We start from the raw sequence: 144,179 nt of genomic DNA, 5'->3' as shown, positions 1-144,179 counted from the left end.
TTATTACTTTACGGGGTGAAGGCAAAAAATTTGTGCAATACACTTTGTACAAAGTGACATTATAACTCAGTACTCTCGATGTCACTGCCTCACATTGCAGAAGCAGCTACCATTTTTCTGAAATAAAAGTTCTTGCTGAAATCTATCATTCTAACAAGTGTCGATGATAACTACTCTGATGCCTTGAGAGGGGTATGCATATGTTAAGAATACTGTGTAAAAAAAAAATGAAGAAGCGAAGAAATAGTTTGAGATGATATTTCACCAGTGCTTGTTGCTGTGTATCTGCATGAGAGAGACAAAATTTTCATTTGTCATTTGACATAGCCGGTAAACATGCTGTCTTTCCTTAAATGGCATTACCACACAGTCATTACAGGGCAAACCCAGATTCAAATAACCAAAAAAAAAAATAAAAAATGGGTTAGCATGACTTCTATACAAAAAAAAAAAAAATGATCGTGTTACACCTGAAATATTACAAACCACTCTCATTGCTACATTGTTATCAGACACAAGCATTCAGGCAATATACTAAAAAAATCAAGACTCTTGAATTTTGTTTTGCATAATAGTTGCAGGCAGTATCAAATTTTGCTAGTGTCATTTTCATCCTCAGAGACAGATGTGCTTTTTATGCCACTTTAATATGCAAAGATTGTGTAATTTACAATGATGAGAAAAAAGAACTTTGATAATGATTTTTTTCTAAAACTATGTTTTCATATCTAAGGTAGATCACTGAATGTAGTAAGAAGTAGTTCAAAAGCATGCAGCCAATGTCAATACTTTGTGTCAATTTGAACAATTCTATGTACATATTACATCTCATACAGGGATAAATACTCTATCTCCTTTTCTTGCTGGGCTTTTATATCTTAAGCCAGGTATTGTTCCAGTCTTTGATGAATCACTGCCAGTAATATGTGTGGGAAATATATAAAAACAGAGAATACAGATAATGGATGTACAAAGGTGTGAAATAGTAAGTTGCATATTTTGAGGTACAGCAATGGTTTGATGAGAACTTCCTGATTGCTACCATGAGTCAAACTCTCGTGATGTGTCACAGGTTCATCAAGTTCAACTGACGGAGAAGACTGTTCCTATTTGAGAACTCCACTTGAAGACATCCCATCCTGAATGCAATATGTTTAGAAACGGATGAAGTTACATTGTGTGAAAGACAGGAAAGTGGCTTCTCCCTACTTTTGAAGCAATGAATTAGAATAAGAAATAGGAAAACAGTTCAGCAATCTGGATCCAAGAGCATTTGGTAGTGATCTATGTGGAGCAAAACAGAGTGAGCTACCTACTTGGCCCTTGTTTGGTGTGGGATGGCCAAACGACATAACCAACAAAGTAGGTCGATGGGAAAATCTATACCAGGTAACTGTTTGTGTGCTCCATACATAAAGAAAAGGAATGCCAAGCATGAAACAAGACCTGCAATTGCACAGTTCCTCTTGTCAGCACACTGCGTGCAAAGAAAGAGAAATGATTGCTTGACACTTAAGAAACCCCTTCTCTATTCTCTCGCCGGTTGCAAAGTTCTTCTTTCTGTGTTCTCCTGAATTTTCATGTCTACGAGTCTGGCACAGCTCTCTGCATGCGCCGTTTTGTGAGCCTTTGCCAAAAGTAAGAGCCCCGGCCATTAAAGTGAAGTTCGCATTACCATAGCGATGCGAGAAAAGCGATACGCAGCACTACAGCACCTCTTGATGAACATAGTCACATGACCAATCTGAAGAGAGGGGAGAGGGAGAGAGTGAGAGAGAGAGAGAAAGAGAAAGAGAGAGTATGTAACATGCCTCTGTCCAAATAAATAGCTTGACAGGAAAAACAGGAAAACTACAGATAGACTAATGAGGCTGCTTCTGCTGCAAAGCAGGAATAAATGTGACAAGAAAGTGATAAAAACCACTTGACATGATGCTTGCAAAATTGCTTAATGTAACCAAAAGGAAATATTGAATATGTAATAGTAAAAAAAAGAGAGAGAGAGAGAGAGAAAGAAGCAGTGTTAGTTTTAAACAGTAATAAACAAGCCAACACATTGTAAAATATGTCGAAAAATGCAAGAGAAGTACTATCACAAAAAGATAATCAAGCCAGCTTGTAACTCCAAATAACTAAATTGATGCTGGTATAAATTTCCTATTGTAACAACATCCCTGTAAGTGATTTTGTTATTCTACAATCCACTGATATGTACTTTCATTCTTAAAGAAAGGGAAATGAACAGATTTCTGTTTAAGACAGGAATGATTCTCAACATATCTATATGTAATGAATGATTTAAGGCCTCACTGGAAAGAATAAGAAAGCAGTTACAATACAAATAAAGGAAAGACAAATATTAATGGCAAACAAAATTGGAAAATACAAGACTTTCACATGTTATTCAAACAGAAGATGAGATTGACTATTTTGATCACTAGAAACATCATGATCACAATGCTGGAAAAGAGACAGGCTGACAGTAAGATAGGAAACATAAAAAAAGTAGAAGAAGATTATGGTAAGACAGATAGAAAAGAGAGATAGAGACAGAGTAATAGAAAAAAAAAAGAGAAAGATAGATAGCATATGAGAGATGGAGAGGGAGAGATGGAGAGGGAGAGATGGAGAGAAAGAGAGAGAGATATGAAGAGAGATCTAAGGAATACAAGACAGGAGAGTTTGGAACATACTCTACTTTTCTCTTTAACAATGACTTAAATCGGTTCATCCTTCCTCTCTCAGCTGAGCTCACTGTAGCAGCAACCTCTGAATAATTCAAAGCTACTTTGCCTCTCTCCCTTCAATGTCTTGCAGTGTGGCAGCAAATGACAGTTATGATAGCAAAATTATCAAAACTCAGACAGAGGTTTGGTTCATACAAAATACGAACACATGAGTAGAGTAAAATGACAATTATGATGCCAAAATTACCAAAACTCAGACAGAGGTTTGGTTCATACAAAATACAAACATATGAGTAGAGTAAAATGACAATTATGATGCCAAAATTAACAAAACTCAGACAGAGGTTTGGTTCATACAAGATACAAACACATGAGTAGAGTAAGATGACAATTATGATGCCAAAATTACCAAAACTTAGAGGTTTTGTTCATACAAAATACAAAGACATGAGCAGAGTACATTAAAGATGTGTTGCATAAACATTCATAAGGAAAAGCAGGAAGAACTCAAAGGAGAGAGATATACAAAATGCAGTCTTATAAGATAAGACTGATATTCCTTGCAGACTTTTCTTGAAGTTTTGACATTTTCATTTCCAATCCACTGACTGTTATTTCCATCATGGACTCACATATAGTGTGTATGAGAATAAAAGGTGGTATTGCATTGTATGTTATGACGTGTTTTGGTATTTATATTTGTATTTGTATTTTTTTTTTGGTGGGGGGAGGGGGCTAGTGAATATTTTTATAGATGGATGATGCAATTGTATCATTATTGTTATATCATTATTATTGTTATTATTATCATCATCATTACAAACCAACAATATCATTACATTACATACCGATAATACGTATCGACACCTGGAATTTCCATGGTATTGCTTGATATTTCAATGTCACATTGATATTCCTCCAGCTAACCCACAATATCATAGCTTGCACATACATGCACTTCTATATAGTGTAAGTGGGAATAAAAAGTGGCATTGCATGATATGTTATGACTTTTTTTTTTATTCGTATATTTTTTTTTTGAGGGGGGGGGGGAGCTATTAAATAGTTTTATAGATGGCTGGTGCATTTGTATTATTATTGTTATTATCATCATTATTATTATTATCATCACTATTTTTATCAATATTAGTGTAAAGTCCTATTTGTCGCATGTCCAATAAGAAGCTTTGATACAATTCGATTCAATTTGAATTGAATTGAATGGAATTGGATGGAATTGAATTGAAGATAAGTTGTATGAACACATGTGACGTTGACAAAGCACAAAGCAATTTCAACAGGTCAATTCACCTACAGGACTGAACAAATATTTTGAGTCAATGGTTTGATAAAAGACTTCTGATAATCTGATACTGTATAAGACAAATATTTTGCGAGCTTTTTATTTTTCACAAATTTCGCGAGTCAGGTGCTATTAGTGAATTTAAAGACACATGAAAATTTTGACTCTGATCCCGATATGAATGCGACGTGCATGTATACTATTTTCTACATTCAGTACTGTACTCCTCGATCGCAAATGTAACCACTCGTGAAATTATTGGGAACTCCTGATTCGTGACAATTTAGACTCTCTAAACATATGGCATATACAGTAATCCCTCCATGGTGGTTAAGATACATCTTTAAATCCCTTTATGTGTGTGTGTGTGCATGTGTGTGTGTGTGTGTGTGTGTGTGTGTGTGTGTGTACATATGTTTGCACACACAATTAATCCATTTGCTACGAGATGATGGAATCCTCAATGGCTATGTACAGGATCTGCAAAGGGTTCTGAAGGCAACTAGTAAAATGAAAGTTGGTGTCCTTCCCCTGACCTTTCAAATCACAGCTCTTTTGTGAAAAGTGACATTGCTGCAAGTTCAATTTTCTATTGCTAATTTCAGTAAGTTTTGAACGATATGCAGAATTATCCTTCTTGTCAAAGCTGGGGATTCTCTCTACTCTCTCAAATGAGAGAGTAAACCAAAACACCTTTTCTGCCAAATTTTCACTCCTTTGTGGTGGAAGGTCACATGAACTGCTAATATCCTGTGAGGTATTGTTGTTATTAAAACAGACAGTTAGTTTTGTGTGCCAAAATGTTATTTTGTCATAAGGACTGAAATAGAATGGAATGTATGTCCTGGCTAAATGTTTGTTTTTGTTTTTGTTTTTGTTTTTTTGCCAGTGTAAAATCATCGTAAATGGGTGAAATTACATCCCACAAGCTTAAGAGCATGTTTTGACGTATTCAAAACAAAAGTGTGCATACACCCTTGAAGGGGCACATTGCACATTTTGTTCTTCATGTATGTGAAGCATTTCACACTTAACTATAACACACGAGAGGAATATTGAAAACTACAAGAAGAAGAAAACAGCTGTTTCATCACTAATCGAGGGCATACTGCCAGTTTTCATTGCCAAGCACGTTAATGTGTTTCAAAACTTACTGTCTATCAAACTGAAATATATCAGGGGGTGAGAAAGAAAAATCACAATATGTGGATTAAGATCAAGCAAACAAGGCTGTTATTTGAGATGCTTTGTGCAAATGCACACATATGTATGTTTGTGTGTGTTGGGGGGGTGGAGGTAGTAACTAGCCTATCATGTCATCTATAATGCAATATATACTGTAGAGAAAACAATGTGTCATTAACTTTCTGCTACTAAGCATCACCAAACAACCACACTGAAGTATATATATATATATATATATATATATATATATAACAGATACATATATAAATATAAACATTTATGATTAGGCCTTTATGAACTTACAGACTTTGGTTCATTGCATCAGATGTATTCAATTATTACTTTTTTCATCTTTGCCTTTGTTAATTCAACATATCTAGTACCTAGATGTATTTGTTGAGCTTATAATCCAATAGTTGACAATATTTCAAAGCGATAACAAATCAAAGTAATCTGTTGTTAGTGCTTTCATCTTGTAGCAATTTCACTCGTGGCATGAGGAATTCACAGCAAAAAAAAAAAAAAAAAAAGAGAAATAATTTCTGCACTATTAAAGCAACTAAGCAAAATTAACTCTTTGCATTATTCCACTCAAGAAAGGGCAGTGGTTAAAGTAATACAGTTATAATTTATGAAATGGGAGATACTGTATATCTTAAACACAGTGACCCCCCCCAAAAAAAAAAAAATAAAAAAAATAAAAAATAAATAAATAAATAAAACAATAACAAATGAACAGAAAAGACAGAATAGAGATTCTGCTTGGGTATACAGAGTGCAAATGGATGCAGAGTTTCTGATTTCCTTCAAAACGAGGGCCCAGAGAGAAATTGCGGTAAATTATTCAGTACATCCCAGAAATATTGGACAGCAATTGAAAGCCATCAGATGCCATGCTTAATGTTTGCTCTCTTTTCAAAAGTGAATTATTTAACATTTTGCTTCTAAATCCCCTATCACGCACCCAACTCCCCTCCCCCCCCCCCCCCCTTCAGCCAAGAGGAAATATGAAAGTTGCAATGGAATAATTCATTAATACCAGTGCCAGTTGGACACAGAGTTATTCATTATCTTGACAAGAGGGAAAAGTCAACTGCTGGACATTTAACACATCCTCCATGCCCTGAGAGGATGATCTGGTAGCAGGAGGTGGTAAGAATGGCTAATGATCCTTAGGCTTTGAAAATAAGTCACTTCATCCATGTTGCTTGCACAGGAGCAGATAAAGGTCATTTGTGTCACGGTGATATTTTTGAATACACACAGGTCAAACACAGAATCATGATGGAGTTGTGTTTGATTCTTATTTAGACAACCCTAGCAGTAACAGTTCAAATTATGGTGTACGTACATGTGAGAGTGTTTATTGTTTTTGATACACATGTGGCCTTGATTCATAAAACCAACAGAAGGTCACAAGACAAGATTTCTTAAATATGGTCAAATTCTGACAAAGGAAATCTTCAGCTTTAAAGTTTTATATAACTCATGAAAATATGATGCTTCTAGCCAACTGAAATGAATGATGAAAAGTCAAACATATTGGAATGCTGCTCTTGTGAGAAAAAGAAATGTGATGTTTAGGGTCTGTTCAAGCACATTGAGTCTACATACCACTATACAGGGTGTGGAGTTTAACATATAAACTTGGCACACTCTTTACCAACATTCTTTTCATTACTACTGAAAAAAATAATGCTTACTGTCATTAACAGTTTCCAAAGGTTTTCTACCATACTTTCACATGCTTCATGGAAAAAAGTAGAGAAGCAAATCTGAGACAAAAAACAAAAATAGGTATTCAAAGTCTGTATGCTCTCAAATTTGAATCTAGATAGAATAAAGGTTAATTATTACAGAAAACACATAAAACCCCAAATCAGCTGAGTTGCGCACCTATGCATATTTTCAGGTCTACTTGGATATTAAATAGACTTTTCATGACTCCTTGTGAAATTTGTGATGCATGTTCATGCACACACAGACAATTCTTATTTCAGGCCTGTGTTAATTTCTCTTGAAGAGGATAAGTTTTCCTGATTTGCACAATAAACCCCTGTATTTCCTGCAAAAATGACCTTGTTGCAACAAAAAACAAATAACATGTCAAGGAAAGTAAATTCTGATATATTTGTCCAAGTTGCATAATAATCTGTCAAAGCCACAAAACAGAACAAAAGAAAGAACAACACACAAATGAAAAAATAAATATTACTATACAAGATACAGAAAAGAGTAGAGATTTGGCTCAGCTGGTAGCGCGTCTGCCTCCACATCCACAGGACCAGGGTTCAATTCCCGAGTCTATCTGAGCAATTTTGTGTGCAATCATAACGTCCCCTCTAGCAAGAGGCAAGATTCGTTTTCCCTCGGATAGGACATTAAATGGAGGTTCTGTGTGTGAGACAGTCACAACTCATGCACATAAAAGATCTCGCCTCATTCATTCATTGAAAAAAGCAGTGAGCATAACCCAGTGAAGGGGTCTCACCTCACATCAAACTGGACCCCATGGAAGACCAGCTAGTGCAGCTGAATATAGGCTATTCAGCCATCTTCTCAGGTGAAACAAAGAAACAATCCACACTGTAATATTGTATACAGGTATACAGGTTTCATGGAAATCTCTCGGTCTTTCATCACAGCACTTGAATGAAAAGATTGAAAGTTCAACTCATCTGTATTTTATTGCACTTTATTTGATTAACTCATTGCAGACTAGTCCCTAATACATGTGGGTAGGTGTCCATGGGAAATGCATGCTTTACTGTAAGACAAATCAGCTTGTCCTCACTGGGTTAAACCACACAATGTATTTCATGATTTTTTTTTTTTTTTAAATGGGGCACCACAATAGCTTTTTATTATATTTTTTCCATTCAAATACATAAATTATGAATGAACAAGATTGATTTCAGGAAGATTATATACAATGTACATCCTAGTGAGCTGGACATGATACAACATAAAGTCATGCTGCATGATCAAAAAGTAATCTTCATCACAAACTTACATAAAAAAAAAAAATAAAATGAGTCAAGTGTGATATACATGTTTGCAACAACTGAAAAGTACGTGAAAAATGAAAGTATGTGTCTTAATCAATAATATCAATAATATCAATAATATGTCAGCAGCAATTAGACTTGTTAAAAATCACATTATTAACATAATGATGCTTTAATTTGTCTTCACATAAAAAAATGGGATGTTTATCTAGTTAAAGCACCACAACAGTAATGCAGTTAAGTCACCATTATTGTCTGGTAAGCAAAATGCTAAAGGACTATCTCCTAGTCAACTCAGCAGAAATAGAAGCTTTACTTTACAGTTCAATAGAGGTGCACATAATTTAGTAATCCAGAAAAGAATCATGAAGCACCTAGATCTATCTAATATATTGAGTGAATAATATGGGCTTTAGTTTGAGAGACTGAAAACATTAGAAAGATAACAGTCATATGTCTGAAAAGACATTGAGCCATGAAAAAAAAATATGACTTTGACAGGAGTTTTACAAACAATCTAGAAATCAATCTCAATGAGTTATATCTCAAATAGAGACATTGCAAATCAAAGAAAGGTTTTGCTGGCTTTCTTCTTGGAAATAATGATTTAAATTAGTTTAGCATGCAGAGTGCTAGGAGAAAAACAAACTGCATAAGCTCACTAACAGTTGCACAACGGAAAGGTGTCCCAAGTTATCTGGGACGTCTCTCCAATTTCAAAAGGATATATTTCCCCACACACCTGTTCAGGTGAGATAGAGCGTATCGAGCGCTCGCTCGTTCCACGCTTTCGCCGATCACAGAGGGAATAATTGACGAATGAATTAAAACAGCATTTGCACAACACTCGCAAGAATTGACTGTTGGATCAATTCCTGTGCGAGCTGATCACAGTGTCTAGAATGATTGAAGGTACAGCGAAAACCAATCAAAGAAGAACATTTTAATGTCATACGTCTCTGAATGCTCCTGTTCCAGGAACATGAGGGAGACATTGAGAAAGAACAACATGTAGACTGACACCACAGTGCCACTGAGAATTGTTGGTAGTAAGCATATAGGTGCAATCTCTTATTTGGTCATGTGGATTCCTGCTTCTTGCAAATACAGTATAAACCATGAATTTCACTGTGGTTTCACTATTAGAAATTTTACAATATTCAACATTTTTGTAAAACCAATAACATGCATTAACATTGTTTTTAATTTTGTAACACAAATGCGGTGTAGATTATTTCTAAGGTTGAAAATCACTTTGTCATACTTCTCAAAAGGGATAAAACTTACTTCTAATTCTATTACTGTGGTTCTTAATCACAAATTTTACTTGATATTTGTTCCAATTAGAAAATGTTATGTCATCTCTCTACCATCCAAATTTTAATCAATTAGAATGCTATGGAATTCAAAACTTTTCAGTTCTTAGGATGCATGTTAATTTCATGTTAAAAATCAACCTACCGTGTTCAACTGCCAAATGCTTGATTGCATCTATAACTTTTGAGGTGATTTTCTCAAAAATGATAATAATAATAATAATAATAATAATAATAATTACAACAACAATAATAATAATAGAGAGACTCTTAACTCTTTATGTGCCACGTTCGCACATCCGATTCAGTCGACGGCGTGCCAACTTCGCATATTCTGCTCAACAAACAAAGCCGCCAAAACTGATAGATAAATCGCTAATCACTGTTAATCCTGCGGCACAATGAAAGCGTTTCTTGTGCTTTTGTTCCTCTCATATACAGCTTGCATTCTATGTGGTGATTGACTATCAAGTGGTGTTCCCAACTAGATGTGCTCGTACATTCTAAGTTTCTGTCATGGTTTTATGTGCGAAAGTCATGCCTTTACAGTAATGTAGCAAGCGGTCATTCAAAAGAAAAATTGAAAATAAATTCGTCAAACAATCTATATCGAAACAAAGCTTGGCATTCCTCTTTAACTTTGCTTACTATTATGCCCATCTTAACAGAAATTTGTAGAAGTTATACAAATTGGAAAAACAGAATTCTTTCTCAAAGCATGACTGCCTTCGTGTCTCAGAATAACGTGGCACACAGGGGGTTTCCACCATGGTACATAAAGAGTTAAAAAGCGCTCATTCTACCTAAAAAGATACTCATGGCGCTATAGAACAGAGTACAAAATGTATCTCGTTACAACAGTATCACAGAAGATAATAAGAACAATAAACAAACAATATACGTACACATATACATACAGGTAAACAATTGTCAATTTAGATTGAAATATATATACACATATTTTTTTTTTTCTGGCAGATAGCTCTCTTTTCAATTCAACATTGGTTTATCAGAAATAAACTGTAACAGGTTATTTACCAATGAAAAGCTTAGAGGCTGAAGAACTTTATGATATCATAATAAGAATATCATTGTTCATTGCAACTTTATCAGACATTTGTGGGTAACAGGTCATTATAATAAACATTACATTTAAGTATAGTGCAACAGAGTAGCCTGGTCTAAACTGATCATAAAGCCCAAAACAATGGGAGATATTAACCTGCTTGAAGGAAAACAATTTGATAAACTACAGTATCAATCACTGGTGTAAAATGGTGAAGCAGATCCCCATCAAATGATTGGTTCAGAGTTTATACATGACTAGTCATTTATTTTGCCTATATGTAATTTTGCTTATTAGTCAAAAGTATTACAAGTATGATGATCAGTCATTATCACTTTCACATCACAATGGTGACCAGCGAGATTTAATCACTTTATTTACTTGTGAAAATGGTTGCCATGGAATTGGAAACATTGTATACATTTGAAATTCTTCCAACTGCAGAAGTCTTCTTCAACATCTTATGAAACAAGTAATACACATCATTTTGTTTAGGCATTAGCATAACTATCTGTACTTGGTACCTTCAGAACAGTGCAAGCAGCCTCGGCTTTTGCCTCAGGCATATTGGACTGTCCCAAAGGTGCCCTGTGGAGGTAATTCTTACTACAGCCCACACTGATGTGTATTATTTGTTACTAGCTGCCTTAAAGGGGATGGCTAGTTACCGATCAGTGGGAATCAGTGGGAATGCTGAGGGATGATTGTTCCAATCCTTGTGGGATTCATTTAAGAGTACATCATATATCTACTGTTGTGTGAAAATTATTTGCTTCAGAACGGTCTCATATTCAAGTAATGTGCAGATTAATGCCCGTCACTGACCAGGCACGCAAACCTGGAAACATTAAACTGCACATTACTTGAATATGAGACCATTCTGAAGCAAATAATTTTCATGCAACAATAGATATCTAATGTACTCTTAAATGGATCCCACAAGGATTGGAACAATCATCCTCCAGCATTTCCACTGATTCCCACTGATCAGTTACTAGCCATCCCCTTTAAGTTCCATTGAGAATTGAATGGGAGTAGGTGGTTAATTGTCATTGTAAAAAAAGAATGAAGTTTGATGCAAACAGTGTTTTCTTCTTTTTCCACAAACCAGGGGGTGTTTCATAAAGTTGTTTATTAAGTTACGAACGACTTACGAGCAACTGGTGATCAGTTCTTGTGGTGAATTATGGAAATTCTGATAAGTATAGCACATCAGAACTGATCACCAGTCGCTCGTAAGTTGTTCGTAACTTTACGAACAGCTTTGTGAAACAGGGCCCAACTGCAGAGCAGTTTTGTCATAACTTTAAAGAAGACCAACCTCACAGTTATGGTAAAAATAGCCAATACTGTGTTGAATCAGCTACATGCAGATGTTAGTCTTGTTTCTTTTTAATCAAATGCAGTACTTCAGTATTGTCATTAAAACTTTCTGTAACATGATTTGCGAGACAATTGGGTGTGATAAATCTGGATGTGATTCTGGAGACATGATGTATGTTACACTGATATGATGACATTTATGCTCAGTTTGTTGAGACCATGCAACATGTTGAGGTGTTGTATCAAAAGATGACAGCCTGCCAAAAAAAAAGAAGGAATCCAACTGGGACATCAAACTTGATTGGATATCTCAGAAACAAACAAACAGCTCCTCCCCATGTACAACATTTATAAGTGCAAGTGTACAAGAGTGAGATAGCATTCATGGAATGACATCATCTTTCACAGGCAGTTGTGAAAAGCAGAAAGCAACTAGATATGACCAAAGGATGTAGAGTGGTTCTGTGATTAATCATCATAGTTACAATATTCCCTCCAAAAAACACAGAAACAAACAAGGAGCAAACATAAGAATAAATATAAAGGATATTTTCCTGCAGACAGAAATAAAACAAAGAAACCACTTTGACAAATTTTCTTTAAAAAGTGAGGAGAGGAATAATGTTGTATAAGAAATGTGAAAAACATACAGAGTAAACAGGTGACCAAAGCAAAACACAAAATACGGTATCAAAAAGAAAAGAGGAACAAGAATCAGATATGATTGAACAGAATGTAGTATCAATTAATGTATCAGTATGATATTCAGTAATATTATATGTAGTGCATGGATCTAAGAGAATAAACACTGGTAAGCTACATGTACCACACAAACAAGAGTGGACAGGAATAGAATTTCAAATGTCATTGATCATGCCGAGAGAGAGGGTGATAAAATTTTTTAGAGTACTGAGCAAACACAAATGATACAGCATACAATAAAACAGTGCTTGAGTACCATGAATGTAAGAGGAAAAGTTGTGGGAGAGGAACAAAATGCATGCATGATGATTGAATTGACATCGGGTGCCAAACACGGTTTACATAGCACTAGAGAGTCCGCAGCTCAATAGACTCTTCATTACGCGACCATCAATTTGATGTCAGTGGGTAAACCTGCGGCTCCCGGCATCAATATTTCCCCAGTGTGCGTGTGTCAATTACACCTCGTTACTTTCCACTTTTAGCGGACAGGAAGTCCGAGGGAGCCACGGCAAGGCTCTGACCATCTCCCCTACTCCTCCACTCTCCCACCCCATAGCAGCAGGCGACCAATATTTATCATCCTCCACTTCTCTGATTCTCCTCCCTTTGTTGGTGGCTTCATCATCACCATGGCGCATCATCAGCATAGCCCATCTCCTGGCGGGGAGAAAGAGGAACAAGATGCCAAGTGTCTGTGCAGGAGATGCCTTGGATGTGTTTTGAGTATTGGTTTGATGGAGGGCCGGCGTGCAGGGAGACAGCGCTGACGCGCCCGCGACGTTGATGAATTAGCCAGAGCAGCCGGTCGAGTTTATGCCGCACTTTTCTGGAGACCCAAGGCAAGATGTGTGGGGGAGGGGGCTGAAGGAGGAGTCTCGCGTGCTTTACTCAGCTCTTCTAACAGCCAATGATAGCTTTTATATAGAGGCCTCTAATCACAACTCAAGGTTTTATGGCTCTGATGTTCCATGTCTCTGATATTTCAAGGAAGGGGTTACCCATCCATCTGTGTCCCATTTGGAAGGTTAATATTTAAAGACATGTTATTTCAGAGTGCTTTTTAGGATGCAGCCTGCCATTATTCCATTCCACTTTATCAAAGGGAATTGTTGTAAACACAGCCTTCTAGGTGTAGTGATTAAACAACACAGCTGCCTTCATGAGTGAATGTATCTAATGACATGACACCACAAGATGAAACACTCATGTACCTCAAATGACTTGTTCTCATGGAGTGGCTACATAAACTTTGTTAGCAAAGAACTTGTTCATTAAACTCATACAAGAGTTGAGTTTCTGTAGGAATAAAGGAACTCTAGACTCAAATATTCCTTCAGTATAGGATGATGTTGACATGCAAAATATGGATTCTTAGGCAAAATCAAACACAGAGTTTGTGGATGGTCCCAGCTATGCAGACTAATCTCATAAGATTTTGGCAAGTACAAAGATGAACAGAGAGAAGCATATTTTATTCTTCAACATGGCCATCTTTTGTGTTACAGTTTTCAAAGAAGAGCAATGTGATGTTTTGTAACAACCACATGACATTAATAACATTAGCTGTCACAAAGATTGTGGCCAGTGCAGCTGTTCTGATTATATAATGTAAATGTAGTTATTATGTATCTCAATATCACAGGTTCCTATAATTTGAAACTATTGTAATGACATGGTGTCATAAATAAGCAATAAACTGATCTGTTCAAAAGAAATATCACAATTCAGGTGTGACTGTGCATATATTGGTGTGCATAGAACAGATTTTAAAGACAAATATACAGGATTTAAGTAAGTGGTGACAGTATCATGTGTTACATGATACTGTTACATTTATGAAATGGCATCAGCTTTCAAAAATTTGCAGAACTGATGGCTTGTAAAAGATTATTGTACCTGGAAAGTAGATATGGAGATGTGTGTAAACCCAAATCTTCTTTGTGTGTGTGTGTGTGTGTGTGTGTGCGTGTGTGTGTGTGTGTGTGTGTGTGTGTGCATCAAATCAAAGTGCCAACAAATGAACATTATCAAATAATTTGTAATTATCATTTAGTGGAGACTTTATTTTGTGTATTCTTGTTGTTGTATTATCAATAATGCACTATCAACATCCTCATAAACAATTTGCAGCATTAAGATTTAATGTATATGTCATGTATTTATCATTAGTTTTCAAGATTGAATTGAGGCAGTAAAGCATAGATGGTTACCTACAAATAAAAATGTATCAAGTATCTGCATAGTTTAGTCATGCTAAATTCATGTAATGTATGCAATTTAACAGTAAGTATTTTGTTTACGCAGTCAATAGTAAATTTCCGAGGAAGAAGAATAAAGGTGAAATATCAAATCAGATTGAAAGCTAGATTCAAGGACATTTGGCATTTTTTTTCTGAAGACAAATGAAATGCACCAACCTTGGTTACTCTTGTCAGCCTTAATAGAGATATGCCTCATTGTTCAGGTGATCACACTCTGCACCAGCATGTAGTGGGATACAGCACCACCCTGTGGGATCTGAAAGTTAAAATGAACTAAATTTTACTTGTGTGCAGCATATACACATTAGCCCGTTGAAGACTAGACCCGAGTATACTCTGGCAGGTGTCTATGAGAAATATGTATAATGACAAAATCAGCTCATTCTCTATGGGTTAAGAAAGAGAGAAAGAGAGAGAGCTAGACATAGAAAGTAGAGAGTAAGGGAGAGACAGATAGACAGATGTGGATAAAAGAACAGAGAATTAGAAAGAACATTATATGACGTTGGGCTAATTTGCATGTATCTCTTACAAACAAATGTCAGTTTGGAATGATGAGTGGTTGAGATATGGGCGTCATGATATATCATCCTTTGACAGACAGATGATCATTGAAACCCAATCACACTCTATGAATTTCATCATGGAACTGAGTCTGGATCTCCTGAGCTGAGCTAAAACCAGGCTAAGGCCAACCTACTGAGAAACAACAGACAGAGCACTAGCTCACTACGGTGGAGTCAAATCTATCCATTTAAGTCATCTACTCATATTTCCTAAATGTTCCATTGTACGGCAAAGAGCTCCTTTTTTACCACAGTGCATCAAGGCTCAATGTAATTTATCTCACTTTTGTCATACAAAAATCCTTTTGAAGCTTTAAGAACTTTAATATTCCTTGATTTCAGAATGTTTAATCACTATTACCTTCACGATCAAATAGCTAAAACAGGCCAATAAACTTGATTTTCTTGTGTTCTTCTACAACATTTAGGGGTTACAGGAAAAAAAAAGGAATTTGTAAACAAGCTACATAACTCAGGAGAGCCCCCCCCCCCCCAAAAAAAAAAAAAAAAAAAAAAAAAAGGGGGGGGGGAAAGAAAAGAGATAAGGAATGCCTCACATTTAAGGGAGTTGCTCTTATACCTGCATGTGTCAGGAAAAAAGCTGCGCAGTGAAGGATTGATGGATTGCAGGGCGTGTACGTGCATACGGTGGGCTATAGCCGGACTCACTGCCCAGAGGTGACTTGCGATTTGATCGCAGCTATCCCATGAACGCTGCTGAGGCTATATCACGTTGAACAGCGGCACCAAGTTAACACACTCCTTGGGGCAGAGTCAAAGCACCACTAGGAGTGGCTAATCTTTGCATCCTCCTGTAAGATCATAAGCAATCAGCAGGATTCCATTTATAGTCAGAAAGTAAGAAATAAAGTAGTAGTTTATTGGATGAGATATTTTTGCAGACCTTCACATACTTTTCATCGGCCAAGCATCGTTAATAAACTTTCAAGAACAGGAGGTTGTATAGTGTGATTATTGTTACTTTGTAGAAGACATGTGAACAAACTCTGACAGGGGGTGACTTGGTTAACAGAGATTAACATATTTAGAAAAAAGACAAAGAAGCTGTATCACAACTTTTGCATCAGTAAATAGGACTTTTTCCTTTAGCCTAAAAGTAGACATCACTCTTTAACCTGTTCAGGATGGACTGATTTTGCTACAACATGCATTTGCCATAGACACCTGCTCAAGTATACCAGGGACTCGTCCTCAATGGGCTAATGTGTTAGGGACCCACAACAGAATCCTATCTTACTTGTTTTTGTTTTTGCTTATTTTTCCTAGAAGATTTAGTGATGAAAAAAAAGAGGATTGCTAGCCTCTTTGACTTTACTCATTTTAAGAAAAAATGCAAACAAATGAAACTGACCTTTCACAAACTGTCATATACACATTGCTTTTAAAGAAGATGATATGAAATATCCAATGAATTGAAAAAAAGAAGTGTAATGTGGCTGTTTCTCTTTTATTGATAATCACAGTCACTTTATATCATCTTCTTCATCCTGCACTAGGTCTTGTACTCTCAGATAGACAATTTTGTGCAATTTACATTATGCTTCTCTCTTGATGTATTAAAAAATGTTTATTCTTGGATTCTTGTATTCTGACAATAATCATCTCACCTGTAATTGCTGTAATTGTGTTTGATGCATTTCCATCTTGCTGGAACATGAATCTTCTGCTTGGGACAGTCTGCACTATTGCAAATTCAGCCATTTAGCAAAAAAGGTCAGAAAGAAGCAAACAAACAATGAACATCTCCCTTTATTTGCCAAGACAAATAAAAAGAATTACAACAAAATAATCAATAAACAACAAAAATGACTGTCCATTGTTCCCAGTAGATGCAGAGGTATCATCACTGAGATTATGCTGCTCCTAATCATGTGTACTCTTTCAACAAAATATAAACTGAATAGAAATTTACTAAAATCAATACATCTTTCATGTATTAAACATCATAAAATCACTGTCACGTATGTTCTCTTTGTTAACCTACTCCAGGGCCAAGCAAGTGTAATCAATCATAAAATTTCTCAATTTTGTAAATCCTCATGACTAATGAGGCATGAAGTATGCAGCAGATGTAACAAGTTGCCATCACAATGCAGTGTAAACTTGTAGCTCCAGTCCCTCTCCACATCAATAAATCAATGGAGCAAAGGGACTAGAAGCCACATCACCGGTCCCCAAACACAATAGGCACCAACCGTGCAAGCTGAGTAAAGGCGGGAGGCAAACTTGATTTCCAACCAGCCACTGACATCCCTCTCCTCTCTTCCTTCTTCCCTCCATGTCTCTTGGCTGGGAGAGTGGAGTATCAGCGGGCCAGTGTACGACCCCCAGACCCAAACAATGGCTGCGACAGGGAGACGGCTCAGACGAGGCGTGTGTCTCCTTTCAATGATGGCTTTTGATATCCACCGCCCACTGGTTCAAGGCATGCAATGAGCCAGGAGGGGGGAGGGGGGGAGGGGGAGGGGGTGGGGATGGGGGAGGGGGGTTGGGTGAGGGGGTTGGGAGGAGGGGGAGGAAAGAAAGACAGAATGTGGAAAAACACACAAATCTAGAGGAGCTCAAGGCATGGTGCAGAAATTGACTGAGAAGGTAGTCAACAAATAAGTACTGGTATGTCCTTTCCACATTTGTGATCTGTTACTACCACCATCCTCACCACCAAAAAATAAAAAATAAAATAAAAGTCACAGTGCACTGATTTCCTGTATTTTGATTTTTTTTTTCCAATTCCCATGACACAAAGCATAAAAAAAATAGAATATATAATTTGTTTCTAGTTATTTCCACAAAGGTGCCACTGAAACACTTTGCATGCCAGTGACCTGATAAGCACAGCTTTACAAAAATGAGCTGTGAAGTTAAAATACAGTAAATTGTGCAGGAAATTACACATTCAAATACAAAAGGTAAATTCAAATATCATAGCAATATGCCTCAAAGCAAGGCCTAATGTAACCCACTAAAGATGAGTCCCGAGTATATACTTGGGCAGGTGCCTATGGGAGATGCGTATTATAGCATAATCAGCCCGTCCTCAATGGGTTAATATTCTAATTTCAGATATTGAGAAAAATGCTAAACTTTCATTCTTATTTGTGCTTGCTTTTTCTGTCTGGTTTGATCAACAATACCTTATTTGACATTTTTTTCTGTTTTAGGGTTTGTGACTTTATTTGAGTAAAGTAATAACAAGTCATACAAAGATGTTCATTTTGTGTGTGCATATAATACTAAGTATTTATATAATAATATGTATATATATATATATATAAGTATATAATGCATATACATAGAGCAAAACTGAGGTCAATATTGCAGAAGTTGACCAACCCCATGTGCTGAAGCAAAGGCAAAGTTACTTCCTGTGAAATTCCTTGCATAAGCCTGCATTTACTGAATCACCTATGTCAACATGACATTATAGTCCCAACTTAGGAAGTCCTACAGTTTCACAAAAGTTGACAGATATTTTACCTTTAATGAAAACAAAGATGCAACACAAGAATGCTTGGCAATGTGATTTAATTCTCAGCAGTGTCAAGTTACACCTGCTATGCAACATGTTGCATGTCGATACACTGTATAAGGCATGTTTGTGATCATGCATGCATGCTTGTGTCGGTGTGTGCATGGTGGTCGTGCTCCTTGACATGTGCTGTGTGGTCAGCTACTACCAACTACTCATAGGCCTTAAGTCAAACTAAGGTGTGGGGATAATTGTGCAAATCCATCTTCATGTTTATCAGTACTAGCAGGATTGGAAATATGGTTTAAAACCAGTTTACAACACGTTTATGATTGAAACAATTTAATTGCATGTTCAAATTGGGATATTGGAAAAGTGTACCGATATACATATAGCTGATCCCATGTATGTCATCAATACATTTCATTTCAATTCAATTCAGTTTTTCAATTCAGTTCAATTCTATCCAATTTTCAATTCAAGATACATTCATTCCAGTTACATAGGTCAATCAACAGGAGTACATTTATATGGTACATGATATGTAATGAACAGCGATCTGAAAAGAAGGGCCAGAGAAGTTTATAAAAAACATGTAACTTGTGTCGGGATGACCTGATTTGAAATAACGGCATGAATAAACTTCATGCATGAAAATTATAAAAATGCACATAACATGAGTAAAAAAGAATAAGAAAAAATACATCTTCACAACCTTACAAGAAATAATCTACATTTTATGTGTTTTAAACCCTGCATCAATAGTACTGCCATATCTCAAGTTTTACAGTGCATTGATATCAGGGATTTCTTAAATCTGCTTTTAAAAACATTCAAAGCAGGGACACTGATAATATTTAGGGGTAGTTAGTTCCACAGTTTGGGTTTAGTATGCTGGTATAATATGGTTCTATGACTTGAAAAATGTAGACAAGCTGATGATCATGAGCTGTTATTATGGAAACTGGGGAAAAAAGTTCTCTAGAACATGGATGGTATAGTTTTTTGTCATAGTTTTGTACAGAAAAAGAAAACCTTCTTTTTAAACAAATACTATATTATTCATTGCCAGTTTCATTTTATGATAATATTGTTCTGTTCAGAATTACTTCTTAGGGGTGCATCAGCTATAATGCGAACAATTTTAGTCTAAACACTAGTTTTTTTTTTTTTTAAGGTGTGTCTGGCATGTTTTTGCCCATAGGGACTGTACAGTACTGGTTGAGGTGGGGATTCATGTTTTGAACATTCCTAAGTGAGATAATGGAAAGCCTCTTATGAAATATGAAAGAGCATGTAATTTTAACAAGGATTCAATGTTTATTTGATGAAAATTGGTTTTAAGATGGCTGAGATATCCAAAAAAGTGCTAATAATAAAAGGCGACATGCCACAACTTTATTAGGATCTCTTTGTTTCACCTTGTTAACCTTTTTAACCAAAAATAAAGAGGGGCGCGTGTCCGGTGCACCTCCCTCTGGATCCGCACCTGCTAATGTGATACTATACTGTAGTAAACAATACGAATAGAGTCATTATGTTATAATAAAATCATTGTCCGAAACCCTGTAGAAGACACACAACACATTGAAAATTCAAAATGCCACGGAACATCCTTTTGAGCTGAAAGTCTCAAATCTTAGAACCTTCTCACAAAGAGAAATATTTGGACAGGAAGTAGGTAAATATCAGTCTTGCCGTATTTGACAAAGATGTGATATTTCCTATCTATTTTCAGTCAATTCATGTTATTTCACAGGGGTTTTTTTTATTTCTTTTAGCTGCAATGTCTGATTTTATCAAGATCAGGTAACAGGTGATATATAGCAGTCAAATCAATCCAGGAGTATTTGATAGAGATAGGCATTGTTAACTGATGTTTAAGTTCCACCTTGAAATAGAGACTTGTATCAAATATAAGATTCACTTCACGCAATGATACACCTAAGTCTTGAGAATGCTCAAGCTCCTTCTGGCCTGGAAAATTCCAAGACCTCATTTCTCCCCCAACCAAAGTGTACCATAGCTATCAATTATCCATACAGACACTCAAAAGCCATGCTGTGAAAGCAATCAACTTGCAGGATTGATCCAATTAGAATCATAGACATGAATAATCTATAGGAACTGATTACACACATTCATACTCGGCAAGGCTCCGCTGGTCTGCAATAAAAGAGAGACAGTACGACTTTCTTGTCCCAGAAAGCCTTTGGGGGAATGGCTGGTAGTGAGCCAAGATGCAGTGCAGACGATTGTCGCAGTTAACGACTGGTAATCGCCATACAATGGCTTCATCGCTTCGGGATGAAAATGCAAATTGCAGAAATTAATGGTCATACATACATAAATATATGGTTTTGTGCTTCATCTTATTTTCCTCTCCTCACTTTTTCCTGTTTGGGACGCTTTTGATGGTTGGTAAATCTACAAGCTCAGTTTAATGACCTCCCATGACGCTCTTGGGCAAAACAGGGGAAAAAAGGGAAAGAAAAGAAGAGAAAAAAGGAATTTTGACCTCCTACGACCCAGACTGAAAGCATCCGCAATGTCTGATCTATTTGTGCTATATCTTGTCTCAATTCTTTGAATGTTACTAAGTTGCCGGGGAAAAAAAAAAGACAGTCTCTAAGCATTCTGGACTGTGAATCTTTTTTTAATGAACCCTTTAGTTGACATCACATATATCCCCATGCCACCTATGAGACAGAAGAGAGACTCTGACAAAATTTAGAAACACAGAGAACTGGACTGCTGGTGATGAACTCATTTCCAAGGCTTTTCACGTATTTTTATTGGGTAAGCTGCTGGTGACCAAGGAAGGCAGACAAAACAAGATGGAGGGGGGAAAAGAAGAGGAACAGGGAGAGAATAACAGGGAGAAAGAAGACAGTAAATGTACGAGAAAATGCAGTGAGAGGGAGAGAGAGGGCTCCACCAATATTAGCCATGTCATTGATGAATATTTACAGCCTATATTAGCGCTGTTGTTCGACGGTTCTCCAGAAAAACGGCATGGCTTAATTGACATGATCAAAATTGCTCGGCAAAGAGGAGCAGACCGACTTGTTTGCGCATGGGGGGTTGTTCACTGGTACTTGAGAGAAGTTCCGCGATTATGCAGAGAAACGGCGTTGTCAGCGCAACAACTCTACATTCCTATATATGCCATTAAATGCCTGCGAAGCTTGCGTGCAATTGAAGTGTGAAGTGCAGGATTGCATTTGCATGGCCATAATGGGAGTTACCAACCCATCTTTAGAAAGGGGGGGGGGGACATTTTGTTCCACTGTCAAGTGCATCCCATATTCTAAAAGAGCTGAAAGATAGTCAACGGTCCCCTTTGACCCCCTTTGAGGTCACAGCAAAGGCACAATTGTGATGTAGACATGTGGGATACCCTTCTATTGCATTCAAACACAAATAGCTGTCATGTGTGGTAGATGGCTGTTTGAGTCTCAGTCTACACCTAGCAGGCAGTAAAAATGGGGCTCAGTGCTCATTCAGCAGATTCAACTATGAACTCATGTGATTTGTAGGTATTAAAGTTAAAAAACTGCATGTGCTGATAAGAGGAACTGTAGGCCTATGTAATGTGCAAAATTCATTAAATTCAGTTTAAGTATTAATTCCCAAATAAACTGTGATAATGATAAAAGTTTCATATTATGTATGCCTGTTTATGTGAAGGGATATTTAGCACATAGTCTGAACTACAAGCAGTACTACTAAGGCTAATAAAAACACCTCGTATCAAAACTAATGGAATTAGGGAAAAACTCACATCTTCATCATCTTCTTCATTATCATTCATTCTACCTAAATTATTTCACAAGAATTTGATAAAAGAGAGAATGTGAATAACAGTATGGTTGCTTTACTGTGGTTTAAATATACTCCCCTTCTGGATAGATTTAGCATGAGGGGCAAACTTAATTGTTAAATCATTGAACAATAACACATATTGAATTGGCTGGTACAAAGTATACACCAGGGAAACCAATTCCAGTTTCTTTCTTCACTCTGCAACAGTCCCAAAGCTAAATAAACTCAGTTATTCCAGGAAAATAAAAAAGGTACACATAACTACTGTCATTGGCGAAGTAACATATGTGACCGCGCATCACAAAACGAACAAAAAGTCACACACACAGATTTTGTGTGAGGACTGAAAAAAGATGAAATGGGTCAACCTAGCCGATCTTGACTTTTTCATATTTTCTGAAAGAGCAAGTCTTCTACATTATGCTAAAATTTGGGATCATAGAACGGGCAGGAAAGTGTGTTTTTTAGCAGTTTATTTTGGACATTTTTTAAGTATAGAATAGTGTGATTAGGTGTGTCTTTATAGTCCCCTTTTCATTTCTTAAAAACCCTGTACACACTTTACTTTCAACTCTAATAACTTTTGAAAGGATGATGTTACTACTTTGAAAGTTGGCATTAGTTATGGACAGAACGTGTTAATAAGGCATGCTCAATTTCAGTTTAATTTGATAATCCCTTCATTAACGGTTGTTACTGCGGTGGTTTACATCCTGTTTTTTGTCCCATTCATCGCACAGTGAACACGGCTTGGTAAAGATTAAGCGCTTAAATAGACACTGTACTTCAGAGCCTCTTTTCTGAGTTCACACTTTTCCTGGGTGTGTGCTTTCTTTCCAATATTTAGATAGGTTAGGAGAGTCTATTTGATTTGAGTTATACACATTTTAAAGCTTAAAGTGTGCTCTTTCAGAATATGTTCTTAACTAAAATTTCATGTGTGGCGACTTTCTGCTTGTTTTGTGGTGCAGGGTCACATATATGTTTGCCTAATGCATCATCTCTTGTGTATACTTTCATAAACATGTCCAGGGTTTATGATTGAGGGACACAGTTTTTTTAATGTGTGAAATTCTATAACTCTTGTTTCTGCTGATGCAACAGAGAAAACTAAATCCTACACATTTAAGACACAACATGGACATCCAAATAAAACTTCTCTTTCATTCAGACAGCGCTTTCTGCACTAAATTGAATTTTAATGAGTAAAGAAGCCATGTACTCAATTCTATGTGGTGGTTGGGTGTAAGAGGAAAGCCTTTCTTCTTGCGATCACTTCCCACTACATCGTCATTGTTTTTTAATATGATTATTTACAGCCCATGATAGAAACTTATTGTGGATACTACAACTATTAAATAATACAGATTATCACCTACAATATATAGTAATCAAGTGATATATTTCAGCCAAAGATTTTATCATTCTGATGATCATGTTGGGGCTGCTTTTTATTCATTTCTCATAAACTAATCAACATATTCCCATATTCCTTTTTTTTGTGCTTTTCAGTATAAAGTACTTTTCTCCCTTAACTATGACACAAGCAAGAATGAGTAAAGCACCATACTGAATGAACCTTGGCCAGTTTCAACTGACAAAGGTATGACTATAATCAGTACCAGCCCAAACTTCCAATTCAGGGACCCTCCTGTACAACCCATCAAAATATATATCAAACTTCATGTGAAAGTATAATTTGGTTTCATTTGTGTCTCAGATTCAATGAAAAAACACTAAAAATGCTTTAGCAGTGGAAGATGAAAGTTTGTATTAGACACTGGACATCTAAGCAAAAGTCGGATCCAGTGGGAATCACAGTGTGTAAAAGGCAACAATTAATACAATGTCATTTAGTTTAAGGGGTATGTTCTGAACATGAGATCACACTATCAAGAGATTTTGCAGGAAAAGTAAGTTTTTTAATGTCTTTCCAATTTCTTTTAACCAGTAGCTTATATCCTATAAAAGGTAATGAGAAGAACAATATTTGAAATTACCCGTTTTCTATTCACCATGGAAACCTGCACATCATAGACATTTATATCATTACTATTACTATCATTTTGAGTAAAAACATCAATATGTACTACATGCTATTTATTACTGTTGGCCATTGTGAAAGAGTATCGAGTCTTTCAAATTTAATGTTTTCACATAAGGGATAATACATCAGAGAAAGTGATGCTTGGACATGAAAAGATACAATGGGATATCAGTGTTGGATGATTGGTAGAGAAGAATAAAATGGAAAGGAATAGGAATGGGGCATGCTTAATAGACAAACAAACACAAAAAAACAAAAATCAGACACATACCTTTCAGTAATGGTACAATTTCATATCATTTATCACATGTATTTCATGCACAAAATTGGAGGGTCAACACCACTCACACAGGCATGAAAATATATTTTAAAAGAAATGGGGATCGTACCAGTGATGGAAACAGATGGCCTAGCCATAGTTATATCCTATTAAAGGTAACATACATCTGTACACGACAAATTGTTACTTTCCATTGGTAAAGACAATGAACGAAATAATAAGTAAGTGCCACGGAAATTATACACGTATTTGTCAGCACAGAGTACAAGGAAATAATATCTTGGGATAACAACAGAATGTGGGGAGATATATAAAAAGAGAAATAGGAACAGGACTTAGAGAAAGAAACTGGAAGGTGGGAAAGGGAGAAAAGAACAGAATTGAGATGAGAGGGAAGAAAAATTAAAAGAGGCTGGATGAAATGAAGGAAAATGATAATGCCAATAAGACAGTATAAAAGAAAATGTAAATATAAAAGAAAGTAAGAATAGAAAGTGAGAAGGCATGAGAGATATGTTGTAAGAAAGAAAGAAATATACTAGAGAAAGGGAGGAGAGAAAAAATGAATATGAGAGAAGCAGAAGTGAGAAGTAAGGATAACAGAGAAAATAGAATGAATATGCAAGGAAGAGGAGGACGATGAAAGAGGAAGAGATGGACCAGGATATGAGAGAGGGAGAGAGAGAGAAACACATAGAGTGAGAGAGAAGGAGATGAAGAGAGGGAGAGACAGAAACATATAGAGTGAGAGAGAAGGAGATGAAGAGAGGGAGAGATGTAAGAGAAGGAGTGGGACATGCCCAAGGTGGATGGACAAAGATCGCCTGGATAGGGGCGAGGATGGTCTTGATGAGAAATTCTGTTTGAGAGCATCACAAGTACTAGGCGAAGGTTTTGAAGTGGTCGCAGCCAATCTTGTCCTGAATAATTCATCACCCGTTAGCAACCTTACCAAGGACTCCACAAAATTTGGCATCATCAACATTCAACTCTAGGCTGAAGACCGCTGGGTTTTCCCGACGACCACTTTTTCCCTCACACTGATATTTCTGCCTTTTTGCATCTTATTTTTCATCATTTTTTCCCCTATACTTCTCTCTTGTTCTTTCCTACCAAATGACTCGTTGGTCAATATCAGAGAGGTACGGAATGTGTAATCGTTTCCGTGACAATTAAATGACTTTATGATGGGCATTGATTTTGAGCAAGCATTAATGCCTAGCAGCTGGCCACCAAATAGAAGCATCAGTAGAGACACACATCAGCATCATGCAGTGAATAATTCATGATAGCTGTCTTTGGAAATGGGTGTCAATCTGAACTCCAACGTCACCTACCCGTCTTTGTTCAAACTTTGATCATGTCTAATTGGAGCCTCTTCTTGCATGGTACACTTTCAAGCATAGGATAGAGACACTGAGATTCCTCCCATTAGTAATTAGAAGAAGTGAGAGAATGAGGAGGAGATCCTGGGATCATGTGCACTCCCTGCTAAATCTGAATAATGTGATAGAGAGCTAAACCATTGTGTGACAAATGTCGGTCCACATTCAATGTTGCTCTTTGGTGAAAGTTAGTACACACATGATTGACACTCCACAGTATACAAATGCTGTGGATAATCATCATCATCATTATATAACTATATAATATGTATATATTTTATGTTTCTAGCATTCAATTGGTAGATAAAGAGAAATATTACCAACAGGTATGCTTCTTTGATAGCAAAGTTATTGTTCAACATTTCTCACTTTCAAGTTATAACTATGAGGAATACTGTAATTCAGTGCAAGAAATTTCAAACACAGCAATATGTCAGTATTCTGTCACATAGGTAAATTATACATTGTATTCACTGCAATTGAAACTGGTCATGATCTAGCATTGAGCTCATGAAATAAATCAAATTATAGCATGATACAAATTCAAAGGCAATAACATAAGTAGATGTAATTCATATCTTACTTTCACAAATAGCATCATAAATGCAGTGATTATGGAATAGCCAATATTTCACTGATATCTTAAAATTTCATGCTATCTTGCAAGCATTTCATTTTCATGCCTTGAATTCTGAATGTTTCCTTTTATCAGAGTTATGTTTTGGGTGCATGACTTATCGCATTAAATTCCTCCTCTGATTTTACAGGAATTGATGGAATGACTCTGTGATGATAATATCTAGCCATTTTATTTTGTCTTACTTTTGATCATTGCATGATGTAAATTTGCTGTATTTTCATACTGACATGAATTGATTCAAATCAGCATCAAGTCTCTTTTTTCATGGCCTTTTATGAAGAAACATCAATAACAATTTTTGGATTTCAACAACAAAGATCAATGCTGACATTGCAAATACTTGTTCCTTATGACGGACATACTAAGTTGATGTGGAAGTTTTGCTAGATAAGCAACAATTCAAAGTAAACTTGGACTGAGAAAGTGATCAGAGTAAACAGCAGCAAAAGTGTTGCTGCTTTATCACATGTAATAATGACAGACCCACATTAATCCTCTCTGTCCATTGTTTGTCCCCTTGGTACAGATGCCTGGGAGCTAACCATCAATGAATAGAGAGTGCGAAATCTACCTTATCCCTATTCTGTTACCCTAGCTTTCCTATCAATGGACTGAGGCACATTGCTGCACTTAAGTGGGCTTGCTAACTTTACAACTCTTGGTTAAGTTTGGATGGATTACTGCAGGCTGGCAAAGCCTGGCAAAATAAATTAAATGTCTGGGCACATAAAGTGCTAACCAACATCTTTAATGCTAATTTGTTTTTACAAATTTATATTTTTGTTGATGTAACCTCATTCTGACAACTGTGATATTTGGAAATGCAATAATCCTGAATGACACATTTGAAAGAATACTTTCATTATCTGTCTTAAATCAAAGTCATAAAAGTCACTGGTTTTTAAATGCAACAACATATATCTTCTATGCAACAACACATTTGTAGACAGGATAGATGAGGTAAAGTAAATATTGATAGTTTTGAATGACGTTTTTTTTTTTTCCTTTTTTTTGTGCTGAGAGGCTCAGAAACATATTAATGGGTTCTTGAATTTGCGCTGCACAAGTGCGCTATCCTCATATGTTTGCATCCATTCACAGAAAAGTCGTGCTGCCCAAACCATTCGAATATATGACTTGGAAAGAAACTACAAGTACCTGGTAGTGCACACACACATGCATTGAACTGAATACTAGGACACATGCACACACACACGCACACACACACACACAAACACACTCAAACCAGGGAGGCACCCAATGACGAAGCCCACAATTTATTCTGTCCAAAATGTGCTGAAAAAATGGTGATAATTTCACGGGTTCTAGAATTTGCGCTAGCCAAAAGTAGTGCAAAATGGGCAATATTAATGTACTGTGAAAATGTTACATTATAAGAATGTCTGTTTGGGTTTCACATGAATCTGAAACGATAAATGTAAGTTCCGTGCACAAACCTTCTAAAGCATTTGAAGTCAAGGGCTTTATTTCACTGACAAATGTAAGAGGATCTGTTTTTTGTTTTTTTTTTTGTCAACAGGACAGTTCTCTGTTTGACAAAAACCACCCACATCAAAACTCCTAATTTGTGGGGCTACTGTCCCCAAGCACTTCACAACAACAAATACAAAGCAAATACTTATCACAATGAATGAAAAGATGATGCAGAATCAGGGAAAGAGGATTACAGTGACTCTGAAGTCAAAACAAATAAGATAACAGCAACAGCAACAACAAGAACAAGGACAACAACAACAGCAACATCAACAACAAGAACGAGGACAACAACAACAGCAACAGCAACAACAAGAACAAGTACAACAACAACATGGCAACCTTGGTGGTTGACTTGACTTGTTGACTAAGACCCTGGTGAGGTGCACGTACGAGGGTGATACAGGGCTCCTCCAATCATGATACCATCAGAATCTCTCTTTTATCAGATGCTTGGCCTCTTTGGCTGCCTATTAATGGCCACCTTACACCGGCTGACTCACTGTCACAAGAGGGCCGGCTCTTGTCCACCATGGATGCCCCAGTGTTCCCTCCAAAAGAGCAGCAAAAGTGTGTATGTGTGTGTGTGTGTCTGTCTGTGTGTGTGTGTGTCTGTGAAAAAGCATAATGATAGAGACAGATGTATATGAAGAGACAGAGAGAAACAATGAGATTGTGAGAAAGGTTGAGTACAATATGAGAGATAGACACTATATACAAGAAGAGACAGACAGACATATGGACAGACAGAATAAAAAACAGAGACCGAGACAGAGGGACGGAATGATAAGAGTGATGGAAGAGGGGAACAACTTTCCTCCCTTTGCATTAATTTGCTGGGTGTTGCTCTTGAGTAGTGCAGATATTAACTTTGGAGTGCACGCTGAGAGGGCTTCGGTCAAATTGCAGATTGGGAGTGAGAGAGCATGTGAGAGAGAGAGGGAGACAGTGAGAGAGAAAGGAGAGTAGAAAACAGAGATAGAGAGAGGGGGAGAGGCAGTTTACTGGCATGAAGTTTACCCTTGGTTCAGGGATGAATCATCATCTGGAAAGTGAGTCATGTTTTTTCATCTTTTCCACAACTTTTCATGAACTCTTCACCACTACACTACTCCCACCTCTACTGGGTTCACACCCAACATCACCTGTCACTCCTTCAAACATTCTAAATAAATAAACACAAATTCTTTGCTTCCAAATTACATTCTCTAACTTCTAAATTGAATTAGAAATGTAGCAAATTCAAAACAAAGATAGATTGACGTAAGGGATTAAGGCAAAATGCGATTCACCTATTTTCAATGTCCAGTGATTCAATATAAATCAATATTTTGCATCAATGTTTAGTGACTATTATTTCCTAAATTTCAATGCAGGTTTTCATTTTCTATCTGTATCACCATGTGTGAGCAAAAGAGAAGCATCACTATGACACTCAACAGCATTCATATATTGAAAAAAAAAAAGAATCAGAGAATGAAGACATTGATACTAGCCTAGGGTTTGCCTGATACTATTACATCCTTTTCCCTTCTGCCACAGCCCCCTGTCATCATCAGTATCAATAGTATGGCTATCTGCTCCTATCTTTCTCTACTCCTTGAAATTTCTTGGCAGTTTCTAGTGTTAACATTTGATCTGATATACCATCAGGTGAGAAGCACAGGAGTGTTAGCTTCATTGCCATGATGGAATGCTCACCAGTCGTCTTGTAGTGATATGTTACAGACTGTCTTTACTTTCCTTTTGTTTTTACCTCCTTCTCCCTTTCTAACTCATTCTTTCTATCCTGGTCTTTATCTCTCTCTGGATTTGACAGTGTCTTTCTATCTTTCTCTCAATCTGTGCTTTCCTCTCAGTATCACCATGATTTCCTTTCTGCTTCACACGATTCCTCTTTCTTTCTGTCTTTCTGTCAGTCCGTCTCTCTCCTCTGTATATCAGACCCTGTCTCTTGGAGCCGTGTCCCATGTTCATTAAAGTGTCATGTGAGTGCCCAGGGGTCTGGTAGGTAGCTGGCAGGCGAGATAGACACAGGATCCCTCCGTTCTACAGGTGGATTACTAAGAAATACATTCGGGACAGAGAGAGAATTTTCACACCTGACTGGATGACGCAGGTATACTGGTAAAAGACCACAAACTTTGCTCATAAACTTTCAGCCAGAGCTCTCGAGAGTTATATTACATGGAACACCAAGGCATCTTCCTTCTCTTTTTCCCTCTTTTTCTCTCTCTTTATCTCTCTCTCTCCCTCTCTATCTCTGTTTCTTGCTCTCTCTTTCTCACGTCATCACTGGTTGAGAACTAATAGAAAGGCACTAATTCCATAGACTTTGTACAATGTTAATGGCCTTTTATTTCTTACCTGCCAGATACATACACACAAGCACTCATGCATACACTAAAGGCCACCGCACACTACACGATCAGACTGGTCTTAAAGTCTTAAGCCAAGCTGGGTCTTAAGACCAGTCGTACGACCGGACACCGCACACTATAAGACCGAACTTTACGAGTAGGCTTACGACTGTAAAGTGCGCCAATGCGCACTGCGTGCACTTGCATTTTACTGCATTGTGAATGGCTGAAGGCCTATGACCAGTCGTAGAAATTCAACATGTCAAATCTCTACGACTGGAGCTAAGACCCAGTCGTATGACTAGAAAATAGCAAGACTGTGACGTCACACTTCTAGTCTTAAGTTCTTAAGACCGGTGAATCGGGGCAAAATCGTGTAGTGTGCGGTAAGCTTTACATACACTTACATATATAGGTGTGTGTGACTGTGTATGTACAACTTCATATATATCATGTATATGCATATGTTTGTATGTAATCATATACATTATAGGGACTACCTTGTGAGGATAGTGTAAAAGTGGAAATTTCACAACCAGAAACCAGCATGAAAGTAAAAACATGCAAATATTTTTCCATGTCATATGCTCCACAAATAAAATCTCTTGATGTCACAAAATTAAAAACACACAAAATTCATCTCACCCAGCAGAGTATGAAAAATTACTTCAGTGAATATTACCACTTTTACAGTATCAATCAAAAGTGAAACAAGCCTGATTGGAAAGATGAAAAATGGGTAATAGAGACTGACTTTTGATTCTGAGGTTTGATGGTGATACAGAGGTGTGTCTCAGTAGAGCACATTAGTATCTGAAGAAGTGAAGTAGCAAACTTTGTACAGTCCAAGTAATGGGTGCTATCTGCAGTATTCAGCAAATTTTTACACTGAAGTCCTAATGCATTTCATGCTGATGTCTGCATATATACATTTCTCCCCTCCACAGAGAGGAGGGAAAGGAAAGCTCAAGATAAGATATTTGCACACTCCCTGGGCTGACACAAGGATGACACAAGTTGGTGTGAAGTTCCTCCTCTTGTTTATCTGCTTCCATCATAGTTTCAGGGCATGATATATAAATGCAGTCCAGCATTACAACTTACAGAAATGCAGAGCATTCAGAGAAAAGTTTGCTTCCAAACTCCTGTAAGACAAGCACATTTTTTAAAACATACACTGTAAGATTTAAAATTTCACAGGAGAATCAGTTAAAACTTTGTGTTGTTTTTTTATTGTCTAGAGCCAAAATGACTCAAACATCAAATAATGAGATGGTCACATGATGATATTTGCAGTAGTAACAAAACAGAAAACAAAAACACCAAAATCAAGGTAGAGAGAGAGGGACCCATCATCATAAATTGCTGCAGGGGGTGGTGAGTTTGCTCAAAACTTTGTAATATCAATCATGCTTCCTTTTCAGAAATCTTCCAATACCTTGCAACTATTATAATTGTGTGATATGTATACATATCAGTCATCAAACAGTCATATACACTGCACCCCCATCCCATCCCCACTGAGACAAGAAGAATCTGAGGACAGAGCCTTATGCAATTTGTGGGTGTTGATATTTCCTTTCCTGATTTTTTTTTTTTCACCAAGACCCGAAGGGGGATGCAGCCCCCTAGAGCCTTCTCTAGAGTGCTAAGTTCAAAAAATCAGATGAAAAACATTTAGAGCATTTCCTTTATTTTCTGTAGTCAGCATCAATATTCCTAAATTTTGGGTGAATTCCCTTCTAAAAACATCTTTCTTTCTTTCTTTTTTTGTTTAAATCTACCATATCTTGGACAGAAGGGCCCGAATTCATGAAGGTGGTACAAAAGAAACCATGGTTTAAACCATGGACAAAAACCATTGAGCGCCAAGTGTCGCACGGAATATTTCTTTATGAAATTGGTAATTTCGTCGACAAAATGACCGTTTCATACACAAAATTATCATTTTGTGTACGAAATGTTCATTTAGTTACAAAATGTTGTCATTTCATACAAAATAATCATTTCATCGACGAAATGACTGATTTCTTAACGAAATATTCCATGCGACACTTGGCGCTCCATAGTTTTTTTTTTCCATGGTTTAAACCATGGTTTCATTTGTACCACCTTCGTGAATTCGGTCCAAGGTGTTCAAGGACTGAATGTTTGTTTACCTGGGGACTACTCAGTAAGGTGTATGAGACTGAAAAAAAGTTATATACCAAAATGTAATCTTTACTGACAATATATGTAGTTGTGTCAAGATCATGTTGCAATAAAAACGAAATCAACAATACTACCCTTCTTTCTCAAAGTCTTTGTCTTACTCATATCAGTTCATTTATCTTATATCAATTAATCTCCACGTTCTTTATTACATTTGTTGTTGCCTTTTTGTACCAATTCAACAAATAATTCCTACCCTGCTCCGATTGTCAGGAGTCTTCCAGTTATAAAGTAGCGTGACATTTTGAGAACCCTGAGAAGGAATAAAAAAATCAGCCACATGTATAATGCCTGCTGCAGAGTGGGAGGAGAAAAAGAATTGGCTAGGACATTCCAGTGGAAGGACCGCTATAATTTCTTTGCTGGCCAGGCAATGAACCCTATCTGCTGGCGCACTGGCATCCCTCATCCACGGGACACTTTTTATCCTGAGGGGAGACAGTGCCCCGTGCTTCATCATCATCAGGGCCAGATTAGCTGGAATGTATGGATGAAAATCAGGCGGGCACTGCAGATGACCAAAGAAATGGTACCATTCTCCTGAATCTCATCCCTCCCCCAACCTTTTTAAGTAGGATAAGCAAAGTAGGATAAGCAAAAACCAAGCATCAAGGGGAGGACTGCACAGTACAATCATCTTGATAAATCACCATTTGATAAAGTGCAACAATGATATTCACTGTGTTACCACAAATCTCTCTTCCTCAATATTTATTTTTTCATATGTTTTTTATTGTTACATTAGCAATTGCCAATAAAATGTTAATGTTATCCAGTATTTTATGTTTTTTTTTATTTCTTATGATGTCTATTTAAAGTAAGGTGGAAAATTGCCACATGAAAACAATAACCTAGATCCGCTTCACATTATTTATTTCCAGTGTAATTGTTTGCCATTGCTGATCCACTTTCCAAATGCCACCCACCAAAACACATTTCCTGTGCTTCATTGCCAAAAATGTCACAGAATATTGCAATGAAAAAGAGCTAGTACGTACACTTTACAGTTCCTTTAAAATGCCCTGGGTAATAAAATGGCAGAAAAGACAATATCAGAATTGAAAGCAGCTGAATTGACATGAACACTTGAAACACTTCATGGATGAAAGAATCAAACTGAAATCAGTTACAGTGTAATATGAAAAGAAAATGAAGGTTGTTTTTTTTCTGAAAACAGATCAACTGCATTTATGATAACACTCTTTGTTATAACAAATGTGAGGTCATGCAGGCCATGTAGCAAAGTGTGCTTACTTCATTTCATTACATTTCAGTTAGCATGGAGTGCCAAGAAAAAAAAAAAACTACACCAGCTGTTGGTGAAAGAGTCAGACATCACCCAAAAGGAAAGCACACAAGGTGATTTCCTATAAACGCTTTCTAACTTTGAACTGATATGTTTTATTGTTTAGGAATATAACCAATAAAAAAGAATCATGGGGTGAATGAAGTTATTGTGGCAAAGATGTAGGGGATAGGTACAGCAATGATATAACAGTTCAAAGCAAGCAAACAGATTTCTGCAGCTGACTGTTGCAGAAGAATTTTAGCTACTGTGCTAGTGGTTCTTTTTTTCCAAATTGCATACTTTGCAAAGTTCAATCTTTATTATCTAGTGCCCTGTACATCCAGTAAGAAACCTCTTGGCCAGATTCCATTGGTTGGTGAAAAGAGAACATGTCTTATTTTCCAGAACATATTTCAGATCTTAAGTGACCTGCTGCACTCTTCTCAGAATGTGAGTTCTGATTACATACATTGAAGTGGCGCCTGCAAAGGAAAAACTTCAGATGATGTTTCGCACACGCTTCCCAGAGAAGTTATCAAGAGTGACGCTCGCATTGGCTGCACAGACTGAGTGGGGAGGAAATTGGCAGGGAACATGGCAACCTCAAAGTTTACCGCAATGCGGGATTTTGACGGGAAATGTGTTTGGAGATTAATGAAGTCTGCTGACAAATCAGTGAATATGAGACAGAGGTGCCATGAGGGGCAGTTTCTTCTCACGGGGGACACCTTTTCATGGAGCATAACACGAATGAAGCGGGATTATCTAAGGGGAGGAAATTAAAAAATCCTGAATTATCACACCTCAGACAATTAAAGCAGACAAACAAGAATGTCATGCGTGACATCTCTGTAGCTCACAAAGGAGTCATCGGCGAGAAACCCTGCTATGCGGTATAAAGACGTAAATAAACTTACGAGGTGTCGCTCTTCTCATTACACAATAAAGAGAATGCAGGGGGGTGAGAGGACGGGGAGAAACAAATGACTGCACAGGCGTGCCCAGTTTCCGTGATTTCAATTATTACACGTTTATCGCCAGAAAGAGGTCAATACAATTACAGTACTGAAAATCCCCGCTCCAGTCTTAATTATTCTCGTTGGCACTTGCTCCAAACTAGAGAAGTGGGAGGGCAGCACACTGTGAAAGGTTCACCAAAGAAAAAAAAAGGGGGGGGGGAGAAACGGAAGAATCCTCTGAGCAATCTTAACACAGTTGCCCATGTGGTGGAGTGTGAGGTATGGAAGAGGGCTTTTGACACATACCACAACACCCTCATATGATTCACTGGTTGTGTAGCATTATTCATATGTACTCTATAATAGTCTCACACTACTGCCAGCAAACTTTTAACTTATTGAGGACGAGTTCCGAGTATATTCGGGCAGGTGTCTAATGGAAATGTGTGTTGCAGCAAAATCAGACAGTCCTCAACGGGTTAATGTGTCTCAGCTGCATCCAACAACCACATGCTAGTCATTGATTGCCTGCAATGATCAATCTATGACAGTGTTCCACTTACACTGTAAATTCATTCTTAAATTATACCAAAAGGGGTCATGAGATCCTCATAGATTTAGATAAGAATATCACCATCTTCACTCAAAGTTAACAAGTAACAGCTGTGGATGATTGCAATCAGCTTTAGGCTGCCACCACTGGGATCAGTTTAATGAGTGTATTGCCATGCTAACCTCTGTCTCTTGGTCTGCCAGTACAGAGTAAATCACTCTAAGAGACAAAAAAAAAATATAGCTTGGTCATTATTAGAACCAGAAAAATGACAGATAAAGTAGGGAAGATGATATAATGAGGAAACCAAAAAAAAAAAGGCTATATGTAATTACTAGACTAATAACCGACTAACGGTTGATCACATTGGCTAGTCTTGTTCTTCATAATTGTTATGTGCTTGTAAAAATCTGTAAATAAACTGTATTATAATGTAAATAACACAGTCTGCAAGAATCTTCAGATTATTGAAGGAGGAAGACTTCACCGAAAGAAGAAGAAGAAGAAGAAGAAGAAGATATTTCCATAAGGTTTATATTTTCATCATATGTGACCCTGCACCACAAAACAAACAAAAAGTCACCAGACATGAATTTTTACTTAAGACCATATTCTGAAAGAGCAGACTTTAAGCTTTAAAATGATGTATAACTCAAATCAAATGGACTCTCCTAACCTATCTAGATATTTGAAAGAAAGCACAAACTCAGGAAAAGTGTGAACTGAGAAAAGAGGCTGTGAAGTACAGTGTCTATTCAAGTGCTTAATCTTTACCTAACTGCTCTGGCTGTGCGATGAATGGGACAAAAATAGAAAAGTAATCCACCAGAGTAACAACAATGAAGGGATTATCAGATTAAACTGAAATTAAACATGTGTCATTAACACACTCTGTCCATAATTTATGCCAACTTTCAAAGCAGTATAGCATTATCCTTTCAAAAGTCATTTGAGTTGAAAGTGAAGAGTGTGTACAAGGTTTTTCAGAAGTGAAAAGGGGACTCTAAAGACACACCTAATCACACCATTCTACCAAAAATGTTCGAGATAAACTGCTAAAAAAACACACTTTCCTACCCGTTTTATGATCCCAAATTTTAGCATAATGTAAAAGAGGACTTGCTCTTTCAGAAAATATGAAAAAGACAAGATCATCTAGGTTGACCCATTTCACTTATTTTCAGTCCTCACACAAAATCAGTGTGTGCGACTTTTTGTTCATTTTGTGATGCACGGTCACATATGCAATAGGGTTATGTGTCCAGTTGCAGGAATAGGTGATAGAGCAGAATAAAGTGCCGACTTTAACCTTCTGAGTGTGTTCTCTGGTGGTCAAATGTGTATTTTATTATGTATTTGATTCACACTCTCCCCAAGGGACTAACTGTAAATATATGTCATTGTAGTCTATGGTAGCTTATTCCATGGGTGGATATGTGTTCTTCTGTAATCATTGCTTTTGTACCATGAATGTTACAGCAACTGTCAAATAGTTTATCATCTTAGGTAGATTGTAACAAAGGAGAATATGGGAAATTAGCTCTCTAATGTTTTATACTACATTTGCAGTCAGGATCAGTTAAACACAAGTTTGAAATGCAATACTAAACATAAGATCCAGTGGCTGAAATGCTAACCTGACCAGAACAGTGTAATCTTTGGCAACTGTGGCTGAAAGTTACAAGGTACAAATAACTGCAGATACTCCATCCAAAAAAATCAGCTAAAATAAAATGGGGTGATAAAGGCATGCATACAATTCCAAATCTCACCCCCTCCCCACGAGGAATAAAACAGATAAAATACAAACATTAAGAAAAGAATCCTTCTTGTTGCTAGTGGACATATTACACAAGAACCAACCAACAACCCCCCCCCACACACACACACCATTTCCCAAACAGCAATCATGAACACATTTCGTTAATCACCAATTACGAGACTTATGGAGGACCTAAACTCTGCTCCAGTAGTTTGTATATGTCCATTAATTCTATTGCATTTCATTAGATTGATGGAACTATAAAAAAAGGTTTTTTTTCTCTCTTTTTCAGCACTGTAAGAGATAAGACATCAGACAAAGCACTCATAAATAGAATTAAAAAGAAAAGACCTGTATGCACAGTTGTGAGTGTGTTGGGGTACTGCAACACAAAAATAGGTACTTTTACCATGTGAATTAATATGCAAAAGAAAGAACATTATCGGCGACCTTGCATAGCAAAGCCCACAAAACTCTCACTGATAAATTCCCTCGAAGTCCTGACTTTATACAGTACAAGTGTACGTATGTGCTGTGTGGGTCAACAACATTAAAAAACTGTTACGTTTTTTTTTTGTTTTTTTTTTCCCAAACTGTCTGAAAGGGCAACCAGTCCATCTAACTACACAGTTTGAAAGATGAAATTCAACAAAAGTAGTGTTTAAAAGTTTATTGTAATCCCAATTTTCTTTGTGCAATTTTATTGTCTCAATTTTCTTTGCATGAGGCATGTAAAAATGCCTTAAGACATCTTACCTAAACAATTAAAAAAAAGTCTTACGTGCCAAATTCTTGTTGGTTTTGTGATACAGATACGAGGTGGCATCTGATTTGTAGGACAGGCCTATCACATGAAACAATTCACTCAACCACAAATGCTATCCATATAAGTAAAAACAGAATGTCAGATTTTATTCTACAATTGACTTATTAATATCAAAAGTGCCGCATTAAGAGAATTGATGAACAACTGCAGCTACATGGCATTGTTGGTAAAAACCCACGTTGCCGCTCAGTTTAGTACAAAAAGAAAAGTTTCATTCAATGTGGAGGAGTGTCAACAATGCAATTCGTTTGTACGCAAAAACAAAACATGTGCATGATGCATCAGCCTAATGCGTGGTCACCTAATTTGCATGCATACTGGTACATGTTTGCCATTGGCTACTTTCTCAAACCTACATTTGTATACCACTTTATAAAGCTGTATGATGAGATACGCCTTTCCCCTGCTGATATGAATCAGAAAAAAAAAAAGAAGAAAAAAAAATGACATCCTTAGTTTGATGTACTCCTCAGGAATCCTAGGGTCCTTTATTCAAACTTTCCAGGCACTGTCCTGCCAACGCCATTCCTGTGAACTTTAATCAGCAGGAAAAGAGATAACTCTTGATATCATTCATCACATCTCCACTGAAACCACTCATGCCTTTTATGCTGTTATAGCCAATCAAACTAAGTAGCCTATAACACTCAATAAATTCACTAATGGACAAATTTGCTTCTCACAGGCTTACATGCAACTTCTTTCCCTCCCTTTTCTGTCCCCGTGATTCTACCAACATGATTGTGTTTTATGACAGTAATCAATGAGACTAATCAACAAAATGGACCATGCAGGCTCGTGAAACTGGAGTGTTGACCAGGTAAAAATGGTTAAAATTTGCCATAAAATTGGGATGAGAGGGCATAACCAGAAATGCAATGCCTTATGTATGCCTTGGTTGTAACTGTGGTTTACTCTTCTTTACATTAGGCTGTACATGTTGATTGTTTTTCTTTAAAAACAAAGTATTACTAACAAGACACACCTAACAGAGCATGAGTTTGGTGAAAGCTATGTTTTGAGCTTGTGATAAAATATTTGTGTTGTCCCCTCCCCCCCCCCCCCATGCCTCTGATTAAAATGAAACTTTGTCTTTAAAACTTCCTTTGTGAGACTTCTGCAGTATTCCTCTCTCAGATAATTGTTGCATAATAAGGTTACTATGAGTGTCGAATAATTCTTTTCCTCTAAAACTGACAGTAAATCCGAGTATCTATGAATGGTGACAGAATGAAAAAATACATAATCTATACAATAAATTGCTCATACTTGGCTAACAGTTTCTGCCTAATGGGATTAACTAACTTATAGCAATTGTAAGGAATAAGGTGAATGAAGAGATTAAACCAAAACTTCAATACAGGTAGCTTGCATTCCATAAAAAAAGGAAAGAAATATTGAGCAGAAGGTTGTTTGTATTTTTACAAATAAAAATACCTGCTTCTTTCATCTAATACCAAAATCAAACATATTTAATAGGCTGAGAGGAACAAAAACAAAACCTAGTAAGTTGGTTTATTGAAAACAAGGGAGAAGTTTTTTTAAGCATTTCCATTGAGTATCCTAACGATATAATCAGGTTTGTGCCAAATTCCAATCACTCTTACCAGGTCTCCATCCATCAAAAGCACCTACACTGGCAAAATCCATCATTTATATTTGTAGATCTCACTCACATAAATCACCAAATTCCCATTTTCCACAACTGCCCTCCTCCCCTTTCAGCCAAATTCCCCGTGCGTCACAGACCATCATCGTTTAGTGCTGACCAGAAAACGGATTTCACTGATTTTGCGCCAAATTGTGCGTCAGACAAAGCAGACAATTGCTGCGTAAACTGAGGTGGAGACGGCTTCCTTATGGACGTCACTCCTTTCAAATCGTCTGCAAGAGAGTCGGTACATGCACTTTATCTATCAACCTAATATCACCAAAGACCTTCAGCAAGCTGAAGAGATAAAAATGGGAAAGTAGCGAGAGAGAGATAGAGAATGAGAAAAGGAGAGAGAGGTTTACAGAGCTACTGGTTAATAGCTGAGGCTCATGGCTTTAGGACTGGAGGGCCCGAGATTTATACATAATAAAAGCATCATTGGCAATTTTGGTGTTATTTCAGACAAACTATCACCGTGTGATTATGACGGGGGAGCCGCCGCACCATCGACGTGCTGATTACCAACCAATTGTGGTCGCGGCTGGTGTGTAGGGCCACTCACCAGACTCAGCTCATGGAATCAGCTTCTTGTTTTCTGTCTTTCTTTTTTTCATTTTGTTGCATCTCCTTGTCTCTAAGCTATTTCTACTATGGGCTGCCACTCATATGGTACAATAAGTGGCATTTTTCTCCTCCCTCACTATCTCTCTCTCTCTCTCGTATTCTCTCTTTCTATTTTCTACTGTTTGTGTGTGTGTCTCTCTCTCATCTCGAGAGAACAAATTTAGAGGGAATTTGCATGAATTAAGCTGGCTCCAAACAATAAGGGAGGCCCTGATGGGTATTTATTCATTTAGCTCCAAATGTGTCTCTCACCCACCTCGGTCCATTTGTCTGTGGCTCTACAAGGCTCCTCACTTATTTTCCCACTTTTGATGTTGTTGTTGATGTTTTTTTTTTTAATGTCTGAATAGGATGATATTTGAGGATCAGGCAATGTCGCCCTCATTGCCTGTAGGTTGCCGTTCATCAAGCATTGAATGGGTGCAGGCATTGCCTCTTAAATCACCCTGTGTGAAGTATTTGATAATGATATTCCCAATATACCAAAGCCCGTTAGCTATGTACTAACAACTTAAAAAAAACACAAAAAAAAAACCCCAAAACAAACAGAGTTTACTAACACTACAAAAGAAATCCTTCGGCAAAATCACTGCAAATATCTTTACCTACAACAAGAATATGACATCAGCAATGACATCTCTTAATTGTTACAAGGAGACTTGTTGACGAAGAACAGTGCCACCATTTAACAAGTTTAAACTTGATCAATTAAAGGGATTCTGTTCATTAAAGCCAACTTGAACATGATGTGGAATTGCAAGATAAAATTGATATTTTAGCAACTTTAACACCTTTCCCATAAAAGTCTTCTGATACATTTTTCTTGTTTTTCCCCCATAATTTCATGTCAAACAAATGGAGAAATTGAGAGGAAGACTTAGATGTAGGTTGAGAGAAAAGAACATCATCAGCTCATCTAATCTGCATATTTGGTTGTGACTACAATCACTCTTTTATAAGAACATATGAAACTTCACAATTCTATTACTTTCTACTTAAGATCTGATTTAAGATCTGATTTGAATAAAACTTTATTCATTTGTTTCACTTGATTCTACTCTTATAATCAAAGAAAAAAAATGTATCTGGTGTAGAAAAGCTCTTTAAGCCCTCATGAAATGCCCATATCCAGTATTGACCTGAAACTTATTCCATTTCTGAAATTGCTCTGTCATCCTTTACCCATCCATTTTGATTTTGATTTTGAATGTCTCATGTACTTCACTATTTTTTCACATACTTGGCTTTTCTGGTTGCCCAGATGTAAAGGAGGACAATAAGTAATTTCTCCCCTGTGGTACTCTTTTGGCATTTAGAGTGGCCAATGAAACCATCAGATGATTTCCACCTCTAATTATTTCATGTAAGTATAAATTACAATACATTGAAAATGTGCCTAGATCTCTAAAAACATGCAAGAGAAGTGTCTTAAATCATTATTTTGCAATTTCAATATCAATTAACAAGTTTAAGCCAGATTTGTGAAAGTATCCACAATATTGGTCTAGTGTGACATTGCAGACTCACAATGGTTGTCTGGCAGTGATCCAAAATAAAGTGTTGAGCTTTAATAGCATCTTAACTCAATGGCACTAACCATCCATGCAAAATTCAGTTTCTATTCTAATTTTATATGCCTTTTCTCATAACTTCATATATGCCTGTATTTTGTAAATATAAGAAACATAAAATGAAATGAAAATTAACATTGATAGATGACTGATAAAATATGTTTTTATGACAATAATGACAATTCATGTTAATACAAAATGGTAATCGTTTCACTATCTTAATTGGCAGTGCAAAACATTGACTGAATAGAAGCATGTTGCTTCTACAACTACCACTGAGTGTATCCTATGTTACAAATGTCTTTGTGAAACTGAGTCTCCATCCAGAAATATTTTACATGTACATTCATTACATTGATTCATATTTTTGTTGTGGACACTGCATATGCTCCAGAGATGGTCGATAAACATGAACTTCAAAAATATAAATCTGAGCCTTTTGAGAAAGAAGCGAGAAACAACTTCATCGATCACCACAAATACTGTCGATGCTGAATATGGACAAAACTTACGTGCTGGTGGGCCCAACCAGGGAAGGCTATGCACAGAGTCTCGGCAGGGCATATTGTATCAATGTGGTGTTCTTGTGGCCACTGACATGCAATACCAACTGAGTTGAGTGTCAGTGCTGTTCGGAAGAATGACTATTTGAACAACTGAACGCTTGGTACGTTGGCAAGTTCTCACAGTCCACCCTCAGGTAGCAATCCAAGGCAGAATAATCCCAGGAGACAATGGTGATTATACCAGTAAACAAGTGAGAAATGTGCATAAATGCATGTACACTGGATTGTACATAAATGTGTTGTGTACTAGAGAAAGTTCTGTTGATCAAGCTATGTTGATCGACCATTGTGAGTCTGCTGTGTCATCTCTCGTTTCCCTTGCCCATTAAATTTTAAAATCTTAGAACAAAAGCTTGATGGTTTTCGCATGTTATAAGATTTATTTCTTTCAAAACATGGATTAGATAAAACTTGCTTGATAAGAATCAGTACATTTCTTGTAGGTTGTTGTTTTATTTTTCAATCTCGTGGATTGTCCCCTTTAACAGTATCCAAGATACTTCGCACATGATATGAGCTTTTTACTTTCAGAAGTACAAAAGAGAAGTTTTAAAAGGTAACAAATATTTTGTCATTACAGATATCATCATCACATACTAGGAGCAATCACTCCAGGTTATTGATTTTAGATTTTATTCCAGTTGAGATGATACCTATTTGAAAGAAAATGCATCATACAAGAGTCACAAGGCACATCTAATAACAAGTGACAGTTCATAGATGGAGGATGTTATGTGACATCAGTAGATTATTACTTTCTCACCTAAGGTGAGACTTAACTTGTGAGAACATCACATGTAATGATAGTTTAAACAATGAAGATGTGTTTCCAATGAAGGCTAGAAATAGCCAAATTGCCAGAAGATTGACAAATTTTAGGATATCTGAGCAGGACAAATCAGTGTTGAAATCTTGTGCTTTTGAAAAATAGAACACTCTTCCGAGACTGCACAGGTGATACCCTTGATTTCTGTAGACAGTGAGTAAAATTGCATTGAAGATGTACACATTGTAAAATGATAATAATGATAACAACTCTGGTTATGACATTCTTGCATCAGTACAAGTTTAAATGAGTAAATTTCAAACCTACCTAAAGGATTGGTTTTAACTGATATTCATCTTCCTTAATTCTATTTATAGCTTACACATGTCCGACTTCATCATCTAATTTTCTGTTCTCTCAACTTTATATGTATAATAACTTTCCTCTCTTTCTCTCCTTTCTGTTGTGTTAACTTCGATTCCTTTTCTGCTCTCTTGCCTTACTTTTTACATATCTTTCCCCACACTGGTGCTTTTTTGTCTTGTGTGTGTAGTCCTGTGCATCTCTCTTATTAATGCTGTAAGATGCACCTAAGTGTTCGAATTTTAATTATTCATAAATTCAGTCATCATTGATTTCTTCCCTGTGTCTGCTTTCTGATGTTTTCTTCAGGGGAAGAAGCTCCACTCCAAAATAGCCTGACCTTTCCTCTCGAATCAACCAAACTGTTGTTGCAGTGATGAGGAAGGTGCGGTGAGGCAGAAACGGGAGAGAAGCCGTTCTCGTGGAGTGTGCAGCCAGGCAGAAAACACTACATACATTTCAATTCTAGAAGTATATAAAAAAGGAGGTTGCATGGTGAATGGTGGGAGGAATGCCACAATCTCTCGCAAACTGATGAAAAGCAAAAGAAACACAAGATTAGGACTGCTGTAGGTAGGACTGTCAGCACGGTCCAGTGCTTGTGTCTCGTGCATCCTACAGTCTCTGAAGGTCATTCCTTCAAGACCTTCCCAACGATGTCCATCCCTCGCCGTCGCTGGCCACACTGCATTGCTGGCGGTGAAAACATTTTCAAACAGGTGCACACACATTGCTGGTGGAGGACACAAAATGATGCTTAATCACTTTGCAGAGAAATGATTTGTTCAGCTTCAAATTTCCATAACAAGTTGTTTGTCATGACAGAATATTCATATATCATGTATTGAGAAACACATACCTGCCAACCCCAAAATTCAGGAAATAGGAGGAATTGGGAAAAATAATGTAAAAAAAAAGAGGAATTTTCACCCATTCCCATACATTACTATTAGCAAGTGTTGACAAAAATAGTAATATAGGGTCAAATGAAGCCTCTTTCAAAAGAAAATGAGAACAGTCAGCTGATATGGAAACAGTATCATTTAGGTAACCACCCTAACATATTTAGAAGTGTTCTAATCCCATTGTCCTCAACATTAGATACAATGTAATCCAATGCCCCCATTGCCAAAAAAAAAAGAATAAAAAAAAATACACACCATGATTGTTGACTCTCTCTATCTCTCAAATGTCATTGTTAGATTATCTCCACAGATGCTCACCCTTTTTTCCCTTTTCTTATCCCTCAGAAAACATATTTGCAAAACAACAACAACAACAACAACAAATGTCACACTGCCAGTATTTGTTTCTGCATACATTTGCATAGACTTCTGACTGAGTGCATTGAACAAAGTTAAATCTGTGGAGAACCAATGTCCTTGCAATTTAACATATTGCAGCTGAGATTATTAGATGTATTTATGTAGCACAAGTACATTTTCTTGATCTACCACCCTTCTCCTTTTCTATCATCATGTGCACATCCATGCAAATGTGTGCATGCATGTGTTTGTTCATGTGTGTGTGTGTATGTGTGTGTGTGCATGCTTAATTAATTTCACACATTTGCACCCACACATATAACATCAACACCTTTGGATTCATTGGGACAGATGATTATAATACCAATAAACCATAATATTGCATATCACATAACAAAAGTAATGTGTCTATACACATTGAAGGAAGGAAATTTTCAGAAATAAAGGAAAATAGATATAAGAGAGAGAAGAGAGGAGACAAGGCAAGATGAAAACTGACAAAATTTCAACATACAGTGCAGAGCCTAATACACTGTCAAATTAATGAAATAAGTTTTCAGATACTCTCATTGGTTTTCAGTCTTTTTCTTCCACAAAGTGTTTTTTTTCCTCCTCTAACTTTCTTTTTAAAGATCAAGCAAAAACTATGAGGGGTGAACTGAACCTGAACTGAGACACAGTTTTCCTTCCCCCAATTCCCTTTCTTCCTTCCAGTTTGAAATCACTGAATTGAAGAGAAAAGAACAATAAGAAAGTGGCTCCTGGCAGCTGATGGGGAATGCTAGAATAAGGCATGCCAAAACTCTGCCACAAGGCATCCCACAGATCAATACAGAGGTATGGATTAACTGGCGGGGATTACTGTGTCCACCCTGCAACCAACACCAGTAGTCTTGATCAAAACCCTGGCGTTTCCTGGCATGTCTGACCAGCCAGTAAGTTACCTTTCTTTTCATGAAAAATTAACCAGATTCTATATCAAGAATGGTCACAAAAAACACAAAATATTTTTTTGAAAAGCACAAACTAAAAATATATAAAAAGGACTTCAAACAGTAACATGAGCTTCTATTTTCAATCTGTTGAATGCAAAATTTATTTCTGTTTTCTTTTTTCCATCAAGCTCAACTGCTTAGCTAATGGTAATATTTTCCAAAAGACATTCCAGTACTGTAAAGAATGATGGTTTATATCAAGTCAACCATGCATTCCTTCACTTCAAGTAATATGACAAATGATATCATTAAAGCAAGAACACGTAAATATGTATTGAAGCAAGACTAACAATAGGGAGGGTGCACGCGATACTCTGCAGCAGATTAACAAGGTAATTACCCACACAGTGTCTTCTTTACCCCCAATCTAATGTGCAACAGTTCAATTCAATAATGCAATGTTTCGCAATTCAATCACTCTCATTTAGCGGATTTGGTTTCAAGCACGGTGTGAGTTTCACGTCGCACTCCCGAATGCCAAGCGGAGCTACAGCCGTACAACCGGGGTCCTATCACCTCTTTGTTCGGTTCTGTTTTCTCTGGCCTGTCGTTCTGCACCATTGTATCGATCCGGAGCCAAATCAAAACCATTCCATAAAATCCTTTGCATTAAGCAACATCTCACCTTCCACAGATGTTCTTCATCTGACACTCAGACATGTGTCTAGACTTTCTTTGTTATCTCAAAAATTGGCTTGGCAGTGGATCCAGCCCATGGCAGGCTTTCTTGTCAAACTTAATCCCACAACACAACAAGTAATACATCAAGGAAGCACCAAGTTGACACCACATAGGACCCCCCCCCCCAAAAAAAAAAAAAAAAAAATGAGGGAGAGAATGGGAGAGAGTGGGAGAGCAAGAGAGGAAAGAAAATAAGACAAGAAGAAAGAGAAACATAAAAACAAAGTGATGGTACAGAGGCTGACTACCAAGCATGCTACATACCTTCATGGAAACACACAAACACAAAAACAGGAAGAGAAGAAGTCAGATGCTGTATATGCCATATATTTCACAAGGTTTTTATTTTCTAAAATTTTGTGACACTGGTGCTATTAACAAATTAACAATATGCAAAATATTTACTCTGATCCAGATGTTGAATGTGACGTGCATGCGAACATCCCTCCCTTCATTACTATACTCCACTCTCACAAATCTAACCATTTGCAAAATTGTCAGAAAATTTTGATTTGATTTATTTATAAGAATTCTTAAATAAATGATAATACTTGTATGTAGTAAAAAAAAAAAAAAAAACACAGAGAAAGAAGTGAGGCATTCAAGGTAAAAGCAGGAAATGTAAGGCATTAGCTGTGATATGATGTCACTGTAATTTTTAAACCTGTTCATTATCAGTGCCAGCACGCAGTGCAGACAATGTCCATGACATTTTGTAAGTGGTGGTTGCGAGAGGGTTAAGACAAAGCTTAATAACATCGGCTATAATGACAAAGTCAATATCTTTTTCCCACAGCCCACTTTGTGTTGAATCAAACTAAAAATTTGTTTCACCTTTGAAAATTAGATATTTCATTTTAAACCTGGGACTTAACTCGATATTTCAGTACCAAATAAGCAAGTATAAAGTGTGTACCAGGTTCTCGCAATGTTCTCTGTGACTAAAATTTGATATAAACTGGGCAAGCTTGTAAAACTTCACTGTTGGCTAATCTCAAACTTACTTGGTCAGACTGTAAGTATCCACAAAGATAGCTTTCAAAGTCCAGCCTTCTAAGGACTCTGTGATCTTGATGGATGTTCCTGTAAGCAAGAACTGAAAGAAAAACAAACAACAACTCAAAAACAAGCTAGCAGTATGAGGTAAAGGCAAAGTACACCAGAACGTATCAATGTCCAGTGAGGCACTCTCAGTTTTTAGACGAGCGGTTAACATCAAAGTGGAGGACACATCAAAAACTACAATTTCTTTGTTTGTTTGTTTTTTTCAAATTCTTTCTCACTTTCTCTCTTTCATATGACACATCTTTCTAAGAAGACGTCTGACCTGTATCAATGCATCTACTGGAAAAAGTGGTCAGATCAAATAGATTCTGCAGAGTAGATTATGAGAATAGCTTCCAAGCATCCAACAGCAGCATACAATAAAAAGACAAACACTGTGATTCTTTAAAACCATCCTCAAATTCCAATTGGCAAAAACTCGAAATACACCTACTAATAAACATGAACACTATGCACACCTCATAATAGATAAAAGAAATGACATAAAGATGACCTCTTCTTAATCATCATCATTGTCATTCAAGGAGCTTTGAGACATCAGCAATGAAAGTCATTCCTTCTACTTGATTATTTTGAAACACTATGAAAAAATAAGCTTAAAGTTGTTATGCTTACATGGAATTCCTCCGTCTTCCCTTTATCTCTTTGTTGCACAAAGCCTGTTGAAGCCATTCTTCACAATTATCACATCCCATTATCTTATATTGTAGTGATAGTTAAATATAAACTGCTTCTCAAAGGTTAGTGGTGGATCCAGGGGGGGGGGGGCGCATTGGGGGCTCCCCTCTTTATTTTTTGTTAAAACAAAAGAAATTTTAAAAAAAGAGATGAAACCCAGAAGTAGCACCAAAAATATTCTTTGCGCCCCCCCTTAACAAATTTTCTGGATCCGCCCCTGAAGGTATATAATTCGGAACAGAAGCATTTGTCATTCTTTAAATGTATGTATTTCTCTGTTTTTACTGCTTTGAGGAAGTATGTGTGTCATCAACCTATTACAATATCTTTTATAGTTATGTCATACAGTAATGGGTTGGGCTGAACATGTATTGACAAATTTAAAGCCTGAACCGCAAACTCGCACAGCAAAAGGCAGGTCATGAACTCACTAGTGTATGTATGAAGCAAACCCTACTCCTAGCCGGCTCCCCTCCCCCCCCCCCCCCCCCATTGCTGAATATAGGTCATTGTGTCTCATTCCAAGCTCCGATGTAATCATGGTGTCACACTGTTCCTTCTCCCATACCTAGGGCGCGAATATTGGATCGCCCTGCATTCCATGCAAATAACACAGGTTTGTATCTCACTCGAAATTGACTCTTTCCTTCTGTTTAAGGGAGAGAGAAGGAGAGAGGTGGAGGAAGAGAGAAAGAGACAAGGAAGACAGAATAATGAAACTTTTTTTTTTTTTTTTTTTTTTTAGTGAAGGAGAACTGGGATGCATCCCATGCAAAAATGGGGTGAGTGAGATCAACCCTAAAGCATGCATACTCATGATAATGTTTGCACGTCCATTTCCACCAAGTCATCCTGCCCATTTTCTCTCCTTCTCCTTTTTCCTCCTCCTCCATGCATTACCGAAGTAGAAAATGAGATGGAATGGCAGTAATGGATGGGGGCGCTTGTTTTCAAGAGTTTATGACAACACCAAAATGACTAGGACCGCTGAGAGAAGAATTGCAAATAAACGCATTCATTGCAATGCCGACAGATATCGCAGTGGCAGTTTCAAAAAAACGACAATGGGCAGCCGGGAGGGAACATCACATAGCGTCCAATTCTCCGGCCTCAGTTCTGATTTGCAACAAATCAGATTTGGTGTTGAATCAATTTAGGATATGATTACTGAACTGAGTGCTGTATCCCATGAATGGGTGAGCCTCGTATCCACTGACACAACCCAACACGGTCCCTCATCAAAGTACTCTTATTCTGGACAACCGGGGGAAAAATGGGGGTTGGCTCTTCAAATTCGGATTCCACCAAAATGCAAATGGGGCAGGGGGACATCAAATCCATCTCTCTGTAATCAGTTTTCTCTCTCACAGCTTTGTAGCCGAATACATTACAGATCAAGTTTCTGGTGGTCGTGTTCTGGCACACAGCAATATGGGACAGAAGTGGTCAACTGTGAATGACTTTTTTCGCCCATTTTTCCCATCATTAACCACTGAATTCATGGTTCCATTAGATACTCAGGAGACCCTTTTCCACAGTGGTCTTTTTAGATGACTGCGTTTTTTTTTTTCTTATATCCTACCGACAGCCAAGACCCTTTGACCGCAAACTTCCTTCTGTCACTGGTTTGACTTGGACTGCACTCATCTCAATAACTTCAACAGAAAATAAACCTATATCAAGATGGTCTCCAGTAAGATTCATGGGTTAGGTCCCATTTGTAGCCAACTACCATGGCTCAATCCGGTTGAAATCATTTGTAATGGCTCAACAGGTATAACTGCTCAACGGTGGATCAATCCAAATAGGTACTTCTGGGAAGTCTGCACTAGTTCTTGCAGCTGAGTCTTGGCCATATGTACATCCATCTTTTGGTCTTTGATGAAATATATTGCTACCTTATGCAGGCTCTAAACAACATAAACAGATCTCCTTGCATTTTCTGAGTTATTTAATGTACTCTTTAAAAAAAAAGTAGTCTGTAATGGGCATACCAATGGCAAACAGGTCTTACATTGAACCCTTTAAAAGGAGTCATTGAAAAAAGAAAAACAACAGTGATAAATACAAAAGGATACACAAAGAAGTGTATGCATTAAATTTAGTGCAATTTTTGTATGTGAATACATCTTATGATGATATCCTATCCAACGTATATCCTTTATATGAGTGACTCTGGAAACTCTTGGCAACTAAGTGATTCAAATTATAATCGACTTTCACAATATCTGACATGTGATGTAGTGAGTGGGGAAAGTGCACATGAGGTAACGTCATTTCTGTTTCTTGGCTGCAAACCTGTAATCTCGATGCAGCACATATCAGTATGATTGTCATTATCATATTTTCCATCCTCAGTGACACCAACCTATTCTAAACTAATGCAGTCCTCAAAGAAAACTTCACAAGCAAGATTCCTGAATACCATACCATCCCCTCGCCATAATCTCCTCATCTACCAAGGCCACTGCCATCCTCCAAATCACATGGTTCCTCTGCAGCACCTCCTTGAGTTTGCATCAAGAATCGCTGGACCATTACACTCCCCTGCTAGGACTGTTGGCCCATCTTGGCACAGGTCTCCCATGAAACCATCAACTCCTGATTTAACTCTCATCCAATCTTCATCACTTCCATCTTGCGGCCAAGGCCAGTGCTCTTACTCCACCCCTCACTGAACAAATTCTTGCCCGAGGGTTGCAGCAGTAAAGAGGAAAAAAATATTTGAGTCATCAATGGGCTCTTGTACATGTAAGCATCCCTCACAGAACAGCAGTGGTATCTGGAAATCTGGAAATCTCTCCCTTTTCTCTACCAGCTTATCACATACCATGTTAAGAAAGCACTGAAGTAAAAAAAAAGAAAAAAAGAAAAAAGGAAAACATGACAGTGAAAAACTTGAGATAATTGTTTTTCTCCACTGAAACTGGCAATGATGAGTCTAATGTCTGAGTCTTCTTATTCAGAGACTTGTTAGATATTCCCTAGGTGTGATAAAATCAATCTTTATTAACCCCTCAAATTGTTTTTGATCCCAACTCAGTGATGTTCTGACCTTCACATTTACTTCACCAAATTCATCTATAAGATCTAAAGGATAGTCCTTTGAAGGCTATTATAGTATAATGCTTTGAAGTCAGGTGAAGCTTGCCACTTTTAGCTGCAATACAAAGCTGGAGTAGCTTAGACAGGGCTATTACTACTACTACTACAGTATGCAAGAAAAAAATCTCAAAAGATCTAATACAGTATTATGAATACACCAAGATAAAGTGAAAAGCATAGGATGTCGACACAAAGATACATAAGAAATTGCATATGAAGAGTTTGTTTGCAAAAACCGATAAGTCCATATTTGCCAAATGGAGATATTTGGGATTAAAGGTCAAGAAAAATAAAGAGAAGAATGGAGAAGAATAAGAAAATTTTTGCTTATTTTGACCATAACTTCAAATATGTACCTTTATGTGTAGTGACCAATATATCATTTAAAAGGTATTATTTTGTACTTTATGACAGAGACCGTACTTCGAAATTTTCAAAAATGGACTTATCGGTTTTTGCACACAAACTCTTCATATCTTACACCATATATCTCAAGTACATTTGAGATCATACCACACATCAGACAGATGTTTCAAAAAAATACAGCAGTGATAAGCAAATTATATTTCAAGAAATGCACCAAAAAAAAAAAGTTCAGAAAGGGATAGCGAATAAGGGCCAAGAGATAGAAGGAGAGAGAGAGAGAGAGAGAGAGAGATTGAGAAACAGATAAGAGAGACATGAATTGAAAATGGAGTAGGTTGGTGAGAAATAGGTGTATACCACAGTCACAAATGAACATTTTTCAGCATTATGAACCCTTTTGATAGATATCTCCACCTTAGGCAATTCCCATATCAAATTGGATTCTTCTTGCACTTTAAATATTGAGTCAAAAGACTGTCTTTATTATCTTGACTTGCTTCCCACTGTGTTATAAAAAGTGAGTGTTAGCAAATTCTTTTTAATGTTATGTGTACACATTGTCTCACGTCCACAGCATGTTGGTCATGGTGGCTTGAAACGTGATTGCCTACGCTGGGAACAGGTTTGGGTAAATGTAGCATTACATAGAGACAGAAGGCAAATACTATCTTTTCAATGTGTCTTAAATGATTACAATCAGTCTAAAGATCATTAACTTATTTTACAATTTAGCTTAACATACTGTAAAACTAGGAAACATTCACATTTTTCATAGTATGTAACTTCCATGAATCACCACTGGTTTTCAATGCATTATGTAATAAATAACACTTGTATATGCATTTTACTTTGCCAGTCTCGGCTCCTCACAAAATTTGAAAGAGTTTCATGCACTATTTTTTTTTTATTTTTTTATTTTTTTATTTTACAGTAAATATGAATTGACATTTATTGTTTTTTTTTTTTCTAAACTGCTCCCTGCATCAAATTTATGTCTTCTGATAAAAGCGTGGTGATAATCAAAATTGCTAAAGCTCTTGGATATAGCTTTGTCATGCACTTGTTGTTCTCATGTGCTTAATAACTCTGCATGGCTGTTGATACCTTATTGTATTATTAATATACTATTGTGCTCCCGTGTGTGTTCCAGTATACAAATGACGCACAGGTCTGAGTGCGTCAGTCGGAATTGTGTGCATAAGGTAACTATGGAATGCTTAACCCACGAGGCGAAGCCGAGTGGGTTTAGGCTAAATTCCATAGTTACCGCATGCACACTATATTCCGACTGACGCATGAAAAGACATGTGCGTCATCTGATTTATAGAATGGGTAATTTTCTTGCTGCCAAAAACCCATTTTTCTATCGTGTTACCCGATGACAAAATTACTGGATGCATTTCCTTTTGGCTTGGCATACACAAACCATGCATCAGTTTTTACTGGACGCACGGCCAGCCATGCATCAGTAAATACTGATGCATGGTTGTTTTAGCCAATAGGCGTCTCGTACTGGGTGCGTGAACGCTTGCTTAGTGCGCGAATCTTTGTTACAAGTACGCGTACTCTTGCTACAAGTGCGCGATAACGTGTTTACCACTGTGACTCAACGTGCGGCCAGTAAAAATCAACACATAGCTCTCGACCAATGAGATCGCAGGATTCTCGCTATACCCATTCTATAAAAGGATATGCACGACAAAAAAAAAATGTAACGAAAGTGTCATTGTATTGCCTGTGCAACAAACAATTCATGAAATCCTTGCACTAATACTTATAGCTTACCTACATATACTTTTCTTTTTTTTTGTTGTTGTTGGGTTTTTTTAAAGGTAAATGACATATTTTCAATTACATACCCCATCAAATTATGGATTAGAAGCACAACAATGCAGTGTACACTAAACTGAGGTAGTGGCCTTCTTATCAGATAACATTCTGATTATTTTTAAAGAAATATCACAAACAAGGCAAAAAGTTGTCTTACATCAGCTCTCTTGGTCTTATGATTTGTCAATATTCCCTTCAAGTGTGCTTGTATTTGTGTTATCAGAATCAAACAGGTGTTTTGTGCATAGTCTTAAATACATATTGACAGCAAAACAAAACTTTTTCTGTTGAGTAGGGGAGGGGTGTGAGTAGGAGAACCACCTCTCCTAGGCAATGGGCCAGATAGAATGCATGACCTTTTCTTTTGTGTGGCTGAATTCAGCAGGTGATACTGACGTTGGAGGCAGGATGGAAGAAATAGATTGCATGAGACTTTGATTGATTGCTGCAATCACTAGCATTTATGTAGGCCGCCGCAAGAGTGCCCCCTCGCCCGAGCCGAGCCCGTTGACTCGGCTCAGAGTAGCCTCTTTGGAGGCTCCAGTCCACCATCGATACAAAGGGAAAATGCAGGATTGGTGGGGAGGGAAGCTTAATCATCGCTATGAAGATGTTTGAAGTCTGAGGGGAAGAGTGGTCCAAGCTGAGCTTGATCAAGTCCATCAGTCTTCAATCGGTCAATGCCAAGGCAGATAGGCAGAAAACCAAATGAAATGAACAATGCTTTGTTTCTGTCTTAACCTAAACCTCTTGCAACTAGCTGATCACTCATAGCCAGTATTTTTTTTAATAATTTACCAACAAGCATTTAGATTGTTTTTCCTTTATTGCAAACATTTAAAATGTAAGTACCAGCTACTCTCATCAGAGTATGCAACCTTGATTATTATCTAAAATTTAAAGAATTGCTCTTGCCAAAAAGCACTTAATTGTGTGAGAAATTATGCTGCAACAAAGGTATTGTCTAATCACATACAGCAATTGAATGTCTTAGTTTTTCCTCTTTTTTTTTTTTTTTTTTTTTGGGGGGGGGAGTAAAAGCTATGCAAATTTTGCAATAAGATACTGGTTTATAGATTCAAATATGCACATAAATATGTTATCACCTACTTATTTCTGGTTACAGTTCATTATTCTGAAGGTTCATTATTACAAAGGTTCATTAATTCAAAAATGAAAAAAAAAGGTTTGTTATTCTAAAGGTTTGTTAATCTGAAACAAAATAAGGTTTGTCACTCCAAAGGTTCTGTTGTATGCATCTTCTTTTCATTTCAGATTAACGAACTTTATCTAATATTTTTGAATTATGAATCTTCTGAATAATGAATCTCATTTTATTTTCAAATTCATGAACCTTTGGAATAACACCACAAATGATTGAAAAAAAGGAACACCATGATAATTATGAATTAGCAACAATATCTTTCAATTTAATTAAGAATATAACTGGGGGAGAGAGCAAAGGTCACATGGAGAGATCAAATTAACAGAGGTGCAGGGATTTATTGAAGTCATCCACTTGCAATGACTCCATAAAACAAAGTCAAATATTGATTTAGGTACATCACCTAGGACAGGGCTACCACTCATCTTGAAGAGTAAGGAATGCCTCAGACGGGAACATAAATGCCAAAATGTCTTGTCCACTTCATGTCTTATCAGTCTCCAGTACATTGACCTTATTGGACTGGTGATGAAAGGGTTGAATCAGCTGAGGAGACATCTTACTCCATGTGTGCAAGTATCTCTGCCCATTGACAATATTGTAGGTTCCTACTGTGTGCTAATGATCAAACTGTATCTCCTGTATCATACATATTTAACGTTTCAAGATTTCTCTCTATGTAAATTCATTTACAAAGTTGGTATGTCTTACCATTTCATGGATAAGCCACCTATAAAAGAAGAAAAGGATTTTGATTAACGGCAGAGAAAGTGGGAGTTTGTGATACAGCTTATAACCTATGGTACAATCAATGATACAATATTTGAAGTTAAATTTGTTTACACTAGTCTGTAATTTGAATGTATCTTATTGATATTCATTGAGGGCAATATGTGTAGGTTCACATGTCTATGGGCAATAGTAAATGTCTTTACTTTTGTGTGCCCTGACCCACATGTTGTCACCATCTTTACCTCTATCATTTTGTGTTACATGTATAGTACAGAGTATCATTCTGTATGTTCACTCTAGTTTTTGTTTTATGTTTTTATGCTTATGATATGTATATGATCCTTATCTGATCAAATAAACAAAAATGACTATGATATTAACAATAATCATCATAATCATAATAAAAAATAATAATAATAACAGTAACTCTCACAACATCAAGTCATTCTATCAACATTACAAGCAAGTTGCATTATTGATGTGACCAAGTTGTATAAGTGGACAGTTGGCGTCATATGTAAAAATCATTTGCGTCAAAAGAAAACAACCCTGAGGAAATTTGTAATTTTGACTCTTAAGCCAGTGATAAAAGATATAAACAGATTTGCATTTATTTTCCAATATCTCAACCAAGTTTCTTGTTGATTAAAGCATTTGCAAAATCATGTCAGATTCCAGCAACACAAAGCATACAGTTATTGCTATCTAGGGGTAACAATTCCATCTTAACAAAAATTCTCATCCTGCGATTTATAAATCTCTTGGATGGTTTATACATTGGCAAATCTCTGAAATCCCTCGGCTTTTTTGCACTGTCCTACCAAAGTATTCAGAAATTATGAAGAGAAACATAATTCTAAATCTACAACAGGTGGATTCACTAGTCCTACCAAATAAAAAGCTTGGTATGATGCCCAAAGCAGGGATTACGGTGAGGAGCGCATCTTTGTCTTTCACAAAGTGGTGAGATGGGAGGTGGCAAACAGCCCATCTAGATGTCAATGACCTTCTTCCTGAATCCACTGGTCTCTACAGGCTTGGTCATAGGGAAAGGATACAATTGGTCAGTCATAGTAAAGGGAAGGGTGGTCAGATCTAATTCTGACCACAGGAACTGAGGTAAAGTAATCACGATAAACCATGACTCACCGAGTAAAGGGATTTATTAACAAAATAGTGGTATCTATATCAAAATCTAACTTCTTTCCACAAGCAGCTGGATTCCCCCTGGGAAGTCATAGCAAGAAAAATGAAAGGAGAACAACTATTACAGGATATTTTTTTTTTTCCTGAAGGCAGATAACAAACAAAAATATGGTTATAGCTATACATTCTTCATTAACTACATAGAAATGGCACTAATCCTGGGAAAATCATTTGATAAAAGTGGTTAGCACTAATAAGAAATATTGTAGTAATAAGAAGCTATAAGCAGCTATAAGAAGAAATGATTAAAAGAAGAGAGTGGTACACTGCTGTCATAGCTTCTACATCTCATCGACCAACCTGCAACACTTAATGCCTCATCCTTTGTTCTTTGGCTAAACTGCAATACCATGTCATATGCACACAAATACACAGACACACATACACAGACACACAAAATAATTAACTATGTTTGTCATTTCTTCTATGTCTTATGTACATCTCCAGATAAAGGATATCCCATTTCAAGATGTGTGAGACTTCACTCACTATACCATACTCACATTTTTTTTTTTTTTTTTTTTTTTTTTGGGGGGGGTTGTTCCTTATATCTGGTGTATGATTTTAGTTTCGGGACTTTAAAATAGAAGGGCAGTTGAGAGTATAAAAGCTGATAACATAACTGTTGTTTTTAATTTTGACCTCTTTTTTCTTCACAGCAAAGGATGGAAATCTGCTATTATCACCTTGAGAATTACTTCATGAAGATTTTCCTTTCACTTGGACTTCTACTTGTCTATCCCAGTTTTATATCTCATGATTTGAATGAGGATGAGTTTCCTGTGATTTGGCTCAGCAGGTAGCACATCTGCCTCCAGATCCAAAGAACCCTGGTTCGATTCCCAAGTCTAACTGAGCAACATTTTGTGTAATCATACCATTCCCTCTAGTAAGAGGTGAAACATCATGTCCCTCGAATAGGATATAAAATGGAGGTTTCGTATGAAAGAGTCACAACTCATGCATGTAAAAGATCTTGCTTCATTCATTCATCGGAAAGAGCAGGGTGCATAACCCAATGAAGTGGTCCCACCTCACACCTGACTGGACTCTGTTAAAGACCAGCTAGTGCAGCTAAATATTGGCTATCCAGCCATTTCTCTTGTGGAAAAATGAAACAAAAAGAATATGACACATATTGTTGTTCAACATCCTTACTCTAATACACCAACTGCTCCATACAGATTCTATATCAAACATACTATGATACTTAGTTATTTGGAATATGCATGCTCTTTACAAGAAATAGGCACATCAATAAGACGAACAGAACAAAATAGGATACATTGGTGCTTTTTAAGTGAATGTCCACTTGACTACCCAAACATGTGTTATCCAATTGCTGTCATTAACTGCTGAAAATGATCATTAACTAGACAAGAGTTGAAATGATAACAATGATGTTTTGTTGAAATACAGAGGCTGTGTATTTCATCGACTGACTATGCAAGAACAGACTGGTTCACTGAACTTGATGTTCTGACCTATTTAGACAATTCATTTACCTCCCTGATATCATGACACATTTACAGGAAAACTAAAAAAACATTACTTAATAACAAGTACCAGGGAAATTCCAAATGCTTCTACTATTGTCTCTTTTAACACTTTATAATTGCATTATACTCAATTGGCAGTCACAATGGCAACAGATAGAAAATAAGCAATTAGTCCTACATGGTTTGACTGCAATGATGGCAATTACAACAACCACAACTAAAACAATTCTTTCTCTTTGTGAAGTGGGGCACTAAAGCAAATAAAAATGCCAAATGATATAATACTCTTTTGTGCCTATGTGATGATATAAATATATACACATATGTACATATATATCATCAAGAACTTAGTAAAACGTAAGTATCACATGCACATATCCAAATATATACTTAATTCTAATTATGTATATTTAAAAAAAAAAATGTTTTTCATACAGTGTGGCAACAGGTTTCCTTCTTTTCTGTCCCATGATGCTAGCCTGTCCCTTTAAGCTGTGACACACCAAATTACACCTATGCCCATCCCCCTTTTCCTTACTTCCAGCAATGTCTGGGAAGTATCCCTCAGGGCAAGTACTGAACATCTCAGCATGCCTCTAACGCTTCACATCTCTGCTGTACTTCTTATACCACACATCCCCCCCCCCACCACCACCATCTCTCTTTCTCTCCTTCCTTACTTCCCCTCCTCCTCTCTTAACAGGTTCATCTCAACTTGCTAATCATGATGGAGATTTGTCAATTGGTAACATTGCCACATATCTTTAGGTCTAGTGTCCTTTGTGTCATTGAATCCCCTGTGATACTTGGTGTACATTGTGCAACTAATTCAACTGATATTGATGATGAGAGAAATGGAAATGAGAGTATGACAAGACTACCATGCAAAGTTTATTTCTGGCAGGAGCACACAAAATTTCTGCTTGGATGTGTCATTGTGTATCTGTGTGTGCATGGTGAATGTGTGTGTGTGTGTGTGGGGGGGGGGGGTCAAGTGAGGGGGTTGACTTGTACTCTCTCTTTCTCCCGTCAAACAGGGTCGGTCTCTCACACCAGCCAACAAGCCCCCTGCCACAGAGAGGGGGACGGTGGTTGGATGATCCCCCACTGTGTTTTGCCGGATTCCTCTGCCCTAATCCCCACTGCCTTCTTTGGGGACTGCAAGTGGGGAGTGATGGGGGATCAACGCTCGTCTCCCTAATCAATGGTGCTTCCACCCGCAATTAAAGGTCAAGAGTAGTGAAGGGTCCACTCTCCATTTGTTGACTTCCACCACATCTTCCTTGCCTGCTCCTCTTTAAAAGTAATCAGAGTAAACAATGTACTCATCTGCTAGATTATGAAGAAAAAATAATAAAAGAGATTACTGCTATCAGGAGTAGATATGAAGTTCTGATCTTTTTCTCCCGTGCCTTTTTCTTCTCTTTAATCTATTTTTGTGTGTGTGCAGGGTATGCATGGTGTCTTGATCTTCGGAGGTTTGATGATATGAACTTTTTTATTTTTATTATTATTATTTTTTTTTGGGGGGGGTAATGCACAAAACATTAATTTGCTGTAATTCTTGTGGCATTAGAAACAATGTTGACACATGAAAAAAAAATGTGGTGGATATCATATGCGCAATGTTGCTTTTTATCGTAATTACCTGTTCATTACTACCTTCAAATGAGATAATGCTATACTAATTCCAAAACCTTTGATAACTTGTGATAAACACTAAAGTAATGGTACCACTACGTAGATGCATGATAACTTCTGAGGCTGCCATTTTCAGAAGGAATGGGGGGGGGGGGGGGTTGTTCTCATCATCAACCTTAGGTGACCTTCTTGGCTTGACCTCTGACAGAATCTGAGACAAGCATTACCCTGGGGCAAACAGGCAAAGAAGCTGGCATAGAAGTGTAAACAAACCAGACACAGACAAGCTTGGCTCCTTTAACTCACTCCGTGCAGAAAACTTTTGTCGCACTCCATCCAGACGAAAAGATAAGTCTCCAAAAGATGAGTAAGCCATGCTCATCAGAAAAAATGACACCTCATTGTCTCTATATAAAGCCAACTTTGAAATTGTTTTTAAACATGATGGGAATTTATAAGGGCATAGCATGATGGGACACAGCCAAACCAGCTGAAAATTGGTCAATTGCTAAGAAAGTATGATAGTCTGAGGGTTAAGCATTGTCATCCTCCTCCTAGGAGAAAGCCGTGCCATCAACTGAAGGGTCATCTGTGTGCCTTGCTCCAGCCTTGGGCCACTTTAACAGTCATAAATGTTCATGCATGTCTGTGCCCTCCGGAGGACAACCCTCCATCATCAGCCGTGAAGTTCACGCATGGCACTTCAAGACCTCTCGGCTTAAATTCCAAGCTGTCCGTGAAAACATAGACAGGAATAAAATTAAAGATAAGGCAGTGGCTGGATTTAGATTTGGGGTTTTTCTGAAGTTCATCTGACTTTCCTTTCCTCACCCAAGGCTTCAATGCAACTCACTTTTTTTTTTGTTCCACACGCACACACACACACACACACACACACTCACACACTCTCTCTCCCTTTCTCTCCTCACCCTCTCTAGTCTTTCCACTCTCTCTGTCTCTGTCCCTGTCTTTCTTTTTCTCTATCTCTCTGTCTTTCTTCAATGATGCAGTTAGCACTCCTCGTGTCTGCACTTCATCAAGGCTTCGCTCAGTCCCACTTGTAGTACCGCAGGAAATGAGCACAGGACAGCCATAATCGGGGGATCTATTATGTTTCCAGGAGAAACTTTAGAGCAGGTTTCCCCCGCGGAGGGCAAGCGAGGTGGACATAACCCCCAGGAGTATCAAGAGAGGTGGTGACGACGTGCAGCGATGGTAGGGGAGAATTGGAGAGATGGTGGGGGGGGGGGTGTGGGGGATGGGGAGAGAGAAAAACTGAGATAAGTATATAAGAAAGAGACAATGATAAGGGGTGAGAGATAGGTACAGCTGGAAGAAGAGAAAGACTAATGAGTGACATAGAGAGGAAGAGAGAGAGAGAAACTTATGAGAGAACATAATGATAAGGTGTTAGCAGAAAGCACAGCTACAAGGAAAAGAAATATAAAGTAGATGGCAGGGAGAGGCTGGAAGAGTGAGATAGAAATTGATACAAGTTTACTAGAAACTTACAATAATTAGCATAATTATTAAATGATTAATTGATATAAATGAAATAACAGAGAGACTGATAAAAAGAAAGAGAAAGAGATACACAAATACAAGGTTACTAGAGAGAGATAGAGTTTGGGTGGGAGTTAGACAAAACTTGAACAAAAACACACAATGACAGAAAGACAGAAAAAAGAGGAAATAAGACAGAAACAGAGACAGACAGACAGAGGAAAACAGAGGCACACACAATAAAAGCAAATATTTTGAGGAAAGACAGGCAAAGCTTTGATGTTGAATGAAGCAAACACCTAGGGGCTAAATTTGACTATAATCCTTTTCATCACTATTGTTTAATGCATTTATGAAATATATTAACAACAGCAAAAACACTCCAAAACCACGAAAATAACAAGACATACCATTAAGTGCCATCCACATGACATGTACAGTTTGAGAGAAGACAGTAATCAAAGCATGTGGTAAGGATAAGGGGGGGGGGTTGAAACAGATAGAAAAAAGACAGAGGATGTACACATAAAAGAATAGAAGGGAGAGAGGATGAGAGAAAGTGAGATACACACAAACACGCCTGGGTGCAAGTTTACACCATGAATAAAACAAAGGGGTCCAATAAACAGCGGGCTCGCAGCTCCTCAGTTTAACACCTGTGGAAACCAACCACTGATGTCTGATTGTGTTACCGCATCAGGTTCAATCAAAACGCCACAGCAAAGGACGGGAATTAAGAGTCTCATCAATGCATCAGAGTTCAGGATCTTAGATGTATTCTCTCGTCTTTTTTCCCCTCAGATCCAAAGCCTGGTTTGTGTTGAGTGACACGCAATGGCAAGATGCTTGCTGAATACCTGAATGCCAAAATCTCTGGAAATGGACGCATGAGTCACTACATTTCAAAGTAAAATCAATGTGGGCTCATTCCCTACCTTTCGTCATCATCCATACTACCTCCTTCATCATATCTTGGGAGAGTTCATACATGATTCAAGGAGGGCACACCATCAAGTTCCCCGGCACCATTTGACAGGTGAACCTCTTCCAAGACTCCATCAACAGCTTATGATAACCCCCTTCTCCCTCCTTGCTGGTCTTCCCTCCCTAACCCCTCCTCCCTCTTAACTCCATCTTACTCATCTTGCCCCTTCCTACCAACTCATGACTGTCCCTCACTACCTGTTCTCTGTCTTCTGATTAGTATCTTCTCAAAAAAATCTTGTCACCAGAAAAAAAAAATAATGAAGAAACATTGCATCATTTTATAGAGATTGTAATGGTGATCAGCATAAACAGCATCAAACAAATTTATTTTTATAACCTACAGGGGGCTTCAAAATAACCTTCTGTTTTCCCCCATTTAGCCACAAGGGCTTTACATAGGCAAAAAACAATTTATGTTGTACAGTTTGAAGGCCATGAAATGATTGAGACAATACTCAATCTTTTGCTAAATCATATATAGGTAAATATGATGATACAATGAATAATTAGAATAAATAACCATATAATCAAACAAACATTTTATTGTGGTCATAACAAGTGCTGTCATCATCTTACCCAAGGTGTGATAACTTTCTATAAGCTGAGCCCCCAAATCCTCTGGTCCTTGCTGAATAAAAGTTTAGACTAAATACAAATTAGAAAATCAAACATATGTGACCCTGCACCTCAAAACAAACAAAAATTCGCCAGACATGAATTTTCTTAGTCAAGACCATATTCTGAAAGAGCAGACTTTAAGCTTTAAAATGATGTATAACTCAAATCAAATGGACTCTCCTAACCTATCTAAATATTGGAAAGAAAGCACAAACTCAGGAAAAGTGTGAACTGAGAAAAGAGGCTCTGAAGCACAGTGTCTATTCAAGCGCTTAATCTTTACCAAACCGTGCTGGCTGTGCGATGAATGGGACAAAAAACAGGAAGTAAACCACCAGAGTAACAACAATGAAGGGATTATCAGATTAAACTGAAATTAAGCATGCCTCATTAACACATTCTGTTCATAATTAATGCCAACTTTCAAAGCAGTAGCACTATCCTTTCAAAAGTTATTAGAGTTGAAAGTGAAGAGTGTGGACAAGGTTTTTCAGAAATGAAAAAGGGATTCTAAAGACACACCTAATCACACTATTCTACCAAAAGTGTTCGAGATAAACTGCTAAAAAAACACACTTTCCTGCCCGTTTTATGATCCCAAATTTTAGCATAATGTAAAAGAAGACCTGCTCTTTCAGAAAATATGAAAAAGTCAAGTTCGGTTAGGTTGACCCATTTCACTTATTTTCAGTCCTCACGCAAAGTCAGTGTGTGCGACTGTATGTTCGTTTTGAGGTGCACGGTCACATATGTTTCTGAATAGTCAATGCTGATTGACTGATACCTGATTTATGTTTGATTTTCTTATTCAAGTTCGATTGCGTCCTTCTTCTGCAACAGGGCCTTGGTTACACTCAGAAATAATAAACCTGCACTATATTAAAAAGATAAACAACAGTGTTTTACTTCCCAATTTTTGTAAATTTTATCCATTGTTTACACAAACATGTGGAACACAAGAAAAGTTACAAGCAGAAAAGGTATATGGGCATGTTCGGTGGGTACATCCCAAGTACTGCCCATGAAAACTTTCAGCATTATACTCTCAAAATACATGGGAGAAATGGAACTTGGTCTGGTTCTTTATGGGCAGGGATCATATTAAAAGGACACAAGGACTTTACAAGAAATCCACATGTTTTGTGTTATATCAACCAAAATAGTTTGGCCACAATTCTAAGTCAAGAGCAGGCATCAAACTATTATAGTCAGTGGTGTGTGGGTGGGACTAACAACAGTGAGTAGTTGTCTCTCATGGTTTCTGAATCACTGAAGCAGCACTGATCAACTTGTGCTGCCGTTTCCCAGAGATTAGGAGAAATTCCTCACCTCGATAGCTGAAATTCTTCACAGCAAAAATGGGGGCAACAAACAACTGCACTGAGCCAAATATGACACCTCCGGACATTTTGTATATTTTTGTGATAGGGATAGAAATAATCACTTCCACGCACAGTGGAGTAATTCTCCTGAGTGAGTACCTTCAGAAACATAAACATCAATTTTAATTTTCTTTGCCACCATTTCGGGTTTGTGCATGTGTGTGTGTATTTGTGAGTGTATCGAAGAGTGTATGTATTGTGTATCTCCATCAGATTATGTATTTGGCACAAATAAACCATGTTATTATCAATATCCTGGGGGGCTGTTTCTCCTCTATTTTCATAGTGGCTCAGTTAATTCTACTCTCATAACACATTTGAAATGTCTACTGATTGCATAGATTTCAAGTTGTTGTAGTGAGACTTTTATTAGGTTGTCTAAAATAAGTGTATGCTTGAACACAATTTTATTCTTAGTCTTTATTTTCATGGTTTGCCAGTTGGAATGATCAGTCTTCTTCATAAAATATACTTAGTACTACCTAACACATAATTACTCCAACTACTGCTGCTATGGCTATATTTGTTCTCAACTACATGTACATTCATTGCTGCTATTGAATTTGTTGCTGCACCAGTATTCCAACTGTCAATACATTTTTTTTCTGTCACTATTAAAACTACTTTGTCCACTACACAACCAGCATCACCATTAAGACTGTTATTTATATTGGGGTCATCCCAGAAGACCAACATCCATGAGTCATACAGCCCACGAGTCCTACAGCCCATGAGATCGACACTAGGCAAATAAAGCCCATGAGACCTACACTAGGTAAAAACAGCCCACAAGTTTGACAGGTTTAATGTGTCGATCTCATGGGCCTTGTTTGCTTAGTGTCAAACTCATAGACTGTATGAATCGTGGGCTGTGTAACTCGTGGGCAGTATAACTCGTAGGCTGTATGACTTGTGGGTGTCACTCTCATGACATTTACCCTTTATATCATTATTGTTACTGCTCCTACTTACATTCCTCCAGTTGCTAGATTACACATAATGCATGAATAAACAGTGACATGAATGATATGGAACGAGATGTGACTTTCCAAGTTCACCACACAGTGGAAACAGATTTGAAACTCATGAATTAGAAGAAAACTTTGCGGACAAGCATACTTACACAGATCTTTGTTTTGCTCAATCTGAATTGCAAACTAATATCAGGTTTACACTGAAAGGCAATCAAAGGAATGCAAATCATCTGACTGGTTTTGTTCTAGTTAATCTGTGTGGGTGTGTCATTCTAGACTTGCATATAAAATCACACAACCTCCACTGTCTCATGTCCACTATTCAAAAAAGCTGAACAGACACTTTCCCTTGTGGTGCATCAGTAGATACACATTCTTTCAAATTCATTGGTATTTGATGTTGGAATTTATGCATTATAGATGCTCCACTTTAATTGTATATATATTGCATGCACAATAATGGTGACATGTGTCAATGTGTGCTTCTTTTCTTCGATTTATCCTTGATAGATATCAAATCAAATATATCTGGGAGAGAGAAAGAGAAAGATATTGAGAGAGACATTGATTTGATTGATTAATTTGCATATATTTCCATTTTGTGTTCACAAAAACAAAGAAATAAGCATAACCAAAATACAATGTTTGAATGCCTCCAGTGTGGGGGTGGTGAAAGAACTGAGTGAAAGATGAGGATGTGGTTAAATGTTTACAGAGTGCTAGACAAGACATCAGCAAACATACTACTTGACCATGAACATTTTCTTTTTCTTCATACATCAACCCAACCCAAAATAACCCAAAATTATTGTATAGTTTAAAATTTGGAAAGCAAAAAAGTGTTGCAGCACTAGAACTGTTACAAGCAATTAATTTACACAAGAAATAAATGCTGTCATGCTCTTGGTTTTAAAACAAAACAAAACAAATCTAGCTGAGGACTTAATAATGATGAATTCTGAAAGCATGACAACAAGGCCCAAACTCCACTCACCAGTGTGCCAACAAGAGTCAGACAATGATGTAATGACAATATTTTACATAAGGCATGGTAAACTTATTCAGTGTCTACAAGATAGCCATTTAGTAAAAGTAAAAGTAAAAGTTCTTTTAATATGTGTTCCATTGAATATAGAGACAAGCAACTTTTTTATGTTGGGGGGGGGGGGGGGTGTTGGAGCTCATCCTAGCATCTGGGCTTTGAATACTTCATTTTTTTACCAGAATATTGTTCGAGTATATGGAAGGTGAAATGCTTTACTCTGGTATGTAGACTAGCTATGAATGAACTATTCTCCTAAACATATGGGTTAAAAAATCATCTTGTGCTCTCTTTGGCAGAAAACTACTGATATGTGACTATGCTGATATTGTAACTAACAAAATATGTTGTTTTCAGTGTTTCATGTCTAAAGAATAGATTGTGGGTATACAAGATACGTATCCAGCATAGTGTATTTATTCTGTTGCCACATTTTTGGATACAAAAAGGACATTACCACATTTTCTTAGCATTTCCTTAAACAACATTTTATTAATAAAGATACGGACATAAAAAGGTTGAATAAACATTAAGGAGAACTTGGCTATGACAGACATGAGTTTGTTGACACAGGTGGCTTCAAGAAGGATATCATAGATAAGATAAAATATGACACACAGAAGGTTTTTGCACAAAAGAGCTTAATTGGATGGGAAAGGGAAAGGAGAAAAATCTAAAGAAGATAAAATGTGAAGAACTAAATCTAGAATATTGAGGGCAATACATGCTAGTAGGCTAGTAGCATTGACAATGAAAGCTAAATGTTGGGATACGTGTACCTCAGATGACTGGAGACTGAAGTTTGGAAGAATACTTGATTGTGACAAAAATAATACTAATAGAAACATGAGAAAAGAAAGGGGATGTTCACCCACAATGTGCAAAGATTGATTGAAGGGAGATACCAAGTAACAGCAGCCATATTGTTATACCAATCTACTGACAACAGGTGTTGACCTGGGGGTGGGGGGAATAAGGCTCCTTCATACGATAAACCTAATTAATCAAATGTTGGATGGACTGCATATCTCAGCCAGCCTCCAGCAAACTGGTGGCATCCCCTTCCAGATGGATGTCTCTGATACTGTCATGTGACACGAGGTATTCATCACTCTCCAACTCACTTCGATCCCCTGTCACCTGATAGTTTTGTGCCACCCTCGTCCCCACCCCCCAGCTCCCCCTGGTTTAAGTAACTGATATTGATGAGTGAGCCATAAACTTCAAATTACACAGACAGACATTCAAAAAAAAATTCAAAAAGACAGTTGGTTCTGTTTAATTGTCATATACATTCATACAGATAAACACAAATTCCTAACAGAAAACTCATTGAAATCAAAAGATTATTAAGCAGAGGGGTTGAAGATATACGTATCAGTTTTTTTTAATTTGTTTGCCCTCTGTTCAAAAAGTCTTTTATGAGCGTCTTGACAATTGAATAGAGAAACATTCACTCACATACTTGAAAGTACCATAAAACAACGACTGATGAAAATTGCTAAGATTTTCATTTATTTTCATTTCCTAATGTGCAATGAGGAATACCTGTGTTATTGCCCGCTGTGAATAGAGCTTTGAAGGATAAGTGTTAGGAAATGATTCATAGTACTTTACTTAAAGTGCAAGGTTTAGCTTGAAGCAAACCATGAGAAATCTTATCAATGAAATCTGCATTCCTTCTGTTGCCAATTTATTAGAATGACAGATAAAGGTGCCTGTAATAAAAAGTAGGCACACACATGAAACTGTGTTGTGTGCCCTCAACAGCTACTAAAATGATTAGATACTGATTTAAAGTATCAAATGGCATTTTGACAAGCTAAGTAATAAACTATTCATTACAGCAGTAATCATTACTATGCATAGATCAAGATGCATAAATAGATACCCAAAACTCACAAAAACCTTAAAAAAATAAATACTGAAAATATTTTTAAATGAGTCCCAGGAACAACAGCCAATGCTCATACTGTAAAAAGTTTATATTTTTTGCATGAGTAATTTTTTGCACTCCCCTGGGTAAGATGAGTTTTGCATGTTATTGATTAACTATAAAAACATATGGCATGTAAAAATATCCACATGTATTTATTTTTGCACTTGTTTCTGGTTGTTAGAATTGTGCTAAAATTTCACATTTTACAGTACTTCAAGGCGAGTGTCCCTCAATGGCATTAGGGCATCACATCCAACTCTTAATGAATTTATATAACTCACAAACCAATCAACAAACATACACAAAAACACACATACATAAAATACAAACATATGCCAAGGTAATAATGAACAATGTCTTTAATGCAGTATAGACAATGAGGAAAAGTAAAACAAAAACAAGTCAGCCAAAGTATGTGAGCTTCTCTAATATGTCAGCAAGTTTACATTTCATCAGCATATACCTCAAGAGCAGGGAGAGGTAGGGTGCACTTTCAACTTGGTGCTGAACGCAGCTATTCCGGTTTCAGGGGGTAAGATTTAGCTCCCTTTGGGGTGTTGACAGGTTCTTTTATTGGTCTGGAGGACTGGAGAGGAAGGCATTGTTACATGGGGCAAATTGGGTATTAGGGAGGGTAGCTGAAAGCAAGATCAAGCTAATGTTCAGAGTACATTAAAGGGTGACAATATTCTTATAAAAAAATAGGAATCAGAAACAAGAATATAATGTGTAACACACATAGGCCCAAATTCATGAAGGTGGTACAAATGAAACCATGTTTTAAACCATGGACAAAAACCATGGAGCACCAAGTGTAGCACGGAATATTTCATTACAAAATTGGTCATTTTGTCAACAAAATAACAGTTTCCTTAACGAAATTATCATTCCGTGGACAAAATGTCCATTTAGTTACAAGATGTTGTCATTTTGTTACAAAATAATCATTTCATCGACGAAATGACTGATTTCGTAACAAAATATTCCATGCGACACTTGGCGCTCCATGGTTTTTGTCCATGGTTTAAACCATGGTTTCATTTGTACCACCTTTGTGAATTCGGGGCCATTATGTACAAACCTGAACTTCCAGATAACGAAGTCTACCTTAACATGTCAAATCCAATGCACTGTCAAAATGTAACGATTGTTCCAATCAAACTGAATCGCAACTTTCACTATCTGAAAAAAAAGAAGAAACACGTTGCAAATACACAGGACAGCTAATTTCAATACAGCCATGCACTCCTCTTGCTACAGATTGCAGATAGACAATAGCTGACCAGACATCCCATGTTTTACAAGATCATTCAGAATTATTGTGTAGAACATCTCTCGGACATAGTGTGTCCCTTGTTTCTTTTTTTGTAGTCATGTAAAGCCCATACAATCTTGATGTGGTGTATGTATGTTTATTTTTACTTAGATGGAGTGTGTTGAGATGAACAGCACTGAACCGATCAAATCAGATGAGTAGAGAACGAACAATTTCACACAATGATAGAATAAGCAGAGGTTACTTGCAGAGTATGCCAAAATGTAAGTTTGAGAGGATATCACACCCAAAAAACCTCCCTACCATGGGAGGAGGAGGTACTCTCCTGATAACCCCTCCCTATCCCTTTTGGTAAGCAGTTCTTCTCATGATATGGCTTATCCCATTTCCTGTTTTTTCTTTTTTTAATAGACAATTTCCTGCATATGTTTCGTCACAAAGGTGAAGAATTGAGAGCAGGTTCAATAAGTGTTTGTTTGTTTGTTTGTTTATTTATTTATTTGTTTGTTTTTTAACAAAACTGGGCTTGGGAGATTTTAGAACAGGACATTACAAATCTCATACATCTATTTTTCATAACGGCTGTGGTATTTTGTTCAAAATTATTAAAACGTCATAGGCTGTCTCTTACTGTCAAACAGAGCTCCCAAAAAAAAGACCTTCAAAATAATCTATGAGTATTTCAAACATTTCCATACAAAATTGATATTTCAGAAGCTTTCCACATAAAATTGATATCTCGCGATATTTTTATACGAAATCAAAATTTCAGAACTATGTCACACTTCCAATTCAAAAGTACTGCAAAAGCACTAATACAACAAGTGCATGAGATCCTTGACTGATTTGACAATGAGTCCACATCTACACAAGATAACACTACTACACGAAGACTGTAGCTTCACTTGGCTGAACAGCACATTTAGCTGACAGCTGCTCTATGCTGAATATTTCCCATCAAAGAGAAACCAAAGAGGTGTTGAAAATTCAGTTGGAAAAAAAATCCCCCCAGAAAAAAAAAAAAGAGAATGCAATTCTCTAGTCCATGTCACCAAATTGAAAAAAGAAAAAAAAAGTAGTAATCGGTGATGCCAATAGCGATACCATGGGTAAACAGGTAAACTTGTGATTTAATACGTTGCTTGACATGTGAAACCTTTGGAATGAATGGAAAAAAAATGAAACATGTACAGAGTGTTATCTTTTATTGCAGTGTGCACTCACACCAAGTAGCAGACATGGGACTATGATTCACAGTGTCCTGCTTTTTCATTGCTAGTACAACTAAGATTAGGCAAGGTTAATAGCTTGTGCAGCCCAGGGGTTATGCCTTGTTTCTTAGACTACTGTATACGCCAAATATGTTGCGAGGTTTTTATTTTTGCGAATTTCACGAGTCAGGTGCTATTCACGAAATTAAAGACATGTGAAAATAATGACTCTAATCCCGATATGAATGTACGCATTTCTCCGTTCAGTACAGTACTCCACAATCGCAAAATCAACCACTCTTGTCGGGAAGTCCCAATTCACGAAAATTTAGACTTGCTTAACATATGGCATATATAGTAATGTGCTTTCAGAAAGCTCAGCAAGTCCATAGATCTTATGCTTTCAATTCTAACAACCAGTATATCTGTAAAATCCATCAGCTGAACTATTTTGTTGAAGTAAAATAAAAAATGTTTTGACTCAATATTTAGAAAATTGCACAAATTAATTACGTTAAATCAAATTTAAGAAAAACATACTTTTTTTTAATATTCACATACTAGTAGTTCTTTCTAAATCTATCACTTTTGCAGTGTTTCTTGTGCTGACTATCCTTACATAAAAGAAAGGTTGTTATCCCAAGAAACCAACCCACTGATAGAAAGTGGCAAATCTGGAAGAAAACACATAATTATAACCCTCCCTCCCCTCCCCCCCCCCCCAACACAAAACACAAACAAACAAACAAAACATGGCTATTATACCTATAAATACTCTCATCAACTAGCAACATACTTCTGCAACCACGGCAGAAACAGAAAGTGTAAACCTTTGAATGGAAAGTAGAGGTAAACCACCAGCTCCCGATGCCGGGGGGTGAACGCGCTGGGGACAGCAAGGGGTACATCAAACCTGGCTGCCTTCAAGCTCCCACGAATTCATCAATTAACCACCACCTATTTTCACACCTGAGCTCCCGTTTTCGTCACAATGACACAAGAAATGGAAACGATGATTGATGATCGGCTAACCAAGGGGGCTGACGAATTAGTAAGAATGCAAACACCTCATCCGCAGGTGTGCTCGTCGTACAGGGAAGGAATAGGGGGGTTCGGCAAAGGCTTGTTTGGGGCCCTTCCTTTCCCTTGAACTGGTAGGGGAAAGCACTTCATTATTCAAAACCCCTCCTGGAGTATACAAATGGGACCATGAGAAGATTGGCAGAGCCTGTGTGCATTTCACTCAATAAAAGATCAATTATACTGGGCCAGAGTGATGCACGCATTACAAAAACCCACATAGGGGAGGGTCTGACGGAACCTTGTCCCCTAAAACTTTACAGGTGGTCGGAGGAGATGATAGAAGTAGGACATGATGGGGTGACTGGAAGAAAGGAGCCTGGTTGACCGAGAGTGTCAAACATTCTTGCTTATTCCTACCGAGGGGAGAGTAGCAGATTGGTCAGCGTGTAAAGAGTATGCCCGGAATAATGTTGGCACAAGCTAATGACATTCAAGGAATCATTTTATCTAATTTGATTTGATATTCATTACCTTTTTTTTTTTACTGCATTACAAAATCACATCGCCATCTGCTTACAGTAGATTAACATTGTACATAAGCATGATGAACTAAAGCACGTGCACTGGTAGAAAGGGAATTGCAGGATGCAGAGAAGCAGAAATCTGAAGTGAAATAAACAAAGAAAAAAAAGATAGAGTTTTCATAGGTGTAAAGAGAGTGGGGGTACAGAAAAAAGGGAAAATTATCAATGAATGATAGCAAAAAAAAAACACAAACAAATAAACAAACATGTAATTGTGGCTAAGCTTTCTTTTCCTTCTACTTTCTTTCAGTTTCATATGCTAAAAAAACAACTATGCAATCAGAATGAAATTTTGAGAGCACATGAAACAAAAAAAAAAACTACAACTAATGCCTGTGGATTACCACAGTGAAACAAATTGATTTATTGTGACTTTGTGATTGATTAGAGATGATAAATCTATGAACATGAGAATCTTTTCACTATGTGCAATCCCATCTTATTATTTCTTCTCTTTCAATACAGATGTGCGCCTTCAAAAGTAAACTAAAATCTAAAATCTTATGCAAATTTCTCGGAGGTCTCTATTACCTTTGCTAATGAGCACATTATAGCAAAAATAAGACCACACAAAACCCCATACAACAGACAACAGATATCAATAGTTGTGCTAAAATGGAGTGCAATGATGATCATACACACAAATACTGACAACTTGTGGTTAAGGCATTTCACATGAACACTATGACCTTTGCCATGGTCAAAGTCAACCTCCCCTGTACTTTCTATTCAACACTGTAATATCACTTTTGATACTTATAAAGGCATAAAATGACAATATAACCAGAAATCTAAAGTTGCCCATTCACGTTGTAAAAAAGAAAAAGAAAAACAAACAGATCTCAGAGATTCCCATATGTAATGTATTTATGATGAATGAGGATTGTAGCAAGATACACAAACATACAAACATATAGATTGCATATACAAACACAAATGTCATCAATGTTTGTGCACTGAAATGCAGTTACCAAAGAGTAAACTTTTACATGTGAGTTGGGGTAGGGGAGTTGTGTTTATGGAAGAGGGGTGTGGGCTGTATGAGGGTAAAGTAGCATGAGTAATGTCATGTCCACCTTCCGGGCCACCTCCTCGTCACATCAAATTAGTTGAGGGAAGCTAACACTGAAGCGTTGATGCCAAGTCATTGGAATTCCATCTCACAGGTAATCGACAACTCGTTAAAATAGGCTACACTTTGAGGGCAGGAATGTAGCTGTCAATTTAACGTCACCGCTAACCTTGCTAAACTGTGAGCTCATTGATTTCTGCTCACAAGAACTCGAAGAGCATGACCTAATTTGTATACAAGGTGGTTAATCGGTGCGCAAAAACTCCATTCAAAGTTGTAGTTCAAGGATTCCATTTGCTGTTGGAAGTTTCCAACCAATTTCAATTACAAAATATGTTAAAATGCTTGCAATGCATGGATCTACACAGAATGTCTGTTTGATAGTTTCATGAAACTTTATCCTCTCTTAGAAATGACCTCAGCCAATAGCAGATACAGTATTTAATCATGATGTGTGAATGTTTAGTTCTGATTGGTCAACTGAGTGATTGCTTGTGGTTGGCAACAGGATGTACACATAAAAAAAACAAGCATAACTAAGGACCTTTCATGATAACCAAGAAGGTGTATCTACACCTTATACACAGTATTTTCACACATTGAATGTTAGAATAAAATCTCTTTCATAGTTAGATATAACATTACAGAAAACATACTACTTCAGTTCAAATCAATGACTAAAGTCTAAAACTGCATAATCGTTTCTTAACTATAAATGCTATTCTTATCACTGCTGCATAGACATGCATATTGTATATTATATTTCTTTCATATCGTTGTTTATGCAAGTCAAAAGACTGTGTTAAATTCATTTTATATACTTCCTACATGTTCATGATTATGTACTTATATGTATCGCGGTTTATGCAAGTCAAACGACTCTGCGTTGAATTTACTTTGTATACTTCCTGCATCTTCATGATCATGTAACTTATGTATATTGATTTGCAGAAAATAAAGTATCTATCAAACAAAGTCTATCATAGATCAATTTGACTCTGAGAACTTGATATTATGCTTCTACACCTTTCAAATAACTTTAATACATGTAGATATTTCAAATGTACACAACACAGATATTCTATGGCAAAAGGAGCTGTACTTGTTATTGTAGCCCACTTCAGGTAATGAAAACACTGTAAGAAAACTGGAGAAATGGATAAACAGATGGTGAAGATAAGACAATATAATTTCAGATACACAGCTTATAATAAGAATGCTTTGGAAAACATGCATAACTAAGGCCTGAGAGGGTTAAAAACTGTGTGAAATATATCGGAAAAAAAGAAGAAGCAAGGAATGAAATTTAAGATATTGCTTAAGTGGTGAAAACATAACTTACTACTAACTTGTGTGTAGGCTCAATAAATGATTTGTTGTATAGAGCAGATTATCTGAAAGTTTCAAAGAAGTTTGAAACAGTCAATGAGTCATGCTTCTATCAAAACACCAAAAAGAAGTCTAACACTGAACAGTTTCACCCATGAATGAGTCACACCAAACCAGATACCTGTTATCAAGAGGTGAGGAGTTCATCCTCTTGATATTAATGGTAACTGGCATGGTAGTACTTTGCAAAAACAGGCCTCGAACTTCTGGGAAGGTGTGGAGTTCCCCTGACAAATCTATCTTGAAATGGTCTCCAAAAGTTTATTGAGTTTGGTAGAGCATGATGTAATTGTGCTGGAAGCCTGGAACAAAAACAGTTTGTAGGAGATAGAAGGAATCCTTTCTCTCAATTGTCAAAATGTGAGCACTTGCTCTAAGGGGCGAGAGAACTCCTTTTCCCTGAAGGGCAAGCCTGGTTTACTGTCAACATCTATCAAGTATGGCTGATTCACCATGGGTTTGTCCACAACACCGATCACTCACCTCAAACTTACTAGACTTGCTTGGTGAAACAACATCAGCACCTGAGGGTAAAACCTCCTCCCACCACAAGGCCCCATATTTGCCCGTCGATCCATCACAACCAAACTTACATAACACCTACCGAACTATTCACTTCTATGGCGCTAACCCTGAAACTGGACCTCTGAAATTGGCACCTTCAACTCACTAAACATCCTGAAAACACACAGGTAGCTATATAGAGATTTTAACTCTGGCTAAGCCTTTGGGTACTTTTAAACTGATATTTAATTCAGAGCAGCAGCAGAAACACACCTGGTTTCTGCCTGGGACAGGTTAATAAGCATTCTGGGTGACTCACTAGGCTCTGTGTCCTCAAGGAATGTTTCCATGTCCATTCTTGATGCTTTGCTCTGGAGACACACCAAGGTAATAGCCAATTGGTAGAGGCCTGACAGGGGGTGGGAAAGGTGTGTCCCCAATAGCAATGCAACTTCTTTTTTTTTTTGTGATGGTAATATTCTGAGGACATGGAAGGAAAGAAATCTTCCCAAAAATTTCTGAGGCAATGTGACAAGAGTAACACAGGTGAGGCAATATACCCAGATTCCGAAGAGAAGAGACAGCTAGCTGAGATAGACAGGTTTGAATGTCTTGAGACAACACACAGACTGACAACTAACACACAAACATGCAGGAAGAGGGGTAAAGAAACACTACTCAGGAAAAAGAATGGAAGACTAAGCAGGAGATAATAACAATAAAGACAAAACAAGACATAAAGGACATAGCACAAAGTAAGAGAGAAGATGATAGAGAAAAAGATATACACTTGTACATAGGGAGGGAGAGAAAGCAAGTGAGAGATAAACCACACTCAGGTATGTGGGAAGGTGTGAATAGTGTCTAGAGAAAGGGATACTTTGAGGATGATGACTAAATGTCAGGATAGAGTGATAAAACAATATGGTATGTCATTGTAATATATTATTAGCATACTGTGTATTATGCATGTGTCTTACCCCCATTGAAAACAAGTGCTGAGAATACTTGGGCAGGTGTCTATGGGAAATGCATGTTATAGCAAGATCAATCCATCCTCAATGGGTTAATTCATGAAGCGGCAAAACAAAACAAAACCAGCCATTGTCTGAGATCAGTACTATGATGAAATAAAATGATATGAATCAATGAATGAAAAATGAAAAAAAAAATGTTAGTATTTTCTAGATATTCAGCATCATGTTATTTTCAACAATAGCCAGTGGTATGAAAAAGCCACATATCAAATAATGAATGCAAAGAATATATCATAGAACATAAAAAAAAGAAAACGATTCAACAGAAGGATTAATAATGATTCCTAATTATTGACATACATGCATTCCCACCCCCCCCCCACACACACACACATACACATACACCCTTGTACACATACACATACACATAAAGAAGATACACTCCTGTCTTGATAAGCTGACCTACAGGCTTGTGGTATTCAAATTGATTTTTTCTTGCTTTCTTTCTTGGATCTAGTGAAGGAATGGTCACTATCACACATCGATTAGCACAGGCAAAAGGCCGTTATTGCTTTTTTTTTTTGGGGGGGGGGAATATTGAATCATTAGTATCATAGTGTAGAGCTCAATCTCCTCTATACTATGGTGTCAATTTTGAAGTAATTTCAATTTCAGTAAATTACTACAAAATCAGAACCATGAAGGGGCTATCTTACTCAATATTCAAAATAATGCTTATAAATCTACCCACTTTTGATTTAATAAATATTCTTTTTATTTCATAACAACTGATTGTTTGGTTTACATAAAATACGCTTAAATCTTAGAACCCAGCAGCGCCCATCTGATTGTCGGGTGCACATCACGAGACCGACACCCACGAGTCATACAGCCCACGAGTTATACAGCCTACGAGTTATACAGCTCACGAGTCATACAGCCCACCAGTCATACAACCCACAAGTAATACAGCCTACGAGTTATACAGCTCACGAGTCACTCAGCCCATGAGTTCGACACTGCGCAAACAAGGCCCACGAGACCAACACATTAAGCCCCATGCTGTATCTGTCGAATTCGTGGGCTGTTTTTACCTAGTGTCAAACTCATGGGCTTTATTTGCCTAGTGTCGAACTCATGGGCCGTATGACTCGTGAGCTGTATGACTCATGGACCTGTTATCAATGTCGAACTCATGGGCTGTATGACTTGTGGGTGTAAATTGGTCTTGTGGGATGACCCCCTTGTTGTCAGCCAACAAATTATAATTTGTTACCTACAGAGAAATTGTGCATCCCCTGTAAGTCTACAGGTGTAGATAAACTGAAAGTGATTAGCTAAGGACATTCAAACTAATAGTAGTTACTATGTTATAACAAGTGCCTTCACAATCAAGCCCCCTCAAAGCTCTACCTTTTATCACCTCATCACTCTACACAACTACGTACATTTTCAGTTCTCAATGGAGAAAACTCTTCTCCATGTACTAGGTGTTACAAAAAACATTTCCCACTTTTGATTCTTAATAGTTCAAAAACTATAGAGTAAAATACCCCGTTTGCGGCAGTTTAAGGGTTTTTCCACACTGTAAACAAACCAGGCAAATTATTTTCAACCATTTCATATATTATAGACAACATTATTCATAAACGCTATTGTTATCATTAAAAGATTTGACCAATGACAAATGCAGTTTTCATGATTTACCAGGGCAAAACCCGGCACAATTTTCGCCGATATGCACCGTAGTAGCTCTGCTTGCGGCACGATGTACAATCCCTATGCAATGCGCGTGTGCTCCGCGATCTTCAGCTGAACGCCTCCACATGTCTCGCGAACATTGCGTAAGCGCCAATTCCCATTCCAAAAGCATGTGAAAATAGCGGGTGCACATGCACTGGCTGCAAACAGGGATCGCAATTCTGGCGGTGTTGTTGATGTCTTTCTCTTGTTTTTCTCATTTTTTCGATGGTAACATCCACTTTCCGAAAAAAAATGGCGGCCCACATCGGCTTGCGAAAGTTCTATTTTTACGTGAGGATATGTTTTAAAAATCCATGGACATCGGGAAAACAACAAAAAATCCAGTTTCTTAGGCCATTGTTTCTTAACTGTTATGTTAAGAAGTACCGAAAATAAAATTTTTGATGAGCTTTGTTGTCATTTAGGTGAGAAAATTTCACTTTTTTCAGAGATTGTGCCCACTTTATCGTTTGATTTTCGTTGATTGGTAGTGTGCTAGTATATGTGTAGTGTGCATGTACAGTGCAATGCTGTGTTTAGCGGTATATTATCGAGTATGTTGTACCTGCCGCAAACGGGCGCACAGCCGCTTACTGCTGCAGTTACTCTATATCAGATAACACTGACAATGATATGGGCAACAGCTGTATGGTGTACAATTCTTTTGACGTAATTTTGAAATGACAGCATGATTCAATTTCATTAAATTAAACATTAATTTTTTAGTTAGGTTTCAGATTTTGCTCTATTTTCAACCCTCTGTACAAAACTTTAACTTTGCACAGAGGTCAATTGGTGTGTATGGGAGTGTGTAATTGACACTCAGACAATGGTCCTGGACAATGACCAGGATTTGCAGGGCTGCCAACTCTCACGCATTGAGCGTGAGATTCACGCATTTTGGTCCTTTCTCACTCTAAAACTTTATTTCAATTGCATGAATTTCTATTGATCTCACTCATTTTGACTCCTAAATTATAGCATTGGCCTATGGGAGTCTCATTCTCAACTAGTTTCCAGTGTTGGCAGCCCTGGATTTGAGTGCTCATTATTTATTCATGAGGAATTCCACTATCACAACTAGTCTTTATTCATTCTGAAATGTGGTGTATACAACAAGCACATGGAAACATGTGCTAAATTTTTCATGTGCATGCATTTCACCCTTTGCTAGGAATTCAGACTAGCAGTGCCCAAGGCAATCCACATGAATAATTGATAAAGCATTCACGTGCCTTCGAGCAGAGCTGTGAACAGGTGGTATCCAGGTCCATTGTTCAGGGTCTTTGTAAGTACACACTCACATACACATCATTAGTTCCTGTGTAAAGTTCAGGTTTTGTACAGAGGGTTAAAATTTTACCAAAATCTGGAACCTAACTTTGAAATTAATCATGGATTTCATGAAACTGATATAGGTTTTCATATTCAAATCACCTCCAACTAAATTGTACACTATTCAGCTATTGCTCATGTCAATGACAGTTTTATCTGATACCTAGTTTTTGAGCTATTAAGCATCAAAAGTCAGAAATGTTTTTTTGTAACACCTAGTACCTAGAACAACAGAAGTAACACCATTGGACAACAATGATCTTCCTGTCTCCTGCACCTTACCCCTGGAATTGGCTGTCATCAAATTTCTGTTATGCACCCTTACTAAAAACTGTAAAGAAATAAAGTACTGGTACCCGAGTCACACCATTTACCTTGGTAAAAATGGTGCTTAACCAAATTGTGTATAAGTGCTATGTACCTGGGACAGCATCAAGTCATTGTTGATATTGTAGCATGGCTTCATGGGTTGGTGCATATGTAGGGACACTTGTTTCATGAGGCTGGCTAGACAAGACACATCTTCACTCCATGAATGCTTGATGCAGATTGACCTTGGGTTTCTACCTGAAACCCACAGGGTTTATTATTCAAATACAAACATTAACATGAGAAAGAGTTCTGGGTCCAAAGGACCATATGGTCACTTTGTGCATTTGTGTGGTCATCTTGACATGAACAGAATACGTTTCTATAATATCATCACCATTGATATTACATTGATATTTTATGGTTATGATCATGAAAATATAATTTTTCTACTCTCATTGCTATCAAAAGTACAGTCATAAGTACTATCATAAGCATCATCAATTTGTCTTAAAAACATGCTACATTATGACATTGCCCATTCCTGCTTTTCTCCACGAATGGGTTTCTACAGGTATATAAAATGCTACATGTTCAAATAACTTCCAACTCTCTCCACCGTCCTGCCTATCCGCAAGACTTCTTTTTACAGACAGGAGCAAGACATCAGATACACAACAAAAGCTTCACACATGAAAACAATCTCCCACAGAAGAAGCAAAGAGTTGAACAACAAACAGACAACAGAAAAAAGACATAAGCATCTAAAACTAGAAGCACTAAGACCCCGTTTAAAGTCCGGCCTCAATTGCGCGGCCGAGCCTCGCAATTTTGTCCGTTTACACTGCTGGGCTCGGCCGCGCTTTTAATTCAAACCTTTCAATATTTTGTCGTAGTGGCGCTCTGCTTGTAAACAAATGCAATTTGGTATTGTCTGGTTTTCAGACCCTTTGCCAAATGAATTCCGTGGCGACGAAGTCGCCGTTCGGGCAAAGGCCTGTGCCGAAGGAAAAAATCCTTTGCAGGACAAAACCACCTTAAACTGTACTAGTTTTCGACGTTGAGGGGGTTAATATCCTGAATAGCGAAAGATACAGGCAGAGGGTTTGGAAGCCAGACTAAAATTGGCCGCGCAATTGGCCGCGCATTTGGCCCAGTTTGCGTTTACACCAAGAAGAGGCAGGGCTCGGCCGCGGCCGAGACCACCTCCAGAGCGAGGCCAAATGCGAGGCCAATTTTGGCCTCGCATTTGGCCTTTTGCGCGTTTACACTGAAGCGGGGCTGGGCTCGGCCACGGCTCGGCCGCGGCCGAGCCTCGCACTGTAAACGGGGTCCTAGAGAGCACAAAACCTCCACCCATGCCAAAGGGGTCAGTACAAACGCCAGAGAACTGTGTATAGGCATTCTTGCTGAATCACCACAGAACATTTATCAGCTGTACCTTCACCACTACGAACCAATTCCAAAAATTTCAACAAAGTCCATTCACAATGTTTTAAGTAGTATTGGTTACAGACACACAAACAAGAATCAGACAACCAAACGAACGGCAGAAAAAAAAAGGCTCCTTGGCGGAGGTGATGAAATGATCAGAAAGTGTTGAAAAATGAGAGTTTAGTGATAGCAAATGAACAAAAGAGTTATTATGGAATGTTCCTGACACAAAGAGCACTTAATCCCTTCTGTGCCAATGAGACAAAAGTGCACACATTTACGTTGTACTAATGGAGAGGAAATAAATGTGGCACAAAGAGGGTTAATTCAAAAAATGAAACATACAAGAAAATCAGAGAGTGATGTTGTACAAACAAAATAACACCACTATATTCACTTGTAATGCCAACAATAATTTAATTTTTCAAATTAAGAATTTTTCAGGTCTTAATTTTTATAACTTCTTCACTATCATGAATAGTATCATCAATTGTCACACTAAATACCCTATTGCAGGACACTTATCTTCACTTGTGCACTTAACTTTCTCTTATCTATATTACATAGATACCTTGTTGAAGGTATTGCATGCTTTATCAGACACCTGTATCCTCATCATTGAAATCATTGGGCTATTCACATTTTGGAAGAGATTTCTAGGTATCAGTGCAAAATGCTGTGTGATCAACCTTTACTCAATCATTCACTTTTATTGTATCTATCTACATTTAGCAGAAGAGGGAAAAGATTTGAACACTAAGAAAAACACTACGTTCAAAGCACGGCAAGTGCCGTAACCTTAGCAACAATAACAAAAGGCAGCAAGCAACAATAACAGGCAGCAAGCATCAGCTCCAAATAAACAAAGAAGGTCAAGTTACTTTCAGCCACTCCAAGACAAATGCATGACGATTGCTCATGAGGGCAGTGTGCGTATCAATGCCCACTTGTCACAGAGGCATCGCCCAGCTCCCATTTTTATCAGATTCAAGTGAATATTTGATCCACTTAGAACGGAGGAAAATTGCTACCCTCTGGCCCTTAGCGGGGCAGGCGAGCAAACCAGGGGCGCAAACCACACAGGCTAAAGAACAACAGATCAACACATATTTCATACAAGTGTGCAGACACACAGAGAACGCATGAGAACCTACCAAGCCAGCCAGCATTTACACACACTCCACAGAACTTCACAGGGAACACATAGAGCCTCGATTTTAATTCATTACAGTCCACATGCATTCCAGTATGATCTCTTCAATTCCTGTCTGTCATATCTACCTTCATCTTTAATAGCATTATTCATCCTCTAAATTACAGCAGCCTTCTACCAGTGTTACAATAACTTAATTCATCAATTTCAACAATTATTGCATTTATGAAGTTGGGAGTGTTTAAACATACATTGTATGTGGCCTTTTACCCTCAAACTTTGTTTTCATTGACAATTCAACTAAAAACCCAAGTAGATCCATGGATGACAAAGCATTAAAAGCCCATATTGATAATAATGAAAGCATAACAAGAAAAATAAAAAATGGCACTTGCACACAATCTTTGCCAAAATGCTCTCGCTAACACAGGAAAACCTGGAAAGGCATAAGGAAAACCTGGAAAGGCATAATATGAAGGGGAGAAGGATGATGTTATTAGTTTGTTATGACAGCTGCCCACATGTAGCCCGGTGTCATGCCCTTATCAAAGAAGGAGTTTGCCTATTACTGGAATCTACTTTCAGAGAAAAGGAGGGAAATTATAAAGCTTTCACCCTTGGCAATTCGCTATTAAAAGACCAAGGATGAGATCTAAATGCAACACTGCTCAAGCCCGGGTCACTACAACAATATTAACACATTGATGGACATGCTGCACTAATTCAGAAATCTTCTGATTTACTTCCCTACCCCTTACTCCCCCCCCCCTCCCCCCCCCCCCCAAAAAAAAAAAAGATTAAGAGTGAGAGTTAGAGTTAGAGAGAGAGAGAGAGTGGGGGAGAGAGAGAAGAATTTGTTTCAGGACTACTTTGTTGACAAGACAGCCATACTTGAAAATGCTATTGAGAAAGCATACTTAGATTTTTTGTTCAGTGTAGTGGAACTGTGAAGAGATTACTGTAAAACTTGATATATTCGCGGCATGAATTTTTCGCGAATTGGAGCCGACGGCCTTTTTTGCGGAATGAAATTTTCGCGAACTGCCACTGGCATACAATGCATACAGTGTAGCAACAAACTTTTGCATGCATTTTAATTTCGCGAATCTCCACGCTCGCGAAATTTGCGAAATTAAAATGCACGCGAACATTCCTCGTTTTACAGTACTCATGTTGGATTGTGCACCTGCCATGGAGAAGATAACAGTGAGCATCATCAGCGAGCAAAACCACATCTTTGCTTTAATGTTGGTGCAATAGCACATAAGTTCAAATTCTTGATCACAGTCAGACATACAAATTATCATGCAACAGTTGCAGGATGGGTAATGAATTCTTCAGAAAGGCAGAGTTGATTTGTGTGTGTGTGTGCCAAAGTGGTCTTTTGAATGTGTTTACAGTAAAATCAGAACTTTAAATTCCTCCTCTCCCTCAAAAGCTGTTTTTATTTTTAAATCAATAAGTCTTCAGATGACACAATGGAACAAAGTTCAGGGTGATGTGTGATATGGAAATTTCTATCATCTTCAAACAGTGTTTCAAAGCTCACGTTACACACAACAGTAATGTGATACATGTTCCTGCTTATAGTATATGAAATGGACTGAAAATGAACTGAAAATGGAAACCAGAGACACATGCATATGGTGAGAACAAAAAAATCATCACAGTTTAAATTTTTGCAGGTGTACAATACAGAACATGTATGGCAGTGGAACGTATGTTTTAAAAGGGTTGTATGTCTGCTAGGTTCGGGCAATGATTCTCAATGGTGAAATGACTTGTGACAGAGTGTAGGGAAAGCAATGTACTTTATTAAGGACAGATCCTAGAACAGAAATAGGACCTACAACTGTGTGTGAGGATCATAACCTTTTACTATTCCTGAAACAGATGAGAATGTAGACTCTCAAGAGTATTGTGATCACTGAATTTATATGTAAAGGTCATTAAACCAACCAACAACACATCAATCATCATGTAATTTGCCAAAAATCAAAGTACTGCTTCAATACCAAAATAAATTTCATTAATTATTATTAGCAAGAATTCACTGCAGTAGCATCTTGATTCAATATCTACGAACATAGCAGCATCATGAATGACATTATCTGTGTATTTTTCAAAATATCTTCTATCCTAAAATATAACAGAAAGAAACAGCAACAAACAAATCCCCTTACTTTCAAAACTTTTCTTCCTGCATACAGTCTCTTGAATATTGGAACTATACTAGGAAGAAAAAAGACCAGAATAAGAGATGAAATATATGATACATTCTATTTGTACATTCCACACCAGGTATTTGGAATCTTCATTCTCAAATGCTTTACTTCATATATATCCTCCTCACTATGATATATTTCTGCATTAAAACAACATAAAAAACAGAAAATCTGTTAGAATGGCAAAAAAAAGAAAGGGCCTCAAAATTCTGAATCCAGTATCCTCCTGTAGGTCAAAGTCCCTGCCTGGTATTATTTACTATATCTCAATACTTCATCCAATACAAAAAGAAAAAAAAAAGGAGAATGACAAGACAAGTATATTTTAATGGGCATGATTTGTTAGCTCTACTTTTGTAATGGCATGGTGGAAACAGAATAAGCTCCTGTACGTGGTCATCCTGGGGGTCAAAGTTTTCAACCAATCAGTAAAAGTACAGGGCGGACACATTCTCAAGCCGCAGAGAAAAGCTGAATCAACATGGGAGGGGAGAAATCAATTTTGCTTTCACAATTCCACGTGACCCCATGTCTGGCCTGCAACAGAGCTGGAGTGTGGGATTCAACCCATCCACTGACACATTCAGAAGAGTCTACAGTCTTTATACACAAGAATGCCAAACAGTCCCATGATTAAGTGTAAAAGTTTCACATAAGTTTCTGTGATTCTAGCATACAACTTTGCTTGTGGTACATGGGAGTAAAATCCGTTTCAGAAAAAAATATCTAAAGCCATTTAGGATGAGTCAGAAGTCCGCACTGCAAATGGTGTGGAACAGCTTACATGATTAGACCTAACTTTATTTTGTATGTAGTAAAGATAAAAGAAGTTCCATGTGAGGCCATTTCCAAACTTTCATTTGTATAAAATACTGGTCAGTATGAAAGACCTCAAACAACTGAATAATAGCAAGTGGTACACCAGGTCACGTTAAAAGTCAACTTTGAAACTATGAAATGTCAAAAAGGGACAGTTCAACTGACTAATGCTGATTAACGTACTGCTATAAAATATATATTAGTAATGACCTGTTTATCAACCCTTTGACGATGGAGTGATTACTACAACATGCATTTCCAACAGACACCTGCGCGAGCAATCTTGGGACTCGTCTTCAACAAATTAAAACAAAACCAGGTGCAACACACACTCAAAATTACACATTAGATGAAATGTTATGACAGAGAGGTCTTTTTTTTTTTCTTTTTCTTCCTTACAATTCTTTTTTAATTCAGTGCAGTCTTTTTTTAAGAAGACACTGTTTCCAAGATTGTACAACACTCACTAGCTTCCAATAGGCATGAATGAGTCTATTATATTATTTTGAGTTAATTGGTATTAAGTTGGAGTTTTGTGCAAGTGTGTGTGTGTGTGTGTGTGTGTGTGTGTGTGTGTGTGGTTTTTTTTTTGTGGGGGGAGTTCATTTTTGTATTTGTTTTTGTTCACATAATGTCTAGACACATGTCTGTTACTCTGGAGGAAGCCAGCAGTACTAGTTAAGACTATAAAGACCAGCTCTGCTCCATCCCATACACCTTTCTGCATTTTAATAGAGAAACCATCCCAGAGAACCCCAACATTGCTAACACATGTCCATCACATCCACAGAACATTAAAGTCAGCACTAAAAATGCTGGTGGGTAGTGCATTTTACAGTGTGCTATCAACCAACTATCGATCCATCAAACTCATGAAATAGTCAATGTAAGATTCATTCTACTCCTTGGAACAAGGATAACCCCACTGTTTATAGTGACCCAGTGTGTCATGTGTAAATCACATGTGGAATCACAATAATTTGAGGTAACAGGTTAATTGAAGCCAAAAGAAAAAAGAGCCTTATGTAAACATGGACATTCTGTTCTCAAGGATAGTTTCTTTTAATCATGATTCAGATGATGAGATTATTTAGCAGACATCACAGGACATGAGGGTTTACTCAATTACATATAGGCCTATGAAGATTTTTTTTTTTAACCCCTTATGGATTATTGATATTCAGGATATGACTGACTGTGCTTAATAAACGAAGCATGAAGGAGGATGCTAAAGTTGTTATGGCATGAATTCCTCTCAATTCTTATAAATGAAGATATACAAATCATGTTTCTGGCACATACACATCCTCCTCATATTGAAACACAGACTACACACTGCAATACAAGTCAGCTTGATATATTGCACTCAGGTAAGTATTTGCAATTAAAACTGGAAAAGAAAAAGGAAGGGTGATGTCAAAAATATGAGGTTGTGCTGTCTAGTGCTTTGTTATTGTTTTCTTTTCCTTCTTTTCAGTGGTGGTCCTTGTAGTGGTGGTGTGGGGGGGGGGGGGGAGGGGTGGAGGAGCGGATTTATGGAAGTTTCAGTGGAGACAGCTGAACAGCATGCTGCCTATAGAGGGCTCCAGCACAGAAATGGTACCAGGAAGTAGCAATGGTAGTTTCATATCTATAGCTGATAGCACCTGTGTCTCCCACAGTCACAGTCACGTACCAAAAATTTGAATCGCACATCTGATGCAAATCTACAAGTGCATCGGAGAAGATAATTGCAGCCACCACTGATTAAAAGCCTATTGGCACAAAAAGAGATGCAATACTTGACATGGTCATTAAATAGACTAATTAGTGACAATGTTGTGATGTCTACAATCTAGATCCACTACTGCAAAATGCCTGAATCAGGGGAATGTTGAGGCAAAAGTTTTAGGAAGAATTAACAAATCTTACATTATCAAGATTCTTTCCATGTTAAACTCAGAGATTACATTTCAACCATATCAGATTAGACATTAGTTATCTTCACAGGGGTGATTAGTGGCATTTGGTGATACTTGTCTTGAAAATGTTATCAACTGCACTGTTTGGTGCTAATTAGGGCTTTTGTCCAAATTTGACTTAGACACAGACACCCACTTTTTTTTTTAATAAATAGGACGAAAAGTTAGGAAGTCATGTTCTTGATGGATCATATCTTTTTGAGTACTTCTACATCTCATTATGTTCTTACTCAATGGTGCAATGATGTTTACAGCAAGAACTATAGATATTAGATTGACAAATCAAATTCACACTGATATACAAGTAGAATCTTTGGTGACTGTTGACAAGATACATTATCTTCACTGTTATCAATCATGCCGACTAAGCAAATCAAAAGAAATGAAAACACATTTACAAATGGCAATGCACAAGGAAGAATTAACACACTTTTCAGGTGCATTGGTCCATAACTAATTGCGGATGAGTCCCGAGTACTGCATACGCTGAATATTTCGCGAGGTTTTTATTTCCGTGAATTTCGCGAGTCGGGTGCTATTCGCGAAATTAAAGACACGCAAAAATATTGACTCTGATCCCGATGTGAATGTGACATACGCGTGTACACTTCTCTGTTCAGTGCAGATTCCACGATCGCGAATTTAACCACTCGTGAAATCGTCGGGAATTCCGAATTCACGAAAATTTAGACTCGCGAAATATATGGTGTATACAGTATACTAGGGCAGGTGTCTATGAGAAATGCGTGTTGTAGCAAAATCAGTATGTTCTCAACGGGCTAACAAGTGTCTCATTACCCATCTCTCTATTTCTTCCTGGTCCTATGTATGTGTGCATTTACGTCTGTTTATCTAAACAGATCTATTCATCAATTATATCAAATGTTATCGTACTTGTTAACATGTATTCGAAAATGGTGTGAGATTTGTTCTTACATGAAAAGTGTGATAATACCAGGACTTAAACAGTTTAATCAATCAACATACATTATGCATCATGTGCTAAATGCTGTCGCCTCCCTCCATCATTTCCCCGTTCTTTTCCAGGTAAATCTCTTATCTTCTTTCAGCACGAAGCCTAAAATCCCAGTGGTGGTGTGGCTATTACCGCTCTAATCCAGCCTTACAACTAATATTGTACATCCCTCTGCACAGAGTCTGCGAGCCCCAATCACCTGACCCCCGTAATCTGACACAGCCGGTCAATAATTCAGAAAATATTACATCTCTGGAGACACCTCAGTCCCATATATAGGATAAAGATGGCTGCTGTCTTTAGGAGGGGGGGGGGGATGGCAGGGGGTAGGTTTTCTGCATGGGACACGCGATAGAATTATGCTTGACTTGAGTGAAAAAACTCACTGGCTGACTCGTGTACCGTGGTGCTGTTTGATCTTTCTCCCGCGCACAGGGATTAAACATGTCTTGAGTGCAAATTTGGCGGAGAAGACCCAGTAGGAAACGACTTTGCACCCTGCTAATTCTGAATGAACACATTTCAAGTTCTTGTTCAACTTCTTGTTCTTATGCAAACATGTTTTTTATGTTTTACTGTGCAGCATTATCTCTCCTCAGATTGATCAGTTAAATTGTAAATTGGGAGTCAATAAACATTTTTTTTTTCCAAAGACAAATGATGGCACTGTTATTTAGTTTGCTCTTACCTGTGTGTGTGTTTGCTTCACTGTGAGTACGTGTTCATGCAACTACAGAAACTTATATAATTACATGAACATTGTATGATTCATTTGATGCTGACATTTCTCGGTCATTTAATCTATGTATAGCAGTTCATCTTCTGGCTGAATCACACTAATCTCAATGCATGATCATGAGTGTTGGAACACAATATTTGCTTTCATGTCCATTTGAATCTCTTCCATGCCAGGTTGTTTAATAACGAGAAGAGGATGCCAATTCTTGGGGGAATATCAGTAAACTCATGGCTGCACGATGTGCTTGACATGCAAATGATAATTCATCTATTACTCTCAATGCCCGTCCGGTGGGACGGCAAAGAGGAAAATGACGTCGGACAAGTGAAGAGTTTGACAATTGTGGGTTAATTGACTTTAGCAGCCTCAAAGACATCATAGATCATCACACATCAACATGGAAAATATCTTGAACTTGCAATTCACATGATATCATCACATTCTCTAACCTTTTCTTACACACAAGCACACACATACAGATTCACACACACATACATACACACACACACACACACACACACACATACACACACACACACACACACATACACACACACACACACACAAGACACACAAAAAAAAAAAAAATGGATGTAAGACTATTTTTTTCTGATTTTTGCCAGACATAGTAACCATGCTACATTAAGCACTGGCACCGAACAGGGCACGGGCAATGGGGACCTCAAATAGATTTCTCGACGCATCCAACGTAAGACAAACAAGCCATAAAAGACGGGGCGTACGCGTGCCAGTCCATTACAGCGACCATCCTGGGTCCACAGATTTTCTTCTCAGATTAAACTGGGCAAGACAGAGAAATCAATATTTACCAAGGCTAAGCAAAGTGTGCGTCCCTCCACTCCCACAGTGTGCGTGTGGTTTGGTGTGTGGGTTGCCTGTCTGGAGAAAAATGCTGTAGTGCAGTGTATATAAGTTAGTGCATGTTACTCTCTTTTTCAAGCCCTTCATTCCTTGGCTTTTGAGAGAGAAAGTTGTATGTCTGTTAAAGCTAATTTGTATTTTGGCTTCAGTATGTAGAGAACATGTTTTTCAAATCATGCTCACTTTCATGCCTAGGATGAGCAACAACAAGCAATAGTGCTGCATTTGAGAAGAAATAGGACTATGATGTGGTTTTGACTGATGTAGTAGAATACCTGCAAAAAGGGTGAAATTCAGGCCTAGAGAAAAATCAATAATTTGCATGGTACTACACTTATATATGACTAGAATGATCAAAGCCAGTGGACCTTCAGGTCACCTCTGAGATATGATAATTCTTCACCAAGTTAAGTAAAATGCTACACACCTGGATTCCCTCAAAATAAAGTTAAATATGACTTTCCATCACAAAACCTACAAAAAGTGACAAGACACGATAGAGTGGTTGAAGCCAGATTGTGACAGGAGAAAGTCTAACCTTTATTGGATTTTCCTAGCTACTGTTTGACAGAGTGCAGGATTAAAAAGTGGATTTGATGACATAAGGCTAATGAGGTGCAGTAACTAACACTTTACTGTACTAACACAAAAAGTATTTAATCTCGACAGCAAACAATAGGAAGTGATTATCAGCTTACCTTAAAACCTGTGATACTCATCAAATACATCATAGGGATTACATAATCAACATCATACACCTTATCATTTTTGCAACTTGTAAAATTAAATTGGCCCTGCCATCCATACTTGATCTCGTACAGAGCTATATAAGTATACGTAATGCATGAGCATACATGAAAATTGTACATTGATAGCTATAGCTGAGTTGTTCCTACATTTTTTGATCACTGAATCTCAGAAAAGGTATTATTTAGGTTAAATTTCTGGAAAAGCCAAAATATTAAAGAGGCAGCTAAATAGTCTGTTCATTGGTTGGCACTGAAGAATGTTTTGAAACCATGTTGCACATCTTTCTCTGTTTTTCCCTCGACTGGGACTGACAAAAAAACAAGAAAAAGAAAAAAGAAAAATAAAAATAAAAAAGGGAAATAAAAAAAATCCCTGGACAGTTTTTAAAGACAATTGCTACAGAATGTTGCACATAGGCGCAAAGGCATTTTGATGGCGATCTACAACGTACCTACACATGCATGCATTTAGACGTATTGTATAGGCCTACACTGGTATACCAATCATCTGTTACTTATATGAACACATACAGTACATTATCAGTATAGGGCTGCCATAATGTCATGACATTTGGGTTTGTCAGCTCATTAGCATAACTTGTGCCAAAAAGGCACATATTTATAAGAACTATGCACTACATTGTTGTGATATTTTTCATTCGCACAGCTTGATCTATTAACCTGTAGAGGACAGACTGATTTTGCTACAACACGCATTTCTAATAGACACCTGTCTGAGTATACTTGGGACTTGTCCTAACGGGTTAGGATTAGAAGAACTACACATTTAACTCATTGAGGATGGACTGATTTTGCTACAACACGCATTTCTCATAGACACTTGCACGAATATACTCGGGACTCATCCTCAGAGGGTTAAAAAAAATACAGCCTATCAGTACCAGTACAATTTTCACTTAATGATGACATGATAAAACAACTCTGAAAGCCTACCACTAAAAACAAGCATCACTCAAAGAACAGAGTGAGTTTATGCAGCTCATACATTACCTCTTTCCCCCCTCCTTTTTCAAGTTTATTAACTTACACCTCATAGGCATGACACACATCAACAGATTTACAGAACTAGTTCAATCATAAGCCTCTAAAGGAGAGAAAAAATCAGCTCATAGGTAGAAAACTAATTATGCCTTCAATAAGTTATTAGACATGGGACAACAAATTCAGAAAGAGAATAACACGTTTTAAAAAAATCATAGAGAAAGAACAGATCTAAAGCAAAAACTCAATGAGAAATATGTTTCTTTACCAAGTCATAATCTAGCCTTTCTTATGCCTAAAGGTATATGACAATAGTTATGTTTTGTTTTGTTTTTAATTGTGTATGTGGTAATCAGAATATGATCATTCTGAAGCTTTTCTATTTGGAGCAAGAAAACATCTCGATGGATATGAAGCAATGAGGAGTTATCTACCTACGGGTTATTTTATCAACAGATTCAGTTCTCTTTGACTTCGTAATGATATTCCACTTTTTGATAGAAAGAATATGTGATCACTATATTTTTTTTTTTTTGTAATGTATTTTAATGGAAGATACATTCAAGTGAAAGAATATTTAGGGCTTAAGATTTGCAAAAATCATATATTTTTTTTTTCTAATGAAGAGTCAGAGAACAAAAAGCTGAAAAAACTGCAAGGTAAGACGATTTAGTAATATCCATACTCCCAAACAGCAATTATATGCACAAATACATGTTCAACCAAAGTAAGGTTTGATCAATAAACAATTACAGTGTGATGTCTAACCTAACTCCTGTCCAAATTGCAATGTCTGTCAAGTGTTCTGTTATTGGACATTTTTCAGTCTTCACAGTTTTACTGTCATTGTGAATTGGTCTGTTACGAGTAAATACCCAATTTCAAAGCTTCAACTGCAAAGCTCAAGCTTTTAAAACTTTGTATATGAAGGATAAACTGGTTTTGTGATAGATTTTTGGAAGTGAGTTGAAAATTGTGTTATTACAGAGCTCAGCATCAGAAGATTAAAAAAATGCAAATATGACCCAAAAAAAATGAATGTTTGGCAACTTCACTAGTCTTACAAGAAGTAACAGGTTGCATTTAGATTGCTGCATCACGTGTTAAATATCATCACAAAATACTGCTAATATGAAATATCCAAGGGAGCATTTTGAAAATACAAAAAAACAAAAACAAAAGTAGATGAGTATCCTAAACAATGTTCCATGATATCTTTTGATGAAGCAAAAATCCTCTTGATTTCTTTTTTTTTTTTTTTTTTGGGGGGGGGGAAGAGTTCCTGTGTATCATTCCCTTCAGCTGAACAAAAGAAACAATGAATGCTTTAAAACAAGAAACACAGGCACAAATGAAAGGGTCAGAAAAGGAAAGATCCACAACTCCCCTGAGAGAAAAGTGTCTTTGATGTACACCTCCCATTCAGATAATTTGTGGCTTGCTTACTGAGCAAACAGTAATGTGAGGAGAGTATCATCAAGTCTTCTAGGACAGGGGGCTCACAGTATCACCATGGCAATGATGTTCATGACGATGACAATGGTGATGAAAATAATGACACCGGTGATGACTGCAGTGATCAAATACTGCTGGAATTGGTCACACCTCCTTCCCGGCAATGCTGAGCACTTATCATCAACTCCACAGTTCAGAATGTGGGAAAACAAAGACAAAAAGGGAACTTCAGCACTATCAGAGAGAGAGAGAGAAATGTTGAATTTCAATGATGGAGTCTGCAAAACACCACAGGACTATACTCAAAAGATGCATGAAGAACAGGGTATGGACATGGAGCATTCTTTTCAACAAACAGTTTCTGTGAAAATATTTCTGTGTGACCTTACATTATGTCAATGTGTTCTCTACCCATTTTTTTTTCTCTCCTGGACTACAGTGTTTGCCACAGTATTCTGTAAGGGGAACAACTATGAAATGAGTATACATTACTAAGGTGCATCTCAACTAAACAGGACACTCATACACATCAGGAATATCTGAGACCATACTATATGACATCCAGATCATCTCTTTACAACCTGATGAAAATCAGCAACTTGTGTGAATTCAGTGTAACTCCAGTCAATTTAAAGTTGACTTTTGCACATCAAGTGTAAATGAAACAAAAAGAATTAAACTAATTAAGTAGCATTAGATCCAAATGATTATACAAAACAATCTCAGTCAGGTAACAACAAAAATGTGAAATAATAATAACCAAACCCCCCCCCCAAAAAAAAAAAAAAAAAAAAAAAATCATATAAACAAACAAACAAAGAGGTCTAGCCAGGAGTATTAGAGTTTTAGAGCATAAGTGATCATGATTTTGATTATTGATAGTAAAAAACTGGGTCACAGGAGTATCCAGTTGTCATTACAGCTGGAGTGAATTGCATGCAACTTGTTGGAAAAAGGAACTGCTACGGCATGATTAATCATCATGTAACGTTCTACCTACAAACGGGAAGGTATTTCAGAAATAAAAGTTGTACCTGGTATGCATATGATCAAAATCATTTCATACTTTTGATCTCAAATTAAAACAATTGATTATCTTGGCACATTGCAGATGTTAGACAAGTTTCTCAGTCGACCCTTCTGATGTATCATGAGCAAATCTGAAATGTTGGAAGGTGAGTTTAGAGCCCTTCTAAAAAAAAAATGGCTATAAATATATTTTAAGAGGCAAGAGATAGAGAAGAAAACATACAAAAAGAAGATCAATTGTAGCTGTGCAGATTGTCTTTGCATCATCCTTTTTTTTTTGTTCTAACAATTTGTTCAAATATGTCAATAAAAAAAAAAATGTGTCCGCATCTAAGATGGTCGGATGACATGGCATATATTTATGTGGATACCCTTGGGCAAAGAAAAAAAGTCTTTCTTTTCATATAGAGACAACAATCACAGCTTCACTGTTATATCTCTCTGATAACTGGAACTATAGATTCAAATTTGAACATATCGCATTTTGAAATGCACCCTTGCAACATCCATCACCTACTGGGCATGTAAAGGATCCAGCACAGTAAATGGTTCTACCGTGTGTAGACAGTAAACAGAACACTTTTCTCGGGAAGCACTCGAGTTCAAGGCAGGAATACAGAGACGTACAGCCCCTGACCAAAAAAAAAAAAAAAAAAAATCAAACAAAAATGATTACAGTGCTGATTTGTTACAGGGCAAAAGCGTGTGAAAGCACCGCAGAAAAGAAAACAAAATTATCAGCGGATAGGAAAAAAAAAAATGATGAGACAGTGCTTTCAACCCTGTCTGCCATCCAGTTACATCTGGAATACTGGGTCAATAGTTACTGAGAATCTGTGCATTTATCCCCTCCTTCCTTTGTTAGAGGCGATGGAGTATGAGGGTGATAAAAGCCTGCCACCATCTTCCACACCGATCACAGTTCTGCATCACCCGCTGACATACCGCTGCTCTAGACTCTTCCTCCCCATGCAGTTTGCCCGGGTAAGAAAGAGAGGAGGCGGTGGACAAGGAGAGGAAGAGGATGTGGGGGGGGGGGGAGAGAGAAGAGAGATAGAGAGGAAGAGAGATGCTGGGGGGAGTGGAAGAGGCAGTACCGTACTTCACCCCACTGCTCACACTCTCTTTTCTCGCTTCTTGCATATTGATCCAAAGAGCATAGGCTGAGCAGCCATGCATTAACACTCTAATCAAGTTCGCCTGATTCACAGCCGCTGATTTCTTCCCCGTCCCTTCTGCTGGTTCTACCTTACAGAAAGACTTCCAGCACATAGGCAATAAACAGACAAAAGAAAAAAAAATCCCCTAGATGACTATTTAACAGAATACCGATGCACAAAGAAATATATATCTTCATTTTCATTGCAGGCATTGCTGAAAGAAAATCCTTTTGTAAAGTCTTGTGTAATCATTAAACATCATCTTCACTGGGGCATACAGAAAAAAACAAGAAATGCATTTCGGGAAGACATAAGATCCTAGTCTCTAACATCTTAGACAAACTACAAAAATATATTACTCTTGAGAAACACATACTGTAAAAGTGGATATTTTCATGTGAGTAATGTTTTGGGCTCGGCCGGCAAGATGAATTTCACAAGTCTTTAATTCTACAGAATCAAGACATTAATTAGTGGTACATATAGCAAGCAAAAATATTTGTGTGCTTTTATTGTCGCGCTGGTTTCTGGTTGCGGGAAATGTGTGAAAATTTCCACAATGCAAAAGTTTCCAATTTTACAGTAGTCCCATTGTCTTTACAGTCATGGATGCAGAACAAAAAAAAAAAGAAGATATACACTGTATATATATATTTTTTTCTAATGTATTACATATTAATTTCATGAAGTCTACATTCTCATCAAGACACCTGGGAACCCAAAGAAATATATTTGGGTAAAATACTGCACCACACCATTCCATGTTATCCTATAAATACATGAAATACATGCCAACTAAACAAGCACCTAATAAATATTAAAGTGAAAGACCTTCAAAATTCTGGACAGGTTCCCATTAATGACCTGAAATTACCTTAAAGTTTTCGAGGAAAATAATAATCAAATCCTAGTGAGCTTTGATAGATTTTGGCAAAGTCTTGACACTTCTTTTAACTGGCTTATATATGTATTCATATCTTTCATATCTTTACACATTGCATACCTATTCATAAAATTGATTATTTATTTGTCCACAACTATCATGCCTTTTTATGGTTAGTATTTTAACACATAGTTCTCTATAATGTATTAAAATCTGATGAATGTCCAACTCCTTGTGTGTAACACAAATCTAAGAATGCACTGTATGGGGGAAAACTAAAATTCCCACACAAATTACTGGGTTTTGCAAAATGACTCAAATCATCAAGACCCAGCCTTTTGCATTAGCAATAGCCATGATCATTGTATTACATATGAAACATGATATGAATTAAAATCACACATAAAATATATCTTTCTACAAATAAAACATAATTCTATCAATAAAACAGAAAACACTTTCAAACTAGTCACAGTCAACCAAAGGCTTGACAGTATCTGTGACCTGGGGACCGTTTCATGAAAGTTGTCAGCCCTAACAAGTTGTTAGTCTCTGGCAATCACCATGGTAACAGTCAGTGACCAGAGCTTCTCAGCCAATCAAATCCACAGATTTTGCTGAAATTGTCAGAGACTCACAACTTGGCCCACTAAAAAAATGATGTCTGGCCACCAAATCTCCAAAAAAAGCTATCTCTTGGTGGCCCAATCTGGCTGCTAAAATTCAAAATGCATTTTATTAGTTCCTTTTATTTCCAGACACTACATTTCTTTTTCAGGCCACCAAATTTCACATTCAAAGATATTAGTGGCCCAAACAGGCCCCCACAGAAGAAAAAAAAAAAGTTAGTGTCAAGCCTTGCCTAAATAATATGTGCCATTTGGAATGTAATATGATGTAATGAAAATGATGATGAAATTGATAATGGTAATTGTAAGGTTATATTGTGCAGTTTCTACAGGAATATACTCAACAGCACATAACAATGTAGGGGAAATAAGGGGGAAAGGAGCTAGTTATAACATGAATTAATTGTTGTTAATATGAGGCATCTGGATAGCCTACTCGGCCCACAAAAATGTGTTACAACAAACATGGCTTTAGAAACAAAAAAACAATAAAACAAAAGCTTTTATGGAACAGGTGAGCGCTAAAACGGTTTTTGAGTTAAGTAATGATGCATATCTAATTAAAAGAGGGAGACTATTCCGGAGTTTGGGAATTAGAAAAATACTGGTTCTGATTTAAAAGTGAGCATATCCTTATATATTGGTATGAGGGAAATCTTTCAAACTTGGCCACAGAATTAGCCTTTCTATGGGCTTAGGAAACACCTAATTAATTTGAATAAATCGATTGGTGGTGAAATTAATTTTTGAAGCAATGTGGGTGAAGTGGAGGTGGCCCTCCAAGGTAAAAAGCTTGCTCCTCATAGATAGAAAGTGCTTTATGAAAATGATTTTTTTTTTTTTACATATAAATTGATGATCAGATCAATAAAGCCTCATCTTCATATACCCACATATGGCCTAGGAACAGAATGGAGAGCGGTAAAAAAAAAGAGGAAGAAAATCAGGCTCAGCTCTCTTCAGCCAAACTCTCGGCCTCTGTTTTTGCTCGCACGGGTGTGTTTGAATTTGCCCCTAGCGCGAGCACTCAACCGCAAGCTAGGCAGTCCGGGGATACGCAAGCCGCTGCGGCTGGTATTGATTTTGCAGGGATGCGCACGCCAAGCGGGTTAATTTCTGCATCGCTGTAGATAGCCAAGTATGGCTGAGGCAACTTCTACACTCTCCCTCTCTGTTTTATTTTTTTTTTCCTATTTTGCTCCTTATCTTACATCTTTTCTCTTTCCTTCTCTCACAATGCGGGCCAGTTTATGTTTGTTCTGTGTCTGAACCGAGTCCATAATTTGACATTCTTGTGTAATAGCTTGTTAATTATTGAAGCACCTAATCTTGTAGAAACCAGGAGCCTAGCAGGTTGTGTCTTGTGTTTGGTCTGTGACATGTGTACCATTTTTTACCAAAATAGTGAAAATCAGACTTTAAACATATCATTCATCCTTTGGTATTTTTCCTTTATTGCAGGGTCATGCATTATAGATCTATCCACCCACTCCCATGGAAAAAAAAAATATTCAAAACCAATTCTGCAGATTGTGCTTTTGAAAAATTGGTACAATAGGAAATCAACTTTGCTTTTTTTTTCTATTTTTGAAAAACATTAAGTGGTCTGTTTTCTCAGATGAAGTAAATGACAGCAGAAATGGACAAGAACAAGTGACATTATCAAGAAGACTATTTTTTGCCCATTGAGACAAAAATAGATGTATGTCAGGGTGTCCTTTGAGATACATTTAAACTTAATAGTTTATCTCGCGTGATGTCAAGAAATCAAAATCTTATGTTTTATGTTGTGTTAATCTATTGAAAATAGAACCAAAGCAAATTAAACAATGAAATAAATAAAGTTTTCATGTTCTCCTAACTTACTGTTTTGAATGTTCATTTGTTTGGTGTCATGATTATAAGAAAGGTTTATTGTCAAAAATGACATTATAAAAAAGTTGAAAGAAGTTCTGTCTTTTCTTGATGAAAAGTTGATAAGATTATCAATGTGTTCCTTTTTAGAATGAAATACTCCTTGATCAGAGAAAATGACAAATATTTTTTCTTTAACTCTTTATGTGTCATGGTGCAAACCCCCTGTGTGCCACATTATTCTGAGACAGTAGTGCAGTCATGGTGTGGGAAAGCATTCTGTTTTCAAACCCATGTAACTCTTAAAGATTTTTGTTACCCTGGACATGTTATAAACAAAGTTGTAAAGAAAATGCCAGGCTTTGCTTTGATGTAAATTGTATGACAAACCTATGACTGCTTTTTTTCAAATGACCATTAGCTACCTTATAGTAGAGGAATGACTTTTGCACGCAAAACAGTGACAGAAACTTAGAATTTACTTGCAAATCCAGTATAGGGAACACTCCTAGATAGTCAGTTACCACATAAAATGAAAGCTACATGTGACAGGAATGGAATTGCAAGAAACGCTTTCATTGTACTGTGGCATTTGGTGATTTATCAGTCAGTTTAGGCGGGTTTGTGGGTTTCAGCAAAATATGCGAAGTTGGCATGCTGTCACCTGAGTCATGTATGCAAACGTGGCACATAAACATTTACACATGATCATATTTTTTTTTCATTTCTATCTTTATATCTCCTTAGCACTAGTCATGGCATAATCATAATTATTAGCAAGATTTATAAGAGCATATAAACCCCAAAATCACTATTTCTACACTTTCAGGCTTATGTTATTGAAATAAATATAAAGTTCCTTGTCTAAACTTTTTTTTTAGCTTAACCCGTTGAGGACAAGTCCCGAGTATACTCGGGCAAGCGTCTATGGGAAATGCGTGTTGTAGCAAAATCAAACCGTCCTCGACGGGTTAAATCACTCACATCTCACATATACAAACACAGCATGACTTTGAAATCTGCAATTTTAATTATTTCTTGAAGCAATATAATGAAAGTGTCATTTGAATACTTTATAGCACCCTATGTGTGGTAAATCCTTCTTTTCTCACTCATCACACTTATTATCACATCACAGTTTTATACATGTGCTTGTATAAACCCATGTGATACAAGGTATGACACAAAATTAACATCAATGTAGCAGTCATGATACAGTCCTTGAACAATATGGAACATGATGAGGTATGGGCCTGTGATACTGATATACAAGGTGACCTTATGCAATTCTGCACAAAGACACTGCACACCAAAGGGTAACATATCCACCTTCATTTTGTTTTTAAGATCTGTTGGTTGTTAATGCAAAGAATATGACTTCACAGTATTTCAGTTCCACATACGGTCTACAATAATGTGACACAATGATGCAACAATTAAATTCATCTAAGTTCTTTTTTTTTTAAATCAATAAATAAATGAAGACTAGATGTATATAGTCTTTTTTCTAAGATATTTAGACATTTGCAAAATCCATCCCTTTGAATACACACACACACACACACACACACACACACACACACACTCAAATACATTCTCCTGGGATAGTTGAGTCCATTTTGAGAAATTATTGACTCTGTCATAGACAAGACAGGGAGGGTTGAATAAAAAAAAAAAAAAGGGACAAAGTGAGAAAATCATATTCCACCAGACAGATTAAAAACAGTTATTCTGTCGTCAGGAACACATAAGCAGTGAGGAAATTTCTCCAAAGCAAAAATACAGCTGGCGAAACAACAATAATTTGCTTGTCACCTCAACCCTCTCACCATGGCTCGACCGAGAAGGAGATGGGAGGGTAATGCACGCCAGGAGATGGTAAAAGAAACGTCGGTCCATATAGAACACAATACAAAAATGTGTGATTCTGAGAATGAAACATTTTAGCCATCACATCCAAGAGTACATACATCTCTGTGGTTTAGTGCTATATCATTGTATCATGATTTTCACTATCCATTGATAGACATACAAGGCAGAATAAATATTGCCTTTTTTATCCCAATTTTGGACACAAACTACTAATCATTTCTGTTGCAGAGTCATTAAAATCCCCTAAACCTTAATAATTCATGATTTATCTCTGAAGTGGCAACACATTTTGTAGGATTTAAGTAAACATCTATGTCTCAAATTGACCAATTTGTTTGTTTGTTTTTCATTTGCTTTAGTGTAGATTAAATATGCTGCAAAAATTTCACGAAATCTTTTTCCTATATACATATTATGATATGCAGTGATTGTCACAGGTGATAATTTAGTAATTACAAGAAAGTAATATCTTCAGCAAAATTCATCCAGTGTTTGCTTACTGCAAAGAATCAGAGATTCAGGATGAAAAAAGAGGGAGAATGAAAGAAGTATATCTTAAAATCACACACACACACACACACACACAATAAGAAAATGGAGATGAAGAACAAGGAAAGGATAAAAGCATAAAACAGAACAGAAATAAACTATTAAAAAACGACTAAAGGTTGTGTATAATAACAAGCTAACAACTTGCAAGGACCTACTTGACTAAACAAACAAAAAGTTATAGAAAGTGCAAATATGATTAAGAAGCTAAAAACAGAGGGACAGGAAAAAGAAACAGAAAAAAAAGGTATTTATGACATGAATTAATGCTGCACATACATGTATGTAAATGCACTTCTATAACAATTCAAAAATAACTTCATACAGATAAAAGAAAAAGGATTGAAAAACTGTGTCATGTGTGTGTGATCATGATTTGGGGTGTTTCAAATTATCATGTTTGAACATTTTTTTTTTAACACATGATGCCATTAGAGCATAAAAAAAATTACATGCATACAATGAATCTCTCTCTCTCTCTCTGTCTTTTTATCTTAGTTCTACATCTTTTATGAATGCAGGTAAAAATACAAATGTATGTAAAAACATATATATAGTATTATATACATATATACATATATACACATACAGAGAGAGAGAAGGGTGGAGACATACAAATAAAAGAGGAGAAAAAGGTCAGAAATGGGAAGAAAAAACAAATAGAAGGCAGAGTTGACCAGATATATGGGGGGGGGGGGGAGGAAAAAAGAACGAATAGGGGAAGGGGGAAGATGATAAGAAAGTGAAACCAGATGATGATTCAAGCTCAGCCATTTTTCGGCACGCTGGTCACATGTCTACGCCTGAGCTTCGGCATGAATAGTTGATGCCTTTCCGTGTTTGGGCTTTGAGGCGTCGTAAACAAGAAATTACAAATCAGGCCCTATGTGGACACTGCAGCACACACTGTAATCTTATATTAGCTTGACTTGTCTTGGATAGTAAATAAGAACAATGTGAATGAGAGAGAGAGAGAATTATAACAGCCAAATGATATTTCATTTCATAATAATGAAGACAGCTTTAACAGCTAACATAAAAGAGATAGCAAAAAACTGAAGACTTAGCAAGAGAGACGAAGAAATCTGCAATATATACTCTGTCTTGGTAGGCATATTGGAGAACATAATATATGCATATAATGATAATAACAATAATAGTGGCCTCTTAAAAAGCACTAAAGTCCATCAAAAATGATGCTTATGGCATTGTTACATAATTATACACAAACAAACACACAATGCATACACACATACATATATTCATTGTATGTAACTGTTTGAAATTGAGACAGTTCCTTTAGAATTAAGATATTACTCAACATGTTATGGGCACAAACTGTGTAACCTGTGGACAAAAAAAAAAAAAGAGTCTGAAACATGAAATATCAAAATTCCACAGCATTACCAAGGCACAAGGATTACTTACTTCTTATAGTCTTTTTCATGTATCTGCGTACATGTACATGTATGCCTTGTATTTCCATTTTTTCTATCTGCCAATATATCATGTTTGTATTTTAACTCTCTCAACTATGTCAGATATGTTATAGATGTGTTAGCACGTGATACAGACACATGCATCTATTAAAGCCTAAGGGTTCTGTTCTCCTAAGTCCAACTATTTAACATTTGTGTTTTACTACTGCATTCAAGGGAATATAGTGAATGCACAAGTGAATAACATCTTCCGGTAAATCACTAGATTTTATTCCAGGATTCATTCTGCAACATATAAGAAATAGAGAAGAAAAGTGTAACACAGATATTCTGCATGTTATCAACCATTCCACTGCGAATCAAGAGACCACAGGTCACTCTTTATTACACTGTCCAGAGGTAAATAACCAGAAGATTGATGGTTCTCATTACCTGTTGCTGTTTACTTGTGCGGTCACCTGAAGAATGCTTCTCTATATATCAACCTTTCATTAGGTCCCGAAATCCAGTTTATCAAGAAATCAGATTATTGTGCTTATCATATACAGGAATGCACATTCATACTTTCACCAAAAAAAAAAAAAAAAAAAGAAAAAAAAAACAACATTAGAATATGGCAAACAAAATATTTCTGTTATTTTCAAGTGATCAGTGTAAAACCACAAGGTATGGCATGGCAAGGTGATTCAGCAACACACAATGGAAAAAATGAATTTAGTGAAACACCTGATTTTAAAATACTTGACATTACTGGGATTAGCATACAAATTACATACAAATAATGATATGTTCTTCTTCAAAAATGCGTCATTCTCCTTGGCAGCATACCAAGAAAGAGAGAGAGAGAGACAGACAAACAGTCACACAAAAAGAGCAAATAACATTGAGAGTGAGAGAGAGAGATAAGTACTGAAAAAAAGATGGAAGACATCCTTGCCAATCGATCCCATCAAAGTTATTTAGTTGATACACAATGAAGGTAGCTTCATCTGCCGTAGATGAGTAACTGTCCGCATACGACTGGCAGCAGCTCTCCCCGTCTATCGCTGGTGCGGCAGCCGAAGCAATACGAACAGGGCAGCTGCTAAAAAGCAGTGTTGTGCATCCATTCTATGTCCCGTCTGGTGATTAAGCTTATTGCAAGCTCCTACAAGAACATACAGCTCTGCTCATTTCCACAGATATTTTCTTTTAATTGTGGTCATTTATGGTGCAACTTCTCATCAAATCATCAAAAATGCCTGTAATATAACATTGTTGTAAATCTAGACTTGCACTTTTGAAATCAGCTACTTGCTTTCTTGTAACTATCCTAGGATGGCCAGCAAATAGAGACTTATCAAGATTATCTGTTGATAGTATGTCTCATCCATTTTGCCAAAATAAAAAAGTTAATGAATAAATCCACAGCAATTATTGTCTGGACAAGCAAGCATCACCTTCACAAAGTGTAATATGAAAAAAAATATCATATACTGAACATACTGAATCTATTGTCATGCAATCAATGTTTTCCAATCCTAACTAACTCATCAACATTGCATTTTTTCATCACAACCCCCCCCCCCCAAAAAAAAAGAGAGAAAAAGAGCTCCTCTCATTCATGGCAAATCATGGGTTTGCATCTCACTTGGTGTGTCAGTGCAGTTACAATGCACAAATTTCTGAGCAAAGACGCACTGTCTTGTATCGGCTCACTAATAACGTTTCCCCTTTCGTCTGGGGCTGGTGTGCGGGAGAGTATCGCATTGCTGTCGGCCTCCTCTCCTATGAAAATCTGCCCCATTGATCGACAGTGGCCAGCCGTTTGAGTCGGACGTTCCGCTTGCCTCGTCCTTTTTCAAGCCATATCTTATTTCTGATGTCAAGACCATTTTCTCTGTCTTTTTTTTCCTGGCTTTTCCTCTCTCATTCTTATCACTCCAGCCACATATACCAAAGTCATTGAGAAATGAGAAAGCAGCATCATTTAATCTTTCACTGCCTTCATTTTTAGAGTTTTTTATCAATTCTAAAGAGACGGCAAACACAAAAATAGCAATAAAGTCATCCCATTTCCCACTCTGTAACACAAAAACAATATGGAAATAATTGCTTCTAACTGTATCTGAAAGCGTCTGACCTTGTCATGATTATCAAATAATAAACAAACAAACAAACATAAAAACAAACTGACAAATAATGAGATGAATGGTGATGAATTTTCACACAGTGGTTATTTTTACTAGAAGCAACGAAGATGTAAAAAAAAATTCCACAGTGATAACAAAGTTTCATAAAACTCAATGTCACAAATTCAATGAAGTAAATGTAGACACTGTAAAAACTGCATTCAGATTATACAGGAACAAGATTTGTGTGTTTGTGTGTGTGTGTGTGTGTGGAGGGAGGGATTTCTTTATGATTATTTGTACAATACATACCCATATGAGAACAAAAAAAGGTATATACACAGTCACGTAGCAATCGAAATTACTCCTTGCATAATGCAACAATATCATCAAACATTTCAAAAACAGCATTCAGAACATTGAACAGGGAAGACTATGCCTTATCTCTCCAAGATGGCAAGCAGGTATCACTTCTACCTAGTTATAATGTAGATTGCACGTCACATAAATAATCACCTCATCATTGTTTCTGCCGGTAGAGCAAATTTGAGTGGAGACTGCTCTCTAAGTTCTGTGTCTCCTATACACAAACACACACACAGACACACACACATACACGTCAGAAATTAGGTTGGTCAAATACCACAAATGGAAGATAGTCATGTGATAAAGCTTTCTAGCCCAAAACTGCTATGCAAAATGGTTTGAGCAACCTGGTAATACTTTGCAAATTTACACATTAAAACTCTTGCAAATTGCATCAAAGCATGCTGATAACGAGCTGTGTCTTACCCCATCCCTGGGACTTTATTTCGTTGTGCCAGAAGACTGTGTGAGTGCGTGAAGAGGCTGCTGACGTAGAAGAGTGATTTGCAGCCAGAACTGTAAGGACGCCCAGAAAGGAGTGTACTCTTTGGACTTGACTATCTGTCTGACAGATCTCATCTCGTTCAACTGTCTTCTCTGCCTAACTGTGAACCCACATCAAAAACTGTGTGGTGTGCCTAACTGTAAGATCATGTTCCCTTTATACAATTATAACTTCTAAAGTGTATAACTAGAACCTTTTCCTGCTTTCTCAAACTTAAATCTGTGCAGAGTTTCTGGCATTGCTGAATAAAGCTATCAATGTCCTTGTATCTGTTCACAAAAGAAAATAGCATGCTTTATTTAAATGATATGTCACATGAACTTAATTTCATTGTCATTCACTGCTATCCTACTATCTAATTCACATTCATTACACCACAGTAATCAAGTCAAAGCATCAGATATCTCTTTAACCCATTGAGGACGGTTTGATTTTGCTACAACACACGTTTTCCATAGACACCCACCCGAGTATACTCGGGACTCGTCCTCAATGGGTTAATGATCTACTTTCCACATTCTCATCACAAATGGGTTTCTCACTGTGTGCTGTTCTAACTCTTAAAAAAAAAAAAAAAAACCCAAACATCATGTCAATATTTCACGATATCATGATCAAGATTATCTGCATATTTGTTCTTATAAAGAACCCTAAAAAGGAGTCTCTTCTACTTACCATGGCAGTTTTCACAATTTGTTTAATGTTGAATTAGGAATTCAAACTAAATAAATGCCTTCTCCACTCTTCCACAATTACAATGTTTTGTTATTATTGCATACAAAGATTATTTTGTTTGTTATTTAGTATGAACATGTGAAACGATCAACTTACTAGTATCTGACTCCACACTTACCCACATTATACATTATTTTGATGATAATAATAGTTTTTCATATTGGACAGTTACATTGTACAATACTTATGCAATCTGCTACATTGTCACACACCCTAATGTAACACTGGTGTCCATACATCACTCTTACTACTGGTACTCCATCAATTCCAGAAAAGAAAGAAAGTAAAAAACACAAAATGATGTCACCTTTCTAGCCGTCATTTCATTGATCAATCTATTCATCATGATAATCACCAATCCATCCATTTCGATCCATCCACTTATCCTTCAATTTGCTTATTCATTCATGTTTGTTTCCAAGCATCCATCATTCAATATATCCATCAATCCATTCATATACAATGTACATTGTCTCTTAACTCCTCTATTTAAAGCACATCCATCTCGAAAATTAAGCAATCTATTATTCAATCAACCAATGGACATAAAATGTACAATGTGCATAATCATAGTTATGCAATTTAATGTAAACTACCAAAGATTCTACAAAAAATCCTTTGTATCTGCTTCTCAAAACTAAAATTAAAACCTAATGCACCAAGTGTGCCTAGAGCCATGGCTAATGGGTGTGTTCATGTGCAGAGGTGTTTGTGTGTGTGTGTATGTGTGTGTGTATATATGCATATGAAAAAGTTGGTTTGTTTATCTTAAAGGTCAAATGTCACTTCAGGTATGCAAAAAACATTTAACCTGTATCATAGAACCATCATTTCCTCAACTTCAGTGTGAATAAATCTCATAATCAACAAGAAAAAAAACAAACACATGTTACTACAATTAATCATAATCTTATGCAAAAGAATATGAAATGAAGTTGCTTTCAGGGAAAATAGAACATCAGGATTCTTGAACCTCACTATGACTTCTGTTTCATCAATGGATAGCTTTTGTAACAGAGAGGTGTAGCACATGTTTCAGCACTCTTCTCCAAGTGACCAATTTTGCTTTCATTGATATTTGTCATAAAAAGTACTTAGCAGCATGATCTGTGCAATGCACTACAATTAAATTGTAGTTGTAGTAGCATGATGCATTCTTCCAACCTCATCCTTTGACTGAATGGAAGCAGTCTGAAATGTGCTGCCCTATAGGTGGCGCTGTTCAGAACAAGACTGGCCGTCTCCTGGCGTGTCAGTACAATACATTTGAGGATCATTTTTCTTGCTAGGCAACACATCTCCTTCACATTCTGTTGCAAATCAGTTAACAATTCACAGGATGCAAGGATACCTTTTCAATCAGTGTGCCCATACATACTGGATGGTTTTACTTGATTATTTCATTTCCAGGTTCTAACACACCACAATATTTTGGCAGGAACTGATGATGAAATAGTAAAACCTCTCCATCCTGCTGATTTGTCTTACTTGGCTACACTGTCATCAGGTCGTTGCTATCATTTTTTTTCCCCTGTTATTGAAAGCAAGTTACTCCAGCCCCCCATTACAAACCAGCATGTCCGATGTCAAAACAAAACAGAACAAAAAAAGGACTGAAAGAGCTATTCATCTTCTAAAAATATTTGCACGATTACTTGAAGCTTGGAATCAAGTCTGAACATTGACAAGAAAGCATATGCACAGTTCCTGGCAGTAATTATCAATACATCAGATGGACAAATGATAAATGGAAAGAATTACTAGATCTCCCATCATCTTCAGTGTGTCATTTGTCCTCCTGACAGTATATCCCCTTTTTAAATACAAATAAAGTAAAAGAACAACAAAATAATATATACATGAATGAATACATGAATAAATACAAAGATGTAAATATATGAAGAGTTTGTTTGCAAAAACCGATAAGTCCATATTTGCCAAATGGAGATATTTGCGATTAAAGGTCAAGAAAAATAAAGAGAATAATAAGAAAATTTTTGCTTCTTTTGACCATAACTTCAAATATATACCATTATATGTAGTGACCAATATATCATTTAAAAGGTATTATTTTTTACTTTATGACAGAGATCATACTTCAAAATCTTCAAAAATGGACTTATCGGTTTTTGCAAACAAACCCTTCATACAGACATTCAAGTATAGTTGTTATTACTATTATTACAAAATAAGTGATCAATGGCAGAAATTAGACACCTGTCACCACATAAGGCAAAGCACTCAAACACCGGCCAACAATCATCACAATTGATCATGTCCTATCTTACGTTTCCCTTTCATGCGTTGCTCTATCCCTTTAACCTTTTTGTAAAAGGCATACCTGTCACATATCTGTGACTTGTCACTATGTCACCCTGGTAAAGTCGCAGGCATTAAAGCTGAGAGAAAAAAAAAAGCAAAATAAGAGATTTAGATGGGGAAAAAAAAAAGCACTTTAAAAATTGCCATTAACAAGGAAAAATCAGTGTTTGATATTCTACGTAGTTTCCATCTGCTTCAATGTCTAAAAGTCTAGAAAGCTAAATACTGTGAATTTTCATTTATTTTTTCTGATTTTGCCTATTGGTATATGTAAACTCAGCCTGTGGGATTGCATCTCAACCTCATTGATCAAAAGATGATCTCCTCCAAACCACATGTATGTGGTGGCCTGCCTTCTCTACCATTTCAGTGATTGGCTTTGAGAAAATGATATTGGCAACAAATTCTAATCTCTAGAGTCAAGTGAGTTGGAAAGTTCTAGCCATGAGAATTGATGTTCAGTGACTTTATCAAGTTTTCATGTTTCACATTTGATGTCATGGAGTAACAAATCCCATGCTTCATTATCTCTCCTTTCTGCCTCTGCCTTGGCAATGGTTTCATGCACCCATTAACCCGCTGAGGACAAATAATTTTGCTATATCACATGCGTTTCCCATAGACAACTGCCCGAGTATACTCAACGCTAGTCTTCAATGGTGTAATCTCTCAAGCAAAGGCTTGTAGGCAATATGAGTGCTTGCATGACCTGTAAATTTCTTGTTTGTCTCTATCTCTGTCTCAGCCTTTAAGCTCTCTCCATCTCAACTCGGTCCAGATCTTTCCGTCAGAATATCCGGAAAAAAAAAAAAAAAATTACAATCGGATTTCCACATTGATAACTTTGAATATGATGAAAATGTCTGAATGCTATTTCAGGGTGTATAAAAATAACATCTTACCTACAATTTGTATTTTGCAGAAAGCCCCATTCAATGGGCTAAGTGGTCATAGCAAAATGTGTATCTTTGTAAAGCATGTCATGGGTCCGTCTCTTCCAAGCTTAGCACCTGGATGCTCTTGGAACTGCATATTAATGTGTAAACACAAATAGACAGAACCTTGAGGGAAGGGACTCCCGACATGCTCTACAAAAATCCTCATTTCTCTTTGACCACTGAAGCAAAACTGATGGAGTTTTCTGTAAGATGTGGGGAAGAAGTTATAGTTTCATACCCTTAAATTGTATCTGGACTGGTTCACTATCTTTCAACTTATCGTTGCAGAGGGCCCCATTGTAATGTTGTTTTTTTTTTGGTTTTTTTTTTTTCCGGGGGGGGGGGGGGGGGGGGCATACAATAGTGTGCTGCCTCAGGCCTCATGAAACATGTAATTGGACTACAGCATTTCAATCCTTTCAATGACTAGACAGAGAGAGACTGCAGAGCAGCAGACATTGACACATAAACATAGGGTTTCCTCCTTGTATCAATAGGGAGCTTTAGATTTTAGACGTGCGGACGTTCAAAGGGAAAAAACATGGTCTGAGCGTGTGCAGTAACTTGACGTGCGCTACTGCGCACGCTCAGACCATGTTTTTTTCCCTTTGAACGTCTGCGCGTCTAAAATCTAAAGCTCCCCAATAAGCTTTTTGACACAACCACTGATACGGTAGTGTGTCATAGCTTCCTGCATGAAGGACTATTGGACATGAACACTAACGACTACTCTGATAATAAAGACATGAGAATTTTTTATTCTTCTCAACTTGCATACTAGTATACCAGCTGGTATATTGCATCTGTTTTAAGCACTAGTCCTCCACTATCGACAGGTGTATACACTATGTTGATATTGTGCAGAAATTTTCTATTTTGTTTTGTTAATAAAATAAAAAAACACACAAAATAATAATTCAAAATCAGAATAACAAGATTTGATAACTTTGCACTCTGGTTTGTGGTTGCTTTACCGTAAAACTTAGTAAATACCCTACATCAACAGTAGTAGTAATACAAAATCACAACTTCAAGAGGTCTCTGCACTTTAACCGTATGTTGATCTCTATTGATAACTTTTGGTCTGTACATAGCCAAATCACTCGACACTTAATGAAAATACACACCATATATTTTCAAACACTTTTTTCTTCATTTTCTCAGGTCCCTGTTAAGATCCATTTACAAATTTTTGATGTAGCATGCACACTTCATCACTTTCATGATAATGATCACTTTTTTTCTCAGATTTATCCCTACTTCTTTTGCTGTCTGTCTCTCACACACACACATACACACACACACACACACACATACACACACACACACACACAGACATCCTCAAACACACAAACTTTCTATACGGATCCACAAAGAGAGAGAGTATGGGCCGTAAGCAGGGAAGGTGACTCTCCGTATCACACTGAAGGAGGGGTGGTATGTGCACGAGTAGAAGCTGACAACGCTCAATATGACTGCCAGCGCCAAGTCCTATTGCCCAACAGCAACTTTTTAGACTGTGTAATAAGCAAAAGGACTGAAAGAGCTATTCATCTTCTAAAAATATTTGCATGATTGCTTGAAGCAAAATCTATTCAAGATTAGCTAGTAAATAATCCTTCTGATAGGGAAATGAAATCCAATTTAATATTTTTTCAATTGATTTACTTATCACTTTTAGACCTTTATGATGAACCCTGGAAGTGTTTCAGACAAAGTATAACCCGTAAAGAGGTTTATATTTCCATTTAAGCAGTAAAAACAGGACTTAAAGTTTGTAGCACTGAATTTCATGGCATGTCAGCAGAGTTCCTGCTAAAGTGGTTCCAAGTTATTGGTTGAGAACTGTTATAGTAATCTGATATTGATGACAACACACTTGCTATCCTAGTTTATATGAATTTAGTCTCTTCAAAATAAACTGGGGATTTGTTGTATTTCATAAAGGGTTTGTGTTATTTTCAGATATTTATTTATTTTACTTGCAGTCTTAAACATTTTATTCTTCATTTAGCATACAGTATACACATATTTCTTGGTGGTAAACAACCATCATCTAAAAAATAAACATAGTTTAGGTACAAATGAAACGACAAATGGAATTCATGAGCTACTCAACTTTTCATTTTAATTTATAAAACACATTTCAAGTTACATTTTGGAAAAAATAACAACAAATAATAGCTCTGGCATGATAAGATACGAGCTTTATCAAGTTAACACAGTTGATAACTTTACAATGTTTAACATTTTGTTGTCAGGGGTGACAGAGTTTAACAATTTAAAAACATGAAATACAAATAGAGGATACAAAATATGTACACACCCTTGAGTAATGAGCCATATTTTTCTTATTTAAGAGACATATGAAATTTTCCATGACATATTATGTTATGTGCGAACAAAATGGGAAGTTTCTGGTGAGAAACGATATGTCATGAGTTCAAGAACTATTGTTTACCTCTCTGAAAGACTTGTTGTCGTCATTTGCTTCGGCGAATTAATGGAAATTTTACAATTTACGCAAAATGTTCAGTTTCATTCTATTGGTGTACTAAGATCAGATTAAAGTTCCCCTTTCACTAGTACTGGTAATGTTAGCAATTCAAACAAGACATAAAGTAAGAATTCATGTGATGAAACCAACAGCATTTATCTCATTCTTTTTTTTTTTTGTGTGTGTGTGTGTGTGACATCTGTGTCAGGCGAGGGTTTCATAACTACAATTTTGTATGGTTACCTGTGACCCAGCATCACAAAACACAGAAAAGTTGCAGGAAAAAAAAAAAAAATCCTGATTTCGGAATTGTTTGCACTCCAAAGACTTTTATTATTTTCTTGTATGAAAATTTCAAAAGTGGTATTAGAATTTACGATTATGATGGAGTTGCAGAATGAGAAACACACAAATATATGCCCTTTTTAAGAAGCAAAATTAATGACCTGCCACATTGGAGACAGTATGTGTTGCACTTTGGGGGGGGGGGGGGAAGTTTACCATGTTGTATTTTACCATGTTGCAAATTTTGTGATACCACTCACCTCAAGAAATTCATGACTACACACAACAAAATATATATGGTATATACTGTCTCCGTAGTCCCAAAAACCTACCAAAGGACAGTATGACAGCCAGTCAATGCACAGTTAAGTGTACTGCATATTTTGCATTTATATACAAGAGGTCAACACAATGTTCTATAGCACCATACTTCCGTAGAACCAGAAGTCTTGTATCTTTTAACTTATCAAGTCCTCGCCTAAAACAGTCAGAGATACTGTGCACAAACAAGTTTCTGACAGTAAAAAGAGAGTTATATCTCTAGACTTTAAACTTCACAGAGACGGAAGGTATACTGACATCAAACTTTGAACTGAAGGCAAACCTTGATTTTCTGATCATTCACCAAGATCGCCCTTATTTGAAAGTTTCTTGGCTCTCTAGTTTGTGACTTCACAAGGATGTCAAGGTTAATGGTCATATCTGTGTGAGAAAGCATCCACACACTAAATTTCCAGGTACACATATCTAAATCTTGAATTTAAAATCAAGTCACCAGGATTAATTATCTTACACTACATGCAGAGATAGATTATCAGTTTGATCAATATATTTCTAACCATATCAAACATTCTTTAATCAATGTGTTTGAGAAAGCTATATCTATTCATTTCTGTGTGAGGTCAAATATATCAATGAGTCTCCCAATTTATTTCTCTCCCATCCCCCTAAAAGAATGATGATAGAAAAGGCAAGAAAAGACAAAATAACACCAAATAGTTATGAGATTCTTAAAAGTTCCACATTTTCAGTAAGTAGTAATATCACTCACAGGAAAATATGTAACTCACGTATGAGTCACCCACTGAACTACAAACATACACCACTTTCACAATTTTTTAAAACAATTTTAAATGGAAAATACGGATGGCTTATGCAGCAAATTATTGTTGTATTGTATTAACTGAGCAATGAATAATGACTTCAGGGGTGAATACATTCATGTACAGCTTATTTCCTAAATTAATGGCAAGAAACATTAGTCTTATTTTATTTTTGCCCACTGTCAAATGGAAGCTCTGATGTAAACTTTGTTGTAACATGGTTACAAGGTATCTGCTACACAGTTGTTCCTTGTAATGTTTAGTGTTGTATGATTATGTCATGAAGAGTGACAAATTTCGGGGAGAGCTCTCCAACACCTGCATAGGTTAAATGACTGCATGAGTATTCCCAGAGTTCATCAAGACACTACACATTTTCTTCACAAGTAAATAGCCTCATGAATACAAAAGAAACACAAAGAGAATACAATTGTCTTGATTTTGTTCAATTTTTCATCCGAAACGCACTCTCACTGCTGCACATAAAAAGGTGACTTACAACAGTTAAATGTTTCCTCCATGTAGTAGGTTGATCTATGATGTGACATGGTGGTATACGCTCAGTGAAGAGTAGGATTTTACTGGATTTCTACTCAGTGTGGACCTGGATGAGAGATGAAAATTTCCATGAGGGAAGCCAAGTGTGTAGACAAAACGGCCTTGGCAGGGGGTGACAAAGTGCCCACGGCACAGTCCTCCCATAAACAGAAGAGGACCCCTGGGAGGGGCACTAGCACACCTCCTCCAGGTAGACTCCTGACAGGGGAGTACCCAGACACTCCCTGCTGGAGCCCCCGGGGGACACTCCTGCTGAAATGAAATCTAAACAGCCATAGGATAGGTAAGGTTCTGCCACACAAAAAACATGCGGCAAGTAGTCTCGTCAAACCATCACACAATATCAACACTCTGCATAATCTGTGTTATTATGAATATCCTGTCAATTACATTTCTGTGTGACTTGGAGCTACCTGAACACCTTTGAGGGCAAAAATTCTGTATACTAATGTAAACTCTTTTTTTTTTTTGGTCTTTTTTTTTTTTGCTAGTATCAAACATTTTTCAAGTGTGTGTGTTTTTTTTTTTTTTTTTTTTTGTGGGGGGGGGGGAAGGGGAAACACAATTGCCTTCTGGAGGAGGGTATATGAGACAATGCTAAAAATAAATACAGTATGTAAATGCCAGACAAATCTCAGTCTCATGAGTAGATATGCTAAATGTTTGCCTAAGTCTGTAATCTTAGTATATTTTTGTCAGAACTACTGAGTAAGCCAAGGCTTTGTGTTGCACACTTTTGTCAAAAGTTTTGCAACGTTTTCATCATAGGGGGATGAAACATGACTTGCTTTGACAAGATATTACTCTTGTACTGTACAAAGGTGGACTGCCCTTGGTGCCGGAGGGGAATTTTTATGATCTCTGTAACCATACATTGCTCAACCAGAGGAGCTGGTATGAGATTCATCACCCCTGAAAAGACCAGATTCAAGCTACCTCAAGACAAGCCTAAGTGAATATCATCTTTCATCATCCCTCAAGCATTTCTGCATTAATGAGCGGATGGCTCTTGCTCTCAGCTCAAGCTCCAGCACCTCAAGCTGAGGCTCATTGGGATCTGGCTCATTGGCATTACCAACCTCCTGAGAAGGTGATGCAGACCGGAGTGAAGCACGAGCAAGGGCAAGCTGGGAAGGTTGGTCCTTAGCTTTGGACAGATCTACTCCAAGATCTAACAACTCTATATCTATGTCTTCTTCATCTTCATTAGTCTCATCACTGCTATCCTCTGTACTGTCACTGTCTTCCTCGCTGTCATCCATTCCCTCCTCTTTGCCTGCGATTTCTCTATCAACACTAGCACCTTTAACAACTTCTTCTGTTACCGGCGTTTTGACATTGGGTATGTTGGCTGATGTGCATGGATCACATTTTCCATTCAACACATCAGTATTACGATTGTCATTGTTGCCCTGAGCATGAAAATTACTCATTCTATCTCCATCATCATTACCATGACAACTGCTGTCTTGCTCACCATCCTTCTCAAGATGTGTGCCTGTACCTTTCTCCCTCTTGCTGCCCTCACCTCCTTCTACCTCCATGCATAACAACTCTCCCTCCTTTGCCTGCTCCTCATCTGCCTTTCTTTCATCCTCTTCGTTCTCAAGCTCCAGAATTTCTCTAATTTCTCCAGAGGACAGGCTGCCAGTTGGTGTTGGGGGAGTTGGGTAGTGCATCTGAATCGCCTCTGGATTAAGAAAGTAACAATGGATGTATCCCTTTTAATCGAAGAAGGACTTTCAAGATAAAACAGTATTACCTAAAACCAGTTTTAAACAATTGGGCAAATTTGCAAATGTTACATGTGCAGACTAGTGAAGTGCAAGTATGGGGCTATAAAATGTCTTTAAACAACTTACATATTGTTAAATAAAACTTTTTATTGAGAGTTGAAAACAAATATTCCTAACAATACAGATGCGGTGATGCATTCTCATCTTAGCTGAACCTGCTATTACTCTTTTTTTTTTTTCTTTTTTTTCATGAGACTGTGAACTAAAACAAAAACTCATTTCATTTCATGGTATATAAAACCTAGCATTACAACTTAAATTCAAGTATTCATTGCAAATTATTAAACATTAACAAAGTTTACAATGTATACAGTACAAAGATTTTATTGCTCAAAAAGTTCTTCCATTGTACTCTCAAGCTTTTAAATGCACATTTGGTGTAACTTCCTGCCTCAGTATTAAATTTGTCAGAATGGCTACCAACCTGCCCCGAAAACTTTCAGGAGTGTCTCAAGTGACTGTAAAAATCTTGTGATGAAAGACAAGGAAGCGAGTTTGTGCCTAAATGCCTTGTTGGATTGTGCTTGCAATAGCAAAAATAGTACACTCCATTCTTCAATTTGCATATGAAATTGAAATTGCTGAGATATCCAAATAGAGCAATTCTAATAAAAGGTGGGACCCACCTTTTATTAGGATCGCATTATTTTACTTTGTTTTTGGATGTCTCGGCCATTCAAAAACTAATTTTCATCTCATAAACTTTGAATTCCTCTTACAATGGTATGCTCTGTACTATTTCATAAGTGGTTTCTCGGTATCTCACAAGAAGTTAAAAGCCTAATCCTCATCTCTACCAATACTATACCATCCCTTTAAACAGCCCTCTATCACTCCTGTCCCTCATATACCACATTCAACAAAGCAAAGGATTACTCTTGATCATACTTTAACCCGTTGAGGATGAGTCCCGAGTATACTCGGGCAAGTGTCTACGGGAAATCCGTGATGTAGCAAAATCAAACTGTTCTCAACGGGTTAATACTAATACAAGATTCACTACACCTGATTTAGATATTATATAATTTACATAATCAAAAGGGATTGTCATGAATAGTGAAGCAGAGAGGGTAAATGATTGTCCATTGTAGGCCCTATCCAGAGATGCCAACCTTCAAAAAGCAAAAACAGTATTCTGAGAGGAAAAAAAAAACACAGTATTTTGACAAAAAAAAAAAAACCCAGTATTTTGAAAGAAATAATGAAGGCGAGGGAGCAAAGCAAACAAGCCCGAGGGAGCGAAGTGACCGAGCCGGGGGGAGGGTGCACGCCCCCTTTATTTTTCATTGAAAACAAAAGAAATAAAAAAATAGAAAGAAGTGGCACCAGAAATATTAGTTGTGCACCCCCTTTACAGAATTCCTGGTTCTGCCCCTGGTTGTGCACAATAGTATTTACAAAAACAAGAGACCCGCGGGTCTAGCGCTCACCTGAGTATTGCAAGTTCACCTTTCACGCAGTCACTAATCTAAATTATTCACAGCTCTACCAAAATTTGACCAGGCATTCTCAAGTAGAAGATGAAACTGTACAATAAGGGCCCAAATTCTTTAAGATTCCTTAATTTGGGGGGATTGGGGCCCCCTGGGGACCTCTGGGTGGGGCATGGTGCATTTTAAATTGAGATCCTGACCTCCTAGGGATGCTACACCTGCCAAGTTTGACGAAAATACATCATGAGGTTTTCAGGAAGAAGATGAAAATGTACAATTCAGGTCCCCATTTGGACCTTCCCAACCAACCCCCCCCCCCCCCCTACCCCCAAGAGGGGCACCCCTTGATCTCCTGTGAACAAACTTGAAAATACAGTCATTAATGTACTCACTCATAGTATTATCTTACCTCTATAACTTCTGATTCTAGAGAAGATTTTTAGAGATTCCTTCATTTGGGGGGTTTGGGCCCCCCCGGGGGCCCCCTGGGTGGGGTATGGTGATCATTTAAGAAATTGAGATACTAACCCCCTAGGAATGCTACCTGCCAAGTTTGGTGAAAATGGGTCATGGGGTTCTCAAGAAGAAGATAAAAATGTACAATTTAGGCCCCATTAGGACCCCTCCTCACCCCCCTCCCCTGGGTCCCAAGAGGGGCACCCCTGATTCTGCCATGAACAAACTTGAAACTACAGTCATCAATGTACAAACTCATAGTATTAACTTCGCTCTATCACTTCTGGTTCTGGAGAAGAAGGTTTTTACAGATTCCTTAATTTTGGGGGGTTTGGGCCCCCCTGGGGGTCCCCTGGGTGGGGCATGGTGCCCATTTTAACAAATTGAGTTCCAAACCCCCTAGGGATGCTACCTGCCAAGTTTGATGAAAATTGGTCTTGGGGTTTTCAAGAAGATGGTGAAAATGTAAAAAGTTTACGCACGACGCACGACGGACGCCGGACGAAGGGCGATCGCAATAGCTCACTTGAGCCTTTGGCTCAGGGAAATACTGTCATCTTCTCAAGAGAGCTTTTGTGTGAGCGAATGCAAAACTTTGTAAGGTGTTTCCAATTATTGTTTACAATAAAACATAATCATACGTTGTTTTCAGGCAATTTCACTTTAGTGGAGTTTAAACATCATTTTCCCTAAGTATTACAATTTCTTTTCCCCTGACTGGAATCGGAAAGTCTGCCATAACAATGATCCCTAAATGCCGCGCTGTGTGTGGATGTGCCAATGTGCGAAACATGTGGTTTCACTTTCAAGTTGAAAGGAATGCACCATGTGCTCCTGTCTTGTTGAGGTTACTGCAAGTTCGATGGATCGAATGCGCCGTAGCTGAGCTTAATGGCTTGGTTACAATAAACAGTTTACATTGGATACGAAGAAATCATCATGTCTTTTACGAGGGAGAAAAAAAACCCCACCCACGAACGAATGTTGATAACCAAAATTTTAAAAAGTAATAAGCAGTTTTGATAAACGTGAAACTAATTGTCATGATTTTGCTATCTAACCGGGTGGTGACTGCATCACATAGGACCTACTCATAGTGACTTTGTCTGGACATGTACCTTTATGACATGTATTTCTGTGATTACATTTTTAATTGAATGATTAATCAATCCCTTTTTATTGTTTAGGGAACATATCAATTATTCGATCAAGTACACTATAATCGACTGTTCGATGCTTCCTACTATATGGGCAAAAAGATAAGCTACAGAATCATGATATCTTTGCGATGATTCCTTTAAATCAACTCCAGAGCTAGTTCTTCGATCGATATTTCCAGGTTATTTACACGCTGTTTATTAACAAAATTCCAGTGCGCACATTCTTTCGTCTGCACCTGGGTCTGTGGAAATTTCCACAAGGGGAGGGGGTGTGACGGGGTTTCAAGTTTCTTCTATCCGAAGAGACCGCATACAATCTCTTCTTCGCCTCAGTATACTATTGTGTTTTGGGGTTTTTTTTTTCTCCTTATTCTTTGCTGGTAATGAACATTTACGAAGGTTGCTAGAATGTGGTTCGTTTTGTTGTGAGGTGCATTTTCTTTTTTCTATCATTCTTGGGAGGGAAAAGAAGAGCAAAAGAGGGAGAAATGAAATGAAATGAAGGACACATATGCTCAGCATTCACAGCGAGCCGTCCTTCTTACACCAGCATTCATTTTACACCAGCTTTTACACCAGCAACATAAATTATCATCACCATTACTCAGATCATTTTGTCCTTTTCATATCAACATTTCGAAACACAACCACCATCATCACTCAAGATAAACTCACGAAGTATCAACATTCTTCCCCACAACACATCGAGGCGGCTGGTATCAAACTTCCTTCGAAATACTGCAGTAAAACAGAGAAATTGCCATTACGAAAATGCATGTACCGTGCGAGACACTTGAAAGAATTACTTTTAAATACTTCGAAATATAGAGGGAACGAATAAAGTGTTATTAAACGGAAGAAATCGTAACTTATCGAAAGGTGAGAAACGCTAAGCTAAGTACTACTATTGCTAGGCCCTAGTCGAAGTTTGCAGCACCGAACGCTTCACGAAAATAAATACAGTGCCGTGGAAACTCGGTACGACAAGATCCTTATGGGATCAACAGTCAAAAAAACGACACAAAACAAATGAAATTAATTCATTGGGAACGGAAATAGTTTGTTATAAGTATTCTGTTATATGAGATCTCCTTTAATAGGACTAGATCTAGACAGTAGACTATATCGAGTTTCCACGATACACAGTGCCCATCCACACATGAACAGAAACTCACCTCTTACTTGCAGAAAAATGATGCAATGACATGGTCAATAGCACACAACACCCTAAAAGTCATTTCGTACTTGGGAGGCAAGGGAAAAGCGAATGAAGAAGAAGAGAAAAAGAAGTAGACATTGGACAACGGAGTGCTGCCTACCCTGCCTCAAGATAAGAAAGGTTACATGCTACTCCTATGATGCATGCTAGATCTACGTACGTCACCACGTACTGCACCGCATGCGTGCATGCATCATGCATCGATCTCACACACGTGGGCAAAACATGTCTTCACACGTGTCTTCGCACGTACGTGAAAATTGTATTGTTAATGTAATCGGTTGTCGCACCAGTGCGCACATAAAACATCGTAATCATTAGGGATTTATGCGTAATGCAATTTTAGTACAAGTGCGTACTTTAATGCACTCTCGCCTCAAACACCCACACAATGCATATTGTACACAATCGAAATTTTAGGAAAATGCATTTTACAAAGAGAAAATGTAACACTGTATTTGAGGTGAAAAAACATAACGGTTGGCATCTCTGCCTATCCCAATCCTTTCCTACTGAAGAGAAGAACCACAAAGGTGATGGGCAGCAGCTTTATGGCTCTTTTTCTTTTTTCCACCAGGTTAAGTGGTACTGTTTCAGCTTTTGAGTGGCCAGAAAAATATACTATGTGAGTACACACTTACTTATTATACTTACATATAATATACTTACAAGAGAATGACAAGACTGAAAATGACTAGTGAAACAGGTGTGTTTTTTTTCTGTCAAGAATAAAGTAAGAGAGAAAGAAAGGGACAAAAATCTATCGCGTCTAACATCGTCCTTACCCACAAGGGGTGGAACAGGTGTTCTTGGAGGAGAGGGGCTCCTCAGGGATAAACTCCTGTTTGTGGACCTGCTCCTGGATCGACTTGATGACCAGCTCCTGGACCTACTGTGAGACCGGGTCCTGGACCCCCTGCGAGACCAGCTCCTGGACCTCCTGCGAGACCAGCTCCTGGACCTACTGCGAGACCAGCTCCTGGACCTACCCCTGGAGTGGCTGCTGGTGCTACTGCAGCTACGACGCAAGCTGTGGGAATTGCGCCCCCTGGAACCACTCCTAGAGGAGCTTCTGTAGCTGAAAAAAAAAAAAATGTCAACAAGCAGAACCAGATATTAACACTAGCTGAGTCCATTATCACACACCAATTACCAATTATTACAGTCTTTTCTTTTCTGGTTGAACATTTTCACGAAATATGCTAGCACCAATAATTGCATATCATACATGACGCAATGTATTGAAAGAAGAGATCACAAATACTATCATCGCATTTACACCAAAATATGTACAGAGATATTGACCATAGACGGGAGATGAAAATAATTCAAAGACAACTGTAAAAGGGTTTGATATGCTTTTGAGGAGTCTGATCAGTTCCATGATATGTGCACGACTGATATAAAACCACGATAGCAACTCAAGCTTCCAGATTGGTACAATGTATTTTACTGGATGAGTCTGCAAACATCTGTGCTCCACACTGTTACTGAATAGGGCAGCAATGAGAACAGACTAACCTATCCACACTGCTATCAGTAGCACTTTTGCAATAATCACTCAGTGACCATTGCTCATCAAGGTGCTATTCTGAGCCCTTGCTGAAACACTCATCTTCACAAGTTTTGTGAGTTACTGTTAAATTTTTCGTGTGGAAATCTTTGCACATTTCACATGAAATAAAAATAGTGCAAAAACGAAGGTCCCCTTTTTTTTTTCTTTGCTTTTATAGCCATATTATTCTACATCTTTATTACGCTGGGTTAAAAACACAAGAAATCAATCTTACCCGAGTGTGAAAAATGGCAAGCAAAAATTTCCTATTCTAACAGAAATTGATATTTAAAATCAATACCTTGTAAAAATGTTGTCTCTTGTAATGTAAATGTATCGTATACTGTCTCCAAGGCGAGATCTTGCCAACATTTCTCTTGAAGAGGGAAATTCTTTTCTCAAGTTCCACTTTAAGAAATATTATATGCAAAAAATACATGGCATATATCCCAGAGTTTTAAAAAACAAACAAACAAACAAAATCAAGTAGTGTTGTGCTCAAATGTTTCCCAATTGCATAATTTCTCATATGAAACCTGAGTGGAGTACCAGGACTTGGTTCAAAAATACTTTTCAAACCAAATATTCACACATCAGCAATTTTGTGAAACATGTCAGACTAGCCCATGCCATATAACTGTTGCCAAGCTACTGGTTACTTTGGTAGGAGAGATAATTTTGAATCAACAAATGAGTCAAATTAGATACCATGAAATAAACTTTAAATAAAGTTTACCTTCTTCTTCTTGACCTTCTTCCCCGTGATCTCCTTCTAGATCTGTGGTGGCTGGAAGACACTCTGTCTGATCGGCGCTCAGCAGAGCCTGTGGAGAATCAGAATGCCACAATGTCTGTCATAAATTCCTTTTCCTTTCTTCCTTGCATTGATGATATAACAGCCTTAGGGTACAGTGGCCATATGTGACCCAATATCGCAAAAACCTACAAAGAATTGCACAGGTTGATTTTTCCAATAGACCTTCAAACCATGTGTTTTGGGTCAACTTGGCTCATTTGCATTCTGAGTGATTCAGCACCTGTTCCTTCAAACAATGGCATGTGGAAGCATGAAATAAAGTATAGATGGGATTTTCAACCACAAATATCAAATGTCTTTTCTGTATTTGATTATGTAGAAAAACCACTGGTTTCTACATGTAGATTTTTCCAAAGTAAATCCCTCGATGGGCTGAAATACGTGTATCCTCTAAAAGCTTTGAAACACAATAACAGGTGATTATAATGCATAAAAGGCAAATCTGACATGCAGGCAAATCCTGCACCTGTGTCTATCACAGGTAAAGCCTCCGTAAACTAGACCAAGACTACTCATGCATGATTTGAAAAGAGTGGACAAACTTGAGTACGTATGCCAATATTGGCAATGTTTTTCTTCATGACAAGCAAAGTTTATTAAAAAACCATGACGATAGACTGACATGAAGCGATATATTTGAACTAAGGTTGGAAAATAAACAAGGTCACACATCTTGCTTGTAAAAACTGTAAACCAGCAACACAAATGGGAATGTAGTGAATGAAATACGACATACAAAAATATGTGCAGCAGATGCCCAAACACTTCAATATGTCGATCTATGTCAATCTACATACATCAAGACTGTCAATACACATTAATCTCTGAATAACATATATCTATTGAATAAAAATGTTCCTACCTCTGACATCAACGTGATTGTCATCTCCACCTCCATTGCCCTGGTTGGATTCAACCGCCTTCTGCTTCTTCTCCTCGGCAGCAGCTACTCTCGACACAGTCACATGACACCTGGCCACGTCGATCCCGTCTTTCATGTCATCAGGGAGGTCCTTCACATCCTCATCGATCTCCACAGGAACACCATCAATATTCTCCTCCGCCTCCACCTTCATCCCAGACTCCTCCAATCCTCTACCAGTGGCATCCGTCTCTTGAGTAGGATGGACAGTGCTGTCCACAGAAATCTTGAGAGGACAAGGTGGGGAATTTAATCATACTCATATTAAAGATATTAAACAGTCACATACAATGTCAAACATATTGTTGTTGGTTTTTCAGAGCAATGAACAAATTTAATTTTTCATTAAGTTTGCTCTATTGAGAGAAAAATTCAATAACTTGAAATGAATTTGATACTAAAAAATAATATACATCCACTGACATTACGATGATTCTAACCATGACAACCACATATTATGCAGTTTAGAAACAATCTTCAGACAGGCAAGGAAAAACCAACACATCATGCCAATCATTGGTAGAATAAACATAATTATCAACAGCATGGTACTGCATGATTCAAAATGGAGAAAACTGTGTCTTCACACACTTTTGTCATGATATTATCACTGGTCTCATCCTGTTTTGAAATTTATTTTTATGTAACAAAGATGCATACATCGTCATCACTTGACATCAGATTTGATAATAATATGATAAAACATTCCCTTGCCATATCTCTGTACTCCATCAAACACTGGCCCTTGTTTTGTAAACTTTAGTCATTTTGGGCATAAAACCTTCATGGCCTTTCCGTCATGATGTTTACCCCTCTTTTGTGATTTGCTTCACTTTGGAATACATTCAATTTTGTTTGAATGCAACACGATAATAATCACTCTCATTTTTTCTTTTTTGCTGCAATGTAGTTTATAGCTGGATATCTGTAACACACCTCTATCTTTGACTGGCTGTCTCCTTGTTTGGGCTTCTCTCTCTCCTCACCAGGGGGACCAGCATCAACCTGTGCAGTCACCACCAGGGGTGGTCCAGACACACCCACCTCTGGCCCAGACTCATCGGAATCAGACGATGACTGCATCTCTGTGCCTGGACCAATAACAGATGTGTGTTTAGTAAACTCTCATGCTTAGAGGGGAACAAAACCTGGATATATATGTGTATATGCGAATTGAGTGAATTCAGGAATATTAGTAGAACATATTGGTGAAGTTTGAGGAAAATCGGACAATCCATTCAGAAGTTATGAATTCAAATGTTTTGGAACAGCCATCGCTGGATAAGACTACAACAATTTGTGATGTCCCACATGGACAGCTTTTATATACAATGTATTGAAAAGAAAAAAATAAAGAGAACTGAACTTTTTCTTCTCATTTATCAAGCATAATGAACGAGAACTTGGCTTGCATATTTCAAAAGGCGGGGGAACGCACTGTACCCTCAACATATGTCAGTAACAAGTGGAACGAATGAGTATGTTTTATAAAATATGAAATTTTGTGGAATTTTCTTGATATTTCTTTATGTCGGTGTCTTGCTGTGACCATCATGAATGGTTGTAGTCTTCCTGTCCAGTGATAGTAGTATCAAAACTGTGAAAATGCAAAACTTTTGAAAGGATTGTCTGATTTTCCCTAACCTCTGCTGATGCATTCTACTGATACATCTGCAGCCACTCAATTTCATGCATATATTAAGGTTTTATTTCCCTTTTCAATATCATACTTATAATTCAAATGAAGAAGGTGTCCTGGTACTGTTTCATGAAAATTGTCAATCCTGACAACTTGTCAGTCTCTGACAATTTCAATAAAATCCTTGGTTTTGATTGTCCGTGAAGCTCTGGTCACTGACAGTTACTACATGTATGGTGATTGTCAGTGACTGACAACTTGTCATTGCTGACAACTTTCATTAAAACGCTGCCCACATTGGTACTCTCATTTACAGTCTCTCTTTTAGGAGAGAATACATTCAACATACCAGAGGTAAATCCTACACACCTTGTATCTCCTTCATCCTTACAGTATTTTGAATAAAATAACTGCAAATACTAACTTTGAAAAGACTTTGCATATATCTAAACCCTCACACACACCCCTCTATGCAATAAATTGTAGTAGAGATATCCCGAAAGCAAACCGAAATGCTTGCGCAAAACAGCAAAGCCTTTAGTATGTATATCAACAATTACTCCTATGTATACTCACCTCACTTATTATACACGTACACTGGAAACACTTACTGTCAGTGATTAAAGTTGCTCTCTTATTACTCATTTACCGCAAAACATTACACTGATGCTATGCTATGTGCTAACATGTTTTGGCTTATCAAATGAAGAAATATAATATGATACTTGATAAAATTACCTGCTATGACACACTTAATCCTCTTTCTGGACATTCCTTCCAGCTGATTCAGACAAAGACGCTTCAATTCCACCAAAGGCACATTCTGCAAACAACATTTACAAAAAAAGGGGAAAAAAGCACTCCATAAACAACTACAGAAAGCTTGATGATGCAAAGTTTATGAGGATCACAGCTATAATACACAACCTTCATGTACATCTTGTAGTGGCAAGACTGTCTTGTTTTCTATAAATCCTAAATTTCAATATCATAAATGATGGGGTCACACAATGTGCCTATAATGCAAGCTTGGTTGTAATTTCTGACATCATTTCTGAGCTTTATGTAAGCTAAGTGGATACCAAAGTGGATCAAAAAACAACAACAAACAAACAAACTTGAACATCCAGATGGAAACACATACAAACACACAGATAAAGGGATGCATTAATATCTTTGATAGCTATGTGTAGCTCACACTTGGTCACTGCACTATATAAGTATGGACAAGATAAAAACAAAAGTCTTTTAAGGAAACTCCATTTGGTGCATGTGACCTACTGGCCCATTATGCATGTTACCCTGGTGGGAACAGTACCATGAACATCCCCTAAATGTATCTCTAATATTTGGTCGCAATTGGAATATCAGTTGCAATGTAAATCATCACAAAAGAGAATCTTGCAGGTCAACAGTGCACTGACCTTTAAAACCAGGTATGGACAGCTTTTATAACTTCAGCATGTGACCTTTACAAACACCTCCACACCATGCTATTAAATAGCCCTGACACATCTCTGTCCTTTTTTTTTTTTTTTGTCATCAGAATCTCACAGGTAAAGAGTATCATAAATCATGACCCAAGACAAGGAGACCCATATGGGATCTTTCAGCCCCCACTTCACCTTCTGTGGAAAAGAAAATAAAATAATTGCAACACAGTACCTTGAGTATATCTGGAACCATAGCATCCAGCTGACTCCCTTTGATAGCCCGAAAGGCCTGGCTGATCAACTCCTCCCTGTCCTGCAGGTAGAAGCCCAGTGGCTGCCGTTCCTTACTCAGGTCCAGGTCTGAGTCTGTGTCATTACCATGGCTGGATTTCTGCTTCGCTTTGCCTACCATCTAACCAATCAAGATATCACAAGACAGAGGTTACACACACAGACATATGGACAGATATGCATTTAAACAGCAAGTTTGAAGACAACAAAAGATATCATGGATACCAGTCCAGACAAGGTCACAGGTACAAGAAGATTCAGACTAAAATTATGGCTGAAAGATCAGATGGAAGGAGAAAAAGTGAAAGTGCGATGACAGGTGATAAAAGTTTCTCAGTACACAAGAGTATACACAGTCAAATGCTTTCAATAAAACTATACTAATGAGATATGGAAAAAGGAGGAGAGAAGTGATGGAGGCAAATGAAATTGTAATACAGCACGCAGACACATATTAAAGCACACAACTTTTGTTGAAGATCCAAATTTCATGTTTTCTCACAGACACATGGCATTTCATTGGTCCCCCCCCCCAAAAAAAAAAAAAAAAAAAAAACACTTTGTCCTTTACTGTAAGCTTTTCTAATAAAACACTCCCAAGGATCCAGTCCAAATTGACCCTAATTTTCCCTCCATCTGTCATGTCCAGCTGAGCAGAACATGTACCAGGGTAGAGGCGAGCTACAACAATGTATGTGCAGGTGGTGAGCAGACTTTCAAAAAACAAAACAATCAAAAGAAAACCCACACTTTCGCGTATGGCACCGACACAACTGGTAATTAATCAACTTGTGAGCGTGTAACAAGCAAACGTGTACTTTAAACTTCACCCCAGCCCCAGCAGGTCCAATACAAATCTGCAATGAATAATGTGAGCACATGGATTCTGCCAACATGCCTACACTGTCAGAAACTTTGACTTGGTTGGCTGGTGGACATGCGCATGGTTTGGACTTTTATTCCTTCAGTAAGTATTGTGTATCAGACCAGGGGCCCGTTGCATAAATGTTACAATAATGGTAACTTTGCCATTCAGTGGTAACTACCATGGCAGCAATACTCAACAGCCAATCAAAATTAAGAATTCCATGGAAGTTACAATTGGATGGCAAAGTTACCATAATTGTAACTTTTATGCAATGGGCCCCAGGGGATTATACGCAACAAGAACCAAGGCATACATTGTGTATCCCTTTGTGGGAACACAATGTGATAGTGCATAATTATGATATACATTGTAGGTGCATGTTTGCTGCCAATGTTAAGTGATTCAGGCAGTGAAGCTGCATGATATGAACAAAAGATCTTAATGCAGTTCAATAAGTGAGCTTTATGATTCTTTTAATAGAACTCAAAGAAAACAGAAACACTACATACAACATATCGCTATCGTTGGCTGTAATTCAGTGGTCAATACAAACAAAAAGAGTTGGAATGATGAATTATCAGGGAATGTAAGTAAAAAAAAATACAAAAACAACTAACTTCCATGAAAGTCAAATTTTGCATTAAGTCGAAGTGTTTTTGTCAGTCCCAATAGATTTGACTTTACAGGCAAGGTTGACTGTATATCACAACTGCCTCTACATAATGAAATAGAAGGCCCTAAAAATATGGCCTGCAATGTTTCTGTCATATAAAAATGCCTACTGCATTGCACAGTCATTTTTTAACAAGAACTTTTTCTACCAACTCTGCTTTGGTGCTCCGTCCTTCAGGACTCTCATTTCCATTGAGAGTTCTCTGAAACTTGTAGGACGGACAATGAACTACACAAAAATCAATTCTGTGTGAATTTCCACTTTCCCTACCTTCTTCTTAGAGACTTTCTTTTTCCTCTTAACAGCTTTCGATCCATCATCCTGTTTTCGCTTGCTCCGTCTTGCTGATTTGTTTCCTGGTTGTGGGCTCTCACCTTGAGTAGAATCAGGAAGCATATCTACGGGAGACAGTACAAGTTTTTAGGTTTAAATACAGGTTTCAGGGAACACTGAAGAGCTTATTTCTTACTTTTCTGGAATAATGTCATTAAATATGAAAAGCTGATGCATAAACTTTCATAGAATACTGAAAGGCAGAGTGCATAACTTCTCATAAATACTAACAAACTTTAATCAGTTGACATGTAGCTCTTGTTCAATTACATGTACAACAGATCATAACCAAATTCATCCAGTAACCACTGGAGACAGCTGTGAATGCAATAGTCAAAGTGTCAATTATACATCATCTGTCACAAAAAAAAAAACCAGAGGAGACATTCTTACAGTTTTAATTGTATCAACTTGCAATGAATGACAATGTTTGATGGGATAGAATGAGGTCGTAAACTTGGTCATGCTTAAATAAGGGTCTTTGCCATTAAAACTGTGCATTACATTCAAACTGTACTGCAGAAAATCTTTACAGTTTGATTTTAAGTTGTAAAATGTTTACAACTTTGTTTAAAAAGTGACAAATGTCGTATGTGGTGGTAAATACATGTACACTGTATGTTCATTGAAAAATGAATAGCAAAGCCACATTGGTACTCTCAAAATACGAGAAAACTATCTTCAGTACCATGACCAAAAAGAACATCCATAGCCATGGCATTTCCTTAGGAATTATTCAGTATACATGTATTTAACGCCTCAGAATTCAGGATTAAGTACAGAGTTTGTTGGTGGTAATGATTTAAAGAAGCATGTTTAGCTAATTTTAACATCTACATTGTACCACATGGTCCACACAATCCTGGTGCATAGAAGTTGTGAAATCACTCATGGAGTTCAAAGGTAAATGTGTTGGAATAAAAAACATGTAGAAGATATTAATTTGCAGAAATTAAAAGGCACTTTAAAATTTAAGAAACACAGTCCAAACAGTCCATATGTTCTGTACAATATAATTTAAGCATCACTTTACCTTGTTTCACTTCAGCCATGGTCAGGTGACAAGCAACATGTACGCAGTATCAAACCATTTCCATACCACACAGACTGACGTCAGCTGTCCAGTAAGTCATTGTCGGTCACATGCCTACAACCTATGTGCACACATAACAGATATCATCGCACAAGAAAGAATCGATCATTTGTTTGAAAAAAGAATAGATCTGTAACATAACAGCAGCAGTGAAAAATAAACACAAAAATCAAGAGAACAGGAAAAATTACACCACTTGAAAGCATGTACATACAGTATACATGTACATCATTTACCTTTTTTTTTTTAAATGACAAGACACAGCAATCACAGCCACTACCATGTACAATGTACATGTTGAGTTTTGTAGATGTAACCCACAAAAAGTTGTATTTGCCGATGTCTGATTGTCATCTGATGGTCATAAATTAATTAAATTCCCACAGACTTAATCATCAACTGCCCAAAACTTCCTTACACTTACAAAAAATACAACACTGAGGTATAAATGTGTATGTACAGTATGCACATGTGTGTCTGTATTCAGACACTCGGCCCATATGGCTTCAACCAACAACCAAATTATACGAGTGTGGCTAGATCATAGATGGTAAAGACACACACCTGTGGTTGTACACTGCCATAGGGGATAGGAATAAATATATGTACATTTTGTAGGGGATTCCTTGAAGCCACACGCAGTCTCCGCGGAACATACAATGTAGGCCCTATATAAAAGGGACTGCACAGTACTGGTTGAGGCGAGGATTCAGCTTGTATCGTTTTGCGAGATATTTAGAATCCACTCTGTGTGAGTCTATGAAATGTTGAAGAGCATACTAGGGAATCAAATGTTCATTTGATGAAAATCGGTTTTGAAATGAATGAGATATACAGCTGTACATGTAAAACAAGGAAAAACAAAAAGATTCTGAAAAAAGTTGTGGCCTGTCAATTTGTTTAGGATCACCTTTCTGGATATATTTCAGCCATTTCAAGGCCAAATTTCATCAAATAAATGTTAAATCCTTTTTAAAATTACATGCTCTTTCATACTTCATAAGACTTTAAGAGGTTTTGCATTATCTCTCTCTCTCACACACGCACACACGTTAACCTGGGCCCTGGCCCTGTCTTATAAAACTTGTGACTTGTGATAGAAATCAATCAATCACAAATCTTAGTGAAAGCTGCAATCAATCACAACCTGTGATTGATTGATTGCAGTTCTCCATCTTAATTTCAATCATAACTTTTTTATATGATGCCGTGATGGATTTGCATTCAATCGTAAGGTTGTGATTGATTTGAATCAATCACAAGTCTACATAAGACAGGGCCTTGGGAATCCTCACCTCACTCAACCAGTAGATCTACTGTCTGTAGGTCTTACACTCCCTTTAATCTTCGGCAAGTAAATTTACTATACAGTGACATACTTAATTAGTGAGTGTCTGCAGATATGCGCTTTTGTAGACCAATCGCGATCTTCCAGCTGTCAAAGAAGTAGATCTAACGTTAGGCTTCTACAAATGCTTGCATTATTAGTATGGTTGGGGCACCACCTATATCGACAGGGCACCTTCCCATCGACACCCTGCGTATCATGGCTGTTTGCGTATAGAACGAAAAAGTACGCGTGGGATTAAGTGTCATTAGCAATAAAAACAATAAAAACGAAGAAACGAAAATCAAACTCAAACAAACCAAGCTAAAAATTACACATCCGATCAGTAACGACGCATGGCTGTGAAATTCACGTGTATTACCTACATGTATGGCCTGTGAAATTCACGTGTATACCTATGGAGGAGAGGGGGTGCCGATCGCAAGGTTCCCTTTTTAGCTGCGCGAAGAAAACGGAACGCATGCACTAAAATTGCGCTATTTTAAAACGGAGATTCATAATCAACGAGACGGTCACGACATTCAAAACTGCAGTATTTATGGCATATTTGAGGTAAGAATATTAGGCGGATTTGTATTATATTTTTAGAATAAACAAGCTACAGATCCTTAGGGTGTCGATACGTGGTACTGTACCCCCAACCCTACTGCCTGTATGAGACTACTTTACGTCTAGAATTCTATATGCCATATTGTAGATCTATGAGTATTACTAACTAATCTGAATTGAACATACTGTTTTACAGTATTAAGTTTTACGCCACTTCCCAAGACTTGCACGTGCACTGTAAATTTATCACTCTTCATCCATACAGAACTAGCCAAGAAACCAACCCCTGGCCCTCTCCTTACCGCAGCAGACCAGGCGGTATACACGGTACAAGCCACATCGCAGCAGTCAGGATTGGATCATTGTCACATTGACAGCGCATCACAGAGCTGCAGAGGTAAATTACACGCAAATTTACGTGTAGAAAACAGCGTTCTATAACTTCTAGATACATGCTTTTGTTACACGCAACACTACGAATGGGACTGAATCAAAACATCACTGATCAGCGCGCAAGTTCAAACAGAAAAATACTAGCAAATGCAAAGCGTCAATGATAGAGTGGAACTAAGCATTGAGCCTTACCGGATAGCCTCATTACCTACCCTGAACACTTCCTGAGGAGACAGGAACACTGAAGGAGATGAGTAGTGGCCGGAGTAAAGTTTACAATGAGGTAGGGAACCTAGTTACAGTTTCGCCCGATATATTCACCTAGCTGTAGCCATCTCTACGACCTACACTGTAAAACATAGCTAGCTCTCTAGCTAGCTGTAGCTAGCTAGCTAGGTGGTCGATGCATGCACGCGCACACACCATGGACCTACAACACACCTACCTACCTACGCGGTGCACTCTTCGATCCGATTTTGCGTGTCAGTACGCTCGTTGGGCAGGACGGTTGTCATTTTAGGAAGCAAACCGCTGGATGATCGATAGAGGGCGTATTTCTTCCTACCTGTCGGTTTTTCTCCTTTTTCAGGCGGGGTCATACACACTGATCTCCCCTCTAGAGGGGAGATCAGTGGTCATACAGGGTAACAAAAAAAAAATTAAATAAAAAAATAAAAATTAGGCCTAAATTCAGGACCTCATCATAATGGCATAATAGAAGTAGCATTCATGCCTAATCATGGGAGAGAAATGACGCCGGGCTAACTTATGACCGTGTGCAGACCTACCAAGAATGACGAGCGGGTACACGAATTATATGACAGGCATTTCCTCCCCCTCTCCCTCTCCCCTTCTTTCTTTCTTTATTTTTTCTTCTTTTTGTCTTTCTCCTTTTCTCTTCTCCTCCTCCTCCTCTCCTCCTTCTTTTTTTTTTCTTTGATCTTCTTTTTTTGGGGGGCCCGAAAGAAGAACTGTGCAACACGTGTATCATACCATAAACAACGTCTTTCTTGAATCTGTTGAATCCGTGAAACACTTAATCATCACTTTTGATTTGAAGTGAACCCAACACCATACTGTCAATAACGCCAATAACGTCCTTGCATTTCTCAGACGCAATCTTCGCATAAAATCCTCTGATGTCAAAGCCACAGCTTACAAAACGTTGGTTCGACCAATGAGTATGCTTCCTCAGTTTGGTATGTTGGGACCCATCTTCCAAAAACCCTAGTTTTTGGAGTGACTTCAGGGATCACTTGAAGATTTTGGAGTGATCCTGAGGTCACTCTAAAACGAGTGAAAATGAAAATCCACTCAAAATTCACTCCAATTTCACTCTAAATTCACTCTTTTTTTTATTCACTCCTTCAAGAGTGAATAATTATTTTCACTCGATATTTTTAGAGAGTAGAAAATAATTCTTCCGTATGATTTATTATTTATTTATTCATTTATTCCGTTTTCTTTTAGCAGGGTAGCCCTTTCAGTATACTCGGAACTGCTCTGCTAAGGGGACCTGCATCATATACAAAATAGGTGCTTACATTTAAAGAGTAAAAAACCCACAAACTTATAAACATGGTATAATAGAACAGAGAGGAAACATAAACACAAGATTATAAGTCCATAAAGCGTACACGAGAAAGGGTTGTACATAAGCCAATGAAACAAAAAAAAAAAACAATCAAGTTTTGGAGAGATAAAAAATAGAAGTGAAGAAAAAAAAAAACTCTCACACATACACGCATGCACACACACATATTTTCAACTCCACACCATTATATCAATATACCCACCCAAACCCGCAGACACACACACCCACACATACCTACACACAAACACACCCATTGCAACTGAATGACATGACTGAATTTGAACACACCATTCTTACAAATAAACTACATGTATTATAATGTCGCGTTTCGAATGAAATCAGGTAAATTGTTCCAAATTTTAGAACCATGATAATGAACAGATTTCCTATATTCAGTTCTGAGAAGATTGATATTGAGAGGACAGCTAATTGCATATCTAGTTTGAAAAAGGGATTTCGTTTTGTTATTAAAGATTTCAAATACGTTGGAGTCAGTCCATTGACAACTTTATATACGAGAACACAATATTGATACTGAATTCTCTGGGTCACTTACTGCCAATCTATCTCTGAAGCATGATAATCTTGTTTGCATCATGGGGTTAAAAGAAAGAAAAAAAATATATATATATATTATATATATATGTATATATATATATATATATATATATATATATATATAATTATTATTCGAGCGAATCTGTTCTGGAGCTTCTGTAACCTCGTTATGTAACAACTGGCTGCATATCCCCATACAACACTGCAGTAATCGAGGTGAGGTAAAATCATATTTTCTGCACGGTGTAGTCAACGTGCTTGGCCCAATTCAAGATTAGTGGCTGTCTATTATCACAATGGGTTCGTTTCCATGCTGCATTGAAAGTGAAGTGCCCTAGGCTTTGCTTTCCGTTTGGAGCCGATTTACATTATATGTATTTTTGTTTTCTTTGTATCTAATGAAAGAGCATTTTCATCCAACCACTTCCAAAGGGCCTACTTTCAAGTAGGCCTACTTTCATTACTTGATGAGAAAGTACTGAAATAATTATAATAATATAAGTAATAATTATAGTGTATATACTTCTGTAGCGCAGTAATCCATCAAAAAGATGCTCATAATAGAATGTATTTTGACGCTTTTTGTCTTTTAAGGTTAGGAAAAAAAGAAAGAAAGAAAGAAAGAAAGAAAGAAAGAAAGAAAGAAAGAAAGAGGCCTGTAACTTATAAACATTCTTTTTGTTTCTTCTTTTATAAAGTGGTGATAAGACAAGGTCCTAAAGACATCTGAAACCCTATATGCCTCCTACGGAGGGTGTTAATAGTATTGGTGGACATGAGGATTGGGCTTTTTTTTTTTTTTTGCGAGATACCAAGAAACAACTTATAATGATACAGAGCATACCGTTCTAAGAGGAATTCAAAGTTTTGATGAGAATCGGCTTTGGAATTGCTTAGACATCCAAAAACAAAGTAAGGCAAAGCGTTTCTAATAAAAGGTGTGTCTGTTACGGCACATTTTGGTAAATTGCACATTTTGGTAAATTACTAAAATGTGCAGTTACCAAAATGTGCAGGACATTGACGGCACATTTTGGTAACTTTCTGCTCCTCCACAATCATCACAAAAACAAATTGTAGGCCCTAAGTGCAGTTGGTTTTTGTCCCCCCCCCCCCCCCCCAAAAAAAAAAAAAATGAGTTCGGCAGCCTAAAGGCCGTGTCACACCTTTCCGGGCAAGCTACGCGGGTTTGTTGCGAGTAAAGTTTTCCCAGCACGTAGGAAAATTATCTCGCCCGTAGTTGCCCGGAGCTGCGCACGTAAGTCCGATTTACCCGCAGCCAAATTTTGAGCAGCACCTCGCAGGCAACTCCCACACAGGTACTTCGCAGTCCCCGTATGCGGTCAAGATAATGACATGCTGTCATTTCTGTTGGACTTCTGCCATTCCTTCAGATGAATTTCTGAGTTGTCAGCCTCCACGCGCCTGGCACGCAGGTCACACAGAATACCCGCAAGAAGAACATAAGTAGCATGCATCCAGCAAGTAAGACACATATGCACAACTAGCGCAAATCCTTGTCCGCCCTCAAAATCCTCACACGCAACAAGCACGCGTAGCTTGCCCGGAAATGTGTGACAGGGCCTTAACATGGTTACGGGTAAAAAGGATTTGCGTGCGCACCTCCGGGCGACTACGGGTGAGATACATGCTAGGTAATGTTACGTGCAGATCATCTGCGGGGACCTCTGGGTAGTAAAAATTGTTCTTCGCAAGTCGCACGCAAGGCTTGCCCGGAAAGATGTGACACGGCCTGCAAGGCCGTGTCACACCTTTCCGGGCAAACTACGCGGGCTTGTTGCGAGCAGGGATTTTTTTTTTCAGCACGCAGGAAAATGTTCTGCGGGCGGACAAGAATGTTTACGAGTTTCGCACTTGTCTCTTATTTGCTAGACACGTGCTACTTACCTTCTACTTGCGTGTATTCCGTTTGAACTGCGTGAGAACTTTGAAACCGATCCGTTTTCTGTTACGAGCGACTTACGGGTACTGCGAAGTACCTGCGTTGGAGTTGTCTGCAAGGTGCTGCCGGTAAGGGTCTCCTACTGGTGTTCTGCGTGTACCCCCACAACTCACTCGGAGCATATTTTGAACATGCTCAAGGCCTTGTCATACCGTATCTGGGGAAGTTTGACTTGCGGGGAAGCAAATTTGCTACCCGGAGCTCTCCGCAGTTGGTCCGCACCTGACAGTACCTATAGCGCGTATCTCGCCTGTTGCCCGGAGGTGCGCACGCAAGTCCGATTTACCCGCAGCAAAGTTTAGAGCATGACCAAAACTTTTTCCGGGTGAGTCGTGGGAATTGCCCGCAGAGGTACACGCAGAACGCCAGTAGGAGGCCCTTAGCGGCAGCACCTCGCAGGCAACTCCCACGCATGTATTTCGCAGTCCCCGTATGAGGGCAAATTAATGGAATTCTGTGGTACTTCTGCCATTCCTTCAGAGGAATTCCTTCACTGAGTTGTCAGCCCCACGCACCTGGCACGCAGGTCACACAGCATACCCGCACGAAAAGCAATCGCAATACCTTACTCGAGCCTTCAGCTCGGGTGAGCTAAATTTGTGTCTACCCTATCTTTACTGCTGTAGCAGGACCATAATCACCTTAACTCCTTGACCGTATAAATCTCAAGCCCATCCTTAGGTTTTTAGTTCAGTTACCAAAATGTGCAGATTGTCCAAAATGTGCAGGCTTGGTAACAGTTGATCCCGTCAGGTATAGGTGCACTATCGGCACATTTTGGCAAATTACCAAAATGTGCAGTTACCAAAATGTGCCGACACATAGTGACGGCACATTTTGGTAACTTGCACATTTTGGTAATTAACCAAAATGTGCCGATTTACCAAAATGTGCCGTAACAGGGTCCCACCTTTTATCAGCGATCATATAAATAAAAAGATGCGTGGGTCCCACACTTTATTAGCGATCCTATAAAAAGATGCATGGGTCCCACCTTTCACTGTTACTGCTCTGTTTCGGGTATCTCAACCACTTCAAAACCTATTTTCATCAAATAAAAGAAGAATTTCTCTCGGAATCACCCGTTCTTTTATATTTCATAAGAAGTTTCTCATTATCTCACACACAAGGAAACAAAATGTTAAAACCTGAACAACCAATACTATCCGATCCCTTTTGAGAGAAGAAAATGAAAGGGAGACAGACCGAGACGAGCTAGCTGGCAGCATCCTAATATGGCCGCCATAGGGCTCCCTGGCGTAATACCCGTTTCCAAATCGGGAGTGTGCAGCGCTCGTGCTCGCTCTTTGTAGCTGCAGCAAGCTCGCGCTCCCATAAACCACATAACACACGCCGCCACAGAGAAATGTATAAGAGTGTAGAAGCGCTTCTGTACTCTTTCATTACCACCCACTGACCCGTCTGAGCTGGATCTGCTGATCTGGATTGCTGTATTAAGAGTAAGTCCATCTACATTTTTTTTTTGACGATGCAAAGTTTTGCCGTTATACCATACTTTGCTAGCATTTTTACAACCTACTAACTTGAGAATTGAACGCAAAACGTCATCTCTTTGTCGAGAGTTAAAATCTGCCTGACTCAGTCCCATGCGTAAGGAATTTTGATGTGTTTTGTGTTGTTTGAAGGTTTGCATGGTGAAGTAGCCTGAATGAGGGAGAAAGGTTTACGGTGACACTGTGTACATATGTATGTAGAATCTAGTCCTTAACCGGATCGTTGCTTGGCAGAAGAAGAGCCTAGAAAGAGGAGAATTGAAGAGGGAAGCGACATATTGGGGTTGTAAGGAGGGCAAAAAGTGAAGAGTGGTCATGATGGTCATGATGGTGGGGGACAGTGCAGTGATGGGCTGGAAGTTGAAGTTGCACAAAGTAAACGTTAGACAGAGTGGAGAGGGTAGAGAAAGGAAAGAAAGTGGCAAGGAAGAATTGAGTGAAAATCACGTAAGATGTTCGGACATTGTTAGGTGGAGAAAGATGAAATGGAAGGGGAGGGAGAGGAAGAGGGAGGAGTTGAAGGTTGGAAAATCTCTCCTATCTCCATGATTTTCCAACCTTCCCCTTTCAATTCCTCCCTGATCCCTCTTCCTCTTCCCTTTCATTTCATCTTTCTCCTTCCGATGTCTGAACATCTTACTTATATCGTTACCGTCCTGTTGATTCTAAATTTCCGTAGTGAAATAATGCCGTCTTGGTGCATGTGATGTAAAAAGCTCGTGTAGATGATGTACAATGTAGCGAAAGATGGTAGTAGAAATACATTGTACAATGTAGTTCAGGAAAATAAGTTGATCCAGCCCTGTGAAGGGATGCTTGCATGCTTCTACCATGGGACCAATGTTCTTCCATGGATATTAAATACAAAGTTAGGACAAAATAAAACATTTCACAAAATTGGTGTAGTTGTAATCAGCAGTACAACTGAAAAAGAAAAAGTGGTGTTTGTTCAGAAACTTGCTTTATTGACAAGTATAGTCTTTATTTATTTCATTCTTCTGTAGGAAAGAGTTCCTTATGTCCCCCCCCCCCCCCCCACTAACGTTAGTAGATAGATCTAGGTTGCTGTTCTTTTTTTGTTGATGGTGGACTAAATATTATGTTATGGGAAGTCTTCCCATAAATGGCATAACCTTTATTTAGTTTATTATTGGTAAAAAGGGAATAGTAGTTTGTTTGTTTTGTGCAAGTTGGTGAGGGGGGGGGGGGGAGGGGGGGACATAAGGAACTCTTTCCCTTCTGTGACATGAAAGTTTGTTGCTAACTGCAACCAGCAGCCCCAAAACGCATAGCGTAATGGGGCTGTGCACTGTAGCATTCAGGATCATGACAGGGGTAGTATTGCGGATAAATATCAACTTAAAATCGAAAAATTTCTTCAATTTAAAGACTTATAGGTGAAGTTGAAGTATTGATAACAGGTAACGTGCAACGTTTGGTTCTGCCAATAGTCCCTTTCTTTTCGAATTGATGACTTAATGTGACTCGGTCGAAAGAAACCTGGGAGAGCTACACTGAATTGACGGCCAGTGCATGCGCACGCATCACATGCACACAAATTTCAAATCCATTGACTTGATAAGATGTCTGTGTGCGCTTGCACTGGCCGTCAATTCATTGTAGCTCTCCCAGGTTTCTCTCGACCGAGTCAAATTAAGTCATCAATTCAAACAGAGAGGGACTATTGGCAGAACCAAATGTTGCACGTTACCTGTTGTCAACACTTCAACTTCACCTGTAAGTCTTCAAATTGAAGAAATTTTTCGATTTTAAGTTGATATTTCAGGGCTGCACACTAACCCATTTTTTCTGCCGGTCCGACATGTCTCTGTCGGACCGGTAGATGCCCCATTTTACCATTTTTTACCGGTCCGAACAGAAAACTTACCGGTCAACAACAGCAACCTAAAAAAAAACATTAAATTACTTGCAAACTTATTTTCTTGCTTTTATGGACGTATACCCCCCCCCCATGTACATTTTACTGATTAATATCTTTTTAAACTTGAATTATTTATTGCACAAGAAATAAAAAAAAATGAGAAAAAAAAAATAGAATGTTTGTTCGTGAATTACAGTGTAAAATGATAATGAAAAAAAAAATCAGATTGTATCATGCGTTTGTGACTTTTCTAAACATCGGCGCACGAACTTGCTGCATAACCGTGATTTAATGAATTATTTTAGCTGTGATATTTTCTGATGCACGAGCTACAAGGGGTTCTTTATTTTTCTTTCGACACTCTCTTCGCATTTGTGCATGCGTTCTGAAAGGTACACGACATGCAGGGCCGAATTCGCAATCCTCTTTGCGCCCATTTCTACCTCAAATATCAGCGGGATTGTGACGATTTCATGAATTACTTCGGCTGTAACATTTTATGATGCACGCGCCAAAAGGGGTGAAAATGTGTCCTTTATTTTTTTGCCGATATAAACTCTTCGAATTTCGTAAGTGCGTTCTTAAAAGATGTACCACACGGCCGAATTCATGATACTTTTTGCGCCTATTTTTACCTCAAATATCAGCGGGATTGTGACGATTTCATGAATTACTTCGGCTGTAATCTTTTATGATTCATGCGCCAAAAGGGGTTGAAAATGTGTCCTTTATTTTTTCCCGATAAACTCTTCGAATTTCGTAAGTGCGTTCTTAAAAGATGTTCCACACCGCCGAATTCATGATACTTTTTGCGCCTATATTTCTACCTCAAATATCAGCGGGATTGTGACGATTTTATGAATTACTTCGGCTGTAATCTTTTATGATTCACGCGCCAAAAGGGGTTGGAAAATGTGTCCTTTTATTTTTTCCCGATAAACTCTTCGAATTTCGTAAGTGCGTTCTTAAAAGATGTTCCACACCGCCGAATTCATGATACTTTTTGCACCTATTTCTACCTCAAACAAATTATCAGCGGGATTGTGGCAATTTCATGAATTACTTCGGGTGTAACTTTTTGTGATCTCATGCACGCACCAGCTAAAATGGTTGAAAATGCGTTCTTTATTTTTCTCCCCACAATCTCTTCGCATTCCGTACATAAAGGTATACGACACGGCCGAATTCAAGATCCTTTTTGCGCCTATTTCTACCTCAAATATCAGCGGGATTGCGATGATTTCATGAATAACTTCGGCTGTATTCTTTCATGATGAACGCGCCAAAAGGGGTTGAAAATGTGTCGTTTATTTTTTCCCGATAAACTCTTCGAATTTCGTAAGTGCGTTCTTAAAAGATGTATGTGTACCACACAGCCGAATTCATGATACTTTTTGCGCCTATTTCTACCTCAAATATCAGCGGGATTGTGACGATTTCATGAATTATTTCGGCTGTAATCTTTTATGATTCACGCGCCAAAAGGGGTTGAAAATGTGTCCTTTTATCTTCTCCCGATAAACTCTTCGAATTTCGTAAGTGCGTTCTTAAAAGATGTTCCACACCGCCGAATTCATGATACTTTTTGCGCCTATTTCTACCTCAAATATCAGCGGAATTGTGACGATTTCATGAATTACTTCGGGTGTAATCTTTTGTTATCCACGCACCAGCTAGAATGGTTGAAAATGCGTTCTTTATTTTTCTCCCCATAATCTCTTCGCGTTTCGTACATAAAGGTATACGACACGGCCGAATTCACGATCCTTTTTGCGTCTATTTCTACCTCAGATATCAGCGGGATTGCGATGATTTCATGAATTACTTCGGCTGTAATCTTTTATGATGAACGCGCCAATATGGGTTGAAAATGTGTCCTTTATTTTTTTCTCTTCGCATTTCGTAACTGCGTTCTTAAAAGATATACGCCAAGACCAAAAATCATAATTCTTTTTGCGCCTATTGTCTCCTCAAACTTCAACGGGATTGCGATGATTTTATGAATTATTATTCGGCTATAATCTTTATGATGCACGCGCCAAAACGGGTTGAAAATGTGTCCTGTATTTTTTTCCCAATAATCTCTTCACATATCGTATACATGCGTTCTTAAAAGGTAGGCCTATACGACACGGCCGAATTCACGGTCCTTTTAGCGCCTATTTCTACATCAAATATCAGCGGGATTGCGATATTTCGTTAATTATTTCGGCTGTAATCTTTCGTGATACACGCGACAGAAGGGTTGAAAATAAGTTCTTTATTTTTCTCCCGATAATCTCTTCACATTTGTGAATGCGTTTTCAAAATTATACACTGCACGCAGGGCCGAATTCGAAATTCTTTTGCGCCTATTATTGTTTACTCAAATTTCAACGGGATTGCGATAATTTCATGAATTACTCTTTGGCTGTAATCTATATGATGCAAGCGCCAAAAGGGGTTGAAAATGTGTACATTATTTTTATCCCGCTAATCTACTACCATTTAGTACATGCGTTGTTAAAAGGTATACGACACGGCCGAATTCACGATCCTTTTTGCGTCTATTTCTACCTCAAATATCAGCGGGATTGTGGCGAATTCATGAATTACTTCGGATGTAATCTTTTGTAATGCACGTACCAGAAGGGTAAAAATGTGTCCTTTATTTTTCTCCCGATAATCTCGTTGCATTTGTGCATGCGTTTTTGATAACCGACACGGCATGCAGGACTGGATTCAAGATCTTTTTTGCGCCTATTTATTTCCTCAAATTTCAACGGGTTTGCGTTGATTTCATGAATTGTTATTCGGCTGTAATCTTTTATGATGCACGCACCAAATTAATATGTCCTTATTTTGTTTTCTCCTCTATAATCTCTTCGCATTTCGTACTTGTATGAGCTTTTGAAAGGTGTACGACGCGGCCGAATTCATGATCCTTTTTGGGACGATTTCTACCTGAAATATGTAAGCGGGACTGCGATGATTAATTCATGATTTTTTTTTCTCCCTTGTATTATCTCTTTACATTTTTTAAGGGCCGATTTCGTGATCCTTTTCGCGCCTATCTTCATTATGAGACCATTCTGAACGAATAAAAATATTCATTTACTGTATCGCTGAATATAGAATATGTTTTTACTTTTTCTAAAAATCGGCACAAGTAAAAAAGTTCTAACATGTCAACTGCCACGCAGCTGCGAAGCCGGGATCGGATCGATCTTGCGTTAAAAAAAAAAAAAAAAAAAAATCATGAGTAAAATGACCCAGAAATGCGTGCGCTTCTATCAATGCTTCTTGTCTGGCATGACCGCCGATCGCAAGCAAACGAACAAACAAAACGGGATCGGGGAAACAATCCATGCATTTCAACAGTTACATTGTACCGTACATCCTTTGCATGTATTGCATAGCATGGCAGTGTGTGAGCAGCGCCAATGCGCAAGCGAGCGCGAATAACTGGTCGACTGCTAGTAAGTGCTCAAAACTAATATACAATTGTATGTTTACTTTACAAATTGCACCGGTAGACATATTCGAAAACTTGCGTAAAACGTGTTGAACAATGTGATATCTTGCATTCTGTTTCTCCCTGATCGGGGCTGATCTTTTTCTTTCTACTGACCCCGCCAATGCTTTTTTTTTTACTGGTCATGTCGGACCGGTAACTTGTGGATTTCCTGAAAAGTTACCGGTCCGACAGTGACTTTTGCCGGTCTTGACCGTCGGACCGGCGCCAGTGTGCAGCCCTGGATATTTATCCGCGATACTATCCCTGTCATGATCCGGAATACTACATTTGTACAGTACGCAGCTCCATTACGCTACGCGTTTTGGGGCTGCTGGTCACAGTTAGTTTGTTGCATGATCTGCAAAAGTGCCATTTATGCTGAAACAGAAATATAACATGTATATTTGCTTTGACATACAAGACTCAGTATCCCAATGGGGGAAAGGAGAGGAAGCAAAACAAAAAGTACAGTAAAACCCATGGCAAGGGAACAAGGACATATTTGTCAGTTTCAAGCAAAATCCCATTGTACTATATTTTACACAATGAATATTTTTGAACTTGGACATATACACTGTAGAATGATTTTATTTCAAGTAAAATTCTGTGGATTATCAAAGTTCTTGAGACGATAATCAATGCACATTGTTCATACAATACTTTAAGTGCAAAATGTAAACACGTGCATATGGGTTAAGTATTATTGTTCATTCATCACACAATATTCATATTTTCACCAATTGAATTAAAAAATTATTTCAAGACATTCTTGTGTTTTGTTGCA

The 144,179-nt window shown here is 37.6% G+C and overlaps 1 protein-coding gene across 2 annotated transcripts; it reads right to left on the bottom strand.

Moving 5' to 3' along the window:
* Window positions 1-46,506: 46,506 nt before the first annotated feature.
* On the bottom strand, window positions 46,507-132,675 carry LOC140236726 (uncharacterized). 2 transcript variants are annotated; one of them, XM_072316652.1, is made up of 12 exons: window positions 132,601-132,675; window positions 130,039-130,152; window positions 128,943-129,070; window positions 127,073-127,252; window positions 126,146-126,230; window positions 124,705-124,859; window positions 123,709-123,994; window positions 122,766-122,853; window positions 121,260-121,552; window positions 115,888-116,100; window positions 48,030-48,121; window positions 46,507-47,079 (listed from the first exon to the last, which is right to left on the bottom strand). In XM_072316652.1, the coding sequence occupies exons 2-12, from the start codon at window positions 130,055-130,057 to the stop codon at window positions 47,023-47,025; spliced, it is 1,596 nt and encodes a 531-aa protein (XP_072172753.1). In that variant the 5' UTR covers window positions 130,058-130,152; window positions 132,601-132,675; the 3' UTR covers window positions 46,507-47,022. The 2 variants fall into 2 exon arrangements, with proteins under 2 accessions (XP_072172753.1, XP_072172752.1); XM_072316651.1 differs by lacking the exons at window positions 46,507-47,079; window positions 48,030-48,121 and having other exon boundaries at window positions 114,958-116,100.
* Window positions 132,676-144,179: the final 11,504 nt, after the last annotated feature.

The sequence above is a fragment of the Diadema setosum genome, chromosome 13, assembly GCF_964275005.1.
Source record: "Diadema setosum chromosome 13, eeDiaSeto1, whole genome shotgun sequence".
Classification (NCBI taxonomy): Eukaryota; Metazoa; Echinodermata; class Echinoidea; order Diadematoida; family Diadematidae; genus Diadema; species Diadema setosum.
This window is presented reverse-complemented; position numbering and strand designations above follow the sequence as displayed.

What these genes read in the sequence shown, in the direction of transcription:
- LOC140236726 (XM_072316651.1), bottom strand. An exon ending in AGAAAGTCTCTAAGAAGAAG is followed by an intron (nt 127,253 to 128,942) that starts GTAGGGAAAGTG and finishes TTGATTGGTTAG; the next exon opens with ATGGTAGGCAAAGCGAAGCA. An exon ending in ACCTGTTCCACCCCTTGTGG is followed by an intron (nt 116,101 to 121,259) that starts GTAAGGACGATG and finishes TTCTTAATCCAG; the next exon opens with AGGCGATTCAGATGCACTAC.